This window comes from Triplophysa rosa, linkage group LG12 (genome assembly GCF_024868665.1).
Source record: "Triplophysa rosa linkage group LG12, Trosa_1v2, whole genome shotgun sequence".
NCBI classification, from domain to species: domain Eukaryota; kingdom Metazoa; phylum Chordata; class Actinopteri; order Cypriniformes; family Nemacheilidae; genus Triplophysa; species Triplophysa rosa.
In genome coordinates this window covers 19,076,964-19,202,857 of record NC_079901.1, presented here as the reverse complement: position 1 = coordinate 19,202,857, position 125,894 = coordinate 19,076,964, and the positions used below count along the sequence as shown (strand labels likewise).

General features: G+C 38.1%; 8 protein-coding genes across 16 annotated transcripts; 2 read left to right on the top strand and 6 right to left on the bottom strand.

Moving 5' to 3' along the window:
* Window positions 1–7,370: 7,370 nt before the first annotated feature.
* Window positions 7,371–16,076, top strand: si:ch73-62b13.1 (Carbohydrate sulfotransferase 1-like). 2 transcript variants are annotated; one of them, XM_057348250.1, is made up of 3 exons: window positions 7,371–7,620; window positions 11,121–11,281; window positions 12,405–16,076. In XM_057348250.1, exons 2-3 carry the CDS (start codon window positions 11,143–11,145, stop codon window positions 13,514–13,516), a joined length of 1,251 nt encoding a protein of 416 aa, XP_057204233.1. In that variant the 5' UTR covers window positions 7,371–7,620; window positions 11,121–11,142; the 3' UTR covers window positions 13,517–16,076. The 2 variants fall into 2 exon arrangements, with proteins under 2 accessions (XP_057204233.1, XP_057204232.1); XM_057348249.1 differs by having other exon boundaries at window positions 11,118–11,281.
* A 16,863-nt stretch (window positions 16,077–32,939) lies between these two features.
* Window positions 32,940–36,377, bottom strand: tmem263 (transmembrane protein 263). The gene is made up of 3 exons (XM_057348659.1): window positions 36,140–36,377; window positions 34,983–35,053; window positions 32,940–34,399 (listed from the first exon to the last, which is right to left on the bottom strand). Exons 2-3 carry the CDS (start codon window positions 35,044–35,046, stop codon window positions 34,101–34,103), a joined length of 363 nt encoding a protein of 120 aa, XP_057204642.1. The 5' UTR covers window positions 35,047–35,053; window positions 36,140–36,377; the 3' UTR covers window positions 32,940–34,100.
* si:dkey-103i16.6 (uncharacterized protein LOC557125 homolog) lies at window positions 35,481–44,597 on the top strand. 2 transcript variants are annotated; one of them, XM_057348658.1, is made up of 7 exons: window positions 35,481–35,919; window positions 40,227–40,410; window positions 41,483–41,686; window positions 41,765–41,997; window positions 42,143–42,243; window positions 42,392–42,553; window positions 43,033–44,597. In XM_057348658.1, exons 2-7 carry the CDS (start codon window positions 40,235–40,237, stop codon window positions 43,336–43,338), a joined length of 1,182 nt encoding a protein of 393 aa, XP_057204641.1. In that variant the 5' UTR covers window positions 35,481–35,919; window positions 40,227–40,234; the 3' UTR covers window positions 43,339–44,597. The 2 variants fall into 2 exon arrangements, with proteins under 2 accessions (XP_057204641.1, XP_057204640.1); XM_057348657.1 differs by lacking the exon at window positions 35,481–35,919 and adding an exon at window positions 37,015–37,187.
* A 308-nt stretch (window positions 44,598–44,905) lies between these two features.
* Window positions 44,906–54,081, bottom strand: ric8b (RIC8 guanine nucleotide exchange factor B). The gene is made up of 10 exons (XM_057348471.1): window positions 53,892–54,081; window positions 52,937–52,984; window positions 52,179–52,796; window positions 51,653–51,747; window positions 50,388–50,538; window positions 50,211–50,306; window positions 49,926–50,070; window positions 49,692–49,836; window positions 49,487–49,606; window positions 44,906–45,993 (listed from the first exon to the last, which is right to left on the bottom strand). The coding sequence occupies exons 1-10, from the start codon at window positions 53,973–53,975 to the stop codon at window positions 45,885–45,887; spliced, it is 1,611 nt and encodes a 536-aa protein (XP_057204454.1). The 5' UTR covers window positions 53,976–54,081; the 3' UTR covers window positions 44,906–45,884.
* A 1,062-nt stretch (window positions 54,082–55,143) lies between these two features.
* Window positions 55,144–69,852, bottom strand: rfx4 (regulatory factor X, 4). 3 transcript variants are annotated; one of them, XM_057348580.1, is made up of 18 exons: window positions 69,174–69,852; window positions 67,099–67,185; window positions 66,835–66,895; window positions 65,741–65,864; window positions 64,854–64,915; window positions 63,906–64,119; window positions 63,318–63,395; window positions 62,767–62,930; window positions 61,798–61,898; window positions 61,663–61,721; window positions 61,432–61,576; window positions 60,823–60,917; window positions 60,158–60,275; window positions 59,195–59,314; window positions 58,914–59,069; window positions 58,574–58,700; window positions 58,336–58,468; window positions 55,144–56,524 (listed from the first exon to the last, which is right to left on the bottom strand). In XM_057348580.1, the coding sequence occupies exons 1-18, from the start codon at window positions 69,214–69,216 to the stop codon at window positions 56,252–56,254; spliced, it is 2,160 nt and encodes a 719-aa protein (XP_057204563.1). In that variant the 5' UTR covers window positions 69,217–69,852; the 3' UTR covers window positions 55,144–56,251. The 3 variants fall into 3 exon arrangements, with proteins under 3 accessions (XP_057204563.1, XP_057204564.1, XP_057204562.1); XM_057348581.1 differs by having other exon boundaries at window positions 58,574–58,688; window positions 69,174–69,848; XM_057348579.1 differs by having other exon boundaries at window positions 58,574–58,739; window positions 69,174–69,847.
* Window positions 69,853–72,773: 2,921 nt separating this feature from the next.
* Window positions 72,774–94,479, bottom strand: polr3b (polymerase (RNA) III (DNA directed) polypeptide B). Its single transcript, XM_057347379.1, has 28 exons — window positions 94,204–94,479; window positions 94,005–94,037; window positions 93,665–93,721; window positions 93,432–93,496; window positions 93,276–93,351; window positions 93,070–93,170; window positions 92,896–92,987; window positions 92,628–92,745; window positions 92,367–92,475; window positions 91,368–91,490; window positions 88,988–89,104; window positions 88,700–88,834; window positions 86,867–87,028; window positions 86,387–86,587; window positions 84,439–84,601; window positions 83,759–83,912; window positions 83,507–83,581; window positions 83,266–83,364; window positions 82,592–82,719; window positions 80,795–81,004; window positions 80,498–80,656; window positions 80,287–80,404; window positions 80,041–80,183; window positions 75,170–75,273; window positions 74,159–74,325; window positions 73,699–73,812; window positions 73,332–73,505; window positions 72,774–73,233 (listed from the first exon to the last, which is right to left on the bottom strand). Exons 1-28 carry the CDS (start codon window positions 94,267–94,269, stop codon window positions 73,104–73,106), a joined length of 3,393 nt encoding a protein of 1,130 aa, XP_057203362.1. The 5' UTR covers window positions 94,270–94,479; the 3' UTR covers window positions 72,774–73,103.
* A 697-nt stretch (window positions 94,480–95,176) lies between these two features.
* endouc (endonuclease, polyU-specific C) lies at window positions 95,177–98,351 on the bottom strand. The gene is made up of 8 exons (XM_057347385.1): window positions 98,207–98,351; window positions 97,698–97,745; window positions 97,520–97,619; window positions 97,324–97,435; window positions 96,619–96,740; window positions 96,149–96,261; window positions 95,899–96,043; window positions 95,177–95,802 (listed from the first exon to the last, which is right to left on the bottom strand). Exons 1-8 carry the CDS (start codon window positions 98,215–98,217, stop codon window positions 95,542–95,544), a joined length of 912 nt encoding a protein of 303 aa, XP_057203368.1. The 5' UTR covers window positions 98,218–98,351; the 3' UTR covers window positions 95,177–95,541.
* Window positions 98,352–100,103: 1,752 nt separating this feature from the next.
* On the bottom strand, window positions 100,104–125,458 carry ppfibp1b (PPFIA binding protein 1b). 5 transcript variants are annotated; one of them, XM_057347380.1, is made up of 29 exons: window positions 125,334–125,458; window positions 119,292–119,380; window positions 118,490–118,695; window positions 116,331–116,417; window positions 115,957–116,070; window positions 115,696–115,827; window positions 114,008–114,100; window positions 113,760–113,852; window positions 110,990–111,074; window positions 110,094–110,138; window positions 109,385–109,446; window positions 109,202–109,286; window positions 108,725–108,864; window positions 107,581–107,672; window positions 106,963–107,022; window positions 106,271–106,331; window positions 105,706–105,738; window positions 105,421–105,592; window positions 103,656–103,797; window positions 103,326–103,457; window positions 102,932–103,082; window positions 102,652–102,763; window positions 102,396–102,484; window positions 101,489–101,611; window positions 101,268–101,393; window positions 100,730–100,918; window positions 100,473–100,640; window positions 100,314–100,379; window positions 100,104–100,218 (listed from the first exon to the last, which is right to left on the bottom strand). In XM_057347380.1, the coding sequence occupies exons 2-29, from the start codon at window positions 119,353–119,355 to the stop codon at window positions 100,132–100,134; spliced, it is 3,009 nt and encodes a 1,002-aa protein (XP_057203363.1). In that variant the 5' UTR covers window positions 119,356–119,380; window positions 125,334–125,458; the 3' UTR covers window positions 100,104–100,131. The 5 variants fall into 5 exon arrangements, with proteins under 5 accessions (XP_057203363.1, XP_057203365.1, XP_057203364.1 ...); XM_057347382.1 differs by lacking the exon at window positions 106,963–107,022; XM_057347381.1 differs by lacking the exon at window positions 110,094–110,138.
* Between the last annotated feature and the right edge of the window lie 436 nt (window positions 125,459–125,894).

The following is a 125,894-nucleotide window of genomic DNA, read 5'->3' as shown; positions in this document are numbered from 1 at the left end:
ACAGACTATTAGGTAGTAGGTACCTAAAGTACTAAACACAGTTTGACAATGAACGTTTTGTCTGAAGATCACGACTTAGCCTATCTTTCAGATGGAGTTGAGATTGTAATAAATCTGAAGAAATTGCCTGTTTCAGGAGATTCATACGTTCTTTCAAAGGTATCTCTCAAAGCCTCATTTTGATCGATATGGGAACATCCTAGTCCCTCAGGTTGTGTGGTGAATAAATTAATCTTGCTCTGAATGCGAGTTAGGGTTAGGGTTAAAATCTCATTTTAGGAAGAGCATTACTGGAAACTGAATCTCTGGCCACTGTCTGGGTCACAAATCTCCTTTATACAAAACCATAACTTATATAACTTTCTTTGGGAGTTGCAAAGTTGAATACTGGTGAAATTGTTTAACTCTGAATGAAATAGATGTTTATTGGATCATTTCGAAATCAAATAAACATGAAGGGGAAAATACAATTACAAAGGGACAGTTCAACCAAAAATGAAAATTCTGTCTTCATTTACTCACCCTCGAGTTGTTCCAAATCTGTATAAATTTCTTTGTTCTTATGAACATGGAGAAAGATATTTGGAAGATTGCTTGTAATCAAACAGTTCTTGGCCACCATTGATACCATAGTAGAAAAGATACCTTATAAATGTATAAAGTTCTGTTGAACATAAAAGAAGATATTTTGGAGAGTGTAGGAAAGCAAAAAGTTCTGGGCCATTTTAGTTTTCCTACTATGGTAGTCAATGGTGGCCAAGAACTGTTTGGTTACAAGCATTCTTTCCCTGTGTTCATCAGAACAAAGAAATTCATACAGATTTGGTACAACTCGAAGGTGAGTTAATGATGACAGAATTTTAATTTTTTGGTGAACTGTCCCTTCAAGCAACTAAACAAGATATAAACATACTGTGGTACAACTCAAGTTCAGGGTAATCTTAGAAGTCTTGCAAAACAAAGACAAAACAATTGGTTAGGTATACGCAATGCAGTTATTGTCTTAAATTCCTGCCTTGATCACAATGGATATCACAGTACAGTATATTGTTGTGGTACTAGAGTGAAAGTCCTTAGTAAATGCTTTCTCCTGTATGCAAATTGTCAAGTGTAGCGAAACGTTGCTGGTTGACTGAAGCTGTGGCTTTCTGCAGAATAGGATATGTGTTGCTTATTTTAGTTTCACTTCTAGTGAACAAACTGACATGAAAAGTAAACTGCTTTAAAAAAATAAGTACATTAAAAATAAACAATCTTTGTTTTTAACACAAAACATCTCCCCAGGTAAGCTGTAATAATACAAAGGTTTTCATTCAACCAATTAAAAAAATTAAGGGGAAGGATTCATATATTTCTATATTTATAATCTATATTTTATATCTTGAGCCAATGAGAACAAAATATTTTTCATTGGCTCAAGTTATAAAATATGTGAATCCTTACCCTAAACATTTTTAATTGGTTGGTTGAATTAAAACCTTTTTCAATGTAGTTGAAAATGTATCTATAAACACAAAAACACATAGAGAGAGAGAGAGAGAGAGAGAGAGAGAGAGTAAACAAGCAAGTTAACCAGTTTGACTACGCAACTCTTTTTGTCTCATTTTAAATCATTAGATAAACCTCAAGACAAACCAGACACTTAGACAGAAAGATGAATTATAACCGTTTGTTCCGAGTATAACGCAACAATAAGCATAAGGAAAGAAAAAAACAAATATGCACCTGATGGAAAAACCCTTCTCTCAAGTAAGACAACATCCCAATGTGGGTGGATCTTAATGCTAAACTTCAGAAACAGGTTACTCAAATTTCTGCGTCTGTGGAAGGCAAGAGGCAGAAAACTCTCACGAATGGCTAGAGTAGAACATGATGAGCCAAACGGAGAACCTTACAATACTGCTTGCTCTGCTCCTGTCAGGCATGCTCGCTAAAGAAAATCCCCAACCTATTTTCAGAGCGCTTGGCGGGGAACTAGAGATGGGTTTTTGCTTTGGTGACTACATTGCTATGTACAGAATAACTGCTGAAGGAAGGGAGCTATTGGGTGAGTCCTCAACGCCAGTATCGCCACCTGAAGCCTTTAAGGGGCGGATCAATATTACCGGGCAAGATGATGGGCTGCTCGGTCTAAAGATCATGAATCTACAGTTCTCCGACTCTGGCAGCTACATCAGAGAGTGCAAAACTGATGAAATTCTAGAAAATCATCATACACACCTGTATGTGTGTGGGGAGGAGATCAGCCAGCAGGATATGTCATTGACGCCAGGCACAGGTGCAAACTTGCTATGTAAAGTTGGCGCAAGCGAAGCATCTCAAACTACAGTGAAATGGTATACAGATGTACACATTACATCGTTGTTTTTGGATACTAAGATTTCACTGGAGCCATTGCAAGAGGACTTCAAAGGACATGTTAAGGTCAGTGATAAAGGCTCCCTGTTACATGTGTCAGATGATTTAATTAAGGACAGACCCCATTTCGTCTGTCTGGTCATGGATGGAGAGCAATGCATGAGTTTCCAAACCATAGCGCTACCAGAAGAACCAGATATAAAGTCTATTTATCGTTCTGTAGGAGAAAATGTGTCCCTAACATGCTCAGTAGACCACCTAAGACAAAACTACTGGGAAACACCATTTGGACCAGTTAACTCATCCAAACCAGTCAGTTTCAAAGAGACAACCGGGAGTCAAATCTTTGTGTCAAACAATATGAAAATAGGACATTATCCTCTGGTCATTCGTTCTCTTAGTTCAAATCACTCCGGGACCTACAAATGCTTCTCCACCTTCCTTGTTGAAGACTATATAATGAACGTTTGTCCTGTGCATGCATCATCTAATGTTTCATTTTCAACAGAGGATAAGAATGTATCCCTTACGTGTAGGTATATCTCAGAGCTGCAACTTGGTGATAAAACTGACTCTGTCAGCATTCTGTGGTTGCAAAATAGCAATGGGGAGGACGTCCAAATAATGGACTCAGAAGATCCTTCTTTATCTATGCCTAAAGATCTCGAGGGCAGAGTTACCTACTCCAAGAAAGATTCATCTCTGGTCATTACTAATCCCAAGGAGGAGGACAGTGGGACATACTGGTGCGTGGTGCTGTTGGATAATACTGAGTATGCTGCTTCTGAAAATAATGATAATAATAATTTAATGGAGGCCAGCAATGACCAGGATGAGGAACATGAGTGGTTCACAGATGAAGAGTTGAGGGACATGTGTCTCTACCGACAGGTTACCAACTTAAGTTTTCAGATAACAAATATAGAAAGCAAGTCTAACCTGACAATATACGCTGTGTGTGGAGGGGTCATAGCTTTATTGGGTTTAATTGGTATTGTTGTGGGTATAAAAATGAGAGCTAAAAAAAACAGCGTCATCTAATCAAAGAGAATGTATTTGTCCATCTGAAGAGGAGGGATGGGCACTTGCACCTAATTCAATGACCCAAGTGTCGTCTTGACTTCCTTTGTTATCATAGGGTCACTGCTTTGAGTTGACACTTTCAATCATTTGAACACGTTGTGCACTAAAAAGTCTAAATGTGAGAATTAATAAGTAACTTTTGGACACAATATATAATTTTATCTTCATGTTCACTATCCACTAACGTGAAAAGTGGCTCAGTAAAGTGAAAATTGCTGTGGGTTAAATTTGAACATTATAAAATTGTTAAAATAAAAGAGAACATGTTTGCGTAATGCTATTGGGTGTTTAATATCAAAACCAAACATGTGGTACGTGTTGCTTGTTGTAAATGTTAAAGAGATTAAAAGAGTGACTTCTGGGTGTGATTAAATCAAGACTCAGACATGACGGTCATGTAAAACAGCTTTGGGCACAAGTCACATTTCCTTATAAAATGAAGACAAGACCAGTTTGTTTGCTTCCTTGTCAAACCTTAAGAACAAACTAAGGAAATGTGACTTTAAAAAGAAATTAAAGGAATAATTCACTCAAAAATGTAAATTCTGTCATTATTTCCTTACCTTCTTGTCATTTCAAACCTGTATGACTTTTTTACGCAGAACACAAAAGAGGATATTTTGAAGAAATATGGTAACCGAACAGCAGTGGCACTCATTCACTTCTATTGTATGGACCAAAAGTCAATGGGTGCCGGTTTACAACATTCTTCAGAATATCTTCTTTTGTGTTCTGCAGAAGAGAGAAAGATTGCATATAGGCGTGCAACCAGCAATCTGAACTGCTGCCATTGTCACATTACACCTCCCATGACAGTGTTCTTGCTAATGATAAACAACAGATGTGCAAACATACCCTCATCTCGTGGCTGGGGATGTGTATTTTACTTCCTGTTCTAATTTCTGTCTCTTCTCAATTAATGTGTCTGAGAGTTTGAGTCTATAGCTGATTCTAATGACCTAGTCTATCACCAGCAGTTACTCACAGAGAAGAGAGAAAAACTAGAGAGTAAAATACAGTGTCATAATAAACTGCACATGTGGTCTTGGGTGGGAGATGTATTGTGAATTCCTATTAAGGGACCAGTAGCTACTGCTAATGTGCATACCAGATATGGCTAATGCATTTTTCTTCTGCTGGGTTGACAGCCAAGACAGCGCTCTTTATAGGAATTGAAAGCATCTGGGTTACAATGGGATAGCTTGGATTGTTCGAACACTTTAATCCACATTTCGGTGTTTCATTACAACAGGTGTTCTTCAAGCACTACCTGGATTTAAATGATTTAGTCCTTTGTTAATGGATTATGACGGTAAAATAGCACCTTGTTTTTATTAAAATGTGTAAACACATGTTTAAAGAAAAAAGTGAATCTCTGGAACATGATCTTTATAAATACCCAAACAAGTCCTAGCAGCAGTACCATCATAACATGACATGCTCATAATACACAGAAAAAAGATTTAAGAGGTGTTGACAGCCACACTGTTTATTTTTCGAGAATGACACAATTATAAAGATTTACAGGCAGACTCCTTTGCGTGATTGAAGCTATTGTGACACCCCTAATCTCTATTTTACCCAGCCATGTTCTGTTTTCTTTTCTTTTGATATATGTCAATGATTCACAACAAAGTCCCTCATCATGTGTCACCTAGCAATGAAGACCAGTTAGACTGGCGGGTTTTCAGAAGGGCTACCCTCGACGAACACTTGTCAAAATACGCTGTCAACCTCCCTAACTGTCATCATGCATTTTGCCAGAAGGCAAGAGTCATATTTCATGGGTGTCACTTATGTTCCAAATGTGGCCCTGGAACACCCATTAATTAACATGTGCACACAGCACAGTGTATAAAACTTCTTGACACTTTGCGTGACACTTCATGTCAAGGCGTTCCAGAACTTGTAAACCTCTTTATCATTAATACTTCAGTTTAATAATTATAGATTTACATGCACTGTATGGGCTTGTGTATTAATGTTACCCCAGTTCTACAGTTACGGTTTAACTGGACGTTTATTAAATCAATAGTGATTTTACCCCAAAACATGAAATTTACTTAAACAAATGGAAAAATGTGTGACACGCCTCATCCATCACACAAACATGCTAATAAAAGACACATTTTCAAATGTAAGTTGGATTACACCTGCAGTCAAGTGTCATCCACTAGGGGGCTCTGATTTTGAAAAGGAATTTAATACATTGGAAGTATATTAAACTCTGACCTGGTGATGGCAAACCCTTAAAGGCCACTTGTTCAGGGTGTTCTCTTTCTTCAGCTCGGGCTCCATCCATCATACAACCCTAAAAGCAAAAAATGCAAACTAATCTTTTTAATTGAAAACATGCAGCCATATAAATTGTGTCATGAATAGTATTAGTGATGTTTTTCTTCTCGAAAAGTTTTTTTTTTTAATATGCTACATGTTAAACATGACACATAATCTGCCCGTTTCTAAAAATATCAGTTCCTACTGAAGAGTCACATTTATAACTCAAAAAGCCTATGTGTCATGAGGCAATGTGACTTTGCCATACAGCAACAGTAAATAAAAAAAATCACATTAATAAACTCAACCAACCAACAGTATCTGTGCAGACAGGACATGGCCCCTGAAATAGCCCTGGAAGAGCTTTACCATAGTAAGCACACACACATGAACATTATGAACCAGAAGTCCCTACTAGGACAAAATAGCCATAAGCAGCATACGTCCTCTGTTGGGACTAAATAAAACAAGAATGTGTTGACTGGTGGGCTTTTTATTAAGGTGAAGGCTGTTGTGACAATTCAAATGATGATTGACATTTAATGAAGGCTGACAACACTGGAAAGCTATTTTATAAAGAGGTAAAGTGTTGTACAGGGTTTGTTATTTGATTTAGGGCCACTGCCAGTGGCCCCTATAGAATTATTTTTTATCCTATTGATTTTAGTGTTTACTGTTCTTGTTTGTGTGTGTTGTTTAGTTTTACTTATTCATTACCTCTTTCGCTTTATTCTCATGTGTGCTTCTTGTGCAATCTCTTGTACTGTCTTTAGGGTGTTGGTGCACCTGCTAGTTCAGGTCCCTTCTGCCCCGGGCTGTATTTCTTTTATCCTGCTGTGTGGTCATATTTATTGTACCTTGCTTGTTGTGCGTTTCTTTTTGTTTGTGTGATTGCCTTTTCAAATTTATTATAGATATATCACTGTGTTTCTCTTTTTTAATATTTACAGGTATTTCTATTTTTACATCAATGTGTTTCTTTACATGAAATATGCAACTTGCTATATGTTAAAGAGGGGCTTTTATTGCATATGTAGCTATTCAAACTTTGTAGTGACTGTAAAAATCTGTGCATTTTATAACATTGGAGCAACCTGACAACTTTGACTTGTCATATTGACTTGTTATATATCTGTAAACCAGTTTAACATATTGCTATAAGAGGTTTTTCTTTGGGTGGGGTAGTTTGCTGATTGTTCCCTGCTGAAAAAAACAACAGAAATACAAACAGCCTACCATTAAAACCATTACAGCATTCTTTACGCACTGGACTTGTTCCAGTAGCATTCAATGTGGTTCTATTGGTTTCCATCAGCAAGAAAACATGTCATTAATACAGTATAACAAAACACATTACAGCAGAAACCCATAGAGTCTATTATGAATTCCATTATAACCAGTAGAATTTCTGTTGATGGTTTTTGTTGTTTTTTTTCTCAGGAGGGTTTTGATCTCATGTTATATTACAAATCAAAGTTGCACAAATGGCAAAACAAATGCGATGTATTACATTTGGAGACGCTTTAATCAATACATAAATAACGACTCGGACTAACCATCTGTTCCAAGGGAATCATAACAACGAATTGCAAGTAGATTGTTCCACTTGTGTGTCTCTGGTTTTAAGCAACTAGTACTTCAAGCAACACGAGCATCCGTTGTCAGCAGCAAAGGCAGAACTCATGCAAAGCAGCGACACGAGAACAGAATAAGCCACTGGTTATCCACGCGCGATGCCCACCCCCTGCTTTCACAGAAGCCAAACATTATTCATCTGTCACAGACTGCTCAGTACACGTATCCTTTGGCTGGCTCGAGGACCGCATCACTATCCAAATAACAACTTCACTGAATGGATGCCATGTGTGTTTTATTGGGGAATATTTCATCACATCGTGAATGGTAAGGGATGCGCGTATCGTCCGTTCTCACCAACTGCTTTCATCAGTTTCATTAATGTCTCTATCGTTTGATGTAAGTGTATTTAAAGCAGGCTAAGTTAGACTCGCATTAGACACATTAGACTCGGCTGAAAATGATTTAAGAGTAGCTACATTTGATACACTGCCCCTCTTGAGGAGCTTGAGCGAAGTTAACAGAGGACGCGACTGACTGGTTGGATTTAGTCTTGCAACAAGCTGATAAAGAAACTGCGATTAACTGAGTCCTTTACAATTATAAAAATAAAATCTATTTATAGCCTACAAGCATGTAATATGACAAATATAACAATTTTGTAGAACCATCTTAAATTATTTTGATTGAAAGAGGCAAGATTCCTTTTGTCATTTGGTGTTATACAATTTATAAACAACTTCATGACAGACTATAAAAATAGGTATTTATTATTCTTATTTTTACAGTGCTTCAGCTATACTGCAGGACAAGAATTGAAGATGGCACTGTTTTTTTACGGTTCTGTATTGAGCGTGTGTATTTATTCATTTTTGGATCTTATGGATCGATCTCTCCTCACATCACGTGTCTCGCCCATAGCTAGGTTATATTGACAATACACACATTAACCTCGCAATAGTTCTGCAGACACAAAATAACTAGACAACGTACCTTATAGCAGCCTTCACAGATGTCCGCCGTGCAACAGTCTTGTTTTAAATTGACAAGAGAATTTCGTACACAGGAAAACAAAACAAGTTTTGCATTGAAATACATAGAGATGCATGGTTAAGATGATGATAGTAAAAGACAAAATAAATATGCAAATCCAACTTTTCCACAGTCTAAATGTTTTCAGACATCTGTTATTTGTTTCAGCAGCAGGGGTGTCTTTTAAGCCGTGTTCTTATTTTATCATTTACCTGTTTCTTTAGTATCATTAACACGCATTCTTTAGAGATTTAATTGTTTTCTATTCCGACATTTATTAGGTGATGTGAAAGAGAAACTATTTTAATATGCTTTTCAGAGCTCTGAAGACCTTAACCTGGTCTATCTTTATAGGTTATATACATATTTACAATAAGGTCAATAGATCCAAACACATTTACAAGAGAAAACCGAGACAGAAAGAAATGAATATCAATTTTCTTCCACTAGCACTCTCACAGGTGAAAGTATCAGTGCTTGATTGTTTTAGTCGATGTGGCTGTGGCGATTTTGTCAAATGGCAGCGAAAGGTATCATAGCTCCCAGTGTGCACATTGATGGAAATGACGTGCATTTTTTCCCTACATTCCATAATTCTCAATGTGGTAATCAGTTTGTTGACTGAAATAGCTGAATTAAGGTAGTTTATTATAAGAGACATCCCCGAAAATCCAGTAAATGGTGTGAAAGAGCTACAACCAAAGCTTTCAAGATTAAAGTGTTGGAAGAGACACACTCTAGTGTTTGAATCTGTCCTAAGATTTTTTTTCTGAAGCCCACTAAATGATTTCAAAATATTGATTGTCACAGCCATAAAACTATTGGATCTATCTCTCAATGGTGCTTGACTGTTTTAGTACAACACTGCTCTCTCGTGCCATGTATATAACTGTTGTTATATACAGTATGCAACCACAGTAGTGACTGTGCTACACAATAAAAACTGCAGCTGCCTCTCAGGTGTTTATGAAAGACATAGGAAAATCACTTCATTGAATACTAAATGACCAAGCCAGCGAGATTTTTTTCATGCAGAATTCAAGGAACCTGAGGCAGCCTACATGGCTGTTCACTGATAAGAGGTTTGTCGTGAGGTGGTAGATTGCCATATCAGTTAATTTTCTGCCCAAACAATGATTTGTGTTTGAAATTCATAGTGCGTAGAAAATTGCCATGCTACATTTATCTAACATGGCTGTTAATTTATGTTAGCTGAAGAGGAGAACATGTAATGCATTTTCTACAAAAACAGCTGCACAATCACTGATACCCCGGACACCACACACGCTCTTATATTCATCCATGAAATCACAGAGGAAAATGTACATGGAGGCCATCACCGCCAGTTATGATTGATGAAATTATTTTAAGGGCAGGCTCAAGAGAAACAACATTTTGTTGCATGATTCAAACAGTAAAAAAACTACAGATGCAGAGAGAGAATATGTTGCAGATTCACACAAAAAAACATCACACCTGCCCTGAACCAAAAACGTTAATTGAAGAAAAGCTGAAGAAAGACAAACAACTGACTTTGGGTTGGCTTGTTTATGCACTCAGTGGGTTGCTGGAGACCTCTGCTAACAGAAATTCTCCACTTACTGTAAACAAGGACACTTAGCATGCAAACCCCTAAGATGCCACTCTTTTGAATTCATGTGAGGTGCTGGAAATCATCCATACTCAAATATATGCAAGCAGATGTTTTCAAGGCTATAACCTGCCCTGTGAGTGAAACAGATGTCTGTCTCCTCAGGATAGCGGGTAACTCTTATGAACCTCAGCAGCTTATCCCATCCTGGTCTAAATGACAGAAATGGCCAATGTGTGACCTTGTAGGCTATACATTTATACAATATAAAAATAGTATGCTAAAAAGCCAATTAGCCTATTCTGCAATTTTGAGAAAGGTAAATGAGAAAATGCAAAAATTTATGCCATTTATGGTCCTATTAAAGGGAGTTTTTCTAATACAATTCCTGGTATGAAATGACTGAGGCACTAATTTCAACCGTCCCACTATATAACCAACTCATCTCTTTCTACAATATTGCATCTCACCCCTCAGATGTCTCCTTGCATTTCTCATAAAAGCCCATAATCATTTTGGTGAAATGATCTCCCAATTGCAGTTAAAGCAACAGTCATACCTAGTTAGATGCCTAAGGAGGCAGCATTATGATCATAAGCATGCTCCTGATGCAAAGGCTGTTCTACAATGTAGGCAACCTCATTATGCAGCTTTCTATGATGCTGTCTTTAAGCATAATTCTAAGGCACAATTGCATATACATAACCCTTTGAAAAAACAACCCTATAATGCTTACCATAATAGAAACTCAGGAAAAACAACTCTATGATGGCAATATCAGTGATGGGTATAAATTACTGTAGGTTTGTTGTACTAGAAAGTAAAAATAATGTATAGCCGTGCACTAACAATAATTTGCTACATTTTTGCATGTGTTTTTTTGTCATTTGAGTTAGCTACATGTAAACAGGAAAGAAACAGCAAATTGAGCATTATTTGTGTGGCTGACTATGTAGAATGGACCAAACTGGTAATTTACAGCAGAAGACAGCTTAGGCAGTATATTAAACAAAGCTACAATATACAATTTGATGCAGACCTTCTCCAAATGCACCTTCAGTTACAGTAAAAAAAAAGCAAGCAACCAAACTAAACTTTTACAACTTCCACAAAGAATGTATGATTCTTCTCTAATTCTACAGAAAACAAGAAAGGCATAGTCACACATAATAAAAGTAAATGTAATGCTTGCCTTCCTCAGAAGTATGTGACGGTGAAGGAGCAGTATGGAGTGCTCGTGGAAGACTCTGTTGCTGCTGGTCTGTACATCTCTGGGGGTGCAGTACACTGCCATACGCTCCCTCCGTGACTCCTTCAGTGGTCCATGCCAAGACTTCACCCTCTGCCAAGAACGCCAGAGTAAAGGTGAGCGACTTTCATGCGAGACAAACATTAAATGTTACAGCTTCCTGCAGAATAGCACAATATCTAAAAGAAAAATGAAACGAAAAGTATATGATAGAATATGATTTACATTTCATTAACAAATCAACCAATATCTGCATTTGCATTACGGTTTGCATTTAGACTTAAATGCAATAAAAACGAGTTCTGACACACACATGTAACGGAGGCCAGCTAGTGAAGAGCTGTGCAGTGTGTAAAACCTCACTCCCCGACCGACAGAGACGCTCTAGCTACAGACTAGAGACTGCGGTCTTTAGCCTCCTCGTTAGAGTGCCCGTCTCCCATCCGGACCGACGCCGGTTCGAGGCCCGCGCAGAGTGGGGCGAGTAGGACCGGTTACACAAATACAGTTTATATAAAGAGAGAGCGCGAGAAAGAGAGAGAGGATCAAAGGATCAAAGGATCCGTGTAACATTCTTATATATCTGTTATGGTGTCGCTTCCATTTTTAAAGAAAGAAATTAGCTGCCATCATCTCCCAGAGTTGTTGCAATGTGGAAACTCCCTCCTCATCCCGTTGTAAGACAGCGCAATATGAAAGATCAATAATTAATTCCACAATTATCTCATCATTAATCTTCAGTAATATGTCCTCGCGGAGCAGCTGTTTGCACTTTCGACAAGCGTCGACTCGCACAACCTAATGTGCTATGTGCAATCAGTCTCTCATCAGCCGTAATTACAAACGTTATCGCTCTTTCCTCCCCGCTATATATAGTAATTGTTCATTTTGAGCAAAAGTCACTTAATTTTCATTTTTTGACTGGCGAAATGCAGTCTTCGTTCGTAATTTTTGTCCCGTCTTGCACACACTGCTCCGAAACTGTGAAATGATTACTGCCACAGAAGACCATTCAAGTCTTCAAAATCATTTTTGCTGAACATTACTATACCTCTCAGCGGGCAGAATAGATTTCTGAATTGAACCGGACTTTGTCTGTCTAAAATAAAGCTCCAGATTGAATATCTTAAGCCAAATAACTGATTGATTAAAGACAGAGATGCTGAACTAATTAAGTCTTTTGTGGCACTCTGAGGTTTGCAGAGCAGAGAATTATCTCACTCTTCCTCTCTTCCCCAGAGCAGAGATGGAAATCTCTCTGCGATGACAGCCACGTACCTGCCGAGTCCAGCGCTGCTACATCCCAGAAACACATCCTTCTACTTGCACAAACACGCAGCGGCTCCTCCTTTACTGGACAGCTTTTCAATCAGCATCCAGGCATATTTTATGTCTTTGAGCCTCTCTATCACGTCCAGCAGGCCTTCACCAATTCTAGTAGTCGGCTGCAACGGGCTTTGGATGGTAAAGCTCTTTTGGGGGCCTACAGAGATCTTCTACTTAATCTCTACAACTGTGACTTCAGCTTCCTAGAGAGTTACATTCGCCCGGAACCGCAGGATCACATGACTGCGGCATTTTTTCGCCGCAGCTCAAGCCACGCCTTGTGCACTCCGCCCGTGTGCCCGGGAGGTGGCGAGGGGATTCTGGAAGGCCAGCCGGATGAATCATGGTGTCCCAAAAAGTGCCAAGCCCTGAATCTTTCTTTAGCCTCTCAGGCTTGCCAAGCACGGAGCCACGTGGCCATAAAGACAGTTCGCATCCCGGAGGTGGGAGATCTGCGTACGCTGTCAGAGGACCCCCGTTTAGACTTAAGAATCGTTCACTTGGTGAGAGACCCCCGAGCTATCCTTGCCTCACGCATGACTGCCTTTGGAGGTAAATTTAGGGCCTGGAAAGTCTGGAACGCTACTGGTCGCCAACCACGATATGTGGATCTGACACAGATTACTAGAACGTGCAGAGATATCGAGTATTCTGTGGAGACCGCTTTGCAGAAACCTACGTGGCTGAGGGGACGATATCTATTGGTGCGCTATGAAGATTTAGCCCATAACCCTGAAGAAAAAGGCAAGGAGATATACAGGTTTCTAGGGGTAGATTTGCATCATCAAGTCCTCACATGGATTTCTCAAAACACCAATGGTACTGCCCCATCCTCTTCTGAGTGGAACTACAAATACTCCACCTCAAGAGACTCTAAAGCCACCGCTCAGAGCTGGAGAGTGCATTTAAACTTTGACATTGTTAAGACAGTGCAATCTTTATGTAACAGAACTCTTTCTCTGCTCGGCTATAAGCTTGTCCAGTCTGTAGATGAACTGAAGGATATAACAAATACTTTAACATAGTAAAGGAAGGAGTACATTAACATTTACTCACATTTTATGACAAATGTTATTTTATTTAGTTGACATTCATGCTAATTGACTGGGCCCTGTTTGGCCATCCACAGGCCCGTGGGTATAACACCTGTCCCGTTTTGTGGCATTACAGATCCTGCTATGGTAAATGCTTTGCTAATAATTAGTGCTTTGGTACATTGCTGGGTAACCTTTTCTCAACACCTCTTCATGTGAAGTCATTTATATTCATGAGCCAATACATTCGCACAGGAGGATTCTGAAATTTTCACCCAGAGCCCTATGCCAATGATTTTCAAACCAAACATGCATTGATGTGACCAAAGAATAACTATCAACAAAAGCACAGGATACCTGCCATAGAGAAACAACAAAAGCTTGCATAAAAAAAGCATGCATAGTGAGTTCTTGAATATCTTTCGGATTGAAACCCAAACAGAACCCACATTCCTGGCTACAGAAAGCACATAAAAAAATGGTAGGAGTGAGTTAGGCTAAATTTATAGAGCAATCACAATACTGCCACATAAACAAGCAAAGATCTAAAACAAATTATATCACTGCTATCAATGGGCTCTACCTGATCTTCTTTAAAACCAAGGTCCCCAAATAAATCTCTGAAATCAAGCCGATTCAGAAGGTCGGGTTCAGTTTAAATCAGTGTCAGATAGTTCAACTGGTTTTCATTTATTGAAGTCCTTATCCTGTTTTTACAGCCCTAACTTTGCAAATGATCTCTGGTGGCATTTGAGAAAAGTGATTATTTCATAATGCAATGTCAACATTGGGGAAAGAAGTTTAAAGCTATAGAGTCACTTTGCCTATTTGGCAAGTGGATATGCAAGTACAACAAAATGCTTAATTTGATATGCAAATCAAAATCCCTGTTTAATTAATATGATGTGTCCTGTTCCCTGGGCCCCCTTGAGGTCAGGCTTTTGGCTGAATCCCATGTGGTCCATTGGGTTTACACAGCCCTGCTTATCAACGTTTTGGTTATAAACACATGACATTTGTCAAGTGATGGGATAAATATCTAAAATAATGTATTGTTTTGAAAATAGAAATGTTTGGGAATATAAAAGTGTCAGTCTTGTTTAGCCTTAAAGGGATAGTTCACCCGAAAATTAAAATTAACGTTACGTTTAATTAAAATTAACCCCCCATTTACTGCCATAATGGGGAAAATAAATACTATGGGAGTCAATGAGGGATTATATCTGTTTGGTTTCTGACATTCTTCCAAATATCCTTGTGTTTAGCAGAACAAAGACATTTATACGAGTAAATGATCACAGAATTTTCATTTTTGGGTGAACTATCCATTTAAAGGAAAAGCTTACCAAAAATAAAAGTTCTGTCATCCTTTACTCTTATGATTTGCTCCTGTGAAACACACAAGGAGATTTTTATTGAATCCACAGCTTTTTATTTTATACAATGACTGATGTTGCCATCTCCTGTTGCGTTGCAGGGAAAAAAGACAGAAGGGTGAATAAATAAATAATGACAAAACTTTGATTTTCCGGGAACTGTAGTACCCTTAATTACACAATGGTATAACTTAGCAGAGAATTTATGCACATGCCTTCCTGTTTGTTCTGTTAAGCAATTATATTGGCTGATCATCTGCATCATAACCTTAAACTCTTACACTTTTACATAAACACAGGAAATATGTTATGTAAACAACTCAGGTATATGATGATTAAATGCAAATCTTAAACTGCACTGCCAATTAATATATATGCATAGAAAAAAGACGAAGCTATGGAGAAATTAATTATTTCTCACAGTTATTGTGTTTCATATGGAATTATTATTGGTTCGCTATGATATATTATAACATTTGTTTCTTAAAATTATGTATGTATAAAAGCTATATAATTATGTGAGATATTGCATATATAATTTATTGTTGTGCTCAGTTTTATTTGATCAGTTTTATGCGATTATGCATCTTTTGGTAATATTTCTGTTTGTTCAGTTTAAACCGCCTTATAAAAAATTAAGCAGCAACAGTGAAAAACGGAAATGTTTATAAGACCTTTTCATTCTCTTAGTACGTCTTTTGTTCTACAAAGACTTTTGATAAAGTGCTGATCATCATCAGAAGATAAGCAGACAGAAAAGGTCTAGATTTATCCTTAAAAAAAAGAGAAAATGGCCATGGCTCAAAACCCCTTTTTAGTAGATTCAAAAGTAATAGAAGCAGCCTGCTGCCTGCCTTCCTGCCATTATATTTCATGGAAGATAAGTACTGAAGGCTGCATTGAATGAATGAATACAGAATGCTTGCTATTTTCCAACTCACATATTGTTATATACTGTTATATAGACACACTGATTGTACAACAGTTTATGCACTAAAGTAATACTATGACAAAGTTATCGTTTTTCCTAAAGAACACAGTGGATGCAGATAATCATACACAAATCCATTATCTCTATAGTATAATCTTTAAAGGTGCTGTGTGTCATTTTTTGGAGGCTCTATTAACAGTAATGCAATATAATATACAGTACATAACTATGTCTTCAGAGCTGTATAAAGACCTTATATAATGAAGCCTTGTGTTTTTATTACCTTAGAATGAGCTATTCCTATCAACACACTTTCACACTTTCAACAACACATTTGCTATGTTGTTTCTACAGTAGCCCTAAACGGACAAACTGCAGAACGTGTTTCATAAATATGTTATCTCCTTCAGCAAAGAAGCGAAAACGTGACAACATCTTATCCCTGTGTCAGCCGCCGTAGTGCTTCGAAAGGGAAGGGGGAGGGGTGGAGTGAGGCGTTGATTGCAATTCGCAACTAGATGATGCTAAATTTAATACACTGGCCCTTTAAATCCTGAGTAAAACCAGCACAGGTTGAAAGGTTTTTCTCAGGATAATATCATAATTTTCTGTGGGATAAAAAAAATACTTGTACTGTATATTCAATAACATTTAAATATAATATATTCTATAGTACTTCAGTCTATAATTTAATACAGTTTGCATTACAAATATTTTTCTGCAGAACAATTTAAGTGAAGTTGAGTATCGAAACTTACTGAAATTTTCTTTTCAGAAAAAGTTTGTCTCATAAACTGGAGAGTCATTGTATGCGAGCAATTGGCTACCAAAACACCTCACCAAACAAAGTAAGATGAGTCACTATCTTCTGAAGAACACCAAACTGAACAAATCCACTGGGTAAGATGCCAGGACAAACCTCTTCCCAGAGTCTGAATGGTTAAAACAGCCCAGAGGGAGTAATCCTCCCTCATAAACAAGTGGTCCCTAGGCCTGTAGATGCTGACTACTGGGTTATTCATTTCTCAGAGGCCCTGAAAATATATCCATAGAAGAAACTCAATAGAAACAGGATTTAAGATGGCGAGAGAAGCTCTCTCTCTCTTAACTTAATCTGCAAAGGCAACACAAACCAGCAATAAAGAGTTTATGACACCCTCTGAGAACAGTTTCATTGGCTTTTCCATCGTGCCCTGACATACAAAGACACTGACCGTCTGAGTCAGCCACACAGCTAATCACCCATCTCTTCACAGCCAATATCCGACAGTATGTCCGTCTTAAGCCTGCTGACAAATTTAGACCTCCGAGGACGGCAATAAGCGCCGCTCAGAGCAAAACTAGCACAATTTATAGCATCACGTAGGCGTGCAGTGTGCTTTTGTTCTTGTGAGTAATGTTTCAGTATGAAGAGGTGAAATGGTCACAGGTCAAAAATACACCATATGTTCTGTTGCCAAGAGAGAAAAAAGAAGAATAAAAAAATCAACTTGCTCTCTGCAACTGACCCCTTTTTTCTCCTAAAACGTTGATCACATAAAGGTCAGGCACAGACATGAGGGAAAAGAAAGCCCAATGACATCCTTGCTAAAACCATGGCCATAGCAATACAAGATTGTATACTGTATTTGGATAAGAGAGCATAAAAATAGTACATGAGACAGGTTGATGGCCACTAGAAATGTAAGCAAATATTATTTTTCTTTTTGCAAAATTCAGATTTTAAATAACTAACACCACTGACACATTATTACTTTTTTTACTCTTTCTTCTGTGCAACACAAAGAAAGATATTTTGAGAAATGGTTTTGTGTCTATACAGTGGAAGTCAATGGGTTTTGTTGTTTCGGTTTCCAACATTTAAAAAAATATTTTGTGCTCTGCAGAAGAAGGAAAGCCATACAGGTTTTGAATGACATGAGTAAATGATGAAAGATTTTTCATTTTTGGCCGAACTTTCCCCTGTAATTGAAGGCAGACCAATTACACTTATTAAAATAAACAATAGCATAATAAAGATCTCTGTTTATAATATTCATCAAACAACAAAGGACGGGCCCTAAACACTCACTCATATTAAAGGAATTGTGTTCTCCTTATATGAATTGTTAAGATAAAGAAAAAAGTAGCATACAATAATTTAGTTGTTTAAAGATGTGCTTTAAATACACTTTAAATACAATGTGTTGAAAGAGAGTTTGTCACATTATTTGTTTAAAGTGTTTGAAAACCAAATCTTATTGCACTTTCATGTTCATATAGTAGTACTTTTAAGTCCACAATACACTACTTTTGAATTCATTATTGAAGATTACGCTTAACAATGCGATTAATCGCGATTAATCACAGAAAAGTCATGTGATTACAAATTTTAATCGTTGCCCAGCACTAATTCTAAGTGTTGCGAAATACACGCAATCTACTGTGATGCTTCCTCACCAGTCCACATCCATCTCGCTCTTGCACAATATCCAGAGTAAGATTAATAATGTGTGTCACAGAGATAATTTGACAAGTCCTGTGCAATCATGCAATGAGCTATACAACCGTTGCACAAATAAATATGTGTAATTTTTGAACGGCCAAGACATAATGTCTGGACCATTCAACTAATCAAATTGGTCCCAGAAAAATAATTTGTGTTATCTATCTGGTCTTTCTTCTCTCGGAAATAAACCGGCACATCTGGAAAGCCGTACAATATAGATTCACTGCCCATGAGGAACCCAATGCCTGACAGAGGACTTTCAAATTGCCTTGTTTTATTCCTTCTGTGAAGGTAAATCATAAGACCACATAATTAAAATAATGAAATGCCCAATTGACGCCCCTCAGGTGCCATTTGGTGGAATTTTTGTCTGATGGGGGTAGGAGACAATTGCTGAAGCAATTCTACACAGCCAGAAGTAATTAGCCATATTACAATTTGCAGTAATGGGCACTGTAAAATTGAATCCCGAACACTCTCTATATTTCATGAGCCTGTATCTTTTTATAGTCTCTAGTGGGCCCAGGGCCACAGGAGAACAGCATGATGTTTCAGTGCTAAAAACGGAGAGAATACAGTATGAGTGCAGGAATGGAAGGAAGAAATGCAGCATGAGAACAGGACTTAGCAGTGTGTAGGTGTATGAGTGTGCGCATGCAAGATTGCATGTAAATACACAGCGATGCAAACTTACTGTAGCATCTGCTCTGTTATGTTTTTCGGCATGAACGGCAACCTTGGTGTCACTCCTCCTACACTATAGATTTTTGTCTCTAAAAACCACATTCCAGACATTCCAATAAATGATTTCCTTCATGAAAAGAAGATTACCTACAAGTCAACTTTACAGTGCGCTAAAGTGTAGCTAAAGCGCAGAGTTAGAAAGGGCTCAGATCTGTATAGGTTTAAAAGTGGTAATGTAACGTTACATTTGTTAAATGGCAAGGTTAAGCTCTCACTCATGCTAACATATACCCCATTTTGACCATTATATCATGGATTTGGTCAGAAATAGCTGCTGCAGCGTCTTCTGCCAAGCAGCACACGATACACACTTCAACTTACCACAATCAGGGTTGCCATGCCCAAGAAATAGTTCCAGCCAAAAGACAACCTAAAAACTTCCCAAAATGTATAAAAATAAGCCCAGTAAATTGCAGTATCCAATATCAGTTTACAACTTCTCTTGAAAAATGTATCTCACGTATAATGCTAATTTCTTATTTGTGACCTGACCATAGACTGTCCCTGCGTTCCATTTCAAAGGGCTCATCCCTATGCCCTAAGCCCTTCAAAAGGATTACCCTCTGGAGTGAGAGCTTCAAAGGGTTGAAGGGTGTAGGGTAACATACAACTGTTTCATGAAGTGCCCTTCTGTGTCATCATTCCATGCCCATAAAGATGCGCCTTCTCCATGCAAAGAATCTGTGCAAAGAATCATGGGGGCCCTAAGTGTTCATCAGTTGTGCCCTTCGAAATCGTTCATTCCTAAGGGCCCTTTGAAGTGGCCAGTTATGAGCACTTCGGTTTGGAACGACCCTTCAATTGTAAGGCGGCCATGATTGTTTACAATGTCTACCCTGTACAATGTCTCTTATATGTTATTATCCCCCATTTTCTGTAAAATAGTCTTTATTTTATATATGCACAATTTAGAATCTTTTAGACTGTAAATCGTATTATATTGTATTGTCATTGTGTTGAATGTCTGTACTAGAAGCTTCCAACACCAAAGAAAATTCCTTGTGTGTGCAAGCACACTTGGCAATAAAGCTCTTCTGATTCTGATTCTGATTCTGATTGTTTTCACTCCGAATGGCCCTTCGGAGTGCGATACATTCCATTTGGAACGCACCGTGTATAAAACTGGCTGATCCACTGCGCGTCACTCCCGGATAATAAAAAATGGCAAAAAGGTGCGACGTGGGTGAAGCTGAGGTGCCTGGTTGGTGAAACCACTTGTCACTCAAGTGGCCACGCCATTAATTATGCAGAATTTGGATGAGTTATAAAACAATTCAACCCCCACCCAACCCCCCCCCCAGTTGTCATGAAGGGCAAAATTACCTATAAAGACTAAACATGGCCTTAGCCAGGGTTTGAAAATTAGTGAGGTGTGGTGGGAATAAAGGTGCAACAGATATCAATACCTATTATTACCAGTAAATGCTATAAATCATTCAACTTAATGAATATTCAGTATAATGAATAATAAAGTTAACAAATGATAAATATATATCACTCGCCCCCAGCGGGTCTCGAACCAACGTCTCTCTCACTAAAGTACCTCTTGAAATTAGGGTGACCACCCGTCCTGTACTGCATTGTACCGCACAGCATTTCCCCCCTTGTCCCGCACGTCGCATGTTGCCATAATACTCGGGGGACCGAGCTCGTAATAAGCATGCGCGTGACGTCATCGTTTTCCGAAAGTTCCGTCTTGCAGTTTACATGGAAACGAAAAAGGCCGCGTTTTCTAAATGTTGCACTTTGAGACTTGTCTTCAAAGGTTTGCGTTTTCAGTCCTCCAAAACGCCGTTTCCGTCTAAACAAACGGCCAAGACGCATACATTTTTTTGCATTTTTAGTTGAAAACGGTCTCGTGTAAACGGCCCCTAAGAAACACGTTCTTTAACCCGAAATGCACACGAGACGCTTGTTTGCGCCAGTGTTTATTTAATTATTTAACAGCGCTGTGTCAAAAGCAGCAACCCGGTGCACACCAGTGTCCAACGAGCTCATTCAAACGCGATTTTTTTAAGCCTTTTATCCAATGTATGGGAAGGTGGTGATTTCAGTCATCAAGAGGCTGCAACGTCTGTCGATCGGGTGGCGATCCTCCCATGTCAACTTGCCGAATAAAAAGTCACTAAAACATCGTAAACTATGTGGCTTTGAAACTTTCTTTTTTCTGTGTTTATTATAGGGTGTGGTTAGCGTATTCAAATAAAAATATTTGCAAATCATGAAATGCGTTACGCTATTCACGTTTAAAAGGTCGTCGGGTTGCCAGGCATTTATCCCGCTTTCAACACAAAACGAATTACATTTCATTTCTTTATTGTAAAAACTACCGCTCCGTAAAATTTCGAGCGACTGCATTTTCAAAATACAAATACGATACTGTTGAACTATGATTATTGTAGTTTTTGTAAGGGTTTGCCGGTTGTGGGGAAAGGAAACAGTTTGCACCTAAAACACCAATAAATTCCCATGTAAGTGTTGTCAAACTGTATTTTCTTGACACTCTGACTTTTTGCAGATTGTTTGTAGGAATCAGTGACTGATATTAACATACGTGTGAACTTCAGAGGTGTGTAAAAAAATAATGTTTAAAATATTCAGAAGTCTAAATGGCCCATATTTTGAAGGAGATCACACATTACATGTATTTTTATTGCACTATGATCCACTAAACAACTCATGCACCACAGGGTAAGAAATGATTGAGTCTATAGTGGCAAGTTGTATGATGAATGAGAAAGGATTTCCTCCCTCTCTCTCTCTCTCTCTCTCTCTCTTTCTCTCCCTTTGAATTAAGTTGCACCAGAACTGTCAGCAATTCCACAATGAATTCCATACAGCACTTGTCTTCTGAGTGAACTCATCCATAATTCAGCCTAAATGTCAGCACAGAACTTCACTCACAGAAGTTGTTCAACCACGGTTATCTTGTGTTTGTTGCCCCTGACAATACACACATGTATCAGAGGTGTGATAGGTGATTCTTTCAAATGGTTGATTGATTAGGCCTACATCGGACATGCTTTGCGGTTAGACAAAAAATAAATTTAAAGGACCAGTCTGTACAATCTAGTGGCATCTAGCGCTGAGGTTGTGTATTGCAACCAAGGGCTCACTCCCCTCCTCCCCCCATTGAAGCACAGAGGCTGACACAACATGGCGAATTACATGCAAGGAACCCGCAGTGTATGTAGATAGAAATAGCTAATAAATAATTTTAATATTTGTATACACCTATATACACATCTGAAGGCTATTATATTGCATTTCTGTCAATAGACCCTCTAAAAAAATCCCACACTGGTCCTTTAAAATGAGATGAACTTTTAGAAGATAAATGACAGTTTACATGAGATCGTTTTCAACTAAAAACGGAAAACGTTTTATGCGTTTTGGCTGTTCATTTACACGAAAACGGCGTTTTGGGGGACTGAAAATGCAAACTATTGAAAACGGGTCTCAAAGTGCAATTCTTTGAAAACGACGGCATTATATAGTTTCCGTGTAAACTCTGAAGCGGCTTTTTCCAAAAACGATGTATCACAGGTTCAGTCTGTAGGCTTGCTCGAGTATTCCCCAAACAATAATAGCGGCCTCCATGCTGCATGTTTGTGCCGGCGTATTGGCACTGCCGGGTGACATACTTATTATCATTTCTCCAGCAAAAAGTAGATTTACTGCACCACTACACAGCGGAGACAAAGTTATATGCACACTACTATAAACACATATACACGCTGACAAAGTGTATTAAAAGGGCTTTTAGATTAAAACAGTGTATGCGGATGTGCGCAAGCACGCAGGGTTTCTTTATAGCGCAACAGTGCCGTCCACTGGCCTGGCATGCATAACACATTGTTTTTATTCGTTTTCCCCGATCCGTGTAAATGCAGATTCGATTTAAAAACGCTGACGTGTGTATGTGAAACTTTTCAAAAACACAAAGGAAAAACCTTTCCGTTTTTATCGTCTAAACGTACTCTCAGGAAAATATTGGTGACTCATCTTGTATTTGGAGGCTTGCACACATTTTTGACCAATAAAATGCCCTCTAGAATAAAAATCCTCCTTCCCCATCACCAACTAGCAATACAGTAGCTAGCAAATAGCAAATAATGGTCCGTGACTGACATAAACTTGAGCTAAAGTTTTATAAAATAGCGTTTTAATATACCCCTTAAACAGCTTGCTTAAATCGTGCTGTTTTGGAGAAAAACGTATTCTCCAAAACTTAAAAAAAAAACATTAATAAGGACTGGTTTACTGCAGTACTATCTGCAATGATGGTGATGGATCTGTCAAATTCCCAAAAGACCAGCATATTTCTTAAGCCTTTATGAGAACAGTAAATTTCACTAATAATTTATAATCAAGTCCAATGTTTTTTTTAATATATGAGAACATATTGTTTGGTGTCCTCAAGCACCTGCTAGCAGCTGCATCTCTTAAACCATGTGACCTCCATTGAGACACCAGCCGGTAAAGTGAATTGGCCACCATGTTGACAAATATAACAGTGAGAAAATTGAATTTTTATATGTTTGACTTGAATATGATAGAGGAATTTATAATCAGCATTTCTATTTATAATGCTTTCTGAAACAGTGACTCTCAACTGGCTTTGTTTTTCCATAAGATGATGTCAAGCAAACTATGTCATTTTCTAGACAGATTTGGACTATTTGGACCTTATGGACCATTAAAGCTTTAACCAAAAAGGTGATTTTCTTTCTCTCAAGTTTTGTAGGTTGTTGGTTTGAGTCCTGCAAAACTGGGTTTTATTTGCTTATTGACAAGAGGGGAACCTTTTCTGATATGGTTTTACATCATGAACAGTTAAGTTTCATATGGTGTTGAAGATTTATTCTTTTGAGTATGAGCTTATGTAAGTGACACAGTGCATCAGTTAGTAAATTGATTATTTTTCTTCCGTTTCTAGACTTTCAGCCTGACAACTGTTATCGCTAACAATGATGGGCTTTTACCTTACAAGCACTCCATCTGTCAGAATAATTTAATTTAGTAAATGTCAGAGATCTGCAATGATAAATTCTGAATGATTCTTATCTATGTGGTCTGTTTTATGGAGTGTATGACATATTATGCAGACAGATATATAAAACTTAGTTTAGCTTTGATGAGTTGCCATGACATTCACTTGATAAAGACAGTTTTTTTTCTTGTGTTGATAATTCAGGAACAAGTTGAAGTAAGCCAATCACAGGTTCATTTCCCAAAAACTCAAAACATTCCTCTGTTTCTTGCACATATGAACTCACTTAAACGTCTTTATGGGTATAAAAATAAGGATTTTTATATGTCAAGTTTAAGGCAGTAACAGAGGGTTTAAAAACTATGATTCTTGTTTTGATCTGCAGTTAATTAGATCATTTGAATATCTGTCCATTTTCACATTGGTTATGAATATTTATACTCCATCTGTTTTATACTTTTTTCATAACTCATAGCTTCCAGAAACACAGCATTTCTGTAATCCGTTTTGCGATAAACTTTATTGCTCATGCACATGACCTGTAATTACATGTTCACAGCTTGATCAAATACACTTTTAACTGCGATTGAGGCTCTTAGAGCCTAGACTGTTTAACATATCTTAAAATAAGTTCATTTCACTGTGCCGTTGCTATAATACCCTTTGTATCTGATCATCCTTCAAAGCAACTTGGTATAAAAACTTTACTTTGGGTTGGCAATCGCTGATGCATCTGAGCTATCTAACACATTGATTGAAAAGCCCAGCTTTTGTACATGGGAATGTGGGAATCGACCCGACTGCCGCATCTTCAGTGAACCACATTCGGTTTGTGAGCACAGATCACAACAAAGGCACAACTGATGTTCTCTGGTGCTTCTGAGACGGTGGTGTTTTATTAGCTTACAATGAAAGTTAAGTCAGAATATCCCTTAGAGGGATTTTACACAAAGCTCTCAAAGGATCTAGTTCTCTTTTCATGTGGCCCATCACAGTAGCTTTGAATGTAAATGCATCAAAATGAATCTGAAATGGGTTTTATATTTAGTTGTGTCTTTCAGGGTGAGATGAGTATTGTCTAAAACAGACTTCATTCTAACTGTATTGCAGACCTTATTGGTAAATCACATACAGTATAATCAACGAATCCCTGCACATCCACATCACGTAAACAACATTTTCCAGTACGTCAGTAGTGTGGTGTCTCACCAGTGTGCACAGTTAAGCTTCCTGTTGCGCAAGTATTTCCCAGAGCATATGAGATTTGAGGAGCATGACAGCATATGGTGCACCTTTCTTGTAGTCCCTATAACTGAGGGCTTCAGTGGGGTTTCCAGACTAGTGAACTTGTTTTATTCATGCCGGGTTGCATTTATGGGGGCTTTTGAGCCACCTGAGCTAGTCTCGCGTGGATATCTCTTGAAACAGCAGCTGTCATTTTTTATATGAACTGGAGAATTCAATATCTGTGGTCTTATTCAGAGTCTTTAGCTCGATGTTGTTCAAAGCTTAATATGGGTGTGGCTGAAATGCTATTTATATTAATCATTCACCTTCCAACATCCATTGTTCTTTATAGCAAAGAACTTCACGATGTAGGCTATAGACTCTTAAAGACATTGAAAATGTCTCTCTTGGATGGTAAAAAAAGTCCCTTTTCTAAATTTAAACACAACTTTCATACTTTAATGCATAGAGATGCATCTGTTATCCATCCACATTACTTAATAGTACCCTTAGATGAGCATTCTGTCTGCTTTCTTTACAGGTCACCTTTTTCCTTGCGAGCTAATGGATTTGAGCGCTAAATAAATCAAAGGAGGTTTATTGGCTTATCTGAGCTTATACAAGGCTAAATGCATGTGTATATGAAAGCACTCTTAAAAACAGAGCTAGTTATCTGTAATGGGATAAATTAAATGCCCCTACCCCATTCTGACAATGTGATTTAGGCAAAATCAATGGATACAGTATGTTACACAAAGCAAAACGCAAACTTCCACCCAAAGCTTTTATGTAATCAATTTGTGCATGATTCAGTTTTGTCACTGTTAAAAGCCTTTTGAACCCATTTTACCTCTTGCAGGACATGTGTTATGGTTTTTTGTTGTTGCTCGTTTTCACTGTGTGTAATATATTTTATAATTTGTTGTGGCTTTAAGTGTATGTGTAAGTGTAGTTGTCGGCACGGATGCAGTCCTGATTTCTCAATCCATATTCAACTTTCATCTGTCAGACCTTGGGCATTCGATTCAGACAAAGGCATTGGCTGTTTGATTGCTTCAAATGAATGGAAATCTATTTGACAGTGGAAACAAAGAATAACTTCTGTTCTGTTAAGATGAATTGTGAGATTGGCAGATAATCAATACAGTCAGGCAAAGGTAGAATTGTGGATTAAAAAAGAATGATTGCACATATATCAATATTTGCTAAGAAAAACAGATTTCAAAAAGGTGATTTAGAGACACTCTTAAAAATAAAGGTGCTTAAAAGGTTCTTCACAGCGATGCCATAGAAGAACCATTTTTGGTTCCTCGAAGAACCATTCAGTCAAAGGTTCTTTAAAGAACCATATCTTTCTTACCTTTTTATGATCTGAAGAACCTTTTTTGCCAAAAAGAACTTTTTCAGATGTTAAAGGTTATTAGACATAAACTTGAGTGCACTTTTAATTCCGTATTGGCAACACAGTGTTTCTTTGACTCAATGTGTTTGAAGTGTGAGAAAACAAGATTCCTGTTTTCTCATAGCATACTGTGGTTTGTAAAAGTTGAAACTTCTGAATCTGAATAGATTTTGGCTACTCAAGTGACCCTAAAATCCCGACTTTCCATTCCAGAGAAAATCTGTATGGATGGATGGGTGTGAAATCCTGTGCTCTAAGGTTTTTGAAAAGGTCCAAGTATGATATGATTGTAAATGTGAAATCTCATTCCTGCTTGGAAAAGAGTCAATGATGTCGTGGTGACGGGACGCTGTAAATATCACTTGTTTGGTCAATACACCGATTATTAAAACAAAGTGACAGAATAATCTAAAGTCAACAGTGAATAAAAGATCGAGGATTGTCCTTCATTGCTTCAAATGTCTTTTGATTCTGCAGGGAATTGTTGTCTTCCATGACACGCAATCCCTGTAACTGTCAAACTAGCTTTCTAGCCCCATTTGGTGCTCCACATCTAAAGCAACATGACAAGAATGTGGGTCAGACCAGTGAACCAGAGATCCAAGCCTGTATTCTGCAAGCCAGAGTATTTGATTCTTATGAGACTCCTACTGTTAGGCTACCTGTTATAGGTTATCTCTATTTTTATCATCCTCTGGCTAAAGGTATATAACCTTTTTGTCATTTTAACGATTATGGTCCGCCAGATGCATACAGTAAAAATAGCGTTAATATAATGTAAATGTGATGAATATATATCGGAAAACAATACATCTGCTGAGCCTTGGGTAGGTTTAATAAACAGATCTCTGAACTCACAAGTGTCATTCATGTGTCAGTCACTCTCTCTCTTTCGTGTCCTCTCTCGCTGTAGATCCTGCAGCTTTAAGAGCCTTGCTGTTTTTCCCAATTAAAGGAGTGGACCTGAATGCTCACCCAACACTCTCTGGCTTATCCTGTTTTCCACTTAATGGATGGCGAAATGGAATAACAGATTTGACATTGGAATTTATTTAAAGCAAATCACCAGTTTCTATTTGCTCCATAAGCCAGTGTAACAAATAAAAAAAGATCTCTTGAAGTGCTGGCCGTGAATAAACATGAACTGTTAGATACAAAGCCTCACAGTATAGACAGCAGAAATTGACCAGGATCCTATAAACCAGTGTCATTCATTTTGATCACTTTTAGCATACTGTATACAAATGTATATGACTTTACAATAAATACATTTCTATTGAACTTAAATATATAAACAACGAAAATAAAAGAAAATGTAAATAATGTCAAGTTATGTTAATTTGTGTGAATGGCACAGAATATATTTCTCCCACAGTATTGATGATGTTCTGTTCTATGTAAATGAAATCCATAAAATATGCAACACATTTCTTGTTTGTAGTCAATAAAGAAAGATTTTGGCCTAACTAGGAACTTACATTATAAAACAAAAATACTAGATGTGTACAGCTGTTATACAGTGTCTGCATACCCCATGCAGATTCTTTAAGATTTTTTTCATTGTAACAGATTAGAATTGACAAAGATGACAAGTTTACATTCCCTTGGTTCTTATATTAGTGTTAGAGTCTTCGGTGTCTGTTTGTATGTTTTGTGGGTTTCTGTTTCGAGTAGAGAAGCTACACGCTGCTCTTAAAAAACCTTCACAAAGCCTACGTACAAAGATTTGTGGATATTTTTATAAACTCATCCAAAGCTTTCAGCAAGTAATGTACCAGTGTACATGATGTTTGCACTTTTCTTTTTTTCATAGTGATGACCCCAACCGAATCATATTATGCTTTAGACTTTGGTCTGCTATATAAGTAAATCCATTAGAGCAAAGAGAGTTTTCTTTGGAGTGCCACACAGACAAATAGGGTTTCATGAGCAGGCCTAGCGATTCTCAAGGATGTGATGCTTTTGAAAACACCTTTCATCTCTTATGAGTTAATGTAAAATGACAAAAAACACGTGAGACCACTAAGAGCCACACGGGAGCGGACGGATGCTCTCGAGTGCATTAAGATGATATGAGTTTAAATGCAGCATACACTGGAAATGATGTATGTCTGGTTTTCACGGCGTGGCTAAACCACAATTTAACGAACGTGCATCAATGAAGTATTTCTGTGACCAGGTTAACCCTCTTCTTCAGATAACTAACACATGACTCTATATGCAGCCTTAAGCAGAGTTTGAACTCAGAGGCTCTCTGAGTCATATAGATGACTGATCAGATGAACAAACCTCAGGATATCTGGCCTGATCTCGCGTCCATCACTTAACATGTAAAATATATTTAATGAGAGAAACAGAGATTTAAAAGAAGCCAAAAGAAAAAGGTGACCACACGACAGGATCCGAAACAAGACTGCTTCCCAGTGTTATGACTTTGGTTTGCATTTCACGGGATGGTGCAGAAACAGATTAAACTATGTGAACTGAACCACAGGTGTCATGCCAAATTAAGTTACATCAAATTACTCGCAACAACAACAAAAACGAAAGTAAGAGGGAGGCACCTTGAAATACAGAACATTGGCCGCTGCATACCAGTAATGCAGTTACTATGCAGATGCCAAAAAACTCATATGCATAAATAAAATTAGGCAAATCAGTTGGTACAGGTTATACCTACAGATTTCAGTTTTATATTTGAGTTTTGTGTATATATTATCGCTAGTGGCAGGAGATGACTTATTTAACATAACTGACAGTGAAATGTTTTAAAGAGAATTCAAAGAAGCTCATGCATATATATCCTTGGAAATTATTACTGTGCACAAACTAAATGCAAAAATAGGATTGATAGTTTTCTGCTTTAAGATTAGTATTTGAGATAATATGTAATATTGTTAACAACAAACTTCTTAGATGGACCAAAAAACCTTGCAAATAAATCATAGTCCATTTTTCTTTCTACTACATTCACATGATGTGATATATACAGTACAGCATTAATATGTGATATCATCATACATGTCTGTGTCCTCATCAACTTGATTCTGTTATTATAATAGGCTTTATTACTGTTCCCTGAATTGTTTTACATGCTTTCTCAATTTAGGCTCCAAGTGCCTAATGAATTCAGCATGCATTGACAGCATGCATTGCATTAAAGCACAGCTCTTATGTGTTAAACAAATACCCATCTTTGCTTACATTATGCCATTTGAAACTGTCAATAATTTAAAGTTTTTTATTAATTTGTTTCTATATTTTATTTTAAAAAATTTGCAGTGTTTTAATCTTATCAATCATTAATAAAATTAAGGAATCTATTAAAATAATTAGTTGCAAATCAACACAGCATATCTTTCTGTCGTCTATAATTTACACAAAATAGAAAGTGTCTGGAACCTTTGGAAATAAAGAATTAGAAGAACAAAATAAATTTTGACATGATCTCCTCAGGGGTCAGAGTCTATTGCATTATGACTGTTAAGGACACAAAGTCACTCGGGCAGAATATGCTTATTGGACAGATGATTCCCTTTGGCTGTATTGTTGGTGATGGATGTTTAGTCTTCAAATGACTTACTGGATGAGAAATATTATGTTCTGCTTCCATTTCCAAATTAACATTGTAATTTGTTTATTTGCATAAGGCCATATAAGGACATCATCTCATTAAATACAGTATGATTCTAAATTATTAGAAGTCGAGAATAAACAACGCACCAATTTATAATCTGCTGTCTTTGGGGCAATTAAACTTATCACCGTACAACAGGCATTCTCTGATAAGAAACACGATATGAATTTTTTTAGATCAAATCCAAACAAACACTTTGATTGTTCTTACACTGTGTGTCGGAAAGAATCATGATTAGAAAAAAACAAAATCAATTCCCCGCTGCCTGTTGTTTTGGGCTACTTTAATCAAAGAGCAGGCATGTAAATAAATGATGCTTTCCTCAATTTCCTGTGTAGTATTTTTTTCTTAGTATTTCACAAGTCCTTGTGCTAAACGTAGATTATAATGTATGTCTGTGGAATTATAGGTGACTTTGTAGACAGAGCTCACGTATGTCATGCCTTTTTCATTTTATCATGACAGGCAATCAACAATATGATCAATTCTTCCCAGCCCTTTCTGCAGTAGCTCTAAATAAATCCTTTATATTGTACATTCTTTATGTGTATATACTGTGGATATTAAATGCATATACAGTAACTTCTAATCTGTTCATCTGATGTACCTGAATATGTCTTGTATGCTGTTTTAAAGTAAGAGTTACATATGTATTCCTTTTAACAGAAACTGTTGTCAGTGGTCCGATGTGCTAAACCATAAATGTTGTTTGTATCTTTTGTAATGTTTATGACATACAAATTAAAATCCCGTTATTAGACTAGCTAATATTGTTTGTATGTTTCTTGCTTTTGAAACATTTATGTGTTTTGGATGTGTTTTGATGCATAAAAACAACTTTCAAAGTCAAATAGTATATAAAGTTACAGTTCATCTGCCAACGTTTGACAAAGCGAGGAAAGAAAAGGCAATTATTGATAAAGACATGAATTTTACAAGTAAAAGAACAAAGTAAAAAAGCAAGAAGGAACACTGTAAAATCATTAATAAGCAACATGACATGTTTCTCTGAAATATTTTGTCTAAAGTTTTGCCTTCGCATTGTCTTTAAGCCCATAAGAAAACTAATTTTCCTGTTAGGGAATATTTTCAAATGTACTTCAAGCTTTATTAAAGCATCTAAGCCCATAAGGTTCATTATGCATGCATTCTCATTTGAGGTTTTTCCTCATGGCCTGACACAGCATTATACTCCTGAGCTTTAAATTTAAAGTCCATTCTGGTTTCCTTGAGTGTTAAAATGCGTAATATGTTCTGTTTGCATTTTTATTCTAATTCAAAACATAACCCTTCAGTATGAGTCAAGCTAGAGTTACAACTGAAAGAAACTAAAAGGAGCATTGTTTTCCCCTGTGCTAATTTATTTTTCACAACATCTCACCTACACAGATGGTGTCACCAATTCTCAGGCAAGAAACAACTGTCGCTCACGCACAGAAGGATTACAGTGCGTTTTTGTCTAATGGGAACGGTACCAGCACATACAGATTTCATGCTCATCTAACGTCAGTTCCATATACACAGTAAAGGTTTTAAATGTGAAAACACAAATAAAAACCTACACGTCTTAATTGTGCATTTTTGTTTTAGCCAGGGTTTATTTATTTATTTACAGTCCAGGAAAGTGCTCACACCATCTCCTATTTAACAATTTAGCCACTTATACTTGGTCTTTGATGTATAAAGCCCCCTGAATCTCACAGTGAGCTGCGTACAGCCCTCATTATTGATTCGCTGAAAGGCTGCATGAATCACAGAGTTTGTAATTAGACGTGTGGAAAGAGAAAAGAAAAATAGGAAGGTGCATGTTTAATTCCCTCCGTCCGCACTGTCACCACTGATTCACGCTCGGAGGCTCGAGCTCACAGCCCATGTCATTTGGACGCAGCCCATCATTTTTGTAAGAGCGTGGCAACAAATAGCCACAAGGTCTGTGCAAATCGAAGGGCTGCACATTAGATTTTCATAAACAGATATCAATACTGGACTTCCTTTTAACCTTCACTGCCCCAGTTAGATAAACACTGAAATCTTTCATCGATACTCATGAGGCACAAGGCATATGTGTGCAGACAAAGATCATCGACTTTACAACCCTGCACGGTGTATTCATAACTCAATTGTGCACCCTCTACCTTCCCAATATAGAGGGGCCGGAGTCAATGATTGTGGCCCCTCCAGCGCAAGTCTCACAGCCTACTTTTGATTTAACGTGTTTACTGAAAGATAGGCTGCAGGAGTGTGAGGAATGAATTTGTTCCAGGGGTTAACAGAGTGGGGAAGACCCCTGTCGCCTCATTCCCTAAGCATTAGACAGTGGCATCTGGCATGACCTTGCGACTGGAACTTGATTGCAAGTGTGTGTTCACTGTTGACAGGCTTTAGCGCTGCCTCTCTGTAAGGTATAGACCTCCTTATAAGGACGACAACACTTTTCCATCAGACAAGGGACCTTTTGTGCTCTTGACCAGTATTCCTTAATTGTTTTTCTTTTAATACATTGGTGAAGTTTTCGTCTGTAACCACAGACAACAATTTTAAAGAAAGGCCAGGGAGCAGGGATATGTGCATTTTTTTCATCAATTTCAATCAAACCCTGCAGACATCATGAGCCAATGTGATATTAATTTATTTAAATCCTTTAAATTCACATTATACAAAGAAATGTGGATCGCTTCATATCAATCAGGAAACAAACATCGACTCATACATCTAAAAAGAGAGAGTACATGGAATACCATACTAAATACCATAAAGCATACTAACGTTAACATAAAACAAATCCTCAAATACAACATTTTTTCCATCCTATTTTTTGGTAGGAAAAAGACAACACTTAACAGACGAAAATACTGTATTGTATTTTTTCACCTTATGTGGTTCTTTGTTGGCCCAATAAAACAAAAAGATTCACAATAAAGAGATAAACAAAGCAAAGAAGATTGAACAAACATGACAGAAGAGCAAACAAGAAAAGCACAAACAAAAGAATCTCAAGGGGTAATGGAAAACAGATGTAGCTGATGTACTTCTGTTTTGATGCCGATTGTCAGTCGCACACACTTTTCCCTAAAACCCTCAAGACTATCAGCATTCAGATTTGTGGTCCTCAATTTGCTGTCCTTTTTCTACGGCACATCAAACACAGCGCGAGTATATACTTGTGTTTTCCGTTTTGCAATGGACATTGGGGTTTGAGAGGCCAGCATGGATCAGCTTAGACCCCAGAGGCACAAAGTAAGTAATCTCACAAACAATCAATGAGATGGATGAAGCCTCAACATCAGCACCTCAAAGCGATGATTTTCTCCCACAGAACCTTGAGGGACACTTGACTGATCTTCATCTTAATCAGACAACTGGCTCGCAGCAGTTCGACCGTAAGGTGTGCGTGTGAAACATATATGAATTCTGTGTCTCTACGGTCACATGCACGAGGCCCGGTGCGCCTTTGTAAAACAGTAATGGAATATTTGGAAGTCCACACGTACATGTCAATTCAGAAATCTAATACATTAGACATTAACAATTTTGGCCCATCTCTGAATACAACAGACACTTCATGTCCTATTATTACACAAAAACAGAGGCTCTTGTGTCGAGCATATGAAGGCTCCCAGTTTGCGAATGTCATTATGATGGTCCAGTCAGGCAGACGAAATATTGTCAAATGCGATCGCAACACAGAGCATGAACTCCGCTATGAACTCACGCAGGAGTCAAACGAGAAGACACAATGCAGAAGCCTCTGCCGAAAGTACCTTCAAGCCTAATGGTTCAATCAGACTTGTCCTTCTTCTTTCCTCCACCAAAGGGGACTTTGCTGACAACGGCAGAGCCAACCGCAGTCACGCCACCGGCCACGGCAGACACGCCTCCCTTCACGAGCCCCACCCCCATCGCTGGTACAGATGCAACGGAGGTAACGGCAGTTTTCGTGAGATCAAGGCTCTTTCCTCCGACCCAGGCAACTCCACCCACTGTGGCCCCGACAGCCCCCTTTGTGACACTGAACAGACCACCAGCCACCCTGGAGAACATGCCAGGCTGCGTCTGGGGATGGTCTTTATTGGGATCTACAGAAACAGAATGGGAGATATTAGCATCAGATAAGCGAGAAAGACTCTCCAGAAACATTAGAGTGGCTTTTGCCCTCTTTAAAATCTTGCAATTAAAAGTACTGATCACATTATAATTTTAAATAATTAAAGTACTTAAATAACTGACTGAAGTAGTGTTTTGTAATAGTTGCTTAATGAGCATCATGCATAATCGATATTTAAGATATACATAATACCTGTTGGACATTTATTTGCATGCCATGACAACATATTAAACTTTTGTTAGCCATTTGTGCAGTTCATTTTATTCACTTTTTTAATTCATTTTAAATCTTGCACACTTAGAGCCACAGTACATTCATTACAAAACACAATTAGTTTAAACTCAAAATTTTGATTGTTAGTATTGAGAATGACATAACGGTCTTACACTGTGCAATAGCACCACTATGTGGTACAGAACGTTATGATTCTCAAACATAAAGGACAACTGTATAAAAAGATGTTTTGCATAACTGAGCTCTTGAGATAAGAAGCTCTTCTTAGAAGAAGCTCTTAAGTTTGTCTCGCAATGCAAAATCAACATAGCTTGCAATACCTGATGGGGGCTCATCATTCAAGTATGCAGGCAGCTCGTTCTGTTGCTGGTCTGTTTCGCTCATTTTTACTCTAAATTACAGAAAAAAGAAGAAGAAGCAATTATAACTCCTTCATTTACACAGAAGACATTTTAACTTGTCTTTCAAGAATAAAGACATTGGGTGGTACCAGTGGGAGGACACAAGGTAAATGTGAGCTTTTAGCAGCTACACTATCTACACAGAACAAGGCAGACCAGTTTATTCTATAAACAAGTAACTATCAACACCCTGTCACAGCAAACACAGCAAACATGTACACTGAACCTTGTGTGTTTTTGGGGCTTATTACACTAGGAGTTATTTAATGATGTTCTATCGGTTCCCATCCACCAGATAACATCCCACCAACAGTAGTAATTTGACAGGAGAGACCCACAAGAGACCATTACAGTTTACATTAAAATCAATACAATTCCCATCATAACCAATAAATCCATTAGAATACATGGCTTTTATTGCTTTTTATCTATTGTTCAGCAGGGAAGGGACATGACTAAGAACAGTATAGATAAAATACAGCTAATCAAGCAGCATATTAATACGTGTACACGTAATACGTTACACGTAAGCACCGCACGAGGGCTACAACATTCATGCATTTAGTGTTACTGTATCATTATTTTATGTTTGGCCTAAACAGATTCTTCAGCCTTGGCAGTTTCTGACGTGGCGCTCGAGCCCGCGAGTAAATATTAACGTACAAAATATGTACAAAAACGAACTTCAGTTCTTTTAATCGCTATATATTTAGGTTTAGGTGAAAAACAAAACACATAGATGCATGGCAAGAACATAAATAAAACACATTCAGCAGGCGTAGCAAAATTTGGAAACTGAAAAAGAGCCAAAAACACACCTGACATCGATGAAAACGAAATTAAACGACGATAAAAGGTTGGTAGCGCACCTCAAACGACTATACGACGTTAGGTAAGACGCATTATAGACAATACAACCATTATGACGACAAAGCTCTAACGTTACTGTGATGACAGTATTCTTACAATAAAATATAAAGAATCCATATTGACTTTGTATTTATATTTAAAATATATGAGAAACGCTAAAAACGTGCAAAAATTATTATTTCTTCGAAGCTCTTTGCAATACTTACTGTTAGAAGTTTACTCGCTGTTCTCAACTTCTGACCAAGTTGGAAACTTCTGTGTCTCCACCCCTTGTTTGCTTCAATGCAAAAAGTATGCTGTTCCCCCCGAGTTTATTTTAAAAAGACAATGAAGTTGTGACCTAGCGATACTTTTTGACTTTTTAAAGACCCATTCTTTGCATAATGTGTACGTGGCGTTCTAGTTTGCTGTTTTTAACCACGTCCCAATGTGGACACACTGAGGAGAGGAAGTGACGTTTGTGAGTCTTACCCCTTTAAAGGGTGAAATGACTTAACAGAATAACTTGTCTTGCACATAATAGTGAGGTGAATGATGAAAACTGGTGGGTGCATCTGCGCTGTCCACCTGCTTTGGCTTTAGTCTATTGACGGACTCAACTGATAATAATGGACATGGGTCAATAGCATATTTTGTTGGTGGAAAGCAAAACTTACAGTTCAAGTTAAATCCATTATACTTTTATATTCCTGCAAACATACAAGAATGTTCGTACAAATTACTTTTTTGTAGTGTTCCTGTCAATAGGAACAGCATGTAGACATCTTTCCCATACTATTTTATATATACATAAATAATGCTCTGTTTTTTTATAAATATTATTTTAAGCACAGTAACTCCAGTAGGACAGAAAAACACTTCGAGCAGGTTATTAGGTGTGTTTGACTTCACACTGTGCTGCGCAGATCGATCGGCACGGCATCCTCTCGCGGTACATTGAGGTCATTCAACGTTCGTCTGCGCAGCGCTGCGTGAAGTCGAACGTCGTTCTTATGGAATCGATGGTTCTTATTGGCTCCACGGTTTGCAGCTGCCGCGCGAACGTTTCCCGCACTTATTTAGAAATGACGTATTTTCTTCCTTGTCACGCCGCTTGTGTTTTGTGGGAACAGTGAACTTTTAAACATGAAATCAACTGTGCAATAGAGAGCAGCTAGATGCGTAACAGGCGTTAATTCGCGGTGTGATTTATTCTCGAGGAACATTATCGTTGTTTTTGTTGTTGTATTTTTCTTACAGCAGTTTGTTCATCAGGTAAGCAATTTATTAACGGACTATACCTACACACGTTATATTAGATTATTATTTTATAGATATGTTAGATTATTAGAGTGTCAACTCTGATTTCAGGCCAATATATCTGAAGTGGCTCTTCCTCTTTGGAACTCTTGTTTGAGAGCTGCTTTATCAAAGTTTCAAAACGAAATGTACATTATTTCATAATGTAATAATTGCGCAGACTCTTGCGTAATGAAGTAACTGGTGATTGTTACGGTACAAAGAATGCACTCTATGGTGACGTTTGTTATTAGCTAAGTAATGACCTAAATTATTGCTTATTTTCTATTTGAAGCTCTTTTAAGCTATTTGATTAAATAACTCACTTTTGTAATAAATCTAATAAATATTTACATTTATAATAAATAATTTTTAGTTATTGGTTTTCCTTGAATAAAGTGTTTTCTCTTAACTTATAATCTTCTTAAAAATATAATAAATACACGTTTTGTTGCTGCGCTGCTCTACATTGGCCACTGAGTGGCAGCATTTAATAATGTTAGTTACGTTGTTTGAGATTTTACCTGTTTATTGTAAAATGACAAGATACTAGGGCTGTGTATTGTCAAGTGCCTCCCGATACGATACATGTCACGATACAATATATTGCTATGTATTTCGATACGATACACATTTGCGATATATTGCAATACTTTAAATAGGAAAAAGTAGAGCTAGAAATACAACATGCTGTGCACCACCGGGGGTTTTCTGTAAGGATTAGTGTAAAAACATCCCTTACCTCTGCCAACTCCAGAATTTGCATATGAGGCAGCAGACATCCAAAACATGGTAGATCATGGCTCATGCAACATCATGGATCATGGTCATGGATTCAATCTTGCTGAACCCCTAATTTACACTTTTGCTTAGGATAAAAGCACTTACCAAATGCACAAATACATGTATTGTAGGGCTGAGCAAAAATATAGATTTTTTTTTTTGATAGTGATACCTCTACTTTTTTAATTTTTTTTAAATGATGTCATATACATACGGCCAAAAGTAAGTGGAAGCGAGCATGGCGAAAAATATCTACTAAGCATATCTATTTCCTATTTTAGATGTACTTCAATATGCATTCTTTTTTTGCTAGTTTAAAAATCCTATCATAATGTTTAAGTGCCATAACATTTTCACATTTGATCCTTTATAGCTCAACTAATTACGCTCAATTTGTCAGCAGCGAGAGAGAGATGTGTACTAATATCACATTGACTCTGTGTTGTCTAACTCTGACAGACAGCTAATTTCTGCCCCAACTGCCTGTTGCTAGCTGCTTCTCCATGGTTTCAGTCACACTACTGGCTGTGTTGGTTTTTGCCTTTTCTTTGGCGAGAAGCCCCTGTGCCTGTGATTGGTGAAGTCTCTGTTTGGTTTTGGCTGTCTGTCCCTGCACACGATCACTTACATTTGCATGGTTTCATTTATTATTGTCACTCACAATAAAAAAACACAAACCATCAGAAGAATTGTTGTTTTCTTCATTTAATATTCATTTAAGCACCTGTTTTATATTCACTTATGTAATTATCAAACTATAAAACAGAACGTTTTAGTATAACCCAATGTAGTGAATTCACTGTTCATTTGTGCCATTTGAAATGTACCTTCAACCCGGCGTAGTTGGCTATTAGTATGTTTTACAGAAAATTGTTTAACTGTGTTACACTTCAGGAATCCCAAGTTGTCGTAATTTGACTGCAAGAATACAGAGAATGTTTTGTCAATTTCTCTGTACCATCTCTGGAGTCTTATTAAGCTCATCTGTGAAATATTGGACCTACGCAGCAGTGTCTCTGCGGTTAGCAGGGAGACAAATGCCGCGACCTCCCACCCCCCTGCAGTTTTTAATAGTTTCACAGGAATAGCCATTAAACATTATAGAGGTGGGAAAAGAAGAATGTTGTAAACGGCAGCCTTGATGTTCTTAAAGAGATTAAACGCTTAATAATAAACTTTTTTTATAAGTTAATTTTGTCTTTTCGACGCTTGTGAGCTGCGTCATGGCCAAGCTATGCAAACGTCTTACTTTGTCGTGAGCATAAAGGATACTATCTCTTTGCACGTTGCCTGAATGTGTTCCACAGCCCCCGGTGGATGTGTTTATCACTCTCGTGAACGCAGACCCATTGTTACTGTGAATAAGATAATGGCGCCCCTTTTGCCAGTGATAAGGTGCGTCGCCTGAAAAGCCGTCTTATCGCGTTTGTATGCCGTGACGCCGGCCTTGTTTTATTGGACGTATCTCTTTGTATCCACTCCTTTCTGTCTATTATCTCCCTTCTTTCGTCTTTTTCTCTTTCTGCTCCAGCCACTGTCCGTCATTCATCCTGAGATGTCAGAGGCGCAAGAAATACCTCTTTACGGCTCCAGGCATGTCCCTTCTTCTCCCATCTTGCTTCTCCCCCAACTCTCTTTATTGGATTCTACCTCTGGATCATCCGTCTCTGTTCACGCTCCATTTTTTTGAGTCTAGATGGCCTCCTCCTTTCTCCTCCAGCTGGGTTTGTTGACACGCAGTCAATCCTGGACACTTTCACCCCCCTTTAACTGGCCCTCTTGTACCCGTTCCCCTTCCATGAGCCGTAAAGCTGCCACAGCTGTGGGCTGTTGAACCAAAGTGGAGGGGGGGACATTAAATATATTACAACCATTAGCTTTGTTGGGGCTTGACGGTTTTAATACATTGAAGCTTTTTACGTCAACCAAAGGGAGGACACAAAAGAGCTCCGCTGTGATTTTAATTACATTTTAAATATAGCAATGAAAGCTGTGACTGGACATTTCAATGTAGCATCTCGAAGATGTTAAAAGGTAGAGCAAATCATAGAGAATTGTTCACCTATGAAAACGTGTCATCATTTTTCACTTGCATAGTGTCTAAACCTTTGTGATTAAAATGACTGTCAGAATGGCAGTGCTGCTGTTTTTGGTCAAAGTGAATGGTGACCAGGGGCTCTCAATTTCAAAACGCTACACTTTTGGGGTTAAAATTAAAATGTACTTTTTCAGGTGTCAACATGAGCAAAGCGAAGTCAAGCAGGGACAGAAGAGTTTTTCAGCCCAGCGTCACCAGAGTAACTCGCAGTTCTGTCAACCTTCAGGACCCTCAACGCATTAAACCTTCTGCCTCATGCCTGGTCAATGATCTGAGCCTCATGAGAGTGAGTGAACAGCAGGCCTCCTCAACAACACGGTGAGATTACACATGTTAAGACACCTTCAAATATACTATCAAGTCATTTTTATTTGTATAGTAGTTATTATGACACATGTTGTCATAATGCAGTGGTTTCCAACCTGCTATTCTGTGTGAACTCTGAGTCGCCTGTCAAAATTATTCTGTAAATGTCCTAGATTTTAATCTTTTTTTCTTTAATTTATTTTTTCGTAATACTCAAATAAAATAAGAAAAAGAAATGTAAACATTTCATGTAACATTAAATGAACATTCGTTTATTTATTTAAAATATGAAAAGGGATTTACAGAGTGAAATTATAAATGGAAAATACAAATTTAAAATGCTTGAGAAATAAATATTTATTGAGGCAGGATATCAAAATATTTCGATATTCCTTTGACTCATGATGTTGATTAAAAGTAAAGTAAAAAAAAACGCTTGACGTGTTTGTTTTAAAAATACATTGATAAACAGATGATTAAATAAATAAAGTTTTGTATATCCAAAAAGTAGCCCTCTAGGTTATTTTATCATTTCAAGTCATCCTCATTTACTAAACAATTGGAGACCCCTGGCATAAAGGGACAGTTCACTCAAAAATAAAAATTCTGTCATTGTCTATTCACTCTGGAGTTGTTAAATTTTTTTATAAATATCTTTGTTGTGATTAACACAGAAAAAGATATTTGGAAAAAAGCTTGTTACCAAACAGTTCTTGGCCACCTTTGACAACTATTTTTGGAAAAATTACAATGGTAGTTAAAAGTGTCCCAGAACTGTTTGCTTTCCTACATTTTTCAAAATATCTTCTTTTGTGTTTAACAGTACAGAGAAATCAATTAAGGATTTTTTTCTACTATGGTAGTCATTGGTGGCCAAGAACTGTTTGGTTACAAGCATTCTTCCAAATATCTGTCTCTGTGTTCATCAGAACAATAAAAGTTATACAGATTTGGAACAACTTGAGGGTGATTAAATAAAGACATAATTTTCATTTTTGGGTGAACTGTCCTTTAATGTCTGAAAACCAAGTGTAACTGTGTCCCAAAAAATGATTTTATTTTTTTACTAAATTTTTCTCTTCAGGAAAGGAAAGTCCGCGAAAGACTGTAATACACCCCAAAATCTATCACCCAGCCCAAAGTCAGCTCTCTCCTCACCCGCTGGCGGCTCTGCCCCACACGGAGCTCTGGCAACTATAAGCAGGTTGATGAAACTTGGCCGGGTGCGAAACATTGTGGTAGTTGCCGGGGCAGGTATCAGCACAGCCAGTGGTATACCAGACTTCAGGTAGATACATTTATCACTTCTCAGTCAGTACTACGATCTGCTTTTGAATCTTTGCTTGGACAATTCTCTTTCTGTCAGGACACCAGGAACGGGTCTTTATGCAAACCTTGTGAAGTATGACATCCCCTACCCAGAGGCGATCTTCAACATTGACTACTTCTCCGACAACCCTCATCCTTTTTTCTCACTGGCCAAGGAGCTTTATCCCGGATACCACCGTCCCAATTACGTGCACTATTTTATTCGTATGCTGCATCAGAAGGGCCTGCTGCTCCGCATGTACACTCAAAACATCGATGGACTTGAAAATTGTGAGATTAGTGGCTTTTCAAATAAGAACGTTCAGGCAATAAGTTGATGATTAAATCAATTACCTCAATTAAATGTGATCTTTTTTTGAAGATGGAATTTACCATGTGTGGTTTTTAAAGTGATGCCTTACCGTCTTCCCCTCAGTGTGCGGTATACCAGATGACAAGCTCGTGGAGGCTCATGGGAGTTTTGCAACTGCTGCCTGCCACCTTTGCTATACACCATATTCTGCAGAGGAGGCCAAGGTAATATACAACATAAAATCTAAAGTAAACAATGCAACAAATTCGACTGAATACATGGTGCTCAAAGAATGCTGATCTTTTTTATTCATTGCACAAGCAAAATTGTAAGTTACTTACTTGCATATCTTCCCTTTCTCTTCCACATCAGCAAGCTATAATGAATGACAAAATTCCCATCTGTACATTTTGTGCCGGAGCTGTAAAACCTAACGTTGTCTTCTTTGGAGAAGATTTGCCAGAGAAGTACTTTCAGCATGCTGAAGATTTCCCAAAAGCAGACCTTCTCATGATCTTGGGCACATCTTTAAAGGTGAGTTTTACATGTTAAAATGACAGAATATCAGCACTAGGAAACTGTAGACATGTTGTTTTTGTAACAAGCATTGTAAATCGAAATCTAGTTTGTGTACAATTGACTATATAAAGATTCATGTCGAAGTTAAAGGGATAGTTCACCCAATAAAAATTCTGTCATCATTTACTCACCCTCTTGTCATTTCAAATTACTTTCTTTCTTCTGCAGAACACAAAAGAAGATATTTTGAAGAATGTTGTTAACTGGCCCCCATTCACTTGCACTGATTTTGTGTCCATACAATAGAAGTGAATGGGGGCCAGTGCTGTTCCGTTACCAACTTTTTTCAAAATATCTTCTTTTGTGTTCTGTGGAAGAAAGAAAGTCATTAAGGTTTGAAATGGGTGAATAAATGATGACAGAATTTTCTTTTTTGTGTGAACTATCACTTCAACATAGCAGTAAATCACGGTAATGTAATGATACAATTACAGATTGAGCCGTTTGCCAGCCTGGTAAACACTGTAAAGTCCACGGTCCCTCGTCTGCTGTTGAACCGTGATCCAGTCGGGCCCTTTGAACGGCGTCCCCTGAAGAGGGGGGACTATATGGAACTGGGAGATCTTGTAGATTCTGTCCAAAAATTTGCAGACATCCTGGGGTGGCATTCTGAGATCCAGCACCTGATGAACTGTCATGAAAACGCACTGTTTTGTAATACTGACCCCAACAGCGGTGAAAACAGTGACTCCTCAGAGACGGACAGCAGGATCTCTGATTCTTCTGGACCAAGTAACTAATAACAACCATTCTAAGACCTTCTGTATGTTTAAAATATACACATGACACTGATTGTGAAAATGTTAACCGGGAAGGGTTCAAAACCCACCCACGCAATATTTATGTTACTTTTTTATTCTGTAATGGTATTCTATTGGGCATGTTTATTCTTATCATGTAGATTGTCTGTTTGTAGCAATGTTTTTATTTAAACGTGGTCAGTTTGGTTCTAGGTGGGTCTAAACTCTTTTTCATAGCAAAGCCATCAGGAAATAGTGGATGATATCTGAGTTGTAGCTGCTGCTGATTTAGATGTAAAACCCACCATCTAAACATCTTCAAAGATTTAAAGAAAACTCCTAGCATCTTGTATACGCATGGTCTTCAGAATAACTTTCATGTGTCTTCTGCACATCCCAACATTAACTTCAATTTTCTTTTGCCACTTTAATGGAGGAATTACTTTTTACTGTTGATGTTCATAGTTCATAGACACAGCACTTAATAAAGCAATATTAAACACTTAAATGTTACCTTTTAAAGGCTCATTTAACATTCTATAAACTAGATAATTTTGTTTGTTTGTTTAAAAAGTGTTATCAATGCAAAAAGAGGCAATGTGAGTGATATGGATTGGAGTTAGTTTTTGTTCAGTAGTTGTGGGTCATTTGGAAGTTGGCGAGTCTTGGCTCGGCCCCATTGGGAAGACAGTGGTAAATTAGCATGGGAAGCTTGACCTCCCAAGTGTGCAGTGCCCCCACTGTGTGTTTTCACAGGCTCCCACCCCCCCAAATCTCTAATAAATATCTTTGCTCAGCAACAAAGAACCCCAATATCCTGCTGCTGTTTGGAAGAGTGTGTGAGGTTCTGCGTATGAGAACGGTTGTAAATGCAATTTCATTTTGCACAGGATCAGTGAAGTATGTTGTAATCATCAAACTGTTATTGAATCCGTATGTATGCTTAAACACTTCAGCCCATGTGTTTTATTCCTATATGCAGTTTGTCATGTTTGCATTGGTTAAAGTTACATGGAGAAAAGTGTAAAAAGTGTTTACCAGCTGTTTTGGAACCATGGAACTATTACATTTTGCTTTAAGTGGGATCATAGGGCTTACTGTATCAATAGAACATAACCCTATAATGGCTAGATTAAGCACGAGTTTGTTAAATCGTTTTGTCATTCGTGTGTTGTTGTTGTTGTTGTTTTATTAAAATGCTGCTTTTTATGTTCGTTACATGTTTTTAGAAAACAAGACCGTATTTAATAAAGAATATTCAAAGCACATTTTGGGTTTGTCTTTTCTACATTGGACTTTTTGTTGAACAAATGACTAACAGCTCCAGTTTCCATTTTATATCCATTACACAAATTTTGTGTCTCTGTATTAACAAAGTATAGATTTTGTTGAAAATCTATACTAAAGCATTTTTACTTTTTTATTGAAGTCATATTTCACAATAAAGCTAATTTAATATAAGACCCAGAATTAAGCTACTGAAGTGACTTAATATTCAAGATCTGTATAGTCAAGAAAACATTATACTAATCTCTCACACACACACACACACACACACACACAAGTATTTTCAAACAAAGGATAATACACAGTTTTTATTGCAAATGATTGTCAAGATGAATCAAGAGAAAACCATAAACAAGGTTTTACAAAGCTCTGTTATTCTGTTTTTGTTTGATTTACAATAGTGGTAATAGAAGATGAAGGTATTCACAACCTTTGGTCGCAGTCTTTAAATCAGATAATCAACATAAATATTTAAAAAATCTGAAGTTTATTTTAACATGCTTTATCTTGGGTAGAAAACGGAAATTCCTTTATTAGAAAAAGGGCAAACAATCTACATTCTGTAGTGCATTGACAGAAAGTGAAAGTAAAAAAATGAGTATACAGAAAAATATGCTAAAAATAATATAAAACAGAGGCCAGATATGAGTGTAAAACCTGAGGCATACAGTATAACTGGCTACACAAAAAGAAAAACCTGAAAAGTAAAAATCTGAGTGTAAAAATAACCATGTCTCAATGCAAGTTATTTCATGGCTTGTCTTGGCATGTAACATTTCAAAACACATGTATAACAGATTTTTAAGGGATACATGTAAGGCAGCAACAGTTACAGTTCTCATGTGTCATCTGAGCCACAGATTGTAATAACAAATACAAACAGCTTTGAACATCGAGTCTTGAGGACAATAGATTCCTTAGAACATGAACCTATTTGAGAGCCACTTCATAGACAAGTGAAAAAGTATATAACTTACGACCTAACAGTAATTTATTTTGTGTTCTGATATCTTATAACATTAAAATCTTTCTTTAATATTGACCAGATACCTATTAAACCAATTTTCTCCTTCTTCACTCTGTTAATTATGTACTGTTTATCACACAAGCTTCCATTAGAGAGGCATGTAGCCTACTTCTGCAGCAAAATAATAATCTTGGTCATAAATAACTGTGCACAGGACAGTTTGTGAGTAAGGCGGCAGTTCGCGCCGGTCTGCAGGCTTTGCCTTGAAGGCTTTCTGTGAGTAGAGCATCTGCTAGTCTGAGTCCGAGTCGCTGGGTGGTGGACAGCATCCATGGATGGTCTCCCCTAGAGGCGCTAGAGTGCCATCCTTCCTCACTCCCATTGGCCTGATTAGTTCTGTCCTGTAGAGAAAGTACAGCGCTCAGACATTAATTACTAATCCCAACTAGTTTCAGTGCAGTTCATTTTCTTTCTGTGGCTATATCATGAACATCTGTGCATGCAGTACTTTGCATGTTGTGTACTATGAGTACTTTGCATGTCCATGTGACATGCAAAGAATCAGGAAGGTGCAAAAACCATCGCTAACACTTCTATAGTCTTCTATTTTGTACAGAGTTTTTAATGTCTATAAAATAGGGAATGTGTTTTGAATTTCCAACTAAATTCCAAAATTTGATTTGAATTGAGGTCACAAACAAGAAACAGAATTGCATATGAAATTTAAATGTTAAAAAAATTAAAAGTATAAATAAAAAATACTGAAGTAAAACGTCTGTTCATTTCAACTTAATAAACAATGTGTTACTTGTTAGAAAGTTTATAAATAGATTTAAAGTTCGAAGGATTCATAATAGTTGAGGAATAAAACACCAGAATATTGCTGGTTTATTGCGGTATTCTGTATGTCCAAAACAAATCGCACCAAAACAGAGGATCGATAAAAAACTCTATTTACCCTACAGGTTCATTGTGCTCACGTCTTGTCAACTTTTTCAGACGGCTAATTTGTCACCACAATCCACCTGCTCTTTGAAAGAAACCCTTTGTACTGACCATTGTAGCTGGCCTCTAAAGAGGCCTGTTGATGTGTAGAACATCTTTCTTTGCCTTTACATCTGGCCGCATAAGAGTCTTGGAACCACAACCCTAAAGACACCCCTCCAAACATGCTCCCCAATCCCAAAGCGGGATCCCAATCCCCCCGGCCCTGCAGTTTAATTACGGGATCAGTGCTCATTCTAATCTCTTCAAAGCCTCGGCAGCTTCTCCACGCTAATCCAATTATATCTGCACTGTGTGTCACCAGTGTATTATCCAATCAAAGCACGGCCAAAGATGATCTATAAGGGCATTATCCAATCGGAGCTGGCGGAAATGCTCTTTTGCATTCCTTTATGGAATTCAAACACAGATAAACTTTTCATTCAAAGCTATTAAAAAAGTTAGTTAACAGTAAATAGGAAAATTCTTTTTTTTATTACTATTTTAACAAAAAAGTTAAATAAGTAGAAAGCCAAATGTTCAGAATAAAACAATAGGTTGTGTGTTCCATTTTTTTTATCTAGATTTACAGGGCTGTACTGCATAGCTGGCCACAAAAGAACTTGTTGATGTCAAGCGCACGTCAAGATGAGTAATAACAGACTAAACGAAGATAACTCACATGACAAGAGGACACAAGGGCATTTCCTTCAAGTCCCTCACAAAACAATAACAATAAACAATATTTTATCTAGTCGCCAACAGCACCTGATATGATAAACGGCATGAACACAGTTTGCTGTATTTGTGTGTTTAAAGTGATATCATTTTTATTTTTGGGTGAACTGTCATCATTTACTCACCCTACTGACTTTCTTTATTCCTCAGAACACAAAAGAAGATATTTTGAAGAGTGTTGTTAACTGGCCCTCATTCACTTGCATTGGTTTTGTGTCCATACAATTGAAGTGAATGGGGCCCAGTGCTGTCGGTTACCAACTTTCTTTGAAATATCTTCTTTTGTGTTCTGCGGAAGAAATAAAGTCCTACAGGTTTAAAATGACAAGAAGGTGAGTAAATGATGACAGAATTTTCATTTTTGGGTGAACTATCACTAAGCAAATCTCTGCATTTGTGTTTGGCCAAATTTGAAAAAACAAACATTTTAACAGGTTCGTATGAGGTTAAATTGTAAAGCTAAGAGACAGAAAATCATATCAGCCTGGTATGAAAACAAATGGAAGTGTATGGGATGTTCTCTCTAATGTAGAGTTTGTGTATACTGGGGGTGGAGAGTCATTGCTAATTGGACAACAAGTCAAGCAGCAGACATGGGGTGGGACATTCCTGCATGGACATGTTGCGTCTCCCCAGCAGCCATAGTGGGGAGCACCAGTGACTGGTGTCCCTCTGCCCTCCCTCTCCTCCCTCATCTTGATGAAGCGAAAGGAAACGAGGATCCATTCTAAAGACAGGAATCTGCCTCTCTTGGGCACACGCTGCTCATTATGGTTCAAACAACCTATGGATGGACAATGGCAAGTCCTCTTGTGTTTGGAAACGTATTTAACATCTCTCATCGTACAGACACACACAACACCTAATTGAGCCTGTGTCTCAAGCCACTTCATGCCCAAGGACAATGCCTGGCACCTTAGCTGAATACAGCAAGCGGCATTTGAAAGAAAAACACGAATATTTATTACAAAACCAGCGTACAATGAGTCAGAGCCCACGATCCCACTGTGTGCACCAATTAGCTGGTAATTAATGCACTGGCCAGTCGGTGCGCATTGACTCCTGTTGAATGCGGAAGCGCGGAGGAAGGCCGGCTGTAAATGAGGCAGAGGACGGTGGTGGAGATTCTTGCCTTAATGAAGCTGTTGGTAAGGAGCGTGAGGAGAGCAACGCCACGGCACCTCTCTCCGGTGAAACGCTAGCGGTTGCTTAGGAAAAGGTCAATGCGAATGTGGCCTGGCACGTACTGAACCTCTGACAAAGGCAACAAGAAAATTAACACAATGCTTTTACCTTTATCTAGCGAAGAACGGCATTGCAAGCCGATGAAAAATAGAAAAAGCAATTAACAGTGATTTTAATGAGAAATGCAATGAGGAAATTATATAAAAATCAGTCGAGACATGCAATCTTAAGTACGCAAAGCAAAAACCTGTCAAAATGATTGCGATACAGACAAGGTTGTCAAAGCTCCTAATATGATTTTCTAATATTTATACTTTTCTATTAAACAGCTTAATATAATATACAGCAAATTACCATTTTCAGTTTTTCTGAATTTACTATTTATGCGTTTAGGTAAAATGATCATTTTTGTTTCATTCTGTGAACTACTAACAATATTTCTCCCAAATTTCAAACAAAAACATTGCTTCTATTTGCATTTTCTTGCAGAAAATGACAACTGGAGAATAACAGATGCTCTGTATTTTTTCAGACGTCAAATACTACCAAAGAGAACAAGTTCATATTCACTTGAGCAATACAACAGTAATAATTGTACATGTATTTAGGAAAAGTTCAAAAAAATGTTTTATGTGATTTTAATCACAGTTTTCATGTGTCTTGTCATGCTGTCAGTCTTTCACGTAATGCTGTTGTATGACTGTATGTCACTCCTGAGGTTTGATTTTGTTCAAATTCAATAGACACTGTACTGGAATAGCCACAAAACTTCTAGAAATGCTGATTAAATAGAAACTTGAGATAGTCTCTTATTTTTTTCTGTGGCTGTATATACTATTCACATATTCATTTAGATTAAACTCTATAAGCCCAAAATCCTATCTTGCTTGTGCACCAATTTAAAAACATTTTTGGGGGTACCACAAATATAAAAATGAAGTTTTGGAACATCAGTACAGTTGTGGATTACAGGTCACAAAGTCTCACCTTGATAATTCATCAATCATATGTACAAGTTTCTGTGCTTCATATTCCTTCTGTTCCTCTGTCATCTCGTCCATGGGGTTAGGCATTGGGTGCTCTATGTGACCCGTGATGGGATTAATGCTGAAAACACAAGAGCAAAACATTAAAAATCCTTTTCAATTTTTTTCAGGAGAAAAAGATATCAGCATCTATTGAACGCACTTACAATGGTTTGGCTGACTTGTATTCTTCAGTGTCGGAGTCTTCATCAGATGAGTACTCCGTCTCACCTCTGCCACCAGCCAGCAACCCTCGCGCCATCAGCAGGCCAGCAGCGTTACCATAACCAGTGTACTTCAACAGATTATCCACTGCACCAGACGAAACACAAGACAAGATAAAGTGTAACCAACTACACATAAAATGATTCCTGAAACTTACATCATGCAATTGGACTCACCGCTCTCTTTGCACAGCACAAACAGAAACTCAGCAGCCCCCTGTTTTACAGCCATGTCTATATGCGTCATGAGACGCACCAATTTGTTCCGAACAGTGCAGCCAATTTCTGGTCTTTCATTCACATCCTTCAGAGGTGGCAACACCTGGGTATTAGCAAAGCAAGACGTTACATTTAATAAGCAAATGAAGACTAGCTAAAGCACTAGCAAAAAAGCTAAATCTCATGAGTAGACTTCAGGTTCGAGAGCAGTGAGTTACACCAAGCATGGACTCAACCCTGCACCTGGGTCTTGAGGCATCTGCGGATTTCCCTGTGGTATCTGGAGCTCTCCGTCATCAGGCTCAGCACGGGTGTCAGGCCTTCTTTGTAGTTGGACCCCTGCGTGAATAAACACACACTGATACACCGATACAACAAAGAAGCGGTTTAGGAAGGTTGCATTTGTTTCTGGTGCCCTACCTTGTCTATCCTCCTCTCCATGAAATCTAGCAGCACCTGCACCACGTCTAAGTTTTTCCCACCGTACTTTTCCAGTCCACCTTGGACGGGGACGTCTATGAGTACATCCAGACACTGTACTGGAAGGTTACTCAGGAGATTTATAGCATGACTAAAACAGAGACCAAATAAAAAATCTAAATACGAGTTGAGTTTTTCAATGTCCGGCTGCGTCACAAAAACCAACAGGCTATCATGTGGAGGCACCACATGTAAATAGTTAGTAAATATTTGCATGCCACTCTCATTTATACATTTTATGATGTTCTCTGACTCAAAACAGAATTAAACTCAAGTCACATTCTAGGAATTTGTTGTCGACAGACGTGAACGGGCATTCTGAAATTCACAGAGAGAAGGGAAAGCTTCATTTGAATAACAATGGCACATCTACTGACCGAGACAGCACATTCAGTGCACTTTGTTAATGGGGGAGCGTAGAGTTAGTCATTTTTGAGTGCTGTAGAATGCATTGAGAGAAGGTAGCATTCCACAAGTGTGAAAGGACTGATGACTGCGCCACCACCAACACAATGAGTCAAGCCCAAATAAACGGAGGGGAGTTTCAGAATGCGTGGAGCTGTCTCGACAGGGCAAAGGGGTGTGTCATTAATCACTCAGACATCTCGCCATTTGCATTCACCTCACTTGCATTTCTTTTCCTTTCTGGAACCTTTACTTTATAAAGTACTTTTTCTGGGGTTTGAGCCAGTTTAAAGGTCCAGTGTTGAAATTTAGCAGCATAGCGGTGAGGTTGCGAACTGAAACCGACGGCTCACTACACCACTCCCCCTGCCTTTCAAAGCACTACGGTGGCTGACACAGGACAAAGATGTTGTCATGTTTTCGCTAATTGGGCCAAAGGAGATAACATATTTACAAAACGCGCTCTGTAGACCAGTTTGTCCGTTTAGGGCTACTGTAGAAACAACACGGCGAATTCAAAGTAAGGGGACCCACGGTGTATGTAGATAGAAATAGCTCATTCTAAGGTAATAAAAACATAACGCTTCATAATGTAAGCTCTTTATACACCTCTGAAGACATAGTTATGTATATTATATTGCATTTCTGTATATTATATTGCATTACACATTGGACCTTTGCACCAGCCTACCAAGGCAAATTCCTCGTACATGTGAACTCATTGTACTTGGCAACAGACGATTCTGATTCTGATTAAACAGACACCAAGTAAACAACAGCCTAGCTGGATTTAACCGCACCTGTGAGCCTCCTCTGTTTTATCTTCTGTATGTGTCTTCAGCATCAGGAGGTGACGCATGATGCCTACCACAAGGCGAAGTTGATGCTCATTATCCTATCAAAAAAAATTTGAGGTATTAAAGCATTCGGATTACAACTGCAAATCAGATTAAAGGGATAAATATCAATGTCATTTGTCTATACTTCTTGTACAAATACTACTACTGCAAGAATGAGGAGACGAGTACTCCTGCAACGTCACATTTTAATATAGCTCGATAGTATGATAAAACTAAAAACAGCACTACAACCTGAATAAAGATAAAACCGGCTTTGTCCTTTTAACACAACCCCTTAAACTCCTTTTAGTGGAGGCAAGAGCACTGGCTCCTTTCAACATCAATTATTCAACAGCAGTATAACAGGCAACTGAGGACCTGCAATATCTTTCCTCCTTTCTTTTGTGTGTTATACACAGCAGATTAAATACCTGAAAATGACATTATAAAATAAGAATGCGTATTTTCTATAAATACTGTTGCTCACCTCATCACTGGAGTCAGACATAGTGATGTTAAACAGAGCTTTAAGGGCTTCCATGGCACGCTCATTGTTCTCTAGTGAAATGGGCGGGGCATCTGGGTCAGGGGGCGCAACCTCATACGGCCCCACCCAGCGCACATCAAGGGTGCGTTCCAGCACATCAGTAAGCAGCCTCAAAGCACCCGCCTCCTTCCTCAGAGTGCAACGTACATCCGTCCGTAGGGCTGAGAGCAAAAACAGCAACCGTAGGGAGAACAGTCCCACCTCATGATGGGCGGAGCTAAGCGAATGCAACCTGGCACACAGGCCCTCTGCCAGCTGAACGTCAGCTCCTACTTGCTGTGCCGCTACGCTGTTGAACACCACGTTACACAGGCACTTAAGAGCCTCCACCACAACCCTCTCTTCCTCTCCTGACTGAGCATCCTCAAATGGTTCTCCGTCATCGCCCAACGCACGAATCCGAGCCAGACCAACTAGGGTGAGGATGCCCTTCCGGGTGGCTACAGGTCCCAGAACACTCTTGTCTCTGGAAAGGATGCGCATGGTCTCCAAGCAGGTGCTTTGGCAGAGTGGTCGAGCTGACCGACGGAGCACTGTAAGCAGGCCATGACACAACTTCTGCAAAGAAAAAAAGCACAGCATTTAGCAATTATTTAAATGCATCGGCCATAAGATACTTACTACATAAACCAGCCTAAACAAAAAACATCGGTGGTGCGATATGATAGATAGAAACAAATAATAAATGTGTTACTCACAATTCGTACATCCGCCTCTTTGTGGTCAAAGGAAAATGTGTGGCTGTTCTGAAATGAAAAGCAAGCATGACAACAATATCAATATGGGATGCATGGACCTTTCTCAAACCATGTAGATGTAAACATTTAAATTTCTTTAGAAAGCAGATCAGTAAAAATTTAAGGAAAATGGATGAAGGCTGAATTGCAAACCTAGCTAAACTTATACAGGCCTTTAAGGCAATTGAAAAATATTTTACCCCCAAAAATTATTTTACTATTTAAATATATCTTACTTCTGTCATTTCAAACCGGTTTAAAAAGATAACCAAATAACACTGGCTCCCATTGACTTCCACTGTATGGACAAAACCACTGAGACTTTTCTTAAAAATATATTTTGTGTTCACAGATGGAAGTCATACAGGTTTCTTTTGAAACAACATGACCGTGAATAACTGACAGAATGTTTTATTTTGGGGTAAACTATCTCTTTAACAGACAAACCAGTATCACACAATAATAATAATTAAAAGATTTCCTACAGCGTTAGGTGTGACAGCTCTGTCACCTTCCACAAGCATTGCTACTTCAGCTTTTGTGAGTTAAATCATTCGAACCAACTGCTCATTTCCACTGAATAACCGGTTTTCTCCTAATTGTAACAGCAATAAAGCAAATGTAGTTTAGAACAGTAACGTTAAGTTAAAGTTTGTAATTTGGCTAACAGCTGGAGGATGCTAGTTCACTGTCCCAGATTATATTGACAAATGACTCGTCCCACTGTCTACAAAATATATGCGAAATACATGTTTAAATAGCTCACAAACAAATAAATTTGCCTCAGAAATAAACACTCATCAATTCACACAGCGGCTAATACGCCGGGCTAACACGCTAACATCGACACTGCTAGCGCGCACATAACTTACAGTATCATTTAGCAAGTGAGCTAACAGCAGGAAATCCTTTTTACCTCTGTGTTATACTTCTGCAAAAGCTTTTCAACTGTTTCATCATCTCCACCGTCGATCTCCGACAGAATAACGCTTAGATTCATCTCTGAATGTTGCCTGTTCGACTAGTAAAACTGACAGTCCTTCTTACAACAACAACAACAGTTGAATGGGAATTACACGCATCCTCCCTCCCCCTCCCCCTCTCTCTCTCTCTCTCTCTCTCATATGATCAACTTTCACCCGTCAATCGTCACCCTTACGAAAATTTACCTTTTTTGTGGTAGAAGTGTAGTAACCATGTTTTTTTTGGTGCATTGATTACTTAGGGCAAAACCATGGTTTTACTACAGTAACCATCGTTTACTATGGTTTTTACAAAAAACGTGGTTTTCAAAACCATGGTTATTTTGTGATAACCATTGTTTTACTACAGTAACCATGTTTTTTGGGTTTTAACTGTAGTAAAACCATGGTTTTTCAATTTTAACTGTAGTAAAACCATGGTAAATTTTCGTAAGGGGCATGACATGACACGATATGACCACATGACATGTCAATCTACAATCCTGTTGTTTTTACTTTAGACTTCATTTTCAATAAACCATTTAAATTGTTTACTGATTCAAACAATTATTAGGATAATAATAATACAATTAGGTAGGCTGACCCTTGTTAAATGCTTAGGGTAAATTGTCTGAATTTGCGATTAAATTTTCTGAGGAACCTAACCAGCATTTACAATAATATTTAAAATGATGTGCTATAGTTATACAGTAAATAATGCATAATCTAGTGCTTATTTCTGAAAACGCTTAGACAGATTTGGCTTCACTCTATCCTGTTAAATATCACGTTCTCTTGCATTGAACTGCACAGACAAAGCTAGCACACGTTTTACGGTTCTGCTAAACATCTCAGAAAGAGCAGTTTTACATCCCTTCTAAATCATTTAACAGCAGACGTCTCCGAGACCTATTGCATATAAGCAAACTATGTCAATGCAGATGTCTGCCATTTATTCATTAAAGTACTTTGAAAAAGTACACTTTAAATACTTCGCTTTTGCTAAGGATTTAAATGCTTTTAAATGCGTTGTTTTGGTGCTTTTTTAAGTTTTGAGAAGTTAAAGAGTCACTAAACAAAATGCATTGATGGATTCAAGGAGAAGCATGCAAGTATCAAAGTGTGATGACCTATATGAATCTAAAAGCTTATAGGCCTATACCAAAGATTTCTGAGGTGATGAGACGTGTCCATGCTGCTCCTGTTAGAAAAGTTTTTATTGGCATGTACAATCAAATGAAGTTTTGAAAATATATTGCAAACACATAAGTTAACAATCATCGAGTATCATAAAGCACATAGGCTAATAAAGACACACTGGAAATCGGATTTAAAAAAATCTTTATGTGGCAACAAATATTCCACATTATATCATTTACATGGTAACAGCTGTCACCACAGAAGTTACCGAGTGCTTTTATTTACAAGAGAAAGTGACTAAAAACAATAATAAATGTTACATTTTCATATTCTTTCCTTTTTATTCCTACCCATAGGGTAATAGGTCCACAGTACCTTTGAGTGCATTCGAAAAACACACAAACCTAGGTTAAAACTTTGTCGGTTTCTAAATTATACAAAACAGGATATACAGTTCAAACACAGATACACAATGCAGAGGGACACAATGTTACAAAGCTACAGAAAAGATCACTAATGTTCTCCCGCAGCGCGTGTAACAAAGAGCACAAGCCGAAGTTTCTGAGTTGTACAGAGCTGGGGTAATTATGACAAATCTGATCTTCATATACGCATGCAACACATTATTGGCCATTTGCTCGATCTCCTGACGTCTACATTCTGGCTTCTAGCCAAAGGGTGTTCTGGGATCAAACTTAAGGCATTTCTTCCTGGTTGCTGCTGAGAATTTGTTTACACTATAGAGAAACTGCACACTTTGAATTGACGTTAACAAGGGCTCAAAAGGGGAAGTCATCTGACGTCAAACACCCAACCTGCGTGAGATGCGTATGTTTGTCTCACTCTGAAACAAGGTCGGTGAGAGTTTAAAAGTTTAATATGCTCTTTAGGGAGATAAATGAGAAATAAAAGGGGGTGAAGGCACAATTGGGATACTGCCTTTTGCACTCTCACAATGATTGCGCTTCAAAGAGTTTCATTGGCAGTTTTCACTGTAAACACTGATCACATCAATAAACAAATCTCGGGAGACACAATCTCATTCCAGCACAGATACATTCTCTGTAATCATGTTAAATACGAGTCGCCATTGGTTTGTCCATCCAGCTTTCTACATGCACACTTCTGTCGACGCACTCCAGTAGTCCTGGACGAAACTCAGGGAGGGCAGAAATCATTTTGCCCACCCTGTCGTGGCCTCCCCGTTTATATAGGCAAATCCTGGAAAATGTTGTGCATGTTCATATTCAGAGTTGCTACGTGGGGCAAGAGGCGAGTACATGTCTCCGGTGGAGCTGTAGCGGGACGTGTGGACAGCAGGGCTGGAGTAACAGCTGTTGGCTGAGGGCACATCTGGCCAGCGTGGGGTCACCGGGGATGAGTGTAAGAGCGGAGAGCCGCTCATTAAACAGGACTCCATTCGTGACATCTGACTGTTGAGTGGGTACTGCAAAACACACAGGAAACCAACATTTAGCAAATGATGCGCATAATGAGTCATCCACATTTTTTATTTCAAGTAAGAACAAGTATTAGTGATGTCTGCCTTAGCACCACTAACTATAGATGATGCAATTCAGAGTCATTCATTCACCTTTAAGTAAAAGATTACTTTAAAGTAAACCTTGTAAAGTAAACAAATATATTTGTTGCTCTGGGTTACGGACGAAAAACAAAGAATCGTGTCTACAAAAAACGTTCTGTCCTTTCTCGGAAGTCAACATAATCTTCATTTGTCTCCTCTGCGTTGGCTTCTTCAGAGTCGAACAAAGCGCAGACATTGTATCCATTTTAAGTTGACGGAAAATAAGTGGAAGTTAAAATCTATGACCGCTCTACAAATAGAAACCATCCACAGTCAGGGCCTTCATGAAGGGTTATGGCACGGAAAAGAAAGTCAGGCGGGGTCAGAGACCCAGATGTGTCGTTTGGTGACCTCTTGATCGCGCAGAGAAAAGAGACCATTGAATAACAATATTTTAATACACGCTTTCCGTCTTCGGTTACTGGTTGAGCGGTTGGTGAAGAGAGGAGAGAAAGCTGGTGGGGGAAGGAGGAGGTCTGGGTTCTAGCCAGCCCACCTTTCAGTGTTTGCATCCGCTGCAGTGTGAAGGGGAATTCAGCAACACTGCTTCAGAATCTCTGAGGTCCAGCTGATCTCCCATTACAAAGACAGGCCGGGCCGGAGAGCTCTTGACAGGAAATTACCATCACACCCACTTTGACTTTCAATACGAGTGACACGGGCCCCCACCTCTCCATCCACATCCACAAACAGTTTCATTTTACTATTCACCCGGTTTCTGTCACCACCACGATATAGACTATCCAACATTCAACCTCTCTCTTTCCAATGTAAAAACTGCATTAAAAAAGAAAATCCTATAGTCTGGTATGTTGACAACTCACAATCTGATAAAAAAATCTAAATTAGGCCGATCAAGATTTACAGACAACATTGAACTTTTTTTGCAAACTTTCCTTTTCTAGTTAATTCTTGTTGCAAAACACCTGCATTGACAATTTAGTTCATTCTTGCAAAGTTGGTAATGACAACATTTTAAAATTAAGCTATCTACAAGATATCCGAGGTTTAACAAAGAAAATTAACTAAGCTGTCACTTTTTGTATTTAGAAGTGAATACACTTTAAATACATATGCTAAATGGCCAGTATTTCTGAGCTTATTATCCCGTTGTGTGTAAAGTTAAGAACACATTATCCATCCTTAGACATCTGTGGATAACAGTTACCAACACATTTCACATGCTAATGACTGTAATGCATTAACCACCATTCACATTCATACACTCAGTTACCCTCAGCATTCTTCCCTCAGTTACAAACCTTGTACATGACACAAGGACAGAATACACTTCCACTATAAATACTGCAGAATACACACTTATTAACTTCAGCTGGTGTGCTTGATTATAAACCGTGTATTGTGAAATCTGTAGTATAAAAAGGTATGATAAATGGATTTTATTTTGAAATCCACTGATTTGATGGTATGATAAAAAGTGACATTTTACCAATTTGGTAAAACAGCCCAATTTAAGAACCAGCAATGTAACCACATGATACTTGGTTATCATTCCAATAGCTCAATTGGTAGAGCATGTGCCTGCAACACCAAAGTCATGGGTTCATTTCTGGCGGATGGATGCACTGATAAAACATGCTGTATAGGTTGAATACAATGTAAGCCACTTTGGACAAAAACAAATGTAGTGTGTCAAGTAGGAGGTGCCTGACCTGTGCAGAGGTACGGTATGAAGAATAGTGCAGAGGGGTGGGCAGCCCTGGCTCGTGGCTCAGACTTGAATATTGACTCTGGAGGGTGTGATGTTGGTTTGCGTAGCTGCTGTAATTATAGCTGCCAGTATACCTGAAGACGAGAGTAGGTTAAATCTGTCCAAACGTTTGATAACTTAAGGTGACTAGTCTCCACCCAAACAGATGGTTAAATGGAATTCATGATTTGTTTGCTCACCCGTGCTCATCTCTATGTGGGTAAACCGGAATCCGGTGAGCAGGGGAGGGGGTGTGTACAGGGGGTCCGCCTCGCATACAGGAAAGCTGGGATCCAGTCTCAGGTGGGCTGCCACCTGAAGTTGTCACTGTGTATGTAAGGGACCAGGTATATGACTGAACAGCTCCTGGCACATACACAGACATAAATATACAGAGAAACGTGTTTGGCCTGTTAGTTTTTTGCCCTTTCTGTGACATATTAATAAATTAACCATGGGAACAGTGCTGATAGAAGTGTTGACCGTAAGCTCAATGATGGCAATCAGTAATCAGTTTGGGGTCAGTTGTACATCATTTACCTGCTGTAGCAGGAACGCCTGGATACTCCGGGGACTGGGCTGAATTGGGGGAACCCGCTGCAGGTACTTCCGCAGAATGAACGGATTTGGCGGGAGAGCAGGGTTCAGGTGATGTGGATGTGGAGCCCATCAGCATCAGCTCCTCCCCGGTATCTGCTGTAGTAGTCCAAAACAAAAAGCAAAAAGTTCACAAATCTCTGTCTGATTTTTGTAAGTTATTATTTCAGCTCGCCTTTGCAGTATGTGAGTGCCACAATATAGAAATAGAAAATTAATCTTACCTGGTGCACCCTCCCCTTTCATAGCTCTCATAAGCTCATTGGCTCTTTCTTGGCAGTGCAGAGACTCAAGCAGGTACAGCACGTAGTCATCAAACATGAGATGAATCAAATGAAATGAGCCTGTAAATGCAAACAACCCGATGTACTATAAAGCGTAATGATATATCCTGCAAAATTAAAAATCCCAAGACTAGCACAACATTGAATGCAATTCAAATCAGAACCTCTTCGAGCTTCAAGTGTACACAAATAACTTCATACCGTTATTGGCACAATATTGACATCTTTAATATACTCAACTTAGACGTGTTTAGTCATTAAACAGAGGTAAAAAACCATTCGACCAGTTATTCAAAATAGTAAGAACTCACTAGAAGCATCAACAAACAAGCAGTTTTAAACTCTAGAGAGTCACTGAAGCATATGATGCTTTGAGCACATGCCCTGAATGAGAGCGGGGAGGAAGAATTCATAAGGAACATGGCACAATCCTCGCATTGTGTTAGTAACTCCAGCCGCTATGTGCATAATAAACATTGCTGCTATTCAGCGGACTGGGCGCAATACTGCCTGGTCATAAAATGGGAAGAAGGGGGAAAGACTTGGTGGGGGTTACCCTTTGTTAATTAGCTGTTTTGTACAGAGCGTTGCATTATCAAAACATTGCGACCAGCTGTGCCTTTGATATTCACAGACAGAGCAGATAGGGAGGGGGTCTTATACCTATTTTATCGCCCTTCTTTCTGTTACTTTGCCATAGATGGCTAGGTGGTGTACGCCAAGAGTAAGCAAGGCTGACATCTTAGATAAAGGTTAACAAAAATGTTGTGGACAGACAAACTTTTACTCTGGCTTTGAAACAAGTAAAAATAAAAGTAGATCACTTTTGGTCATACATGCAATGCCACATTCAACATCATGGACAGGATGATCACAAGACAGTTGCAGTTTAGATTGACTCACCAAAGCTAGGTGCGCTATGCAACGTCATGTCGCGGATAACCCTGGTCCCAAAACACGACCACATGAGCAGGAACTGCTGTGCTACCCTCTTCAGACATCCGGGTCTCTTCCCCGCCACCTAAAGTGAACATTACCATGAGAAAAGCCCAGGGGAAGGCACAGGGGCCTTAAGCTTTGGGTTCATAGTGGGGCCTAGCCCCCAAGAACGAAAAACATGTCAACAAGTCAACTATTTGATTTGCCCCTAGGGAAACACCCTCCCATTGAACTATTGTCTGGTAGGTAGTGAAAGTTTCTATGGCAACCAGATTTACAAGCCTATATCTGGACTATAATGGGCGCAAGAGAGGCCATGAAGACATCATTAAGTTGGGGAATTGCATAACGAACGGTCTTAAGTACGTTGTGACGGCCTTTACAGTCGCAGGGCTGGACACCTGCAGACTTAGTTTGGTTTGGAAGGACTCACAAATAATGCTTGACAAGGCTGGATTTTATGACAAACTATGTAAAGGTCAAGACAGAGAATATTTTCATGTCAAAATCACACTTAAAGCTTGTCTACATCTTGAAGCAAGATATCTAATTATCATGATAAGTTTCATATTTCTTTTAATATTACATCAGCGTGTATAAGCAACTGTGTATGTTTGTGTTTAACTAACCCTCACGACGCATCTCTCCACCATAGAGTCCAACCATTCAATGTAGGCCTCAATAGGAGACTGATCTTCCAGGAGCCGGTCAAATTCTTGATATACTTTGATAGAAGAGGAAGAAACAGAAAACAGGCAGAGAGATTAACAAAATGTTTTCTGAGTTAGGCAAAAGTTTTTAAGTAAAAAAAGTATATTTGAGGTTAGAGAAAGTCAGAATCCTCTTTTGAGGATGACATGACAGAATCTTTGAACTTTGACCTGATCAGTCATGTGAGGGGTTGATGCTGAAATGAATTTGAAATGCTCCTCAGGGTGTCAGACTGTGAGGGTTAACCTCTCAGTGTCTGTGGTTAAAGCTCGACTCTCATGGTCGTGGGAATGATTCAGCGCCGGCTGACAGCTACTGTGTGAGATCTGATTGGTGCAAAACACCAACCAGCGGGTCTTTCACCACAGCGCCGCATGACAGATCGCAGCAATAACAAAACACGAGTACACTACACTGATTCTGAAACTAGAGAAATAATTCTCGATCAGTCTACCAAACTGATCAGAGGAAGAAAGAACTTTGCCAGGCCTTTGTGAGATAATACTGAAGATAAGACGGATCCTTACATTGGACAATAAGTCTTCTCTGGTCTTCTCTGGAGTCTTCCATTGTATAAAGTGTCTGTTTAGTGATGCTATTCAGATCTACATTTCTCCAGTCCTCCAGCATTTGAAAGGTGATGTCTGCACTGTGGATCACCGTTCGAGAGGCCTGCAAGAGCAAACATGTCTAGTTATAGATTACTGTACCCTATGACCAGTCGTTTAAAATCGTGAAATCTTAAAAACATGTCATACCTGACAGAGATGGTTTAATGATGTTTGTCGCTTAAGTATTTGTGAAAATCGTCTTGACACTGAGGACAGAAATAAAATTTGTGTTTGAAAACAGCCAGCAATGTTTGCAAAAGTATTTTATCTATCGGCACCTACATTCAAACTTTATGTTGCGCAAGTTCTCTGGCAGATCGTGTAGTGCCACCTTCAGCCACTCATCCAACTGTTTGGCAAACTTCCTGATCACCTGAGTGAGGCTTTATGATCAAAATACACAAACAAGAATATACTATAAAGCATCCCATAAATAAACACAGCATTCTGTTTCAATTGACACTCTAAAGACAGTTTTCGTCTGGTGCGAATAAGATTTGAATGATGCATTATTGACAGAAAGGCTATTTACTCTGACGCAAAATTAAAATATCTCATAAATGTGTGGCATCATTGTTACATTCTTTACATTCACGTTGTTAATTAACGTTCAGTAAGTAGCTGGTCAACAGCAAGTATTCATTCATTTAAAAGACAAAATGTGTATTTGACAAAAGAGACGATAGCTCCCCTGGGGCAACAGGCTTGTTATGTTGTTAGATGTGAAACACAAACAAGAAATAAATAAACAACACAAATAAAATATGTGAAATATGACTTTTTTATATGTAGTCTGAAATCACACACCTTTCAGGTAACACAAACAAAAGTGAAAAGAAACTGACATCTGTAAATCTCACCCTACATTTTAGTTTTCATTAAGTATATTATTTTATTCAGATATACAGTATTGTAAAATGGATTTAATGGGTTCTGAACATACTGTATATAGGCCAATGTTGACATATTGTGTGCTCCTGTAGCTTAACTGAGCATAAAGTTAGCAGTTAGCAGGTTCAGTTCCCAAGGAAAATATGAACTGTTAATAAGTAAACTCAAATATAATGTCATATATAAGTTATAACAGTGTCCTGACTATAACAAGTTCAAGAGAGACATAGGCCTACATAAAAAACAATTGTTGCTTTGATAAAAATATAATTAAACATTCAAAATTCACAAAATTTTGTTAAATACTTCTTAGCATCAAGCAAGTTATGAATTTGTCAAGATATGTGGAAATGGTCTCACCTGTCAGGCAGAGCCTGTAGGACCGTGGGCATGAGAACCCCTGAGATGGCCTTGTACAATATGGAGTCACATACACCCACTATGTTCACCACAATGGAAGAGCCCAAGACGGGCAACATGTGAGGTGGCATGCCCTGCCAAAAGTGAAGCAGGAAGCTCTGGACCTGTGCAAGTTCACAGACAAACACATAAATAAATGTTTTGGTAACAATATAATTTCATTCTCCAAACGGTACAGTTAAAGGGATAGTTCACCCTAAAATGAAAATTCTGTCATGAATTACTCACACTCAAGTTGTTCCAAACCTGTATACATTTCTTTGTATAGCTGAACACATAGACATATATTTGGAAGAATGCTTGTAACCAAACAGTTCTGTGTTCATCGGAACAAAGACATTTATTCAGATTGGGAACAACTTTAAGGTCAGTAAACAACGACAGAATTGTTATTTTTGGGTGAACTATCCCTTATCTGCCATCAGCAGAAGAAGAAGCCTCAAAATGCTGCCCTTTCAAAAAAAAAGAGTGTTAGACAAAAATCCTCTTACCTCGTCAAAGTTAGCACGTATGACTGTATCTAATATCCTCTGGCAGTGAGTTCTGTACATCATTATGAATGTTGCGACCTTGTAGAGAAAAAAAGACTAGATTTAAATTGGGTTTATAACACTTTCCCACCGAGAATAATTTACAAAACCACCCGGCTTTAAATGATGTCATACCAAATTCATTCCTGACTCACGGTTAAGCATTGAAATAAAGCTAAAAGACTACTAAAGAAGATAAAAATACCAAAACAACAACAAAAAAGCCTTCACAAACAATGCCTATTGCAAGTCCCAGCCAAACCAGTGTATATAAAGAGGCTTTAAAGATCAGAACTCACAAACCATTTAAAATTACAGGCGCCTTTTTAAAGCGAGACAGCAAGTGCCCATCCTTTGTCCGACGCGAGATCTTATTATCTACTCGAAAGATTAAGAGTTCGCTAGGAACCAACACATAAATCCTTCAGGTCCTCATCTAAATCCAGACCCAGGGAAGGTCCGCCAGACACATGAAAGCATCCAGAGGGGAGGGGGTGGTTGGAGTCAGATGAAGTAGAGGTTAGTGGTTAGTTTTAGTGATCTGTTTACCTTCTCTTCTGGCAGACTGGCGGGCAGATTTAGGTCTTTGACATTTGGAAATTCTGGCAGAAGAGTGCCCAGTTTGGAGCGTGGTGAATATGCCACTGTCTGCTTGGTGACCTCTTTTTTGCCCGTCTCGTTCACCCACGCAGCACCCTTTTTGGAGTACATCACATCGTAGTACTGGGAGCTCTCTTTCACAGCGATGCCATAATAGTGATACCTAATATGGAAGAATGAGTGGCAGGATTCATTGAGTTTATGTTTGTGTTTTGTATATATCACTTTCCTTCTGAAACCCCGTCCAAATTTGCTGTTTTTCAGGAAATGGAAAAAAACATGGAAACTTTTCAATGATTGCATACTGTTGACTTGCAGAGTTGACTTTTTAATATTTTTTTATTGGTTAGATATGTGCAAAATCTAGTGACAAACATAGAGGGTGACTAAAAATAATGATTTATGGCAACAACAATAAAAATGGAGATACAAGGCTTCAGAAGGTCAGCAGCGATATGCAACAGTAGTTTAAACTCTCAGGTAGATAACATTTACATATGGTGTGACTTTTTATGCCTTTTAAATATCCTTATAATTTCCCATATTTTTTATTAACTTTTTTATTTTATTTAAATTTAAAGCTTGACATTAGAGTTAAAGATAAAAAAAATGTGCCTGCACATTACTTTCTTAACAATCCTAAAATTGGTTTTACTTCAATAAAACGGATCAGTTTGGCCGGAAAAAAGCGTCCGGTAAGTAAGACCTCCTTAGATTCTACTGGAAAAGCATTTCAGGTGGAAGCTTTAAACTGGACAAAGGACATCTACTGTGAAAAAGCTTTGAAATATTTACCTTTATTCCATAATATGGACGATAAAGAATAAAGGATAAGTGTGTTCAAAATGTTCGACTTGTAGTTTGAATCAACAGCATTAAAATAATAAAAGAACTTACTTTGACTGGCCTCTGGTTCCTAGTCTTCGTGTGGTTAACTGAGGGAACTGTTGTCTTATTATCTGTTTGGATCATAAAGACGTCAGAATTTCGGTCAGAACTCTTTGGCCACATTTTTCATCACCTAATCACATCACCAGTGTGCTGTTATCTGTTCTAACTGTGACAAAACTATCTTCTCAATCATCTTGTCAGATTCATAACATGTCCGACGACATTTCTTTTCCCCAATCTTTTTTCCCTCTCTCTCTCTCTCTCTCTCTCTCTCTCTCTTTCTCTGCTTTTTGTACACGAGCTCCTTGGTCCGGCTCCCGGTACAGAAAACTTTGCAAACAGTGAAGCTCTCTATTGTGTAGGATGAAAAAAGAGGCCAAGCTGTGAAGTTTCTGTCAGGCTTGGCTTGATAAATGAGCAGACAGGGAGGCAGGTCCAGCTCTCTCTCTTTTTTTTTGTCCTGAATCAATGAAGCCTTCCTAAAGGACACCCCACGCTGCTCCTGCCACTGATCTTACATTCCGCAACATCTCACCCTTCCAAATTTCCTTTAATTACACATTAATCCAGGCCCCCTCTCTTTTTCAATATCCTCCAACAGGACCCGGGGAGAAGGATAAGGGTGTCGGGGGGTGGCTATATGAGTAGGTGGGTTGAGGGGTTGTGGGAACAAGGGTGAACATGTTCATTGTTTATATTGTCCAGCTATGAGTTTGCTGAAGAGGTGTAAGTAAAGACCACTGACTGTGGCTCTTCGTAATACCCTGAATTATGTCATACTTTTTTTCAACAGATGTTCTCCTTCCCATTTCACGTGTATGATTTTGATTGAAGATTTTCTCAAAATATTCTTTACAATGTGTTTCAGGTATAAATGGTGTAATATTGAATACCTTTCCGAAGCTAGCGGCATTGACGGGCTGAGAATCATGCTTTTCACAAAAATCCAAATAGTGCATGTACAGTGCACTGCGAGGAATACAGACACCCTCTGCAATCTCATAATTCTCCTCCAACCTGTTGGAAAACACAGTTAGATTACTGAACATAAGTGTCTGTATATAGCTAATATTAGACACTCTTCAGCTTGAAATGAGAGAACGGCTTAAGTAGGGGTCTAAGATTTATATTACACCCATATTCCTCAAATTGGGCAGTTGCCCTGGAAAGACTTCCAACAGTTGATGGATCCATTTCCAAAAAGTGCTTCAGAATTGTTCTTCTACTTATTAGTTTGCGTGTGTGTAGAATGTCTTTTTCAACTTACTGAATTGCTCACTTAATTTATTTATTTAAAAATAAATTAATTAAGTATGCTGGATTGTGGATAGCTCCCAGGACAGATAAAAAAATATAAATATTTAAAAAGAAAATGGAATAAAATTTCATGACAGTTGTCTCTGTTATCTCAATCTAAATATGGTATGGACTAATTTATGTAGTTCAGATTTGTTTGCTAATATTTAACAATTAGTACAAAATTGAAAAAAAAAGATAAGTAATTCTGTCTAGCAATGTCAACAGATTTCCTATCATTTATCCTTTATTAGAAGATTTAAAATTTAAAAAACCTATTACATTTTTTAAACTTATATAATAAGTTTAAAATAAGACAATATACAATTTTACATCTGACAAGTGAAGTAGGCTATAGTTATATCAGATTGGGATATCAATCATACTTTTACAACCACGGGTATTACTGATATTTCAGCAAAGGCATCATGTACGTGTATTAATTACTTTTCACATTTTTTTCAAGATGCACTGATCACTGAAACTACAGACAAAATCTCTAAAATGTTTTTTTCCACAGACTGAAGCCTTTTACTTTTATTGGATGTCTCAAACTGTCACTTAAATATCTACCATCCGCAATATAAAAAACGAATTATATATTTATTATTCATCATTATCATAAAAACAGCAGGAGTAACCTCACTCCTTCATTAGTCTTGTATTAGAGAAACATTTTTTTTTTACTTACCATTGTAGCGTGGCAGGCGTTGAATGTGGTTTAGATGCTCGATTATTTTCCTTCTCGTCATCTTTTATAGAAAGAACAAACAACAATCAGGAACAGCATGTTACGTCTCACAAAAATAAATTAATCTGGACTTTTTATTTTTAATTTTGCCTATTTGTTGTTAGTGGTTACTGAGAAATGATATTGCTGATGACATCTTTCCTATTAAGGAAAATATTATCTATTTCTCGATTTAATTCATTAATGAATACACATTAGACTTACTTTCGTCGTTGGACATATTTTCAATAGACGTGTGGCTGGAAAAGCGCTTGCTCTCGCTTTCGTTCAGACATCTTTCAATCCAGCTCTCTGCAAAAAGGCAAAGTTTCTTTGTAATATTGCTGTTTTCTTTTTAAGCTATCGGTATGTTTCGTGATTTGCAACAAGCTAAAGGCAAGCAACAGGTGCATGCATGCGTTGTGGTTTACATATCCTAGCCCATTCTTATTTTATTTATTTATTTTACATTTTCGTGTTTGACATTTAGCCAATGCTGAGAACAATTTTCACGTTTCAAAAATTCTCGTCCATAATAGGCTATATCTCGAAAATCAGTTCTGCGTCTGGAAAAAAATACATAAGAAACGTGGCTGTACCTCATTACAACCTGCATGCCTATAGAGTTGAGGGACATAATAGTGACAGGGGCAATTCAATTACAATCGATTGTAAGGATCTTAGGGCAGCTGGGAATCTATTTGAAATGTTTTCAGCAGAACTGCAGGAATCCCGCATTGTTCCCGAAACGAATTACAGGCGCGCGCACGCTCATTTGATTCAGCGCGCTCCTCCGTACCGGTGTCGTCATAATAGAGCCTTTTGAGCGCCATTCTTATTTCTGCTGTGTAAGTAAAGACGACTGATGTCCTAACATCACGAGACAGAAACACTTATAATATGATTTAATTCGAAGTCATGTCAATCCTGTTTCACCACATGGGCCATGACAACGATCACCATAGGACCGGTTGCCAAGGCTGTGAGTGGCAGGATAGGCTAATGCATCAGCTAACGGTTATGATAAAAGTTGTGGGAAGTTTTAGCCAACAAAAATTATTTTACTGTGTTCAGACTACTCGAAACCGTAAATTCTTTTTTTAACAGTGGATTAGAAATGTAGGGAGGCAAAAACGCGGTTGCTAAGCTCAAATCTAACGTTTCATGCTTTAATTAATTCTTTTAAATTCTGGACCAATATTAGGCTTTAAATAAATGTAAAAAAGTGGTCAAAATAAATTTGTCATCAAGTTTAGGAAAGTTAAATAGTGTTTTTGATTCTGGTGAAAGAAAATGTTTATTAATAACAGCAATACATGTAAATCACTGTCTAAACTATTTATTTTTTCTGAGAGTATATGTTGTTAGCAGAGAGTAACTAAGGCTATATTGTTGTTACCATGTAGTAAAACCTATTTATAATTTGAAATAATTATACTTTTTATTATAACCTTACAGCTTTTGTTACTATGAATATGACAACGATGCTGCTGCTGCTGTTTTCGATGATCGAAGTTTTTTTTTTTTTTTTGTTAATCCGACATGGTCACTGTTGACTCTGTTCACTTCAGATTTTCAGTCTGTAATTGAATCATTTGGTCCATGAACAGTTTAAGTAGTTCTCTAAATAATTGGATTAAATCCAATCTAATGGCGAGACGGATCTGAGCTCATTTATTAAAAATCAGACAGAAATAGTATCGAAAAAGTATCCATAAAGTATTAAAAGGTACAATTTTAAAGTCATGCTACAGGTTTTAGCTCATATATAATAGCCTACTGATATAAATAAACAACTTTTTTTTCTGTTTTCAACAATCGAAATGTTCTAAACGAATAAAAATTAAATATCTTATCAAAGAACTAAATACAGTTTCACTCAGTTAAGATTTACATTCAGCAGGTGCAAGCGCGAAACAGCCAAAACGACGCAACCTTGAAAAAGAAACAGCGTTTAAACGGGATGACAAACTTATGAAGTAAACTTAGCTCAGCCTAAATTTGAGGCCAGGATGCCAATCCATAAAAACACAGTCCACTTTACATAGTTCCAAAATAGTGTAAAACTGAACAGCAGCCTATGCTCAGCAAAACATCCTGAGCAATATAAAAAAGCCCAAAAGCATGCCAACTTATCTGGTGGTGCATTAGATTCAAGGCAGAGTTTTTTATACTCTACAGGTTAAATAACTTTTTCTGATGTCCATCTCAGGTCATAGAATCCCAAGGCCCCGTTTTGCGTTCCAAAAGAGCCCAGCTCCCAAGCATCCCAATGTCACGGTGGTGGAGCAGAAACCAACCTGTGGAATCCATGTCAGGTTCTTCCAGCAGCCCACAATGCATCCTCTTCCCATGCACGTTCCAGGGGCTCCTCTGAGAAAATGGCTCCGTGCTGGACTCCCCCTCCTCAGCTCCCTCCGTCTCTCCGAGAGAACTGCCCTTCGCAGAGATGCATAAGATGTGAGGTCCGTGGAGAGGGTGGCGGCGGTGGAGGTGGGGGTTCTAGGAGTGGGTGGGTGGATGGGGTGGGGGGTCAGAGACTTCAGCGATCCAGCGGGGGAAAAGCCAGAGCCGTCAAAATGTTTGCTGATGTTTCATGGGAAAGGGGCTGATTTTATAGGAGCCCTGATGGGGGATATGTCATTGATAGGCTCGGCAGGCTGATGAATGGCTTCGAGTCAGATGGGGATGTGGCAAGGCTCACTGGAAGTCTTTTGTGGGGCTGTTTTGAATAAGAAAAGCTCCCTTCCCAGAAAAAAAGAGGCTTAGATCTACGCAATCCCAGCACTGTGGCCTCCCCGTCTCCCATTATAGCATTTAATACGTTTTCATACCCCCTCCTCACATACTCACTCGGCCCCCACCGCCTAGTTTTAAAGTTCTCCGTCCAAGGGCCACTTTTGGGCCCATTGCGGAACTTTTTTTGATGTCTATGTCGTCCCTAATAAGCCTGGAAACGAAAGTGTGAAAGTTTCTTTAATTAACATCTGAGTAACAGACTCTTGCATGCACACATTCAGCATCATATCCGGCACAATCTAACCTCACCTTACTTTTCGGTCACCAAATGTCAAAAAACTTGAAAGGTCATCGGCAGTGCTGCAGTGAAAAGAGAAAGCTTGGCTGAAGAGTCAAAGAGAAGCGTGGTGAACCCACCTTCACTTCTCTCTCGCCCTCTCTCTTCTTGAGGCAACCTTATTTTAGTGTGCTGGGAGGAGAGCGCAGCCACAAAAGGGGGAAGTAAAAGTGTAGAGCCTGAGGCAGGGAGGGCTCTGATGGAGTGTCTACAAACTGCAGAAGGGAAAGCTGTGATTAGAATATGAATGGAACCACGGGGGAAAGAGGGAGAGATGGAGCAGGAGAAAGGCGGATTATGGTGGAACTGCTCCCCACTTGCTGGATGGCAGAGGAAGACTCTCTCCTCCACTTACAGACTGCGCAGGCGTAAGGATGCGCTGCATGGCATCCGGACTTTATTTACGACGCTATTTATTTAAGTTTAGAGTTCGACTACCCACAGTGGCCCCAAAAGTATTTAGGCACTTAACTTAAGCCAAACTGAAAAAAGCAATTTGTTGTAATAGATAACTAAATGTAAAACGCATTTATTTGAAAAAGCAAAACTGAAAATTATTTTTGAAAAAGAAAACTGAAGATAAAACTAAAGATAATTACTACTGGACACTCTACGGTTGCTTAACTTTATGATGATCTATGTAGTGGGAAGCCAAAAATACCTTGAAATAAGTTTGTTACAAGTTATTGCCAAAAACGTGAAGACTAAAATTTATTCTAAAATCACATATGCTCGGTTTCACAGACAAGGCTTAAGAATAGTCCCAGACTAAAATGAAAATTTGAGCAGTCTTAACTGAAAATAAATTGCCCTGACATATCTTAAAACATGTCATTGCCATTGTTTTGTCTCTAGATGCACACCAGTAATGTTTTTACCGAAGGCATTTGATTAAAAACTACTTAAATATCTTAATTTAACTGATGCATAGTCCTGGGGCCGGTTACATAAACTGCTTAGACTAGTCTTACAAGGTAGTCATACAATTTTTTTCTTCAAGACTGGTCATAGCTTCTTTAAGTCAGTTACATAAAAAGGTAGATTGGTCTAATTAAAATCTAAAAAGTAAGACTGATTAGTCCTAACTAATTGTTAGTCAATGAGACTAGTTGTTAAGACAAAGTCTTAATTTATGCAACTGGCCCCTGGCTTAAGCTGAGCCTTGTCTGTGAAACTATGTTTACACTTTTGATATTTTGTAATATAAAGACATAAAAGATTCATATATGGTGCATAAGTACCCACTATGTTTTTGTGGCACTGTGCAAGTTCTAAAGGGAAAGATCGCCCCCTCCCCCCAAAAAAATATGTCATCATTTATTAATGTCAATCAAAACCTGAGTATGTCTCTTCTGTATATGTCTCTTTCTACTGTGGAACACAAATGAAGAGATTTTGCTAAATGTTGCTGTGGCTTTGTGTACATACAATGCAAGTCAATGTGGGCCTATGTTGTTTGGTTACCTACATTCTTCAAAATATCTGCTTTCGTGGATTGACCTGACAGTGAGTAAATAATGAAATATGTTTCATTTTTGCATAAAATATTTCCTTATGAAAACAATTAGATCAGGAGCAGGTCATATTAGTGTATTCTGTTTGCCCTTAAGTGTTAATTGTAAATAATTTCATACCTGACAAATAAGCCTAAACTGATTTATGTCGGTAACAGCTATTTTGTGGTCCAGAGCAGCTTTAATGCATGCAGTCTAAACTTAAAAATACATGCACAAACAAACAATTGAACTAATACTAGAATCCATCAAAGGAGCAGATGAAGAACAGAAGAACCTAAAAGCTTCATCAAAAGCAAATGAAGGGTTTGTTTACAAAATGAGATAACTCCGTTTTTAAGTTTTATTAAGTTTTTTATTATGTTATCGTGTTTTTAATGTTTTATTGTGTTAGTTAGCTGTATTTTTTTTGTTATTATGGCTTAAATCAAAACAAACTGCAGTTTGATTGATATTACTTGGAATGCACAATAAAAAAACATGATTTTTGAAAAAAATTAAAAACGGAGTTATCTCATTTTGGATCCAAACTCTTCAAATAGTCATCTAAAAATACATGAATTAACCAGATCCTCTAACAAGCTATTACGTGGTCAGAAATAGCAAAACATGGATATGGATATGTCCTAATTACAGTCAGAAAAATTGAGGTTGTGTGGGGGTGAGGAGGGGAATCTTTGCATCGTCTCTTCAGAAGACTTCCTTTTTCTGTTCGCCTACTCTCGGTCTCATTAGCCCCTCATTAGCTAGGACAGGTGCAGCCGGCCAAAAAAGACACCCTCAGACCCTTATACCCCCCCAACACAGCAAGTGAGGCGTGCTGTCAGCGCCCATTCTACTGATGTGAGATGTTTTCTTCCAATCAAAGCCTTCCACGGCTGCAGTGGGTGGGAACAATTTGTGAATAGTGGATGTTTTATTAGTGTAAAAAGAGAGTGGGAAGGTGGTCAATGTAACGACAAGCTCCTTTCTGCTGTCACTGTTGTCACATTAACACTTAATTATGATTGCTCAATACATTGACCCGCCTTCATGGTCGGTCTGAGATAGCTCACCTAAAAATAAAAACGATGTCATAATTTATTCCTCCTCATATCATTCAAAACCTTTAAGGACTTTCCTCAGCGGAACACAAAAGAAGATATTTTGATAAATGTTTCATTGGTTTCATGTCCTTGAAATGGAAGTCAATGGGGGCCAACGTTGTTTGGTTATCAACGTTCTTCAAAATATCCTCTCTTAAGTTCTGCAGGTTTGGAATGACAGCAGGGTGAGTGAATGATCATAAAATTTTAAGTAAACTACTCCTTTAAATTGCACACATTTGCAATTTATTACGTTTATGTAAAGAAAACTTTATTATTTTCATGGTAAACCAAATCTCATTCTCAAAGTAAACATATATACTAAAGGAAATGCCAAGTATCCATTCATTCTCAAATCAAAATGGAAAATGTAGTGAAGTAGGCACTTTTATATTATCTTTCTTCAAGATATTTAACGAAGTAGGACCACACAGACGTGGTTACACAATCAAAATCTTTAAACCGAGGTTCAAACAACATCAGGTTAATGTAGTCCTTTAGGTAATAATACTTTATCTCTCCTCCCTTTGTCAAGTTTTGGTGAGTTTGCTGCAATCACTCATTGTAAGGAGCCAGTTTGAGGCGAGGGATGATATTCATGGACTGCAGCTCCTGGAAGAGCAGTTTGCAGGCATATGGAATTCGTAGAGATGACACATGACATGAAGACTTGCAGTAATGGCACCTGCGACACAAAGATAAAGAAAGCCAAATCACTTGGGTGCATGTTACCTGTGACATTATTCACTATAGTGATTGACTATTATGGTGTATTTTACTGACCAGCCTGAATAACCCAGCAAGCCACACTGTCCACACACATCCACCTCGAAAGCATCACTGGAGATCATCAGTCGCTCAAGCAGAAGCATGCTGGCACCATAGCCAATCAGACAGTCTCTCTCCATCTCCCCCAATCGGAGACCACCATCTCTAGAACGTCCCTCGGTAGGCTGCCTGCGATATTTATGCAACATTTTTAGCTTTTATCTGGTTTAATTCAGCAAAAAGAGCTCTGATTATTCCATGGTAAACTATTACAGCATCAAAATGTAAATTGCCTACAGACAACACAGTTTGTCTTCACTCTAGATATGCAAGAACAAAATAAAGGCTGATATAGTAAACAAGGTAAACATATACTCCGTACCTAGTAAGCACTGCTCTTGGACCGCGCGCCCTAGCATGCATTTTATCTAGCACCATGTGCTTCAGTTTCTGATAATAAACTGGACCAAAGTAGATGTAGGCTTCTAAAGGCTCTCTGAAACAAAACCACAAATATAACAGAAAAATATTAATGAATGTATGATTATTTCATTTGTTTACCTTCATGTCATTACAAACCTGTATAAATTTCTTTATGCAGAACACAAAGGATATTTTGAAGAACATCAGCAACCAAACTACCTTATTGACTCGTATGAACAAAACCACTGAGACGTTTCTCAAAATATCTTCTTTTGTGTTCCAAAGATGATAGAGTCATATAACGATTTTAAACGACACGAGGGTGAATGATATCTATCCCTTTAAAATCGGACCACTCTGAAAGTAATAAGAATTGTGTCCAATGGATGTGTATTCATGCAAAAAGAACAGCTTTTTACCCTGTGATGCCAGAGGTGACGTAATCCTTGCCCTGATAATTGTATCCATAGCGGATAAGATCCTCACACACGTCCTTCACTTTACTGCCCCCAAAAGCAGTGCCATAGTGAAAACGGCCATCCAGCACCCCTGCTTTACCAGCCAACAGCTCAATCAGCTTTCCAACCTAATACAAAAAAACAAGCTATATTTTACACTTGTTTACCACATATGGCTTTTTCTAAAAAAAAAAAAAAATAGAGCATAACCTTAAGAGTCATTCTTTTGTGATAAACTTGTTTGCTTCCTGCTTGATGCCATAGCAGGCAAGCGGACAAGGTTCTCTTTGCAAACATAAAAAGTCAGTACAGATTGTCCGAGAGACAGTGAAGTTGTCCCCGTTTTCCTTTCCTGACACTGCAGCTGGTGAATCCGAGTGTGACATCATGTCGAGGTCACGCACCACTGCACGACAGTGGCCTTTACAGAGGTCACTCACAGAAAGGGCCGGAAGATCTTTGACCCCAGTCTGTCATTGAGAGGAATCTTTTTCTCGCCTCAAACCATTTCCTATATAATATCCTGCTGTGTGCACCCAAACACAGTTCAAATTTAGCAACAGCGAAGGAATGAGAGTTTTTCTGAGGTGCTTATTCTGGACTTCTGCTGTCCTGATGTAAGAAGTGAGGTAGTTTATTTCGTACAAAGATTTAGTAAGGGGATGCAATCTTTTCTCTTTTAAACTATAATCCATGTAAAGATAAGGATGTACAGTAAACAGATATGGCAATAAAAAGGCATTTGTTGGGACTGAAGCTTTAAGATCAGAGTTCTTAAAAATATCAGGGTCAAAAAGTAAGAGAAAAAATATCTTAATGCGTGGACCTTTTTCATGCTGTGCTATATAAAATATACTCAAGGAACTCCAGGCCATTATGCAATTCCTTATCTCACAGCATTTTAAAATGCGAATAAACAAAATCATTATAAGATAAGATAAATGTAATTATCTGATAAGGGTATGGGCTTACAGTCATTCTGGAGGGATAACCGTGAGGATTCATGATGATATCAGGACAGATGCCCGAGTCACAGAACGGCATGTCCTCTTGTGGAACGATCAGACCACACACACCTGTCACACAGAAAAAAATGCCATATATTACACACTATTTCACAGATCAAACATTACAACAACAGCAAGATGTTCTCAATCTTTCACCCAAAAAATATTGAAGTTTTACTGACATTCCTAAATTGATAAATGCTACACAAAATGCTAATATCGTTTTAAGTGATTTCCAACGAATGCTGGATGAGAAAGTGTGAGGTCTATGTAACTTTCATCCAGTCCAAAAGCCTACAAAGCTGAAGTATTCAGGTCTGGTGGAGTGGAACCATTGGAAATTCTGACTGAATGAAGTGGTCCAAAGCGAGTGAGAGTGTCAATGTTTGCCGAGGAGCTTCTCCCTCTTCTCTCACCCAGAGCAAACACATTATTGGGCCATTTGCAAGTGATAAAAAGCTAGAAGAACAGGGGCAGGAAGTGAGGAGAGGTGGTTAGTTGGACAGTGAGAAGGGGATTATATACCAATAGTTTCCCCTTTAGCCTAGAGAGCTCACAGAAAGCTTCAGCTGAGGAGAGGAACATGCATATACTGTATTCAAAACAAAAAAAATCAGCATACTGAAATACCTGGGCAGTCATATTTATTCATTTTATATTATTTATTCTCTGGAAAACTCTGGACTGATCAAAGAAGGATTATGAATAATAATTTTAAGACCACACATTGTTTGTTGTGTCTGTGTAAACTGTTTGGCCAGCAGCATTGTAAAAAGATAATGTTTTTGGTCATTTTCACATAAAATTGTACAGGCAATTCAAAAATATCTGATCAACATTTACACTACAAAAATGTATTAACCTCTTTGCAGATATATATCAAATATGTCTATGATGGAGGAACAGTTTTTCGATAAATTCTAATTTTTGGAATTGGAGACAATAACGTTTTACCCTGTGTGTTTTATTGAAAGTCAATGAATTTGTGATGGATAAATGTAACATTCTTGACAAACCAAAGATGTCATCGAAGTATCATGTATTTAAAGCCCCAAAATAAACCTTAATCAATAAAATAATTATAATAAACTATGCAAAAAAGCATATGACTTAGTTCATATCAATTGTCTCCAGCATGTTTTATATTTACCCAAAAATCACACATTATGCACATTATAATGCCTGTCAAAAATCTTGGGGGAAATAAATTTGATAAAAAGTTTTTTGTTACATTTAATTACCCCTTAATATATTCTAATATATATTTAAATATTTATATACATATAAATATATATATATATATATAATTGGTCTATGCTATGCTATAGAACATTTCAGACAGGAAACAGCGAACTGGAATTACTTAAAGCTAAATCGTAAATTAAAATGACCCACGTCAACTTTATAACCCGAACATGGGTGGAATCAACTAATCTTGACAAGTTGAACTTCAGCAAACTACAGTTAAAAAATAAAATAATGGGAATGAGCAGACATTCCCCCAGTTAATAGCAAACATTTAAAGACAACCCCATTAAATGACATCAAAATAAGTGCCTAAAACATTAGGCAGTAGGATTTAACAAGGAAAAGGGTGCAAGAGTAGTAGTTGAGCGAGAGAGCGGAGTTCCCATAGCACACATCCTCTGTGTTGTTTGTTTTGTTTGAGAGTGAATGATAAAAGAGGCATGAAATCAGTAAAGAAAAGCAGGACAGCAGTAAGAGTCCATGGCCCTCCATCACCGGCTGTACAGCCCCAGTGTGGCGGCTTGCACAATAGACCCTGCCAAGACAGCTGTGTGCGTATCAGAGTGTGTGTCTGTTTGTGTGTGTGTGTGCTTCGGTGTGTGTTTGGGTCACCGGTAAATAATTAACCTATCGTTCTCTGGTGACCGGATCTTATGAGGGTAGTAGATGAGAGCAGGACGGGGGGCTTAAAACGATTAAGACAAAACTCCTGTGAAACTTGCTGAACGCCACTGGCTCTAAACCACCATGGGATGTCTTTAACAGACCTTCTTTTCACAAAAAAAATGCAAGCAAATTTTAAGAACCGATTTTAAGAACAACGTACTATGTTTGTAAAGAATCGTCTTATTTTTCGCCATGTAAAAGTGACACAAAGACCATAAAGGACATTCAAAACGGACCACTGCGAAACGTGGAGAAAGTCACACACCTCTCGACTTCTCCAAACGGGAACGTTTCGATAAAAGCCCGCCTCTAAACGCACAAAAGACATTTAAGGCAACGGCACTATCCTTCACAACAACAATTAGCTTCCTTGTGTTATCCCTGTCCACCGACACTTGCCTGCTCCTTTAAATACCAGAAGCAGCTTTAAAAAGAGCAGTAAATAGCATCTCCGGCGGTTTGCGGCTAACCCCTCCCTGACCTCTCCTCACTGTCCCGTCCCGTGATGAGCGCCAGTGGACCACCTCCACTAATGAAATGAGTGAATTATGCATGGCGCCAGTTAACGCTCTGATTAAAACATCATACTGACCAGCTCACTCAGCGGAGGTGCTCAGAAACAATGGGGGCTGTAAACACTTTTTCCCAGGACCGCGCTGCTGTAATAAATTTGCATAGTCTGGCATGGGACAAAAAGCTAATTAATTGAAAAACAGCCTGTTGAAGGGGGTGGGCGGGCCAACCGAGATGGGCAACATGCATGTGCTAGCGAAAACATACCCAAACTTGGACGCACACTTCAACAACAAGTGTCTTCCACTTGTATTACAATTGTCTAGCGTTCCATAGTCTGAATTTTGAAACATTTTGTTTATTAGTGATGCTTTGAAAAAGCATAACTATTGTTATTCGAACATACATACTTCTTATAATTATTCTTGTTCCGCCAAAAGTTTGGCACGCTACTTGTCCCGCAGCTTTTGATGTAGACCCATGAATGAATACATCACATCGACAGGCCTATTTGGGAATGGTGTGCTATGACTTTTATAAGCGATCGGGTGGGGGGGGTGCGATGGGGGGCGAAAAACCACCCGAAAAATCCCATTGACTTAACATTGCGCCCAACTTTGAGGGATCATAGCTCCGAGTGAGGATATCGTAGAAACATGAAAATAATACACGATTTGAAGGGGTTATCAGGCTCTATAAGAACACCACTCACAATGGGGTGTAAGTTGTACCCCTGGGGTGTGAGAGCCTCCCCAAATTTCCGTATACTTATAATGGCACCCATAGACTCCCATTCAAAACCTAGATACCTATATATTCACGCGTTATTTTTTTGCTTTGGACCCATGAATGATTACATCAAATCGAGCGGCCCATTGTGGAATGGTGTGTGATGACTTTTGGAAGCGATCGGGTGGAGGGGGTGCGATAGGGGGTGAATAAAAACCTGAAAAATCCCATTGACTTAACATTGCGCCCAACTTTGACGGGTTGTAGCTCCGAGCGAGGATATCGTAGAAACATGAAAATAATACACGATTTGAAGTGGTTATCAGGCTCTTTAAGAACATCACTCACAATGGGGTGTAAGTTGTACCCCTGGGGTGTAAGAGCCTCCCAAAATTTCCCAATCACAGGAAGCATGCCCATATAAGGCGTAAAACGTCCCGTGTTGAATATCTTAGCAGTACAACCACTTAGAGACAAGGGGGTGGGCTCATTTTACTCATGCTACCAATCAGTGTGACATGATCATTATGAAGTTATTAAGCCACGCCCATAGCAACCATTTACAGCAACCTAGCAACCGATCCCATAGACTCCCATTATAAAAAGTCAGATATCTTTGCAACAGTGTTGTAGAGACAAGGGGGTGGGCTCATTTGACTCACACAACCAATCAGTGTCACAGGATCATCTTGAAGCTATTAAGCCACGCCCATAGCAACCATTTACAGCAACCTAGCAACCGATCTCATAGACTCCCATTATAAAAGGATCAGGTGGATATCTTTGCAACACAGTGTCATAGAGACAAGGGGGTGGGCTCGTTTTACTCAGGCAACCAATCAGTGTCCCAGGATCATCATGAAGCTTCGAAGCCACGCCCATAGCAACAAAACATGTCAGCCTAGCAACCGTTTAGCAATACCTATAATCTCTGCATCGGAACATCGTAGAGAGACGGGGGTTGGTTCTTTACACTCATAGCTTAGAGCATCATCGATTGGCAGATGCTAAGCCACGCCCATAGCAACCAAACAGGTTAGCCTAGCAACCATTTAGCAAAACCTATATCTCTGCATAAGAACTTCGTAGAGACACAGGGGGTGGTTCGATTCACTCATAGGTTAGAGTATTATCAATTGCAGATGCCAAGCCACGCCCATAGCAACCAAACAGGTTAGCCTAGCAACCATTTAGCAAAACCTATATCTCTGCATAGGAACTTCGTAGAGACACGGGGGGTGGTTCGATTCACTCATAGGTTAGAGTATTATCAATTGCAGATGCCAGGCCACGCCCATAGCAACCAAACAGGTTAGCCTAGCAACCATTTAGCAACGCCTATATCTCTGCATCAGAACATCATAGAGACACGGGGTTGGTTTGTTTCACTCATAGGTTAGAGTATTATCAAGTGCAGATGCCAAGCCACGCCCATAGCAACCAAACATATTAGCCTAGCAACAGTTTAGCAATATGTATATCTCTGCATATCTCTGCATCAGAACATCGTAGAGACATGGGGATTGGTTAGATTCATTCGTGGCTTAATGTGTTATCACTCTAGTGCCCAGTTCCGCGGTTTGCCACAAAGCATCACTCACATTTTCTTCAGAAAATGTACCTATCTAGTTTGTTTCTACAAGGCAAAGAAAGGATGGAACAGGAAGGGCGCTGCGGTACCTTTCTGCCCGTGCCGACTGCTGAACTTGTCTCCTATCTCTGGTCTGCGAGTCTGCCTTAGCAAGATCTTGATCAGAAAAGCATCCTCAGCATTGGAAGAGATCATCACTTTCTCAATATAAGAGTCTGTCACTCCTTTGTACCTACGGAAGCAAGAGCAATTTGGGTTTCTATTAAACAAACACAAAACAAACTAGGTTCCTAAAGGAATTCAAGCTGTTTATTAGTAAACAAACTGCTCCTTACGAGACTGGCACGTCTCTGTACTGGGGTTGGCCTGGCAGGGCACTGCCCTCCAGTGGTGTTTGAGTGACGGTGGGCATAGACTTATTCACCAGCACCTGCTTGTTCTCGACCCGATCACCTGCACAACACAGAATTTGTTACTTACAGATTTATATACTTTGATACCAATCATGTTTCCAAGATTCAGCTAAAACCGAGTTGCCAGCTTTACCAGGACAGCAGATGCCATCGGCGTCCAGGATGTTGTGTCTCCAGATGGGCTTCCGTGTTTCTGCATCTAGCATGGGACCCATCACCTTGTCAAATGTTTGGTTAGTGTACCGCCTCAAGGTGCACTTAGCATTCTTGTACACCAGACATCTACCAAAGCCTAATAGAGAGGAAGAACAGAAGATGGTGACCATCACACCACTAAAGGTAATCAAATAAACCTGTAACTATTCAAACTGAGCCATGTGGCAAAGAATTCAGTTCTCTTTTAAGGTGTCACACAAAAAAGCTCTCCTACCTCTATCGAGTGAAGCCTTATTGAGAACCAGAGCATCTTCTATATCATACCCGCTGTAGCTCATAACAGCCACTGTGGCGTTCTGACCCGCGGGCAGCTTTTCAAAGTCGATCAGCTCAATGGTCTTTGTCTTCACCATGGGCCTCTGTGGATACGCCAGCAGGTACATCAGGGTGTCTATACGGTTCCTCTGGTTATAGCCAATAGTACCTATTTAGAACATAATGCGTCACACTGAAGTAAGAAGCAAAATGTTTAAATGCACATAAGGTTTTTAAAATCAACTATATGTGACCCTTTCTGTAGAAGTACTTAGTCAATGTTAAATAAATCACATAAAAAAATGTGCACGTGTGTGTGTTATTTGCACATGTAAATACACAAAATACGTGTTTATATTTAGGAACTATGAGTAATATATATTTATTTTTATACATAATATACTTTAAATTGTTTAAAACTGATTTCTATAAATATTCTATAAATATATTATATATATACACGTGTAAATTATATACAATTAAAAGTATATAAAGATTTATAGATATTTGTTATATATACACATACATACATATATATATATATATATATATATATATAATGAAGTATAAGGATTTTCAACATGTCAATTTTAAAATACAAATAAATAATATAATTTATTTAAACAAATGCAGATTAAAATTTAAAATTTATTTTAGTGTTTTCATCTATGAATTGGCCACAGCCTTAAAAATGTCAAGTGGTGCGACCGCAATTTATCTCTAAATTAATTAATTTCCTTGATTTAGTATTTAAAGTGTTTAGAAACAAAGTGTTTTCATTTCTTTGAGTTTTGGCAAGTAATCATCTCATATTTTTGTTCAATAATTTTGTCATCTTAAATGAACAAAATTTTACTTATTTTTCCCGATAATCACATACAACTGATATCAATGTTTTAAAAATACCATTCACTTAAGCATTCTGTATCAGAGACTCATATTTCAGCCACAAATTTTTGATGTTATTGGTCGCACCACATGATGTGACGGTCCACACATGACATGAACTTTAGCTGGGTCTTCACAGACGGTCTCACATATAATCAACAACTATGAGTACGCTTTCTGACACATTGCTCTGCTTGTTTGGGCTCGTGTCGGCAGTGTCAGAATATCTCGGAGTTGGATGTTTAGCATGACGGGGATGGGTGGGGGGTGAGGTTATAGTATAAAAGCCACCGTCCCTCGGGACCTTGACATTTGTCAAATGCTATTACTCCACAATCAGGGTACAAGCACACAGTGTGTTATAATAGGTCTGGGGCCACACAACCAGATTTGCACATGTATGGGGCTGTCCGTCCAGAAAAAAGAAGACAAGGCAGAGGATATTGGGCCAAATATAGTTGCAGTCTCAGTGGTTTTGTAATGGGGGTGGTGGTGAGGAGAGGTTTAAGTAGTTTTGGTAACCAGGGCAGCACAGTGTGCTCTCTCTCTCTCTCTCTCTCTCTCTCTCTCGCGCGCAGCTGAGCACACTAACCCTGCTACACACACTGAGTTCAGGACACAATGAATGTCTAATGACACTCAGAGACAGTGGCAGGGAAAGGCCTCCACACACATACACAAAAGGACGTCCACGCCAGCAGGCCATGTTTGATGTCCACATACGTACAAAATGGGGTGTGTGTGTGTCAAATGCCAGTGTGAATAAATGAAAGAATGAATGGGAGTGTGTGTGTGCATTTGTAAACGCAACCGGCCCTCCAGGATGTTTGGAGATGAAGCTTGTGCTTTTGGAGATGAGGAGTCTTACCCATAGCCTGCTTGCCCATAGCACACTGGTAGGTGTTTCTGGGGGACTGGTTGTGATGGGGGTAAGGAATCAAACCAGCACAGACCCCCAGCAGCGTGAAGGGTTCAATCTCCAAATGGGTTGTGTCCCTGAAAACACACACATGTACAGGACTGCTAATAGATTCTGTACAACCTCACACAACAGTGGCCCCAAAAGTATTGGTCACACTTGTATTAATGTATTAATGCCACTGCAAAAGTTTAATTTACATTCAGATGCTTTTATGCAAAGCGACTTACAAATGAGAGTGCATTTAACAGTTTGTTACCTAAAAAAATAATTTCTTAGTTTTTAAAAGAAACAAATAAAAAACAAGTACTTTTGTTTTTATTTTGATTAAATACAACATGTCCATAGGCAATGTGATGAACTTGTGGATTTGAAAACTTTATAAACCATACATACACCAAAGTAACCCAAATGTTGGGTTGTAGGATTACAGTATAAAATGGAAAAAACCCTGAAACAAACAGGGTGTTTTGGGGTCTTGCATCAGTTTGCTGATGTCACTTTGAGATGAGGTATTTTTTAACGCAATAAAATTAATATACTGTACGTATAACTTTGGTGTCTAAATACTTCTTGAGATCTCTATAAGTTCTTCTTAGATTTGCGGGCTGAGAAGTACTCACTTTTTGATCATATGCTCATAAAGAGCAATAGTACAGTCATTTTCCTCATTCACATCCAGATACTCCACCAGACTTTCGTGAAGGAAGTCCTCGAAACTTCTACAGGCACAAGAGAATTTGAGAAAAAGTGGTTAACACCACTAATTCCACCACACAGAAACTCAGACGGCTTCACATCTGAATACTGAACTCGCCATTCAAATGCATGAAACTATCCAATATTGATCTGCTTCAAACGCACCTGTATCCCTGAGACAACTCCTCAATGTGTTTGTTCTTCACAGCGGGCTGTCCGTTCTTCACAATGATGTAGGGTCTGTGAGGAGTGCACAGAATGCAATGCAAATGGCACTGCGTTTACTTCTTAACAGGGAATGTTTGCTACAGTTACAAAATTCTTTATTTATCAAAACCAAAAAGTTCAGTTCCTTTATCTCAGTCTGCCAGATCTATACATGTAAAATGAACCATTTCATCTGTGTATTTTTGATACCTGCACAATCGCCCCCCATCAGATGAGATGTAGACGCAGCGGTCGGTCAGATTGGTTGAGATGGACACAAACTCATTAATAAAACCGGCCCGTCTCATGAGTCTGAAGGTGTAGACCAGCTTTTGATGGTCTCTGATGACCCCAAGTATGTTACCTGAAGTAGACGCAACAAAAAAACGCAACATTGTGCATTTTAAAATGTTGTTCCTTTTTTGTTTTATTTAAAAGGTAAACACGTGAGACAAAATAAAGCCTATTCATTTTGTAATTATGTGACAGCAGTATAATACAAGAAAAGGTTTTGGCTTGTTCGAGCAATATGAGACCCACCATGGTGCACAAACAGGCATGAAGCTGTATGACTCATATTATGGGATGTATGTGTTTGTGGATTAACTTTGGAGGGATTGAATTTATTTACGCATTGACACCTGCTGTGTTTGTTAATTAATTAGCCGCAGTGGCAGCCTGTGTTATTTGTAACTTATCTGCGCTCTAAAAAATAAATATACATGAATAAATTAGCGGGGCGAGTTGACATGACATTAAAAAGTAATCAATGGCACACCCTTTGGTAGTTGCGGAATGGCAAAAGTAAATTTTAATTTCATTGGGTGGCTGAAGAGTTAAAGAACAGCATGTGTTCATGGGAATAGCAGCGTGTCTGTGTGTACAGATACCGTTGAGGAAGACCAGGAAGACGCTGGGGTAGGACAGCTCCTCTCCACACAGAAGATTGACGTCCTCCACTCCCAGGTTGAAGGCCAGTTTGATGATGGGACCGTCCTCCATGTCAGTGGTGATGTGGGTCATCAGAGCCAGATTTTTTACCAGACCACAAGCCTAGACAACCATCATACAGCAACATGAATCTAAATTTAGTAGTCTAATGGTTATCAATCTAGAGGACAGGGTGGCCCAAGGCCGATATGATTGTAGTATTGTATAAATACAGTAACAATAATATATTTCTTAAATTTATTTATTTGACAGACATGCACGCAAAGCAACTTACAAATTATATTATATTATAATTCTAACTCTTAGTTATGAAATCAAAAAATATATTTGATTTTTATATTTTGATATTGATATGTTGATTAAAGGTCAGGGCCCGTATTTATCAAGCTTCTGAGAATTACTCACAGGAACAGTGCTAAGAATTGACTTAAGAGTAAAATCTTGGCTCAAAGCTGCTCTTAAATGTTAGTTATGAAGCAGCTCAGTCATAATTTAAGTGAAGTGTAGGACTATATCTTAAGTATAAGGCTTAGAGATGATTTACGACACTTTGCTGTGCCTCAAACAAGATTTTGGATGACGACATTGGCATGGACCAATCACTGAATAGATTTCCTTATTTAAGAATATTCTCCGATACATTCACGTTGATATTCAACACACAAATGACAATAAAGACTATTCAAGAGAATACATTATGATATAGACATAGGAAATTAAAGATAAACATGTTTCCACCATTTCTTAATTATCCATTTTAAACCGGTGCTGAAATTTGTTTTTATTTGCTTTAGTCGAGTAGTTTTGATTTAAATACAATGTTATTTTCGGTATAAATCTTTTCTTGTGTGTGAAATCACACATACCATTGAGAAGCATAACGAGAACGCGCAAAATTAATGCAAATTCATTACAATAGAGCATAACAAGTTGATCCATACCAATACAGCACAACGAGAATGCGCAACGGTACTGATGATCCATAGAGCATAACTCGAATGCGCACAGCATTAATGACATGTACGGACTGCGTACCTTTTATCTTGCGCACAAAGAATTTTGTTAAATGTATAAATTCGATTATGAAAAATGATGTGTAGATGTTGTTTCATTAATAAATGCCTTTTGCAAATTCATACTTTAAAAAAGTGACACCCACAATTACGCCTATGCAGGGGAGTACTGAATTTATAAGTGTATAATATGGAATGATACGGTTCCACTGGCCAACTCCTCTGTCCACCACATGTCTCTGTCTCCTCAGCACCAACACAAGCCCCTAGTGGCAACTCCTAAGCACTTTTTAGTAGGAGTAAATTTCATGATTTCTAAAATGGCACTTTGAGAAGCTTGATAAATATGGGCCCTGGTGTGTAATTTTCTGAAGGGTCTATTGACAGAAATGCAAAATAATATACATGACTATGTCTTCAGAGACATATAAAGACCTTAAATAATGAAGCGTTATGTTTTTACTACATTACAATGAGCTATTTCTATCTACATACACCTTGGGTCCCCTTACATGGAATTCGCCATGTTGTTTCTACAGTAGCCCTAAACGGACAGTACCCCTAAACTACTCTACAGAGCTCGAAATAAGCGAAAACGTGACACATCTTAGTCCTGTGTCAGCCGCCATAGTGCTACGAAAGGGAGGGGTGGAGTGAGCCATTGGTTGCAATTCGCAACCTCACCACTAGATGCCTTTAAATTTCAAACAGTGGACCTTTAAGAAAATGACAATTGAATTAGAAATTTGAATCAAATTTCCACTTTAAAATCTTTATCCATTTGTGCCTGCAAGAGTAAATCACACCCAATGGCACAGTACCAACTGATGATTTCTGGAACACTGACGGTGTTGTGATGGTGAGAAACACTGACCTCTCCTTCAGGTGTATCGGAAGGGCACAGCATGCCCCACTGGGAGGGCTGGAGGGAACGGGGACCGCTGACTTTTCTGGTTTTCTCAAACTGAGAAGAGATCCTGGTCATCATGCCCAGGGCTGAGATGAAGGAGAGACGAGAGAGAACCTGAGTCACGCCCTGTCTGTCCATCTTAAATCTCTTCAGAGACCAGTTCCCCTGTTCGGAAAGATACATGAAAGCAGCAAAGACAATTGTATTGTTCAACATTAATTTACTTAACATGGTTGACTTTAATGTTTACTTTTGTGTAAATGTATTATGTAAAATTTTAAATAATACAAAATTGAATCATTATGATCTATATTTTTAGCCAGTAGTGTACAAGGTCTATTTTTTGTATTATTTTATTTGCTCATTTGCAACACGTGTTCTCAGGTCTGAATTGCAAATTGGGCTTCAAGCTACATGTGCTGATGTGACTCTAGTTGTTCTCACAGTAGAGATGGCGTTGACCATGCCGTTGGTGATCTGGTCCTGTCTCATGTGTTTGACCACATCAAACTGTGCCGCTCTCTGCTTGGGGATGACCTGGTCTGCGATCTTCTTCAGCTCGGAGTTAAATTTCTTGAACAGATCCTCAAACAGCAGGGACAGGAGCTTAACCGACACAAACATCAGAAAGGCGAGTCATTGCAACTCGATTCTGTGAAACGATTCATCAGAGCAAACAAGCACCCGGCAACAAAAACAAATCGAAACCCATGAACAATATTATCTTGGCAGCACAACACGACATCACAGATTTGTATTCCATTAATTAGCACATCAACAGAACTAGGAACAAAAAAGAACAGCCAATGGATGACTTCATCTCCAGCTGAATCCAAGTGCCCCATGTTTCCAGATAACTTGGTTTATTAACTTCATCTGGCTCTAAAACTCCCTCTCTTTGTCTTATCCCAGATTTAATAAACAGGTGTTTCCACGCTTTGATAAATTTGACCTGGCCTCTCATTCACAGAGTTCCCTCAATAGAAGCCCCTGCCCTTCTGCGTCAAATCTGCACACACAAAAAAACATCCTTACTAAAATTAATAAAGAAATTAAGCTTCCACATCCCAGCCAGTCAATTAGCTGAATGTCAGAACCGTAATTGAGAAGAAAAAAAGATCGGAGGGCTTGCATGTGTGTGTAAAGCCGTGCTGAAAGGGTTCCTGTCACTCACACGTACACACACAAACACCGCCCGCATCAGTGCTGGTGGGGGGAAATTAAAGGACTTAAGACAGCAGTAATTACATTATCACAGTCGGACTGCTGGATTAGCTCAATCGCTCCAGTCAAGGCGGCTATTCTTTTGTCATAGCCGGGCTAAATTATAATAAAGAGGAGAAATCCCAGAGTTTGGCTGGGCTGTGTTCGGGAGCCGTTGTGGCAAATCTCGCCCGCAACAAAAGCGGGTCGGTTTGGAAAGCAGAAGCATGGGGGCGCTGACGAAACAAAGCGTTGAGAAAATAATAAAGGTATTATAATGACAAGCGGGGTAGAAACAAAGGGTAGGTGAGGGATTGGGTGCCAGCCAGGCCTGTATCTGCTGGTGTTGGCACCTGATCAGTTTCATAAGAGACCAAAGAGAAGCAGAGAGATCGGACATGAAGCCTTTAAAAACATATACACAATACGAAATCGGCCGTACAGTACGGACAATCTCAAGAGATACCGAACACGTATAAAGCGCTCTAATCTTTATTTCAGAATCGTGCTTGTTGCAAAAAAGGATAAAAACAGATAAATAAACACTTGCATTATCATAATTAACGCCCTGAGCTTCACGGGCCTGTCAATCATTCTTAATAGAATTAGAGGGCGTGTGAATGGAAAAAAGGCAGACAGAGATGGATGGAGGAGGCTGATGGATGTATTGGAAGATGGCAAGTTTCTCTGAAATGATTATTTAATGATCCGCATGTTCATCTATGCTAGAAGCAAGTAAAGGCGTGACGGCAACGATATCAGTCAGTGCAAGAAAGAAGCGGTCTGCTCACCTGTGCAGCACATCATATTAAAATGAAAACTAACTAATTGGTTGTACAGCTAGACAGGGTTCAAGAAGTGCTGCATACGTCTTTCTTAGTGATATATAGGTAACAGAAAATTTTGGATAGATAAAATATCAGATCTAGCAACAAATTTAAGCATCCAAATGTTGCCGAGCATTTATTTGTAAATTCTAGACATTTATGGCCACTCATCATTATTTAGACGAATCATACAGAGGTTGTGACACCTGTCAAAAAGTTTACATAAAAGTCAGAGAGACCCAAATACCTGGCCAGCCAACTCCAGACGCTTGTTTCCATAGTAATCGCGATCATCCACCTTGTTGTCTCCTTGAGCAAGAATCACTCTGCGTACCATCACAGCCAGGTAAATACACTTGGCTCGAAAGTTAAACTCCTTCACCTGGGAGACGTGAAAGCATGAAACATCACTCTACAAGAACAGATCCAACATACTCATTCTCAGGCTTATAGGAGCATGAAGAAAATAATTAACGAAAAATAAAGCGCTATCTAGGGTGGGAGTAGACCAGGCAGCTCATTTGGATTGACATACAGGTACGTGGGTGAGGACAGTAGAGGCGAGAAGCTCTCGGGCTTCCTCCATCTTGGTTTTCTTAGGGCCGCCCCACATGCGCTGACGCCTTACTTTATTTCCAATGTACTTCAGAGCCTGACAGGACAAAATAAAACATGCATATTTACAATGCAACCAGTGCTTGTATTTGTGTGTATTTATATAGACTTTAAAGGTCTTTGCAAATACAGTCCGAAATTTTCGTATGCGTTTTTTTGTATGGTGTCTCTGAATTGTCAGAATGCCTCTTAAAATGCTTGCTACGGATGCGAAAAACGCAGAAAATCGAACCCAGTCCGAATTTTTTTATGATGGACGAAAATATCGGAGGCAGTGTGTAAATGTGATTGACACAACGTGAGGTCGTATTTATTTTTTAACGTGAACAAATTTCGGACGCAAATTTCTGACTCAATGTGCAATGGCCTTAAGTCACAGTGAAATTAAAAATGACAATAGCTATTTTTTCATGAAATATTGCAGCGTTTATTGTAAATAGTTTATCAATGTGGGTCATTCTCTTTTTAAAATTCATGTGCCCTCATATTCTTTGGTTAAAATCTGAAAATGCACTTCCTTCCTGTAATGACTATCCATCTTAAATGACGTATGTTAGACGGCTTGGGCGGAGCATCCGTTAACTCCTCCCCTTCAACTGTCAGTCTACTGCCAGTTCCATTTCAAAATCCAACGGCTGTTTTTATACATCCAAATCACAGAGAAAGATGAAAGCCACGCCCACTATTTTTCTCATTAGAAATTCCATTTCACGCAGAAATGCATCAAAATACAGAAGTAAAAACGATCGCAACATCCAATTCACAGGGACTTCAAAGAAGTAAAATGTGTTTTTTTCCAGGCCTCTATTAATAAGATAAAACATATCAAATCGAAACATTTAATCTGGAGTGACTGAGCTCATGCTGGGTTCACTGACTCTCTAAAGGGGTCTCATTGAACAGGACCCCTCATTCTCCTCAGATACATGCAAACACACACACACACCTGAGTCAGCTACTTGTTCTACTAAAGCGGTCAAAGGTCAGAGAGAGTAGGGCTTTTCCTTTAGACCACCCACTTGGAGACACAAGACGATGTGCAATTGACAACTACTGCCTGAAAGGTTATGCAACAACTACTTCTAATTCAACTTATTTTATAATCAATACGTTAGTCATGTTGATGCAATGACAACTTCCTTGATAAATCAAATCATCTGGATTGGCCTTTATTCAATATGAGATCTGTAAATAATGTTGTAAGAAATGAATAATTAAATGTAATCATTAAAACCCCATGTATTGCCAGATGTTTTCTAGTGAACCCAATAACGTTCAGCATATCATTTATCTCATATAATTCTTATGCTCATATTTTACTAGGTAGTTTAAAGGGTATTATGTTACAGTAATTTAGAATATATAATTTTAAATATAAAACATTTTTTGTACCCCACTTTTTTACAAAACATAAGACTTATGTTGAAATATTCAGATACGTTTTATTAACTAAATGTCATGTTAAAATGTTCATTAACATAGAAGGGAAAGTGCTTGTTTTAGGTGCTGTAACCAGCCACCAAGCTTTTGATATGTGTAAATGTAATTTATTTCTTAACTTGTTTAGGGACAGTAGTTCAAAGACAAATTAATTTGTAAAGTTCAAAATTTCTATACTGTTTATCAATGAAAATAAAGTCACAAAATTATCAAAATGCTGTTTAGGGTACTTGTCAAACGTCACATGACCAAACCGGAAAACAGATTGAGATGGCATATATAATGTCATTTAATATAGGACACCTACTTTACCACAAACATTCAAAAGAACTCAACCATGAATTTCCTTTTAAATCATACCAGGCACTCAATTAAGCTTTCAATGTCCTGCAGTCTAAAAAAACATTTGGTCCACAATTTTTTGCAATGCAATTTGCTTGACTGCCCCTAGTGGTCATAGCAGCTGACAATTCTTCATCACAAATAACACACCATTTCTAATTGAGATCTGCTCTGGTCAATCGGTGTACACATGTAGGCTCATTAGCAGATCTTTGACAAGGCTCACATAATGTCAAAACCACATAAACAGGCATTCAAGTCTGCTCAGACCGGTTGCTAGGATGCAGATATGGTCTCTGCTTGACCCATTGGCTATTACCATGAATACATCTCAGATACAACACACTGGACCTTAGTATTTCATAATAAAGTTAAAAAAATGACTCACTGAAGTGCTAAATATAGATTAACTTGATATTACTTATGGGTTTACAATGTTTTTGGCATATTTTGTATTGACATGCAGTGCAAAGCCCTCAAAAATACATAATAAAAAACAAGGAGGGTTTTTGGGGTACCTGAGTTTGAGTGAATATTTGGGCCTTCTGACACTCCTCCAAACTGGGGGCAAAAGCAGCCATGACGTGTTCTTCTGTGCCAATCATCTGAACTATCTCCTGATCGCTCTCAACTCCCATTGCCTGATGCAAGACAAAGAGTTCAGTACTGAATAAAGTACTTAGTTCAGCAAGCAATATAGGAAATACTATAAAGTGACTGTTTATGCGTTATGGAAACAGTATAAAAAACACGATAGCACGTCCACAGTCACATCTTTTGTAAGCTGCTTTGGATAAATGTATCAATGTAAAAGTATACCCAATTTCGTATGGCACAAAATAACAAACACTGTTTGAATATATTAAACACAAAGTTTTAGTGTATAAGGCTCCGATCCATTGCTGAGGTGAGTGTGGTGCCACAGGCCTCTATGACATTTATTTATGCTAATAGGGTTCTGTGGGAACAGGACTGGGTGGATCATGATGCTTAAAGGTCTCCGACATTTGGCACGGCTGCCGTGTTGCAAGAAAATCCTGAAGGAATGTTCTTTGGACGCACAAGTGCAAAGCAAACAACCTCAACAGTCAATTTACTCTGTCTTGTCCCTAACCAACCACAGCCATATGTTTAGAGAGGGTCTGGGCAAAGGGAATCGGGGTAACATCCGCCACAAGAGCATTCATTAAACATCCGTTTAATCTAATACTTCAGACTGTGAAAAGAGGAAATCTCAACTTGAAACATTTAAAGTAAATACAAGGCTTAAGCTAACACATGTCAAATATGGACAGTGTTTGGAATGGCCTTGCATTTTTGAAAATTTATATCTGAAACATAAATAGTATTTATGATTTAAATACTTTTCACAACTTGTGTGATTTTTATTAGTATGTATGTTTTTGGGCCACTGATTTTTTCTTTTGTCGTTGTCTGCCATCTGCTGGTTGAACAGAGACCAGCCACTAGTTACTGTTGTGCATGCTGTAAATCAACAGTGCTTTCTAAAATCTCACCTTAAAGATTATGCCAATCGGTGCATCTTCAGAAAGAGTGTTGTGTTTTAGGTAAAAACGGCCCTGTTTTACAATCATGTTAGTTCTGCTTTTCTTCTCATGAGTAGAGCTGTAAACCAGAGACAAAAAGATACACGAGGACTTTAAGGACCTTTACATTCAAGTATACATCATTTATACTTTTTTGGGTTGTAGAGATCCTGATTCAATAAAAGATGCTTTAAGAATATACTTTAGGAATATAAGAGCAAAGTCCTGCACCTGGTGACTGATGCTCCCACAGCACCCTTACGATCTTGCTCCACGATGATGCGATTCTTGGACAACTGTTCTTGGATGAGAATGACCTTTTCTTGACCTTTCACAATAAAATAACCACCTGCCCAGAGAAACCCAAGAGCATGTGAGAAAAACATTTATATGCTGTGACCTGTTCCCACTCACGTGAACTTTGAATGGGATTATCTGTTTGAAACTATGTCAGAAAAACAGTCAAATGTCAATGAGATGGTGTCTAATCATCATGTACCTGGATCAAGGGGGCATTCGTTGAGCTTAGAGAACTCCAACGGGGTCTTTCCTGTCAAGACGCAGTTGGAGCTTCGCAGCATAATTGGCATCCTAAAAGAAGAGGTTAGGTGTGTTTAGAATTTCAAGCAGACGTAATGAGGTTTGGTAAAGCTTTAATCTCAGGTGTAGTTACCTTCCGATGGGAAGAGCATTGCGAATGATTCTCTGGCTGCCTCTGGTGTACTCTATGTCCACAGTGATGGGAGCTGAATATGTCATATCTCTCAGACGACACTGGTGATCAAAATAAGACAAACATTGTAAAAAACAAACAATACCATACAGACACTCTCATTCAATTAGTAAAATAAAAAGTTGTTTTAAATAAATAGAGGTTACCTCATGTGGAGACACGGGACGAGTTACATTAAAGCTTTCTTCAACATCAGGCATCCCAACATAGATATTGAGGTATCTAGAGAAGAATGATGGATAACAGGTTACTGTGTGTTATAAAATGCATAAATATTGAGTGTATTTACAAAGTGTCCTTACTTAAGGTACCACATCGGGTCAGCATCGCTTGTAATCTTCTCATTCGCCTTCATGATCTTTTTAATCTGGTTAGATTAGCAGACATTTAAAATAACGGTGCATATTATTCATATTAAACAAAACACAACACAAATAAACAAAAGTATGCTCCAATGGCTATCACTGGAAGCATAACCACTAAAACATTAAATTTACTGCATATACTGTAAAATTTTCTTTAAAAGTCTACAAACCTCCACATTGATGAAGTAATTGAATGAATCAATGTGCTGCTTCACTAAGCCTTTAACCTATTAAAGAAAATAACATCACAAATGAATGACACTGAAGCCTGTAAATATACTAGGAGCCAACATGATGTATTAATAACACGCACAAGAAACCACCAAACAAAGAAAAGCATGCACAAGGGTACTTGACGTTACAAGGGCATTTAATTATTTTAAGTTATAGACTTCAACTCATATTCGTCATATCTGCTACTCATATGGAGATAAGATTGTGTTGTTTTATTGTTTGATAAGAATGTCATATTTAGGTTTAATTATGTTGATGCTGAATATTTGCTTTTACCTTCAAAAAAGCTGGAAGCAGCTTCCACTTTTCCTGCAATTCAAAATGAGACAGAATAATTACATTTTAAGTTGTAACGCCTCTTATTTATATACAATAATGTTAAGATAACAATGACACATTTATTTTAACTATGAGGGAAGACTGACAGATAATGCTGACAGTGGCATGCTCGCTACAGTCTGAGCAGTCTTCTCACCTCAACAGTATCGACGGGAGCAGCGAGCTCCTGGGGAGTCATCGCTCCAAACTCCTCCTGCAGCATTATGATGCTCTGTTCAGACACTTACTAACCGAGAAGGTGAATAATCTTATATAGGTTAAAATACCATCGTACACACCACAACCCAGTGAAAAACATTCGGAACGGAAGTTTTTACTACACACGTGAAACGTGAGGTGTAACATCAAGTGCAGACCCCGGGTAATAACGCCTTCTCTATGGTTCCTACCACCGGCTTGACTGAAATGTTTCTAATTACATTAAAAATCTTCTAATCTGAATGTGTGTCCTTTAATTACTTCAAACTATAATTGTGCCAACATATTAATTTAATTTCTTTAGAAAACTACAATTAAATGATATATTTTGGATTACTTACACCAAATAATAATACATAGGCTATTATATGTATCTATATAAATATCTATTTCTTTTAGAGACAACATAATTTCCACTGTTACAATTGTGTTATTCAATGGTTTTGATGAGTTCACTAATATAAATAAAAACGTAAGCGAGTGTTTTCAAACTTTTGACTGGAACTGTATTTAACAAAATGCAAACACACAGATCTGCTCTGTAAATTAAATAATTACGCAACTTTTAATCTAAATTCTAATCAAACCAACATTTTAAAATGTGTTTTAGTAACTCTCATAGATCATGCCACAATACAACTTGTTTCATATTAACAGAATATGTGTAGTTAGGCTATATAATAAATGTATATTATATTATTTAATGAATATAACACAACACAATAATATATATATAATAAAATACTACGTCGCCCGAAAAGTCAGTACTCCCTTCAACCCCAATATGAATAGTTGATATAGATGAACAAAAATTAAATTACTAATACTAATTTTAAATGTTAAATTAATATGGTATGGAAGAAACTGTTACTGTTTTATTTTTCACCCACCTAAATAATGAATCACACAAGTGGATTAAAAAATCCCTTTAATGCAAAAGTTTTGTTTTTTTGTAGCCAACTAGATACAAGTCTTCCTCAAAATATGAAGAAATTAAAAAAGGTAAAAAATGACAATACATGAAATGCAATTCTTCCAAAAAATTCAGATTTGCCTTGATTTTGTAAATCTTACGTGTAAAACATTTTGAAAGCAGTTGTGTTAAATGAGTGCATTGTGTTAAAATATTAGCAAGTTGGCATAAAGTAAAACATTAAAACGTTGTCCCAATTTGTCTAAAGACTAAAATACACCTATAAAAACTACAAAAAAAACAAATGATGTCAGAAAAAAATCTAAAGTGTACTGAGAAATGTGTACTGTAGGGGTACAGTATCTACATGTGTCTGCTGTTGCTGCTCAGCAGTTTTGGATAGGCGGTCCCAATAGAGCGACCTTGTCTATGCACCACCATCTCCAGCTGATACTCATCCAGATTAACCACAGCTGTGGTGGTCTTCTCAGTGGATGTGAGGAACAGGATGGAAAAGATGGCCATCTCAAACTCAGGGCTCACGCCAACAAAAGCACTGGCCACTGGCTTGATCAAACCATGCCAGCTGAACTGCACATTCAAGACATGATCATCCTCATCAGGCTGCATGAAATAAAAACAACAACAGAAATTCAGCAAAGCCTGCACATATAAGAGTCAAATTCTAGAACTTAATACATTGTTTGGGTAATATAATACCAGGTGGGTGGATTTGTAACCCTTGTAATCAAGAAGATCTTGCTTCTCCTGCATGTAAAACTGGACCCAGTTGTGGAGACCCACGATTTCTCGGCCGAACTTGGTTTCTCCAACAAACACATGCTCAAATCCACTGGAGTCCTCCCTTAGGAGACTTGTGCATTTTATTATTAGAGTAGATGACACTTAAACTAATTCACAATTTATTACAGTTTCTGGGGTGTGCAGAATATGTGTGTATATTGCTTACCCTCCATTCCTGTCTCTGTGGTAGAGACGGAACCATATGTAGTACAACTGACTCTTAAACTGCCTCAGATCTGAGCGGGATTTCCCCTTATTAACTAGGTACTGGTGTGCACGCTGAATAAAACATTATAACACAGACTTTAAGGATTTAATTAATCAACCCAGAATGATCATAAGCCAGAGCCGCATTTATCCATTTTTTTCCCTTGACATGATATAAAGCTTTCAGGAACAGGGTGTGTCAGACAACCACAAAATTGTGCAAGCAACACAAATAAAAGATTAACGTCTTGTCTTTCAAGGCTTCTTTTGAATAAATCCTCCAACACAAAGGAGAATGTTGCGTAATACTCAATTTTTATATTACTTTCAATTTTTAATGAACTTCGTCAACTTGTTGTACTCTTCTGTGGTAAAATATACTGTATAATTTGTGTTATTTAGAGTGTCCAGACGGTGATGAATTCCTACCTTCATGACTGTGGTCTCTAAGATAGCATCCAGAAAAGAATTATTTTCTGTCACTTCATCAGTGGTCACCTTCTCAGCCACACCAGTGGACCTCTCATAGTTATCCAGGAGCTTCATGAAGCCTTTTGACAAACAAGAACATTTTTTGTCAAAACATCATTTAATAACATAGAGGATAAACCTTTTATAAAACAATTTTATGTTTCCGTTAAAGTACTCCATTTAAACACATCCATATACTGTATATAAGTAATGTGATTAAAGGGATAGTTCACCCAAACATATTTTTTTTCATCATCTTTTACTCACCCTCTTGTCAGCTTCGTGAGTAAATGACAGAATTTCATTTTTGGGTGAACTTTAAAGTTTATATTGTAAAAACATTTCTGCTACAATGTTTAACCAAGTAATCTCACTACAAGCGGTTTCCCTTCCTAAATAAAAAGGTGGGGCTGAAATGAATTTAGGACTGAATGCAAGAAGAAACGGCACTTGGAAATCCACCAGATACTTACTGGCTTTCTTTCTTCCAAAACACAATTACATAAAAGATCTTGGCATGTCTCTGACAAAGGCATGTTTCAGCACGGCACCACGAATAAATAAGTTTTTGTACAAAATGTGCAGAATGTGATCAGAGGGGGTTTCAGCATGTTTTTCTACACGCACACACACGCACGCACACACAGAAAGAAAAACACATACGTGCATAAGTTGTGATGGAGCTCAGTTTAGTCTCATCAACAAGAGAAAACAGCGGGGATGAAGCATGATCTACTGCACTTCTACTCCCCTGGGGTATATAACCGGCTTTGCCCTGAAAAAAAATTCAAGAAGTTTTGAGGTCACATGTGTTAAAATCAAGGGTGTGTCTGAGGTTAATGTTGAGGTGAGGAAATACCTGTAGTGAGATGTTGTAGTCGGTCCCTGCTTTCATTCGATTCACATCCAGTTTCCAAAGCTCATTGAAAATATCAGAAAGTTCCTGGTTGACAGTTTGACTGAAAATGGACACATTTTTTTTTTTTTTTTTTAAAGGTGAAAAATAATTGTATACATAACTTTGGAAAAGAATTTACCTTGCTGCATCACTAAGAGTGAACAGTGCCAGAAACACAATGACGCATCTAAAATCAAAATATTAAAAAAATTAATTATAAATTGAAACCTTAATATAAACTAAACTGAACTTAAAAAACATCAATATTATGCAATGTTAAACAATTAAGCGGTTCATTCACAACGTTAATACAATAGCCTATGGCACAACAGAATTTCTAACATCGTTTTAAGTATTACATTTTAACTATATATCATTACTCTATACAGTTACATTTAACTGTAAACTCAGCTGGTGACACTTAAAGAAAGATGCAACATAATACAGTTAAATGCACTGTATTTCTGCAGCAAAGATTTACTTTAAAGTGCATTTTTCTACTTCTGTGTCTTGCAGATCCCCAAACAAGAAAAAGTGGAAAAACATGAAATCTACATTTTAAACTTTTTTTAATTAGCAATAGGTCAAATGCTCTCTAAACAAGCAAAAGTGTACAAGCAAAACATATTAAACAAATGTTTCACATACCCCCTGTCCATGGTTTCTCTATGCAAAGAGCAAGTCGAGTTATTTTTGCACTTTCTCCTCTTTTGCTGGAGTTGTTTTACTTGAGCATGCCCCAGTGAATTGCCCCTGGCGATGCGTTTATGTCTCGATACTCCCAAATACTTTTATTCACTTGATTTTCTTTTAACACAGGAACAGACTACGCATATAGAAAAATATGCGACCGTAATAAAATGGGCGGGGACTACGGGCCCGGAAGAAGACTCAAATGACAAAACTAAACAATTCAGCTGTTTTAGTTTTTACAGTATATTTTTTAATTTAAGAAGTATTCTCGATGTCAGCACAAATATGTAAAATACAGTCGAGAACGCTTCTGAATCGACACACAACAACTATAGAGAGCTAGCATGGCATAAGGTAAGTTAAGCGTTTCTTTTCTTTGCGCTGTTGACGATTAACCAACCATAAGCTTTAGTGATTACCATCGTACGCGTTTATTTATTAATTTAATATAATTACTGTGGCGGTGTTCTATTTGTACCTCGTGAAACAATCATTTAAATAAAGCTGTCCTAATGATTGTACCTTTATGCGCAAAGGCTTTATAAACGTCATAAGATTGAAATAAAGACGATAGGCAAATTAAAGCGCCTTGTTGGGCCGTCATGCGCCCCCTGGAGGAAAACAACAGACAGTAGTCACTGACTCGCGGACTGAATCTTTTCTCCAGTTTATAATATTTTTGAGAACTGAAAGCGAATGATCAATGTAAAGCTTAAAAGGCTACATCATAGAGTTAACACTAACCGTAACTAATTTAATTGTGGCCGAATCATTTATAATCATATTTTAAAAGAAGAAAACAGTATGGACGTCACTTCACATACGTTTCAAACTGAATACGGACTGCTCGTCAGATGGCGCTGTTTACCTAGTTAACAAGATCGAAGCTTTCGGCCTGAAAAGATTCCTGTCATATAACACAGGTGGTATTATTTGCATGGCAATCTGACACTTAAGCATATCAACACAAAGACAGCCTGTTTGTTTTCAGTATTTTATTCTCTTAAAAATAAGTAAAAGTCAATTAAGTAGAAACATGTAACTCTGAAATGGTTATGAGTGGCACTTTTAAAAATGTTTTTCTCGATGCTTACCAATTTTGTGCACATAATATTGCATAAAGATCCATGCTACATAATAGCATTTCAATAAAGAATATTACTATTGCCATTTTTTAAGTAATGTCACAATGAACTTTTATTAAAATAATGCACCATATGTTGCTAATATTTTTTTCTATTTGATATAAATAACATGCAAATGCAAACCTTTACAAATTGGATTTAAAATACTTTGTACAGAGTTTTGCATGCAAATGCATGAAGCATATGCATTATCAAGGAGGGTACTGGCTTGATCAACCAAACCAAACGCTGCCATTATACATTTGGGACTGCACATAGAACATTACATTTTACGCTTTAAAATATTTTACCACTAGCTTCATTATTCAATAAAATATATTTGATTTTGACAGAAAGTGTCATTGTGCTGTTGCTATTAAAAATACTGGGACAAACAAACTTTATATTTAGGCTTGCTGATGATAAAGAATGCACATCTCCAATGACCGGCAAACTACAGTAGGACCGCTATTCATTTTCATTAGTTATCATATCACATGTCTTCAAAACAACTACATCCAATAATATGAAAAACTGGGGCACATATATTCATACGCATCAATTATAAATGTTCATATTCAGTATTGTTTCAAATTTTCAGAAATGCACTGCAAGGGCAATCAAATATAACATGTAAGTGGTTCTGATTGATGTATTTGGCATTCTCAGAGAGAGGTGTGGCGATGGGGAAGTCACTTCCGATAAAGCAGCAGCACTGGTGGTGAGGAGGGGGTTCAGGTTACCCCCGCTGTGTCCTCACACATTGGAGTCATCGTCCCTCAAGCTGGCATTGGGAAAAGACGTGGATATCTCCTTAAAGAACTCATCCTCCTTCAGCATGCTCTGAGCACAAGACACAAGACGCATATTTAAATATCAAGAAATCTATACTGTACATACAACAACCAAATCAGATGAGTCATTCATCTGCGCATTACCGTTAAATTATTGATGCCCTCAGAGAAAGCGCCGATCTGCCTCACTGTTCCTTCTGAGTCCTCCATCTGGCCAAAGCAAACCAAAAAAGAAACATTACCTAAATGTATATAGCATCCTGGCAACTTCATGACATGCATCAGAAATCTTCAAAGCTCCACCTGGTCAAGTCGATCCAGATCATCGTCGTAAATCTGGAGCTCCATGCTTCTGTAGCCCTTCTGAAAGCTGCGTCCTTTGGGCATCTCCACATCCATGGGACAGACGTACTCTTCATTGTCCTCTTGCTTCTTCTTTCTCCCAAATCCCCCAAATACAAGCTTATGTGGCTAAAAAAAAAAAAATCAAATTAAGCAATATAATAATACATCTCAATCTACACTAGATGTTTTAAGATCGGAGATGTTTTGTATGATACCTTCACTTTAGCGGTGGCAGTAAGTAAGGTGTAGTCTGGGTTCTCTAGACACTCTTGTTTGAGATGCTGGGCCTCTGAACCCACAAGCAGGTTAAAGTGAGTGCCCAGATGTCTCCGCAACAGAGTTTTATTGGGGGGAATATTAAGCAGCAGAGCCATCGTCTCCACGTTGAAACGAGGTTCCAGCACCTGAATCGAAGAACAAAACATTCTCCACTTGAGATTTTTTTTGTACTCAAACAGAGAACCTTCCAATAAAGTACAACTTGGGTTTTAAAACAACAACCTTTAGGCCCACATCAAACCTTATGTAAATGAACCACGGTTTTATTATAGTAAAAGTGGTAGTAGCCATGTTTTTTGGCAGATTAATTGCCATTTGTAATACCATAGATTTACTACAATGATGTAGTGACACCATGATGGTTGTAGTAAGATTAAACTAAATTTATTGTTACTGTAGTTTATCCATGGATATTTTCATGTAACTATTAAGCTACATCACCAACAGACCAAATCAATACAAATCTGTTCTTACCATCAGACCGCCGTGAACTCCACTTCCCCTCAGGTTGGGTGCATACTCGGCCAGATCTACAGAGCGCAGCCACTCCATCACACGGTGGTTGGTCCATTGAGAGATCTCAGCGGGACTGATGTTGTTCTGAAACCACAGCGAGCGTAAGGATTAGAGCCGTATATATCAATTAAACAGTTCAACAGCACAGATTACAGGTTTATTTTCCTGTACCCTCTTACCTCATCCGAAGGTCGTCGGCGCAGACAGTTGGGGTCGTAGTTATTAAGACGTAGCACCTGGATGGCTCGCTTAATACTGAGATGATGCAAAACACTGCCAACTTTCAGAGATAACAGGTCATCCTATTTAGAGTGGGCAACAGAAAGAAAATATGATTAAAATATGAACCGCAAACAAGCATGGTGAAAACAACAACATAGAATTAGGCATAGAAATAGTCTAGGCAGAATTCTGCTAGACTAACTTTTATTTCAGTGATTAATAGAATTTTATGGATTTATAACTCAAAAAAATGAAACAATACTGTTATGCATTGCAATGGTAATTTGTTGTCCAATTGCCCATTAGACTTCCTTTGTTAAAAGATTTCTGTACACACATTTGATCTTTGTTTTTACAAAAAGAGATTATTTTCTGTAGTAATTTGTGTTTTATTGACAATGTTAAGATTCAACCGTTCCAAAATGTCATTCAATCAGAATTTCTAGATGTATTGAGGCCATTCCAGTCCAGTGCCTGTTGAATTTCAACAAAATCAAACCTCAGGAGAGACAAAGTCATCCAACAGCAATGTGAAAGACTGACAGCATCACAAGACACATGAAAACTGTCATAAAAATCAAGATTATCACATAGGTTTTTTTTTTATGACTGTTTTATTGCTTAAAAGTGAACATGAACTTGTTTTCTTTGCAGTATTTGAGATCTAGCATCTTTTCTGTTATTTTGACCTGTTTCTCCAGTTTTCATCTTCTGCAAATAAATGCAAACAGAAACAATATTTTTATATGAAATTTTACCTAAACACATACCTATAAATAGTACATTCTGAAAAACTGAAAATCAGTTTGAAATGGTCTCATTCTTTTTTCTACAGCCATATATGCAACGACAGAAATAACTCACCACTGTCATATAATGAAGCATTCGTCCATCCACACGGCCCTCATCGAACTGAGTCTTGTACTGCGGAAGGCCGATATCATCAAGCCACCCTAGAACACAGAAAAAAGGTAATGACCTGGTCAGTCACCAAGTACAGATCAATCCTTATGAAATGATTCAATCTGATGTGTTTGGCCTGGACACGATTAAACCACGATCAACGGCAAGTCTAATACTCCGTCATGACACTGCAAGCAAATAAACACCCATTGCTCACTTGTCACCCAGTGGTAGTCGAGTTTGCCTTTGTTGTCATCCTCCTCTGAGCCCAGAGCCTGTAATGCCAGCTGGAGTTTCTTCCTGTGAAGAGGGTGTTTGATCCCCAGCTCCTGCAAATCGAAGGCAGATCACAGTCTTTAATAGCATGTACAGCTACTAACACAGCACTATAAAAGGATTCAGCATCTTAATCCCCATCGAGGATAAGAGCTAATATAGTAAGCCAAGTGTGTGCACTGGTTCTCATCATGGGATGATTCCACCTACAAAGAACTCACTTTTTCCAGATCCTGTTGGGAGGCCTGTAGGAGCGTCTGGCCGGAGGAGATCCAATGCCTGGCCAAACCTACGTACAACCCCAAGCCCTGTTCTTGCATCCAATCACACACCTGCTCTCGAGACCAGCGTGCAAACGGAGCATCCAGCTCGCTGGAAAACATGAACCCATCTCTAGAATCATTCCTTTTTTGAAATTTAAAGTAGCCAGTTCTTAGAAGTCTTTATTACACAGCATTTTGGTTAATGGACTTGATTTTTAATCACGAAACTGATGGAGCTATTCACCATTTGTTATGTAGATTGTATTATGCAGCAATTTGGGCACATGTGGGCCTGTTACCATCAAGAAGAGCCTCTGGCAGGAGTACATCTTGTGTCTCTGTGAATACTGACCTGTTGGTGTTCTGCAGGTCACGTGACCAGCCGAGCCTGGGCCCAGCTGTGGCTCTGACTCCTCCCCTTTTAAACTCGCTCTCTGATAGGTTATCATCCAGGTTAAATGTGGTTGATTGACTTCTTTTGAGCCTATAAAAGGAAAATAATCAAACCGAAACTTAACTGCATTTTGTTTCAAACAAAGTTATGGATTCCAACTTTAATAAAAACATTTTTTTTACCAAATACATTTAGGTGTTCAGTTTCCATCGGTAGCATATGAAACATGCAAGAACCAAAACATGTTATAAAATGCATAACAGCGCAGCTTTGTCCCTTCATACTCACTTTCCAAAGAGCGCTTTGATTCCTTTCGACTTTTTCTTTCCCTCAGGGGAAATGGGCAGTGTGTGCGTGCTGTCGCTGTCAGCTGACCTCTGCGGCATCCCTGCCAAATCCAGATGTTCTGTGCCGTCCCGCTCCGTCTCAGCTGCGCAACCAAACACATGAAACACAAGAAAAGAAAGTCACCTCAGCAAACTACATTACCCACAATACCATGCAGTCCCAGGGCAGCCCGCAGGGTTAACCGAGCATTAAATAAACTGAGGATTATGGGAAAGAAGAAAAACATGGCAGGGATTCAGCTGGAGAGCAGAACGGTAAAACAACAAGAACAAAGTTCATAACAAATACAAGCCTAAAAATGACAGTGTCTTCCTAGAGCTACCGGAATTTGCATCACGGATCAAAATTGCAGATGACTTCTCATCTGGACTAAAGAACAACTGGAGTTTATTTTCAGGGTGGAATTGTGGGAGATGAAACGCAGACATGCAAGTTAACAAGACAGAACTTCAGGAATAGTTCACCTTCTGTTATCATTTACTCACCCTGTGGTCATTTTAAACCTGTGTGATTTTCTTTCTTCTGCAAAACTCAAAAGAAGATATTTAGAAAAATGTTGGTAATCAGAAACCGTTGAGTCCCCATTGATTTCTATTGTATGGACACAAAACTAATGGAAGTCAACCAACATTTGTTGTTTGAAACAGCTTTGAAATGGGGAGTGTAAATAACGACAGAATTTTGACTATTCCTTTATAACATCTCAGTGTTTGAACAGCACAATGTGGGGCATAAAGACGAATATGGGCAGAACATTTAAGTACTGGGAGAATATGGTCACCACATGCGATAAAGGTCTTCTCAATAGTAGAATGTAGTTTAAACATCATTATTTGTAGAAAAGGAATCCGAACAACAACAGCCATTACTGCACTTTTTATTGCGTTTGATTGCCAATTATTGTTTCCAGCTCACTGACAAAATGTTGCTTTGGATAAAAGCGCCTGCTAAATGAATAAATGTAATGTGCCGTAGAGAAATGACAACAAACCCAACTATGATTTATTTCCTTCATGCTGGGACCAAGATGCTTGCTTTCAGGCAAAACGAGACTAAATCAAAAAGGATAAAAGGTTTTATATCAAGGTTTGAAGCAAAAATAAACACAGTGAGGAGTCCTTTCATCTTTAACAGAGAAAGAGAGAGAAACACACACACAAAGAGAGGCTCAGAGAGGTTTAAGGACACATCCAGTTGTTCCTTTATCTTTCTTGCAGAGAGGCCATACGCAGGTCTAGCCTGTAAACGGATGTCTGTACTGTACCTAGCATTGGAGCGCTTGCACTCCGGCCTCGATCTTCACACAAAACAATGCACATGTGCCATCACCAGAGTACGGAAAGGAAACAAAGTGCAAAGGTTAACATCACAAACATACAGTAAAGAAACCAGTCAAAAGTTAGACAAACCTGACTTCAGTGGCTACAAGCTGTTTTTATTTGTTTGTTATCTTTTGGTCACTGAATACTTTCCACCCATTTGTTACTTCATAGTTTTAACGTCAAATTGTAATTTACTTTTCTTATTATGCTGTTGTAAAAGAGCACCAACAAATGATCAAGAATGAGTCTGTGTCCTAACTTTTGTCTGGTACTGGACACACAAACATGGCAGACAGTTCCTTTAGGAAATAGGAGCTTTTTTTGGTAACAGTCAGACTTCAACCGCTGAGCAAGAGCTTAAAGATCCAAATAAGAAGTCTCACCCAAATTAGGGGCACTCGCTGTCCTCTTTCCTCCTTTTATCTTGAAGAAGCCCCGTCCGAAGGACGATCTGGCCTTCCTGGTGCCAAAGCTGTCATCCTCGGCAGTGCGAGTGGTAGTTGGGGATTTGGGTGGTAGAGTTGTGATCTCGTTGAACTCATCTAATGCTTTGCTCTGAAACAGAAAACATTACATAATCTGAGTTTCACCTTCAATAATTTCAGGCATGTGTAATAAAGTAGTATTCTGTTAATCGGTTTTATGAGAAATAAAAGGATGGAAATTACATCTGTTGGTCTCTGATCCACTGCCAATGGTCTCTACAATAAAGTATAAAACAAAAATGATGTTGCATTCTCACTTTACATTACTCAACATTACCAAAGTTTCATATAATATAAAATTATCCAATATATATAAAAGAAATACTTTAGTAACTGTTACATTTCTTTCATTTTTAATATACTTTTAACTGTCTTGGAAATCACAACTCTCATGATATCAATCATTGAATCAAGAAAATGATAAAAATCTGTGAAAAATCTGTCGTCATTTCCTCACCCCCTCATCATTTCAAACACATATGACTTTCTTTCTGCCGCAGAACACAAAAGAAGATTTTTTGAAGAATGTTGTTAATCGGCACCAATTCACCTGCATTGGTTTTGTGTCCATAGAAGTGAATGGGTGCCAGTGCTGTTCGGTTACCAACTTTGTTAAAAATATTTTCTTTTGTGTTCTGCATAAGAAAGAAAGTCGTACAGGTTTGAAATGACAAGAGGGTGTGTAAATGATGACAGAATTTTCATTTTTGGGCGAACTATCACTTTAACATGACAACAAAAAATTCACCTTTTCACTGGCTCTTCCATCCAGATTGTTCAGACTCCCAGACTTTGTGACCTCTGAAGTTCTAAAACATAAGAAGACAAGTTACAATAACAGCATCTCAACATCCATATACAGTATACGACTTCTAGATATCACAGCACTATGTTAACACTGTCTGACACACACTATGACCTATGACAGAGGCATTTCTGCTAACCCCAAAAATGGTGTTTTAAAGTGATACTTCACCCAAAAATGAAAATTCTGTCATCATTTACTCACCTTCGAGTTGTTCCAAATCTGTATAAATTTCTTTCTTCTGATGAATACAGAGAAAGATATTTGGAAGAATGCTTGAAGCAAACAGTTCTCGGCCACCATTGACTACCATAGTAGGAAAAAATACAATGGTAGACAAAAGTGCCCCGGAACTGTTTGCTGTCCTACATTCTTCAAAATGTCTACATCATTAGCATTCTTCAAAAAAAATGATAAAGTAATTTTTCCTTCTATGGGAGTCAATGGGGGGCAAGATCTGTCTGGTTATAAGCATTCTTCCAAATATCTTTCTCTGTGTTCATCAGAACAAAGAAATGTATACAGATTTGGAACAACTCGAAGGTGAGAATTTTCAGAATTTTCATTTTTGGTTGAAGTATCCCTTTAAAACGTGCCATTTTTTTAACCGTGTGCCATCAGAGACACATACTCACTCTGGACTCTCATGTAACAGGGTCTCCTGTGATTGATTTGGCTCCTCACACCCCTTATCACTACAAAGGACAAACACACAATTGGGATGCAGAGGTGGTGGCAAAGCATGATGGGTAGGCAGTGGGTTACACACATGGCTAAGGCAGACTGACATGCAGTTTCAAACATTATACACAGTAGAATAAGAAAGGAAACAGATGCATAAATTAAGGAAAAGAAATAGATGCATTACTGATACTAGATCACATAAAAGTTAAGGCAGAAACATATTGTAAAATTGTGATGTCACTGGGAAACACACACATCAGGCGTTTGAAAAACTACGAGGATGGAAGGACTTAGGATGCTAACATAAAACAAGAAAGGAGGAGGTGGCTTTGGAGATGCTAGAAAGCTCTAAATATCTCTGCGTGTCAGGTTTTGGTGGATCAGTGTGTGAACCATGTTACCGGTTCATGACAATAGCAAAATCACATCCTAACCATTTAAATTCTAAGAATCATTTATGGAATGTGTGAAATATTGGCATTTATTGAATGTCGGACTGTCCCAAGTTTCACAACAACAATAAAAAACTCAACTTCTGCACACCCCCTTTGAGTCTCGCATTACTGTACCTTGATGACTGTATTTGTTCCAGGACTGGACCGCTGTCTGAGGATGATACACTGAGGGATGGCACTTGAAGTGTACTGATAAATATAGATATCTATGGAGAAAAAATAAGGCAGAAAATCCACAGCAGTGTTAAAATGTGAAGGTTTTCTTAATTTCTGTAAACCAGCGTTTTTTAGCAACCCTGGACCACAAAACCAGTCACAAGGGTCACACTTTCCATTGATGTATGGTCTGTTAGGATATAATACAATATTTGGCTGAGATGCAACTAAATCTTAATTGAGGGTGCAAAAAAATCTAAATATTGAGAAAATCGCCTTTGAAGTTGTCCATCATGGGCGCTGAAGCAGGCCGTTGCTAAGAAGAAACAGGTTTGTTTTAACGCTCTCTTTTGGCTTACCGCTGTAATGACGTCGTGGAGAGAAAATGAACCTGAAAGTGGAAAGTCTAAGCTTCACAGATACCAAACTTGAGTGGGTAATTCCCAAAGAGCAGCCAGCAGCGAGCGATGTTTGCAAGCGTGTTTCTGGCCATTTTTAATAATAATTTACAGTAGGAAATGTACAAAATATCTTCACGGAACACGATCTTTTAATATCCTAATGATTTGGCATTAAATAAAAATCGATAATTTTGACCCTTACAATGTATTGTTGGCTATTGCCACAAATATACCCTTGATATTTATGACTGGTTTTGTGGTCCAAGGACACATATGAAACTATGCCTATTTAAATCTGTTTATATCAAAATGTTCAAATATATACACAAACTTTAGAACAGCAACGTTTATGTATTGTTTTAGGCAACCGCTATAAAAACCAGGTACAACTCTTACTGAATTTGATGATTTAATAAACATTTATTCTAACAAGTGCAGTTATTTAGAAGGGGTTGATAACAATTCGGGGAAAGAACGGTTGCTTGGTTAAACATGCTAAACTGTATATGACATATCTGGACAGTGATGCCTGAAGACATTCTGTCACTTCATTACAAGTGATTCACTAGTCTTGGAGCATCAGAGCACAAGCCGATGGTTGACATTCTATCTGTACTGCAACGGTTTCTTTTTGCTCTTCTACTGGGCTGACGCATCAAGGAAAGATTATATGAACGTTGCTGGTCTGAAAAGAGCCACACCTCGTCCCGTCCCCTCCCAATCACTTCTTCTGTGCAATCGAGCACCGACTTCTCAGTGTCCATGGAAAAAGAGAGGGCGGTGGACATGGACAGGGAGCTGTCGCTATTGCTTCCATCACTGTCTCCTTCTCTGACCTTATCTGATGAGAAAGACGGGAGATTCGATCATTAGCTCAGTCAAATGTCGCACTAACAAATACAGCCTGTCGCTTATCAACGGCACATTGTGTGATTTAACTAATTGGGTGAATCTCGCAAAAACGTGTTTAGCTCACATTTCATCCCGAATTAAATCAATTAAAACAACAAACTCAATGCGGAGTGAGGGGGTGGATGACATATTGCCATGTTCATTTTTTAAAACTGATTTAGTGAGATGGTTTTTATTTTTTATGCAACTTATATATATATATATATATATAAATACATTTATAATTTTTATTTCATAAATAAACACATAAATGCATAATACATCACCTTTTCGTCCTTGTGCACACATCACCATCTCCTGCACTTTCTTGTACCTCATAAGCGACTGTCGTAGTTCTTCAATCTTGCGATCCTAGACAAAGTACCAAAAGCCATCAAAACACGCCATGTCGGGCTCTTATACAAATGTCAAAAAAGCAACCGAAAAAGAAACTCATGACCTAAAACTACCTTCTCCTCATTTGCCGCCATCAACGACTCCATCGCTCTCTTCATCTTCTGTACCTCCATATCTGCAAGGCACAGGCTCAGTGAACTAAAGACCATTTCATAAACCCTAAAGGGCAAACTCCTGACATTTAGCATCACATAAACCGTAGATGCGGTCGAGTGAAATGTAAAAGCGACCTTCTGTGACAAACGAGAGAAATGTACACAATGGCAGCGAGGAAGAGCTTGTTGGGTTTCAAACACGAGTGTATGCAGCCACAGATAAGAGTGGACGTCCAGTCTGTGAGGGAATATGGGTAGAACAGTTATGGGGCAATGCAATGTTGCTAATAATGGAGGAAGGGAAGGAGGAGGTGAAAGAACTAGCTTTGGGGAACAGGAGGTGCTACAGTACAAGGGGACAGGCAAAGAACACACAGTCAAAAGTGTGAATGTGACATGCCAGTCGGCTACCACGATCTGACACTTATCACGGTTAACATGTACTAGCATTCAGTATGTTTTTTCTTCTTTCACTGTTCCAGACTTAATTTCTGTTTTAAATCTATTAATACTAGAAGGTATTCTGTTTTTGTGTCGTAGATAAGCAAGCTTGATGAAAAGCATGCCCAAGCATGCAGGCATAGGAAACAGGACTACGAGGACAAAAATAGTATAAAGATTAAAAAAAAGGATGTAAGGGTAGAAGGTAGACGTGAGGTCCCCTTACGTTTCTCTTTGAGCCTCTTTTTAAACGTTTCTTCAGTATGGAAAACTGTTTAAGACAGAGCAATGATATTGAACGTCTCGTGTTATTGAATGGGTTGGACCAGTAAATCAGTATACTGCAGTGTTGGGTGTAACTAGTTACTAAGTAATTAGTTACTGTAATTTAATTACTTTTCCCTTGAAAAAGTAAAGTAAGGGATTGCTCTTATTTTTTTCTGTAATTTAATTACAGTTGCTTTTGATGTAATTAAACTAAATACTTTGTGTAATATATCAGTGTGCAATAGTGGAATTGACATCAAAATTCAAAGTCTAACTTTAAAATCCTTGCTTTAATGTATAATTCTCACATTTGTAATATTTTGGTCAGTTAATACTACTACTTTATGTACTTTAATATTATTTATTTGAAATAATTAAAAGAGCTGTTTCATGCCTATCCTTGAATCACTTAACTAATCAAGGTTGATATAGGATATAGAAAGTAATTAGTAGTAAGAAACTAAATACTTTTTGGAGAGAGTAATTTGTACAGTAATCTAATTACACTATTGAATATGTAATTAGTAACTAGTAATGAATTACTTTTTAAGAGTAACTTACCCAACACTGGTATACTGTACATAAATCGTTGCATAGCAAAAGACATGCAAACAAAAACACAAAAAACATAAATAAGCGAAACTAAACAAAAACCCAAATCAAACAACCAAAACAACAACAAAAAACAAGCAGAATCCCAAAACAAAAAACTGATTAAGCTTTATATATCCCAGCTAAGTTATTACAGAATCACAAGGTCTACCACAATGACAAGACAAAACTAAATCTGTAAAGGGCATGCTGGGACAGGCAATACAGTAAATAAGTGTGAATAACAGTGACGACATATCCCACCTCTCTCTGTGCTGTCTAGGCCTGCAGGCGTTGGGGATCTGGACCCCGTCTCATCCAGCTGCCTTCTCAATGTAACCAGCTCCTCCTGAACATAAGTCAAAATCTGTTGTTAGATCTGTATTTTATGACCTCTTATAGTCCATAACCACAATGAACAGGGCAAGATCCTTACAATATCATCATGCCATGCAACCACCATCATGGCAGATGAAACATGCTAAATAAGAGACATTTTTAGACACAAATCAATGGTCACTTTCAACAAAACATCACTGAGGAGTGAGAAAGAAGTGTTTCACAAAGAAAAAGGGAAAAACGCAGTCGTGCCAACCTCAAAGTAAGTTTTTGGATGTGTGTGGTCTAACACTAAACTACAGTAGGAAGTAGCAACAGAAATAGCATCTTCTGCATTATATTGCAGTGTGAAATGTAGCCCTTTCAGCTTAAACACAAGGTACCGGCTGATACGAAAGCATAGCTGTGGTTACTTAAACATGCTGAGATCTGACACTGGTGCCACCAACTTACTGCTTACAGAGAAGATTGTGTATGTAATAAGCAGCTTTTAAATCATGATGAGAACTCTGTCTGTCCTTTAAAAGGTGAAAATGGGGCCTGTAATGTTGTGTAGAGCTCTGGGTCAAACTCAAGCAACCAGTGACAAACAGAGAAATTACTCTTACTTAATGGAGAATTGTGTGCAAAACTAAAACCATGGTAAAAATTGCATAGTTCACGATATATTTTTATTTTTGTCGTAACATCACATGATTTTTTTGTCAGACAAGATTTTTTGTCATTCTGCTTTTACCCAATTTTATAGACGGTTTCAAGACAACAACATAAACGAACATTACTGCGCATGCTTGCTTTTGTGGCCCAAAATTAACTTCCAGTAGCTTACACGTCCCTATAGATTATTTCTGATAACAATCAAAAGAAATAACAATTCAATTACATTAGCTAGCAAGTTAAAAGTATGTCTTGCCAGTATTATTTTCGGCTACTAGTAGAAGAACCGTTGCTTGGCTAAACTTAAAGATGCAGTTTTTGATTTACAGCGGCTACTAGCGTTGTATTATAGATTTGCAACGAATTGCTCAGTCCAAACACGACGGTGGTCACCACAGTACAAAAAGATGTCGTTCTCATGTTGACGCAGGGAAGAGATCATGCGGGCATTAGAAAGACTGTAGAAAGCAAGAAAAGCAATGTCTTATTTATTACATAAAATAAAAGGTCTGTGGATTTTACATTTAAAAAGAAGGATAAAAGTCAGGCAGGAGTTAGGACCTGCGTTAATATTATAAAGACTTTCCAGCAGAGACACGTTAAGACCCGCGGTACTAAGCAGAGATACTCACAGATATCTATGGAGATACTGTCCAGCAGAGAGACGTTGGAGAGAAAGATCGTCTCAAAATCACCCCAGAGGAGGATGCTTTGATTCGGATCAGTATGTGAGTAACATTGGTTTTTCTGTTTGTTAGAACCAAGATATGTTGTTGTTTTTGTTCTAATATTAGCTTTGTGACGGAGCGGTTTATAGAAAATATAGAAAAAAGTAGAAATAATTTTGTATATTATATTGCATTTCTGTCAATAGATCCACCTAAAAACCCTGTATTGTTCCTTTAAATGCAACAAATCTACACAACCCATTCCACAAATTGTTTATTTAATAACAATTTCATACAATAAAATACTACAAATTGTTTATTTAATAAAATAATAATATAAATTAATTAAAACATAAATAGTTAAATTATTAGGGACTAGCCATACCGATAACCAAACACAGACCGAACTTCGGGCCAGACGCATGTGTCCAATGAAACTTGAAAGTCTATATAAACTTTTTTTCCAATCATAGAATTAGTAAAAAAAAGGATTTGCAGCAACTCGATTTTTATGTCCACTACAATGAACACAACTGAAGCAAAACAATTTTTTTATTGTAGGCCTATTTATTAACCATAAAATATGAGAAGTAATTAAAAAGAATGTACATACTGTAGGGATTAATAATACAAAACAAATGTAGAAAAATGCTCAAAAAACTAAAAAAGTAGTATCTGACCCCAAGTACTGTATGTGTGTATACATCTGTCTGTGTCTGCTGGTGTGTTTTGATCAGTCAAATCGTTTCATACATTTTATTCAAATTCTTTTTAAGGCTGCTGTATTTTTTTTACTAATTCTATCATTTTTTTTAACTCAATGGTGTGATGCCTCATTTTTAAGTATTAATGTAATTAATGAGATTATTATTGATTTTCGTAAATAGTACTCTGGACCTGCTTTGCCAATTTGTCATAACAGGGCAGCACATAGAAGTTGTTAACCATAAATATTACTTTACGAGATAGAATGATCAAAAAGGATCAGTCAGTCCTTTCAGACGTTACGCATACACTATTCAACGAACAACAATTGTTGCATTCGGGTCGCAGATTCAAAATGCCTGTATATAAATCAAACAGATTCCATTTATTCCATCCGTAATCAGGTTTTTAAATTCTTTGTCATAAATTATGTAATGTTGTTGTGATGTAATTTATATGAACTGTTGTCTTGATGTGTACTAATATCTACAAACCAAATTGCCTTTCGAGGACAAATAAAGTAAGGTAAAGGAAAGTATATACGTGATCTTCAACCAACTTAACTTTAAGATGTGCTAAAAATCAAAACGAAAATGCAAAAAGAAATAATCAAATAAAAGGGTTTAGGATCACAGCCGTAAGCAGGTACCCTGCAGTATGCCGACCTTGAGTGCCTGGATTTTTTGTTCCTTCCTCTGTTTTTCATACTGCATCTGGCCCATTTTGAGTTTCAGGCTGGAGAGTTTAGCCATTAGCGACTAGCGGAAGAGAGGTTAGCCAAGGAGGAAATGAAAAAGACACTTAAAGATAATAAGGTGACAGAGATATGCAAGAGTTTAGCAATGGTAAAGAGAAACAAGAACAGAGGAGAAAACTAATTATTGATGTCGCGCTATCACAACTAGTTACTTACCTTAGTGGATTTCAATTTCTTTTCATACTGTAACCGTTCGTTCTCCATCTCAGACAGGCGGTATCTCAGGTCATTGATCTCTAAAATTAAACCCTAAACAAAACAAGTAAAAGACTCGAATTGCCAACATTCTCCGAAGTGCGTCAACAATTTAGCAACAATGACTTGTTAATGATTTATTATTAACCACATTCATGTATTATTGTCAAACTAAACTGTAATCTTGTTTTTACGGAATGTAACATTTAAGGTCAGTTGATATACTTTTCAAAATATGTGTTTAATTATATATTTATTTATTTCAACTGAATTGCTTGTCGCAATTGATTTTCATTTTAAACAAATCACTTTGAACTTTGAAGATCCATCTCAACCTCCAATGAACCAAGAAAATAGATTTTCAGTGACTTATAAATTCCTACAATTTATATTTATATCATAAAACTACTAAGAAAATCTTTTCCCATGCGTTACATGCCTGAATTACCAAACAGGTGAAGCGAGTAATCCTTGAAAATATTTTAAGGAACAAAAAGCATCTATTCTAGTGAATGCAGTTTCATTCAGCAGGCCAAACTCTCAGAGCTGTGCTCTTTCAGGATGTCAAGCATTCAGACATAGATTTATGATTCAATAAACAGCAGAACAGCCTCCAGTTGTAAACACTCGGTGAATGCTTAAAAAAGGCAGTGGGAAAGTTTAGAACAACCTGCCATTTACATCCAGTATTTACATTCAGAATACAGCAGTACCGATAACTGTACAATTACATATCACAATCCCAGTCTTAACAGGGTTAAAACGGGACATTGTGGGAAGTCTTGCTGACCCAGTAAATTATGTGCCAGCAAAATAACACAGGAAACAGCCCAAACCATTTTTATCTTGGAAATGTGTGTTGGCCATTCTAGACCAAACATACCTTCAAACAATAAACAAATGTTATCTTTACTCAGAAAAGATTCTTAGAAAGAATGGGAAATATAATTCCAAGGGCATGTGAGAGAAACATACACTGGCGTGAGAGGAATAAAATAAAAATCCTTCTTTCTTACGGTGACATGCACACAGGTCTGCACCTGAAAAGAGAAAGACCACACCAGGTTTTCATACTATGCACTTCTCTCCATAGTTGCCAGATGTGTATTTCACATGAACACAAAACCTCTGGAATCCCAACACCATCCCACTAAGACAATTTAAGGTTTGCTTCTTCCCTACGCCTGCATATCCATCGTGGGATCCAGTACTCAGTGGTAATGACCACCCTCAAAGAGAAGAGAGGCCACTCAACAATTTTAGGAGAGGAAACCCGCAGGTATCTGGAAAAGGCTGGTTTTCTGTTTGCATTCTGCCCAAACAGCAGAGAACAGAAGCCCAACATTCCAACGCACTATAATGGACATCTGTACCACAACATGACGTATTTGGTGGATAAGCAAGAGCACATTGTTCAACACAAATCTTTAGGCTTTCACTGAAACAAAAGGTTGACTATGTTGCCAAATCACTATTCAAAACATTCATCATTCCATCAAACTGCAGTATGTCAAACCAGGGACAACAAAAGCGCTCTGTGCACCAATGGTGGAATCACAAATCAACCAATGACTGCTCATACAATACAAGGGGAATCACAAGTAATCTCTCTCTCTTGACTCAGAATGTACGATTGGCGTGTTCCTTACCTCACTATCCCCGAACCTTTCGTCAAACTCAAGTCTCTCCTTCTCCATAGCAGTAAGCTTGAGTTTCAGGCTGGAAACCTCTGCCATCAGCTCCAGCTTTTGAGTCTCCAAAGATGATCTGCACAAGAGCTCCTGAGGAACAAGAATTATCATGCGTGTCAAGTTTGCACATATGGTTAAAGGGTAGCATTTTATTGGACAATAGAGTGAAGGCACGACAGAAAAAAATGACTACTGTGACCGAGGTCATTTAAAACCCACCTGTTGTAACATTTCTTCGGTGCCGTTTAGTTTTTCTCTGTGTTCTTCAAGGCACACGTCTAGATCTCTTATCTTTTCCCCCTGTGCATCCACTTGATCTGTCAAAACACTCACCTGCAAACAAATATTACATTAAAGCATTTGGCAGAAAATGTTATCTTGTGCAAATTAGAATTCATTAAAACTAGACATTTTATTCTTTGAGTACGTGCATTTCCTAGAAATCAAATCCGTGAGCGTTGTATTTATAGTACCATGCTTTGCCATCGGCGCTACAGGAAAGCTTTCTAAAATGTGAATTAATATTATATAACATTACCATGTTTACTGTCTAATCTGTCTATCATATGCATGTATGTATTTAGAAAAGTTACCTGAAGCACAAGGGATTCTTTGTCACTTTCAAGACGATTAAGTCTGTCCTGGTAAACATCTCCGGTAATTGAAATGTGTCCATTTGACTGCCGGAAAAAAACATGAATAATTAAGTAATTTATCATTAAATTCATCATCAATGTCCATTTTAAAGGGTCAGCGACATAAAGTTTACAGCTCGTGGGTTTCTTACAACTGGGTTCCTTGAGATTCAAGCTATTGTAATCCAACTAACATAATACTTTGCGTAAACAGACTAAATATGGCATTATGTGTCAGAACCCTGCACGGGCCTTAAATCCAGGCCCTAGCCCGGCCCTGGCCCGAGACGCTCAGGCCCGAGCCCCGCCATGCCCGACAAGCTTATCAGAATTCTCGGACCGAGCCCGCCTAGAGCTAGATTATTACTTTTTTGTATCCTATTACACAGCCAATACTACTGTTGCAGCCATTAAAATAGTTTTGTTTTTTAATGGCAAAGCTTTATTAAGTTAATTTAGAAAAATTTTGGAGTATTTTTTTGTTTGGTAAATTGAACTTTTTGTTTTATTAAAGAGACGACCAAGTGGCTAGCGCGCGATGGTGAGTTGACTACATTTGATCAATTTAGCCTATCAAATCAACACTTGGCTTGCCTGCAATAAAATCCAAAGATTTAAAGAATAAAGAAAAAAAACTCAACAATGTAAGCATATCACAATGTTAGTTTAAACGTTTATTATCACCACAACAGTAAAAGGGCACTTTGTTTTATAAACTGAGGTGCTCTGCTGCTTTCAACGGCGAAAAACGTGCTGAAAACAAACGAAAACGTGTAAAATCTAAACAATTTAAAATAATAATAATAATAATAGTAATAACAACATGCAGATTGTCTTTGTAAATGAGATGATCCGGTCTTCTTACTATCATAACTTAGCACAGCTTTGCAAGTTGTGCATTGTGCATAACAAGTTGGCTCTTCATTTAAGGTTGTCACTACTTGGAAAAACAGCCCAGAAGTTTGCCTTTCCTCTTGTGTTTTTCTGTGTTTTAAGTTTGCCATTTGCGATTTTTCTCTTTATGTTCTCCATTGCATGTGAGGTGAATAGTGGACGAGGGAAACCTGTGCGAACGCGCGGGCTCAACTGCGCGCAAGCAGAATGTGTAATGTGCGTCAGCGTGATATGTAAACTTGTTCGATGTTTTAAATTTACCATCATCAACTTCTTATCGCTTCTTTATTTAATGAATTTCTAATATATATTAGAAATATTAATGAATGTCTAATATATAAAAAGGAGGACATGCCTAAAACAAGCCCGAAGCCCGGCCCGCTTGTGAGCTATGACGTAAAAATTGGCCCGAAGCCCGGCCCGAGGGGCGTAAATAAGTCGGGGCCCTGAAATGCAGGGCTCTATTATGTGTAGACTTTACCTTGGTAGCCATCTAATGAGTCTCAAGACACACAGCAGTAACAATGTTTACTCGGATGTCAGAAAATGATATCCAAGTCTCTTCACCTTAGAGTATAACATGAATGCAAACATGAAGCAGCAATTTTAACAAAGGTTAGACAAGCCACTCTCCTTAAAGGGATAGTACACCCATAAATGAAAGTTCTGTCATCATTTATTCCCCCCTAATGTCATTTAAAACTCTATTCAGTTGAACACAAAAGAAGAAGAAATGTCTCAGTGTTTTTTTGGCCATACAATGGAAGTCAGCAGGGCAATGTTGTTTGGTTATCAACGTTCTTTAAAACATGTTCTGCAAAAGAAAGTCATACAGGTTTGGAATGACATAAGGTCCAGTAAATAAATGTATTTTCATTTTTAGGTGAACTATACCTTTAACACTTCCTTTAAAACATAATACTTGTCCTTAGCACAAACGGGAGGTTTAATACTTAGGTTTGGGTGTTTAATAACAATAATATATAAGCAATAATATTTTGCCCTTAAAGTGTCCGCAACATCAGAATTTTGACTTATTTTTAACTCATGTTGAAATACTTCTGACACAATGAGACTAGACTACGGCCAATTTTTTTCTTCCATAAATATAGGAAGTATAAATACCCACGTACCCCTGTACAACATGGCAACACGTAAAACATTAGCTCATAGGTTCATATTTGCAGATCGTAAATTCCAGAGTTAGAATATCGGGTACATACCAGGTGACCCTGCAGCCACTCCACCAGACTGTCTGCGGTAGAGTCGGGGATCTGGCAACGTAAGCTCTCTCTCTCCTCAGTGTCCATGAGCTCCAGGACGCCCCTCAGGTCCTCCAGTAAGTTCAGGGCTCGCAAGCTGCTCATGAAGGGCGATGTCGGGGACTGACAATCAAAGATGCCATTGGAGTAATCCAGAGCCTTGGAGCCTGAAGACCAAAAATAAATGTAGTATGTTGGTATAAACTAGTTGGATGATTAAATAACTGTCTGCCTTTTAACACTCAATATGCACAACTTACAACTAAAAGAACTCTATAAATCCCTGCAAGTATAAAGTATGGAAATCTGGCTTCATGGATTCTTAATGGATTTATTGTAATCTATGCATGAATCTTTTTTCTAACAAAAGACACAGTTATGAAGTACTGCAATATAGGATAGCATGACTGCTTGGGGAAGTACAATAACAACTGAGAAGTAAGTCGGAGTAAATGCTTTAATTTAGGTAACCTCAGGAAATCATGCGATCGGACAGCCGACTCCAATTTGAAAAGTCAGCCTTATATTACACCAGTGATGAAAATCATCAGTTCATGTAGAAAGCACTGTAATATCTCTCCTGTCCAATCCAAGCCTTGTAATAGGGGTTCTCTGCAGGAAACCTTATCAGCATAAAGTGAATAAAACATGTTTTGGGAGGGATGGAAAACTAACATGAACAGGACAGAACGTTGTCGCTACAAAAAAAAGCATTGCTATATAAGAGAAAATCCTGCATTAGTCATAATAAACACATTTGTACCTGCTATGATGCCGTCCATTTGCTCCAAGGCAGCTGCCAGCATGTCGCTCGCATCAGACATCATCTTGTTCTGATATGTTCTGTTAATCCTGCTAAACAAATAGACACATGAGGCAAAAGCATCAATGCACTAAATTACATGCAAAATACATACAGTAAATACAAAACCTTGTTGCGGACTTGGACACCAAATATAACAATAACCAGATGTTATTAATGCTACATATACATATGAAGAGTTTGGTCCCAAAATGAGACGACACCGTTTTTAAAAATGTTCAAAAATCACGTTTTTTTAATTGTGCATTCCAATTAATATCAATCAAACTGCAGTTGGTTTGTTTTGATTTAAGCCATAATAACTTAAAAGCTAACTAACACAATAAAAACATGATAACATATTACAAAACATGATTTTTGAAAACAATTCTCATTTGGGAACCAAACTCTTCATATTCAGTTGTAGTGCAAAGTAGTCCCGTACAAACTTCGTAGACAATGTTGTCATGCACTTCTAATGTAACGTTTCTGTCTGGAAGTCTCCAGCAAGACTAGCACGTAGTTAAACTATCGCACAGAGACACTATTGTGCAGCTTGTTTGATACACCCGTAATACACGGATACACAAACATTTTCAGGTGGAACTGGAGCTAGAAACTTCCGCCTGCTCTTCACATCTACCCACCCACAACAGGACATCCCTGCTTGCTGAATTACAGCAGTGGTTCCAGAAAACAGAGAACATCCTTTGGGTGAAAGGTTGGTCTTTTCTCGGCTGTCCGCCGTTTCCTGGGTTACGCAAGAGCCAACCCATCAGCCACTGATTTTAAAGAATAACTGAGGCATTTATTTCAATTATTGGCACGGGGTTTGCGCTGTTGGTGGGGACACTGGGCACTTTGTGTGGGGAACTAGCGGGGACACATTGTTAGACCCTTTTGGCTCCTTGCCAGAGTACACAACGGCGGCAGCATTTCTCAGTTTACTGCTCAAAAAAAAGAAGAAGGTGAAGACATACCCTGTCATGTTCTGATATAGATAATGTTCTCTGCAATGCACTAAAATAACAGGATAAAGGCTAAACACAGATCCAAAAAGAGCGGTTAGGCTATAGTGTATAGAAATGAGTGGATAGTATAGTTGGGAACAAATATCTATTCTGCATATTGCTCTAAATAATATTATAGCTTCAACAATAACATGCAGTGTCCAGTGAACTGGTTAGGTAATAATGTCATTGGTTTTAAAAATAGAAAAACGCTCTTTAATCTATGTAACTGTATACAAATAACCAACCAAGCCATTGAATAGACACTGTTATGTCCAGCTGTGTTTTCCAAACACAGCATGTTCACACTGCTAAACACCAACCCCCTCAGATTTGTTGCATTTTGTCCTGCAGTCATTTCTAAACAATTATTTTTATCTATAATAATAAAATGGTTTAGTGTTCACAACGACGCAACGATGCCATACCTTTGTTATGACTTAACCACACTCATTAAACTCAAGCTAAGTGCAGGTTGCTTTGCATTGCAGATTTTTGCATGGCTGGAATTTCCTCTTATGGCTCCCAGCCTGCGAGAAGCGATAACACATGCTTTGTGAACCTCATGCCTCCTCTCCGAATAATATGAAGTCAAACAGAGTAATAAATTCAGCATTTTGTATTCAGAGCTATTAACATGGGGAATATTAAGAGTGTTTATGCATGTGTGCAAACAGCATGCAGTCAACCATCAAAACGTTTGAACATAACAATAAACCACAGACAAAGGAAAGTCTTTACAGAGAAGTCTCTCCTTTTTTTTAAGAGAGAGTTTAATTTTAGTTTCAACAATACTTCCAACAAATCCTAGAAATCATGCCAACAACTGGATTAAGTGGAACAAAATCGCACATTTTCCTAAGATTGTAGGTTGTTGCTGCTGGACACACAAAACAAATGCGCAACAATCTACTCAACACAATACATTCAATGCAGAAATGAGACACTTTGTTGTCTGTTCCTTTAAATGTAAATATTAGTCTGTGTTTTTCTGGCCTTAATACTATAGCAAAACAGGCTCACAACATGAAAGCATCCCAACACAAAAACATCCTAATGGCCCTTATATCCATCAGTGCAGGCACCTGAGGGCAAAATGTGTGTGAACTTCATCCAATCCGCACAGTCTGAGCTGTATTAGCTACTGTTCTTTTCTGAAGCGCTCTGACTGACTGACAGAAAAACCTCTGCTGGCACATACTGGGGAAAAATAGCAGCCTTCGGGTCATTCATTTCAACAGAAATAAAAGCATTTACGTCAGGCAAGCCGTGAAAGCCAGCAAACTTGCCTCAAGTTAAAGCACACTATAGTTGAAGTATGTTAGAGATTTATAAGAAAACTGGGCTTGCAAAGACATTTTAAATGGATTCTTCAGCACAGGTTCATCTTATAGATAAAAACATATCATGAATATTTACAAAAACATCAGCTCTAATTATTTACCAAAACAAATCTAAATTACAAGTTTCTAGTGTTTTTAACTAATGGCTCTGGATACAAGGCCACAGAAGGGATTTACACATTAGATCCAAAACATGAAAGATAAGAGTTGTGACGGTATCGGATGGTAAGATGGTACTTAAAGATGCCCGTATTTACATACCGAGGAATTTGAGGAGTTAAAGAAAATGCAACCAATAACCATTGTACATGTCCAAACCACCAAGGTATTATTAACATCATCATACTTGATTTTTACTGTATGTGCTTTTTCCATAATAACAGATCTATTGTTTTAGTTTCTTTTTAAAGATAACACACATTGTTTTACCAATTTAATTGTGTGGGTGAGTAATTTATACAATGTGTGTAGATACTAAAAAGTGTTTTATGCTTGACTTCACGTGGAGGAAAAAATGGCTATGTTTAAGCCAAAAGGAGAGTTACAATAGATGTTTGTTTGATCCGCACAAGCACTAAAGACCACAGATGTGCACAAGCCTCAGTTCTGTCTTTGCATGTGGGAGGAGAGACAGCCGTGGTTCCAACAGCCTCCTTCTCTCAGACACATCAGAAATAGAAAACGGATGGAACGGCAAAGTAGTTTTTCTTGTTTCGTACACTGGAATAGTGTCAATAATTCCACTCACTCAGACATTTTTGTAGCTATAATAGGCATCACTAAGCAAATTTTATACTCATACATCAGCAACAACCAACAAATACTATTTTTCATATTCAAAACATTAAAACGGCCTTTCCATATGGCAGTGATCTGAAACCAGGGCTGTACGTAAACTTTTTTTGCACATAGCACCGGTGCTACAGAGGTTTAAAGTTTTGTAGCACAGGACAAATATTTGTAGCACAAGTATAAAAAGTGCTGTTCATCACATAAATAGTCAGGTAAATGACAAAGGACATTAATGCTACATACAGATGGGTAAATTAGGGTCATATAATTTTTAGTAATTCGTTTTTTCCTTTTTAATTGTTTTAATTGTAAATACATTTGTCCATAAAAAACTGTATTAATTATAATATAATTATTACACTATAGTGAAGTTCTTTGGTACTATAACATTTATTATAGTAAGATTAATAAATACTAAAGTATACTATAGTGTTTATTACAGTTTATATATTTACTACAAGTAAATTATTTTGTTCATCATCAATTATGATTTTTTTTTGCAGGTCGTTGTGTAGATGCTTCAGTGTGTGTTTCAGGCAGCTTCACTCAAACAGTTGGTGCGTTCCAAACGATATATCGCCCTCCGAAGTAGGGATGTAACGATTCACCGTGAGCCGGTTGAAAATCGGTTATAATGAGTGACGTTTCAAATCGGTTGAGGTGTGAACTGAATCGCAATATGCTACATGATAATATGATAATACATGCTGATATTTCTTAAATGCAAAAAAATCCAAGAAAAGCTCAGACAGTATTAGTTTGTTTATATTAAAGAGACTTTTTCTATTATTACTTTGTTATAAAATTGCAGTTTAGTTTTGTTATTTGAAATAAAACATTATTTTATTATACAATGAAACGTGAAGCATTTAAGAAAATAATGCAAGGGGAGTTGTTCATTTCTAATTTGTTTCAACTCATTTTGTAAAAATAAATCGTGAGTAAATCGTGAATAAATCGCATCGTGAGATCAGAATCGTGACTCGCATCGCATCGTGAGCTGAGTGAATCGTTACATCCCTACTCCGAAGGGCTCTTCGGGAAGGGGACACCACACAAAACCGCTCCAAATCCAAGTGAATTTTAAACAGAGATTCAATTGCGTTTTTCCCTCTAGACTCAAATTTACACATTAAGAGCTTTACTCTTCGAAGCCAGTTTGGCATAGGGATGATCGCTTCTGAATGGACCGCATTGAGTGAAACGTTTGTAAAATAAACTTAGAACAACTCTGTAGATGAAGTTCATGTCCTCGTACATTGAGATACAGACAAATCCACGACTGTCACGCTTGTAACATGTTAAACTGTACAACTCATTCACTCATAGACACGCAGACAAGCACAGGACATATTTAAATAGTAGAATTCCGCTTACGTGATTCCTTCCATGTTTTCCCACATCGCGCAGATCATAGGGCTCTAGATAAATGGACTTAATGCAGCCGGGAAAAACCGTTTTAATCGCAAAAACTAAATATAAAAGAAAATAAATAGTGGTGCGCCATTAGTTAACCTCACACACGAACAAGCACAACGACAAACGCACTTCACACAAACAGGCGGCTCTGTCTTATGCTCGTTCAAATCTTTATCACACGCGTTCTACACTATTAAATGTATTCTTAGCACAGACCATTTTTTTCATAGCACGTGTGATAGCACTGTACAGCCCTGTGAAACATCCCTTCACAATCCAAAGCGCTGATGAAAAATGTAATGTATCACATAACCACATGGAAGAGAGAAGGGCTGCTTGCATTAAGGGGTGTTTCATACTCTATCTATAGCTGACAGCAAAAATAAAACAATTCCACACTGCTTAGGTACAAGTACAGAAACAGCTCCACGTGCACTTTCTGCTTTTTTTAAGGATGAATCAACAATCCCTAGCAAAGTATGTTTAGGCTTTAACTGGAAGAACATTGCTATTTGCAAACTCATGGATGCGTGACTGCTTTGATCATTTGCAGCATCTGAATTCATGATAGTTACAATGACAAGCCTGCTGAAAAAACTATTGAAATTCTAATGGATTCCATTACAAATACTATTGTGAACAACCAGCTGTTTACCATTAAAACCATTACTAAATTCCCGTATGCATTGTGTTTTGGCCCATATTCCAGTAGGATTTAATAGTGTTTTTACTGTTTTATTGATTCACATTCAGCACATAACATCCCACCAATAGAACGCAGCAGAGACCAGTAGTTAAAATCAATACAATTCATTCATATAATAACAATTTAATCCATCAGAATTCCTGTAATGGTTGTGATGGTAAATAAGCGTGTACATGCATGTTATACATCTATAACATTTTGCAAATCAGAGCAAATCACAGGTAAAGCGCAAAATAAAGTCACACTCATGTAACAGAGAGCAGCTCTTGTTCATGTTCTTGCGTGGCTACGTGGAATGTGTGAATCACTACACCACAAACACAGCTGTGCTTCAACCGTCTCAAAAGCACACCTTAAAAACCTTAAATCACACCTTTTTTCTTATTTTAATTCAACTTCTAAATATTACACTGGCGATCAAGATTTGAAGGTATCACGATATATTCTTTGTGTACAAATGCTGTTGTAATATATCCCATCCCTTAGGCTACTTAAATGTGAATGGATTAGTACTTGTTAGATCACAACCTCAACAGTTCACAACTCCGCACGAAACTCACTTTTCCTACACACTTGCGACTTGCATCTTGTAACAACGTCAAAAACTACGTTGCAGAAACAAAGTAACACGCGAGTTGCTTCCCACTCAAACAAGTTTAGGAAGCCAAGTAAATCCAACTGGAAAAGTATATTAACCGACAATTCTGCCCGCGTGTCGGTTGCAATTTCTTACCAAATATGGATCGGAGTCTGAAGTTTAAAAGATAAAATACGTGGGCAGTTGTTTTCCTTGTCTTTTAATTTCCTTTACGAGGTTTGCTCTTTCCGTAGTTTCTGCTCCCACCTCGCCTGCGCCATGTCGACAATGAAAGTGGGAATGTGAGACGTCACTGGCAGGGAATATTACTATGGCTTAGGCTCGGTGATTAATATTCATGAGATAGTCCTTCGCAATTGGAAAGTTACTGGGATCCCTAATTAATATTTAAATTGCAGTCAAAGAAACGTCACTGTAAATAAATAAATATTTATACAAGGAACCTCGGCCATAGTAGGTTTTGTAAATCCTCGAATTTGTCGGGATTGTGTGTGAGCGCGAGCACATGTGTGCGTGGTGGCGCCAAATATAGAACAAAAAGTTTCTGCTCTGAGATGTTTATTGACCTGTCAACTACCTTTATCTCTTTATTCAAATCCGTTACTCCCCTATGAAAATACAATAGAAACCATTACAGAAATTCTAATGGATTTAATAGTTATAATGGGAATTTGAGAATTGTATTGGTTTTAATGG

Excerpts from the sequence above, each read along its gene's own strand:
- si:ch73-62b13.1 (XM_057348250.1), top strand. The coding sequence starts at position 11,143 with ATGGAGTGCTCGTGGAAGACTCTGTTGCTGCTGGTCTGTACATCTCTG. Across the intron at positions 11,282-12,404 it reads CCAAGAACGCCAGAGTAAAG|AGCAGAGATGGAAATCTCTC; the intron begins GTGAGCGACTTT and ends TCTCTTCCCCAG.
- tmem263 (XM_057348659.1), bottom strand. The coding sequence starts at position 35,046 with ATGAGCGAAACAGACCAGCAACAGAACGAGCTGCCTGCATACTTGAAT. Across the intron at positions 34,400-34,982 it reads GAATGATGAGCCCCCATCAG|ATCCCAATAAAGACCATCCC; the intron begins GTATTGCAAGCT and ends CTGTTTCTGTAG.
- si:dkey-103i16.6 (XM_057348658.1), top strand. The coding sequence starts at position 40,235 with ATGAGCAAAGCGAAGTCAAGCAGGGACAGAAGAGTTTTTCAGCCCAGC. Across the intron at positions 40,411-41,482 it reads CAGGCCTCCTCAACAACACG|GAAAGGAAAGTCCGCGAAAG; the intron begins GTGAGATTACAC and ends TTTTCTCTTCAG. Across the intron at positions 41,998-42,142 it reads CATCGATGGACTTGAAAATT|TGTGCGGTATACCAGATGAC; the intron begins GTGAGATTAGTG and ends TCTTCCCCTCAG.
- ric8b (XM_057348471.1), bottom strand. The coding sequence starts at position 53,975 with ATGAATCTAAGCGTTATTCTGTCGGAGATCGACGGTGGAGATGATGAA. Across the intron at positions 49,837-49,925 it reads TGTGCTGTGCAAAGAGAGCG|TGGATAATCTGTTGAAGTAC; the intron begins GTGAGTCCAATT and ends CGTCTGGTGCAG. Across the intron at positions 49,607-49,691 it reads TACAAGTCAGCCAAACCATT|CATTAATCCCATCACGGGTC; the intron begins GTAAGTGCGTTC and ends TTGTGTTTTCAG.
- rfx4 (XM_057348579.1), bottom strand. The coding sequence starts at position 69,216 with ATGCATTGTGGGCTGCTGGAAGAACCTGACATGGATTCCACAG. Across the intron at positions 66,896-67,098 it reads AAATATGTCCAACGACGAAA|ATGACGAGAAGGAAAATAAT; the intron begins GTAAGTCTAATG and ends TTTCTATAAAAG. Across the intron at positions 58,740-58,913 it reads AGGCGTTCCTGCTACAGCAG|GAGCTGTTCAGTCATATACC; the intron begins GTAAATGATGTA and ends TGTATGTGCCAG.
- polr3b (XM_057347379.1), bottom strand. The coding sequence starts at position 94,269 with ATGCTGCAGGAGGAGTTTGGAGCGATGACTCCCCAGGAGCTCGCTGCT. Across the intron at positions 73,813-74,158 it reads GTCACCTCTGGCATCACAGG|AGAGCCTTTAGAAGCCTACA; the intron begins GTAAAAAGCTGT and ends GTTTTGTTTCAG. Across the intron at positions 73,506-73,698 it reads CCAAGAGCAGTGCTTACTAG|GCAGCCTACCGAGGGACGTT; the intron begins GTACGGAGTATA and ends TAAATATCGCAG.
- endouc (XM_057347385.1), bottom strand. Across the intron at positions 97,620-97,697 it reads ACTCTTAGTGATGCAGCAAG|TCAAACTGTCAACCAGGAAC; the intron begins GTAAATTCTTTT and ends GTCCATTTTCAG. Across the intron at positions 95,803-95,898 it reads GTTACAAATCCACCCACCTG|CCTGATGAGGATGATCATGT; the intron begins GTATTATATTAC and ends TATTTCATGCAG.
- ppfibp1b (XM_057347380.1), bottom strand. The coding sequence starts at position 119,355 with ATGATGTCTGATGCGAGCGACATGCTGGCAGCTGCCTTGGAGCAAATG. Across the intron at positions 113,853-114,007 it reads AGAAATTGAAATCCACTAAG|TCGCTAATGGCTAAACTCTC; the intron begins GTAAGTAACTAG and ends CTCTTCCGCTAG. Across the intron at positions 102,764-102,931 it reads CCCAACAGGATCTGGAAAAA|GAGCTGGGGATCAAACACCC; the intron begins GTGAGTTCTTTG and ends TTCGATTTGCAG.